Source organism: Odocoileus virginianus, chromosome 8 (assembly GCF_023699985.2).
Source record: "Odocoileus virginianus isolate 20LAN1187 ecotype Illinois chromosome 8, Ovbor_1.2, whole genome shotgun sequence".
In the NCBI taxonomy this organism is placed as follows: Eukaryota; Metazoa; Chordata; class Mammalia; order Artiodactyla; family Cervidae; genus Odocoileus; species Odocoileus virginianus.
The window spans coordinates 20,432,484-20,576,662 of NC_069681.1; the positions used below are offsets into that span (position 1 = coordinate 20,432,484).

Sequence of the window (144,179 nt, forward strand, 5' to 3'; positions counted from 1 at the left end):
AACAACATCATGAGTTCAGATTCATGCTTGGATGGAATGCCATGTGTTCTCAGGGATGAAGGGCCCACAGGAGAATGAAAGCAGGGAGGCAGATGCTGTTGGAAGGAGAGAGCTTGGAATGTCCTAGTGGTCAAGAGAAATGCATGTGTGGGTGTGTGGGAGGGTATCAGGGGAAATGAACACTGCCAAGTTGATTTGTATTTTAACTACCAAAGCATTCCTAGGACATTCTTCCAAGATGCTGGGATTAGAGAGATGGCAAGTTTCAACAGTATGTTTGTCCATTACAAGTACAAGGACTAAGAAAAATTTTTTGGCAGATGTATCTTTAATTCTAAAAAGACAATGGTGACATTAATGAAACTTTGAAACAAAGTGACTTCTCATAATTCCTTTACTCTTCAACAGCTAATATTCTATTTTTCTGTGTTTTCTTCTGGACTAAAACTCTCTTTAGCAGTACTTTTGGGTGAGTAAGTTTCCTCTTGGCATGATCTCTATTGAAGCAGCTTCTAAACCCTAATGAACTGGGAACAATTCTTCAGTCCTGTATCATTCTGCCTTAAATTGGACACTTGAACTTCAGAGAGGAATTACCTGCAATTATCATTTCATGACTATTTTCAAGATTCCCCACTTTCAACATCTGTTGCATGTGGTCTGCGGAAGTAGAGGAAGTCAAACGCCATGGGCAAGGAAGCGATTCTGTCACTCTTCAGGATGAGCTTCCCTGATAGCTCAGTTGGTAAAGATTCACCTGCAATGCAGGAGACCCCAGTTTGATTCCTGCGTTGGGAAGATCCACTGGAGAAGGGTTAGGCTACCCACTTCAGTGTTCTTGGGCTTCCCTTGTGGTTCAGCTGGCAAAGAATCTGCCTGCAATGTGGGAGACCTGGTTCAATATCTGGGTTGGGAAAATCCCCTGGAGAAGAGAACAGCTACCCACTCCAGTATTCTGGCCTGGAGAATTCCAGGGACTGTAGAGTCCACTAGGTCACAAAGTGACCAATATGACTTTCACTTCACTTTCCAGAATGGGCTTAGAGATCATCCTTCCTAACTCCCTGTTTAGTAAGAAAAATGAAGCCCAGAAAGGTCAGAACTAATAAATTCTGTGGTTGAAATTTGACCCAAGGTGTTAAAATTTTTTAATTTTAAATAATTTTAGATTTTTAGAAAAAAATTCAAATCTACCTTCCTCTGCTGCTGCTGCTAAGTCGCTTCAGTCATGTCTGACTCTGTGCGACCCCATAGTTGGCAGCCCACCAGGCTCCCCCGTCCCTGGGATAGTCCAGGCAAGAACATTGGAGTGGGTTGCCATTTCCTTCTCCAGTGCATGAAACTGAAAAGTGAAAGTGAGGTCACTCAGTCCTGTCCGACTCTTCGCGACCCCATGGACTGCAGCCCACCAGGCTCCTCCGTCCATGGGATTTTCCAGGCAAGAGTACTGGAGTGGGGTGCCATTGCCTTCTCTGTACCTTCCTCTAGCCCCCTCTTAATGTTAACAGACAACCATAGTTCAATGATCAAAATCAGAAAACATCATTACGGTACTATTAATTAAACTACAGACCTTCAAATTTCATCATTTTCCCCTCTAGCATCTCTTTGTCTGTCATCCTGGGATCCAATTCAGAGTCTCTCATTGCATTGAATTATTATACCTCCTTAGTTTCTTCCAGTTTGGGAGAACTCCTCAATCTTTGTCTTCCATGACCTTGACACTGCTGAAGAGTCCTGGCCAGATATTTTGTAGAATGTCATTCACTTGGGGGTTTGTCTAATGTTTCCTCACCATTAGACAGAATTTATGTATGAGGCAGTGTCCTTCTCAGTGAATTATATTAGAAAATGCACAATGCTGGTATGTCCTGTTACTGGTGATAATATCCTTGATCATGTGGTTAAGGTGGTATCAGTCAGGTTTCTCTGCTCTTATTATTTTCCCCTTTGTAACTGATGAATATCCTAGTAGAGCTACATTGAGATGATGCTAATATCCTAATTTTCCTCAAACTTTCACCTATAGGTTTTAGTATTTATCGGTTGGAGAAGGAAATGGCAGGCCACTCCAGTATTCTTGACTAGAGAATCCTGTGGACAGCGGAGCCTGGTGGGCTACTGTCCATAGTGTCGCACAGAGTTGGACACGACTGAAGCGACTTAGCATGCATGCATGCATTGGAGAAGGAAATGGCAACCCACTCCAGTATTCTTGCCTGGAGAATTCCAGGGATAGAGGAGCCTGGTGGGCTGCCATCTATGGGGTTGCACAGAGTCAGACACGACTGAAGAAACTTACAGCAGCAGCAGCAGTGGATGTTACCTGCAACAATTATTATTGTAATGTTTACCTAATAGTGATTTTGTTATAGATAGATGGAAATAGAGACATCTTTCTGCTAATAGCCAGATGGATATTTATTTTATTCTGTGGATCACAACCCAGTGTTATCATTATTTACTTTGTTGCTCAAATTGTTCCAACTTTGGCCACTGGGGACTCCTTTAGGTTGGCTCATATCTCCTTTTGTCACACCTCATCATTGTGGGGTTATGTTGCTTGTGGGACTATGTTGCTGGTTTGAGTACTTCATTATTTTCTTCATTTCTTTTTTTAAAGACTATATTTTTAAAATTTTAATTTCTTTATTTGGCTGTGCTGGGTCTCAGCTGCAGCATGTGGCATCTAGTTCCCTGATCAGGGATTGAATACAGCCCCTACATTGGGAGAACAGAGTCTTAGTCACTGGACCACCAGGGAAGTCTCAAGTACTTTCTTTTCTTTTTTTTTTTTTTTGTGCAATAGAGTTTATTAAAGTATAAAAGGGATAGAGAAAGCTTTTGACATAGACATCAGAAGGGGGCAGAAAGAGTACCCACTTGCTAGTGTTAGCAATGGAGTTATATACGCTTCAATGAATCCAAAGAATGTCTGGAGGTTGTAAAGACTTCATCAGACCTACTCCCATAATTTACATTTTAAGATAACAGAGTTGGCCAGAAGGTTTAATCCAGAGACTGTCCTCAGGCAGGATTCATTATGTTATATAATCCTTGTAAAGACCAGACCTACTCCCATAATTTACATTTTAAGATAACAGAGTTAGCAAGAATGTTTAATCCAGAGACTGTCCTTAGGCAGGATACATTATTGTTAAATAATCCTAAGGAATGTAGAGGAAAGAAAAAAAAGCTTGTCCTTTCTTCCTCCTTGAGAATTCCAGACCCCTCTCTCCTTGGGGACCCCTAGACTTCTTATCAACCTGCCTAGGAAATGACTCTCTCATTCCTCCCTTTTCTTTTAGGAGAATTATGTTGCCAAGGGAAAGGGGTGTTGTTTTCATTTCATAACTACTTCCTGCTGTCTAGGGGCGTGGTCCCTAAATTGTTGAGGCAACATATTCTTCTAACTCTCATATTGAGAGTCTCTGATCCAGGGGCTCCAAGTAATAGTTGGAGGAGGCTGTGGCACTCGTAGGAGCTTAGACAACCATTTGTAAATTAAAAGCTTTTAGACAGTTAGAAAACCCCGTTATACAGTTACAGACATAAGGCAAGATAGTCATTAAACCAAGTTAAAATCAAAACGAAAAGTCACACTATGTCCATAGTTACACCAGTCCATCTTAAGGATGTTAATGTAAGGATGTTAGATGTAAGAAGAAGCATCACATATGATTGTTGTTGAAGGTATTTGCAGACTTGGAGAAAGTCTTTTCCTTGAAGTGGAGATATTCACCATGGGAAGCCTTCCACTGATGAAGAGGGGAGTGTTCCGCAGACCCAGCAGTTAGACCAATTATGAAATGCAGCATAGGAGTGAGCCCAGGACAGGAAGGCATTGTCTTGAGGATCAAACAGCAAACTCAGGATTTCTGGAGTCAGCAGAAGTAGGCTCACATAGATTATCAGGCCCATCTTTTGGCTCGTCCAGACCGTCCCATTATGGAAGCGGATTGGGAAGAAAGTGGGCCAGAGGCTTCAGTAAGCACGGAGTAAGTTGCCCCAGTATCTTGTCCTGAAGAATCCCGGTTGAGCCCCCAAGACGAAATGTTGTTGCTGAACCCACAAAAAGACACCAGAATTCTTGGCCTCCAGGGGAGAATTCAATTCGGGGCCAGAGACGAGGCTTGATCGCTCAGAGCTTTTGTGCAATAGAGTTTATTAAAGTATAAAAGGGATAGAGAAAGCTTCTGACATTAGACATCAGAAGGGGGCAGAAAGAGTACCCCAAGTACTTTATTTTCTGATACACGATTTTCCAGGTCAATTACATTCTGCCTACCCCAGCCCTAGAATCAACTGCTTCTCTGAAGAACCCTCTGAGCCAAGACTTTTTTTCATAAGCATCTCATGCTCCTTCCATCAGCTCATGTTATGTCGTAAACACCTTTGACTTGACCGTTTAGTACACTTTTCTCAGAAACACACTATACAGTAGGTGGAGTTTGTACTGGTCATTCAACATCGGCTTGTGGTTACTCCTGATGCTCCTCTGTCCACTTTAATTGTCCCAGGGAGATGATCCGGGCAGGAGGTCAGGGTGGGAAGACACAGAAGTGGACTGGAGGGCAGAAAAGGGGATGGTGTAGATTTCAATGAAGATATGGAGAGCGAGACTGGGAGACCCTGGACGGGACTCAAATAAGCACATCTGAGTTCTTTCTGCTACATGACTAGGTAAGTCCAAAAACCCACAAACATTTCAAAAGGAAGTTAGAATTTTAAAGTTTTTGTTTGTTTTGTTTTCAGTCCAAGGCTTTTGTTTGTTTGTTTGTTTGTTTGTTTGTTTGTTTAAATTGAAGTATAGCTGATGTACTTTCCTCAGTGATTTTCAATGTATTCTTGACTCTGTGGCTATAATTAACAAACTTGATCATGCCATTCTATTGGTTTGGTTTTTCTTGAGGTGGCGGGGAGGGCCACGCTGAGCGGCATGAAGGATCTTCCCTGACCAGGGATCGAACCTGTGCCCCTGCAGTAGACACATGGAATCCCAACCGCTGGACCACCAGCAAAGTCCCTAATTTTTCTGGCACTTGATCCACTCTGCCTGTAGGGAAGTTGCTCCTTGTGAGTTTGGCTTCTCTCCCTTCTCTCCCTCTTCTCTCTCTTTTGCCTCCAGCAGCTGTTCAGACTGATTTATGGGGTCGAGGCAAGTTGGTTTCTGGCTAAGTCTCACACACTCATTGAGGATGTGTTATTACACTCCCTGTGTTAGGGGATGGATAAAGTTATACGTAGAGATGTTAATTGAAAACAGAGCTACGTTCACAGTGGAAGTTAAAAGGAAGACTGAAAACAGAAGTGAAACTTCTAGTTTTCTAATCTTTTTCATAAATAATGCAACTTAAAAACAACTTAGAAAACTTCAAATAGATGAATATGTATCATAATGTGAATATATGCAGTCAAATCCTTGTTCCATTCCAAGATTCAAGAACACTCAAGGGTAACAAACACAGTAGTTCTGGGGTTTTAGTGAGGGATTGTTTTGCTGTTATAGGAATAGTGCTTCTATATCTTTTTATTTTTAACTGTCTGCAAATGACACTGCACTTTTTTCTACATACTTGCCCCTGTGTGTGGGAGAGAGAAAGAAATTCAAAGACAGAGAGGAGAGAGAGAGAGGACAGGGAAAGAGATATGACACACTAGTTTCTTACAGGAAATTTAATACATGTCAGCACAGATCTGACACTGACTCATTTGGCAGAAAGAACAAATTCACACGCCAGAGTAAACAGAGAATGGGGTGAGATCTCAAGAATAGGGGAAGGGTGGAGAGGCTGTCTACAATTTAAGATATGAATAGAGGTGCTTCCTTAAAATCATTTTCAGTTTCTCAGAGTCATGTTGAAGTTTTATCCTGACACCCTCAGCACTTGTCTGAAAGGATTTAGGAAGTTTCTTCCTTCCCTCTGATCTCCACAATCGTTTGGCCATTATGTCCAGCATAACCTACCTCCTTCTCCTCATCTCCTTTCTGTCCCCATGGGTACTCAGCATTCACCAAGTGTTCTTTCCATCTTTGACTGTCTCTGAATTATTCATCCCTTAAAATTCATTCTAGGCCTGTCTTCCTCCTTTGGTCAGAGCTAGTCATCTCTTTCTTGATGCCACCACTGAATCTTGTGCTAACTGATTCTATCATTCTGTCCCAAACGTGCTGTCACTGATGGTTTGTGTATTCACCTCCTCCGCTTGACTTAGGGCTGTGAGGTTCTTGAAGACTGGGATTGTGTCTACATTCCTAATGGGGTTTGTTTCTATATCCCCGGTGCCTAGCAGTGCTGAGCACACTCGGTGCTTGATAAATGCTTGGTAAATGAATGAAAAAATAAACAAATGCCCAGGTGAATAAATGAAGGAGTCTGCTCAGTTCATTAACGAACTGTTACTAACTAGTAAACTCCTCATTGTCAACCCCAAGCAGATGTTTCTCCCTGGAGTGGACAATTCATGACAAACCATGTGATAGAAGATTATATCCTTTAAAATGATATCTACAAGTGATAGTTTCTCTTCTACAAATAATTGTCTTCTCAGGATATTATTTTTACTTTTTGAAGGCATTTGTAATCATTATGCCTCGTGGTTCCATCTGGGCTTCCCTGGTGGCTCAGATGGTAAAGAATCTGCCTGCAATGCTGGAGACCTGGGTTTGATTCCTGGGTTGGGAAGATCGCCTGACGGAGGGCATGGCACCCCGCTCCAGGATTCTTGCCTGGAAAATCCCGTGAACCAAGAAGCCTGGGTGGTTACAGTCCAAAGGGGAGCCAAGAGTCGGACAGGACTGAGCGGATGAGCACAGCACGGCACATAGCGCCCTCTAGTGAAGCCAACTGGTAATGCAGTAATTAAGATAGCCGCATAAATATGAGAAACAGTGAAAAAACCATTTATAGAAAACGACCCTTCCTTTTCTGGGTTCAAAAACCTTCATTTGTGTCTACTTCGCACTTTCTAGAATTCGCCAGTCTTTTTCTTGCCAAAATAACCTATTTCTAAATATAGGGGCAGTGCCATGTCACTGGAAAATAATGTGAATATATGGAAAACTTTTACAATTAGCTTATATTTTACTGCCTTTAAATCAAAGAGCCACTGATATTTATTAACACAAAATACTATATAGATATTTTATGGAATAACATTTTTGTAAACAATGCAAACAACCCCAGCAATTTGTTTTTAAGAGTTTTTTTTTTTAATGTGGACCATTTTTAAAGTCTTTATTAAATTTGTTATAATATCATTTCTGTTTTATGTTTTGGTTTCTTGGCCACGAGGCCTGTGGGATCTTAGCTCCCCGACCAGGGATCAAACCCACACCCCCTGCCCTGGAAGGCAGTCTTAACCACCAGACCACCAGGGAAGTCCCCAATTTAATTAATATTTATCAAGTGGTTTTTAGTGATCGAAATGTGCTTCAGGATAAATATTGTGGCATCATGATACCCATTATTGTAAAACTTAAAAACAAATATTATTGCAAAGTGGTGTACTGTTTAAATATCTGTCTACTTAGACTATGAATCAAAGCAAAGGAGTCATGAACATAAAACACTTCAGAAGAGTCACTTACCTCGTGGTTCAGTGGTTAGGACTCCACGCTTCCACTGCAGGGGGCTCAGGTTCGATCCCTGGTCAGGGAACTAAGATCCTTCATGGTACACAGCATTGCCAAAAAATTGAACGCAAACAACCAAAAAACAAACCTTCAGAAGGGTGGTCACCTCTGTGGAGAGACAGGAGGAATGGATCAGAGTAAAACCTCCAGTAGCTTCCACAGGATTAGAAATGTTTTCGTTCTGGGTGAGGCCATGGGCACATGGATTTTTATTTTATTGTTATGCTTCAAAACTTCAATGTACATATTTTTTGATACAGTAATTCCACTTTTGAGAATTCTTACAGAAATGAAAGACCAATATACAAGGATATGCATAAAAAAGAAGAAAGAAAGAAAGATTAAACAAAAGAAATGAATAGTTACTATGTAAGCTCCATATATATTCTACTTTGGTACTCAGCTAAGTGTGATACATTTTGGTTTTTCATAAATGCAAAATTTGATGATAAATATTATGAGCATTACCATATGCTATGCTTCAATAAAAACTATGTTTTAAAACAAAAAAAAACTTTAAGTGATGTTTTAACAAACATTGTTTGGTGTAAATGGATACATAAGCATAATTATAATAAGGTATATTATGCTAATGAAAGAACACTGAATAGGACAAAGCGGAGAAAGTCGAGTAGCACAAAAAAGGAGGCAAACACAATTATTTCATATAGGGCTTTAAGAATGTTAAGAACACAATGTTCCATAGTATTTTCTTCAGTCCAAAATTTTAGTATGTTTTGGTAGTTGTTCCATCAACAATATTTCATTTATTTTTAAATGTTTTTAAGGTTTTTATATATATATTTTATATATCATTATTGATGTGTAGTTGATTTGCAACATTATATGAGTTTCAAGTGTAGAACATAGTGGTTCAATTTTAAAGTTACATACTCAAAAAAATAAATAAATAAAGTTACATACTCCATTTATAGTTATTACAAAATATTGGCTATATTCCCTGTGATAAGTGAAGTGAAAGTGTTAGTCACTCAGTTGTGTCTGACTCTTTGCGACCCCATGGACTGTAGCCCGCCAGGCTCCTCTGTCCATGGGATTCTCCAGGCAAGGATATTGGAGTGGGTTGCCATTCCCTTCTCCAGGGGATCTTCCCAACCCAGGGATCAAACCCTGGTCTCCTGCATTGCAGACAGATTCTTTACCATCTAAGCCACCAGGGAAGCCCCAAAAAAGTGACCTAAACACTTCACTAAAGAAGATATACAGTGGCAAATTTTCTTAATAAACTCTCTTCTCTACTCCTAAAGATCTCTTCAGGAGGAAAAGAAACTCATCTTAGCAGAGGATGGTTTCGATCCATCGACCTCTGGGTTATGGGCCCAGCACGCTTCCGCTGCGCCACTCTGCTGGTATGCTATACCAGACATCCTTGTAACATATTCATTCTGTACATAGTAATTTGTAGCTCTTAATTTTCTAACCCCATTAAACCCCACACCCCCCTCCCCGTGCCCAGCACGTCTCTGAATCCTGCTAGTAATCACTATGTGGTTTTCCCTAGTGGTTCAGATGGTAAAGAATCTGCCTGCAATGCAGGAGACCTGGGTTTGATCCCAGGGTCAGGAAGATCCCCTGGAGAAGGGAATGGCCACCCACTCCAGCATTGTTGCCTGGAGAATTCCATGGACAGAGGAGCCTGGCGGGCTACAGTCCATGGGGGTCACAAGGAGTCAAACACGACTAAGCGACTAACACTTTCATTTCTTTAAGTCACCACATCATTCTCAATATCTGTGAGTCTGTTTCTCTTGTGTTATATTCACTAGTTTGTTTTATGTTTTGGAGTCTACATATAAGTAATGTCATACAGTATTTGTCTTGCTCTGACTCGTTTCACTAAGCATATCCTCCAAGTCCATCTATGTTGTTGCAAATGGCAAAATTCCATTTTTTTTCTTTTATGGTTGAGTTGTATTCAATATTATATATATATATATACATATATATATATGCACACCACATCTTCTTTATCCATTCATCTGTCAATGGACACTTAGGTTGCTTCCATGACTATTGTAAATAATGCTGCTGTGAACATTGGGATGAATTTTTTTTTTAATTAGTGTTTTTTTCTTCTTTGAATATATACCCAGGAATGGAATTTCTGGATCATATCGTAGTTCTATTTTTGAAGGTGGAGTAAACTCAAATCCCAGCATGAGAGTAAAGCTAGTTACAAAACATTGGGGAAGGTTATAAAAAATTACTAATGCTTTTAAACCCACTGTCAGCAGAGAAAGACTGATTTGTTTGTTGGTTCACTTGGCCACCATATCCTGGTGGCACCTGGCTGGTGCTGGGGAAGTAAGACATCAGATTCCCAAGGTGGCCAAACAGGAGAAAAAGATGGGCCGGGACAAGAGGCGTATGCAGTACAACCGGAGCTTTGTCAATATTGTGCCCACCTTTGGCAAGAAGAAAGGCCCGATGTCAACTCCCAAATCCTTTGTAATCCTGGATTTCTCTAATAAAGCCACTTAGCCAATCAAAAAACAACAAAGCACACCATTAGAAAAGTGTGCACAGGGGAAAAGCCATGCACTCAGAACCAGAAAGAAGGTGTCTGCAAGTCAAGGAGAGAGGTGTTGGGAGAAGCCACCCTTGCTGACACCTTGACCTTGGACTTCCAGTCTCCAGAAAATATACTGAAGAAATTAATATATATAGCCAATTTGGGTGCCTAGGTCTATTTGTAGGTGTTGGATTCAGCTATCCACTTTGTCAGGTTCAAATCCTGTTACTTGGTTAACCAATAGAACTCTATATTCCCAGGAATATATCAAAGTCCTCTCTTGACATCTCATTTCACATCTTTTTTTCAGTAAGCATTATGTTTCCCTCAGTTCCTATCTACCATTTCAGGCAACCACAATAAACAGGAGTAGACAATAAACAACAGAACTCTAGATTTGGGGTTTTAGAACACTTCCAGGACATTCCTGGTTTCTGTGTTGATTTACCACTTAAGTAAGTATAAGCAGAGCTTCCCTGATAGCTCAATTGGTAACGAATTTGTCTGCAATGCAGGAGACCCTGGTTCAATTCCTGGGTCGGCAAGAACTGCTGGAGAAGGGATAGGCTAACCACTCCAGTATTCTTGAGCTTTCCTTGTGGCTCAGCTGGTAAAGAATTCACCCACAATGTGGGAGACCTGGGTTGGGAAGATCCCCTGGAGAAGGGGAAGGCTACCCACTCCAGTATTCTGGCCTAGAGAATTCTGACACAACTGAGCGACTTTCAAGTATAAGTAAGTGAGAATATGTCTGTGTGATTATTTAGTACTTCCCTTACTTTCTTGTGAATTTAGTAATGCATTTAAAAGTACTTTTGGAAGTAGTTTCAGTGAAAATGGCAAAGTAGGAAATATAGCCAATATTTTAGAGTAAGTATAAATGGAGTATAACCTTTAAAAATTGAATCATTATGTTGTACACACAAAACTCAAAATGTTGTAAATCAACTATATGTCAGTAAAAATAAAGATATACAAAAACCTTAAAAAAACAGTTATGTAAAGAATTTGCTTCCAGTGGAAATGGATGATAGTGATATATGAGGGTTAAGAACAATATGTTGTCTAGGTAGAACAGTGTTATTTCTTGTTCAGAAGTCCTAGACAAACTTCCACCCTCACCCTTAGGTTTCCTCATAGGTGAAGTAAGAATATTACAGGGATTAGTAAGAGAGATAAAGAGACCCTGGAATCTGTAATCTTCTTTTATGGGTTTTGTGCCTTGAAGGGCTTCTTTGTGACTTGAAGGGCTTCTTTACTCATAGGCTATTGATTAATTCTGGGGAGTGGTTTTGAGGGATCTCTTTGAATCCTGATGGGAGGTGCACTGTGAATTTTGCCAGTATCAGTGAAGATTTTGTCGGTAAGGAGGGCGAGAGCTGATTCAATAGCTGTTCCCAGGATCAGCTCTAGACAGAGCAAATGAAAGATGTCACAGCATCATTTAACTCATCTGATTGGCTGCTTTGATAAGTACTGTCAAATTTTAGAATTATCTCCCCACCCCCTCCTTTTGAGAGAAGGAAATTCTGGCATGATACTTCTTTTTTTTTTTTTTTAATCAACTTTGGCTCCTTTTTATTCAGGAAGCATACGCTAATTCATTTTATATGTTTTTTTTTTTTTTTTACATTCCAGAAATAAGCGAAAATAGCAGTTTTAAATATGTTACAAAGTTGGCTTTGGGGGCTAAATAAGCTTTTTTGAGAGAGGACCAGCCAACTGACCTTTTCATCAATGCACCAATGTATCTTCAGTCTTTTACCACGCTCTACCACAGCTGTGGCCACCTTGGATGTGATGTACATCCAAGCCGCGAGAAAGCTGTAACGGAGAGTTGCTGCAAGTCTCTCTGCAAGGCACCAAGAACAGACAGTTCCAGCTTCCTTTCTTCAGACCGAATCAAAATTTTGGAAACTTTTCAATTGCTGTCTCAAGTGGTGCTCTCTCAGAGTGAAGTCTGCTGCGGCTAAGTCACTTCAGTCGTGTCCGACTCTGTGCGACCCCATAGACGGCAGCCCACCAGGCACCCCCATCCCTGGGATTCTCCAGGCAAGAACACTGGAGTGGGTTGCCATTTCCTTCTCCAATGCATGAAAGTGAAAAGTGAAAGTGAAGTCGCTCAGTCGTGTCCGACTCTTCGAGACCCCATGGACCGCAGCCCACCAGGCTCCTCCGTCCATGGGATTTTCCAGGCAAGAGTACTGGAGTGGGTGCCATTGCCTTCTCCGTGGCATGTTACTTCTTTAAGAAGCCTCAGGCTTATACATGGATAGCAGTGGAAGAACTAAGGAGAAAAGGGTGTGTGTCTCTCAAAGGTCCTAGACTGAAGCAAGTAGGTTCAGAGACAGAAGCATCTTGAGGTTCACTGGAGGTCTCCACTGTTTGAACTGTTCTACTACTTCAGGGCAGGGGCTGCTTTATAGTAGTGGGCTTGTACACCACGAGCTTGACTCGGATGTCAGTTAGGACTGGAGGAGACTCAGCCCCAACCTAGAGAAATATGTCTCTAAACCACTTGGAGGGAGGATTGGGAAGAGCCTCAGGATCCCATCACTGAGAACTGACAGCTAGCTGGAAAGGTCCCTTAGAGGGTTACAGGTGCCTGAAGAGTTTCTCTCTTTCCCAAAGTCCTGGCTCTCTGCAACACTAGCAGAAACTAGGAGGGTCTTGCTTTTCATTTGCTGGAGTCGAAGATTCAGACGTTTGGTGGTCTTCCACTTAGGTGACTCCTCTAGTGCTCAAGAGAGCTGGTTTGCCAGATTAATTAAATTTGCAGTGGACGTAGTTTCCTATTTCTCTTGGTCCTTTTTACCAGCAGGGAAATGTCCTGGTTTAGCCTGTAAATAAACAGAATTAAAATCTACCTGGTTGGAATTAGCATCTGAAGGAAGGTCAGAATTTTCATTTAAAACAATCTGAAATGAACTGTAATAGTCATGAACAGGCTTATCAGATTTTTGTCTGCAAGCCTGAAATTTGTTCAACAGGCTTTGGAAAAACCCCAGGAATTGCCCTAGGAAGACATGAAGTGATTGTTGAGCCTGATCATATGAGTTAGCAGGCTAGTTTTGAAACAGAAGGTAGTCATCAGATCTGTTACACCTGAAACCTGCTTCCACTGATTAAGTTCTTTTTAAGTGTTTTTACAAAAACGTGCAGATCCTCCAAGAGTCAAGTAGCCTAAACAATAAGAGGTTTGCCTGAGCTGTTTTCCAGGAACTTGGAATCAGCTGAGCCCAATTTGAGCTCTAACTAGTTAAGACCACTGACTCTTCAACTGGGCATGCTCCGTGACCTTTTGACTTCAGAGGGCTGAAAACTCCATCCGCAGAGCATGTCCTGAGCATTCATATTGTGAAGAAGCCTGTAGCTTAGTTGTATCTAGGCCAGAATGAAGATCACCTCACATTTTCTTGTCTACAATTAGCTCCAATTAGCCTCAGTTTTATCCCAAAGCATATCACCAGCCCCTCGCCTTTGAGGAGGTGGATTTGAGGCTTCCGTCTTCTCGCTTGGCCAACTTGTAAGTAAACGCTTTCTTTGCTGCAAACTTCGGTGTCTCAGCATTTGGCTTGCTGCATGCTGGGCAAACAAACTTGGTTCAGTAACACTTTTCCAGTTGTATTTCTAGGTACCTTTCAGGATTTTCCCAGTTAGCAGTTTTAATTCAATGCTGGGCCTATCCTTGGCCGAGAGGCATATGAACTAGCTGGTAAAAGTCAGAGATACCAGGTTACTAAATTTGAGTAGCATAAAATTCCTCTGCAAGCCTGTGAGTTTCTTTGGGTTACTGTGGGGGTTGGGGGTGGGGGGGAAATCTATGACTATAGCTCAAAGTTCAGCTTTAGTTCAGAGAGTAGAAGAAATTAAGGGTTTGGTCTCTGGATCCTCAGTATGCCTAATTTTAAAGGGATGGGTTCTGAAAAATTCAGAGGAAAAGGGAGGGGGTTAGATTAAAAGAAAAAGTGAAGTTAAGCAAGAGTTAGTGTGGGGAAGTGAGGGTAGAGAGGAGGAGTAGGCAGCACAGAAGGGAGAAGACAGCCCCAGAGGTCTAAGCACAAGGAGCCAAGAGAGAGACAAGATGGCTCCTGGAGCCATTTTTTCTTTCTGGAATGGTAACCACTGAGAGACTTACCGGTTCTGGGCACCTGAGGGAATCTCTAATTACTAGCAGACCAAGCTGACGTCAGTGGTCATACTGTACGAACAATAGAGAGTTCAGAAAAATCACTTAACAACAAATAGCAATAAACCCTAGAGAAAAGGGAAAATCTGATTTTTAGTTATTACATTTATTTTAAAAGTCAAGTTTTCAACAACAAAAGAATTAAAACATAAACAAGGGCTGTTATCTTCAGAAGAGTTTCTTAGTCTTTTTTCCCTTCTCTTATGTGAGACAGAAAAGCTGGAGGGACTGGGGTTGTGTTACTGTCTTTCCTCAAGGTCAGATGAGGGTCTGGTCAAGTTTTCTTTAGGGCAGGTCTTTCTCACAAAAAGTAGGTTGCTCTGGCATATTTCAAAATGGTCTGGCCTTTAAGTCGTCAATCTGACACTGAAGTCAATGACCATGTTTTATTAATTTTTGTAACTTGCAAAGTGCTTTATAGCCATACTGCTAAATTAATATGACTTTAATCTCTTTTCTGTCTCTTCAACTGACCACTTACAGCTTCATAACATGTACCAACAAACAGACTGTCAAACTTATCTTTATTCTTTTGGGGGTAATTTTTATATTGTAATTTCCATACAAAAATGCTAATGTTTCACTAATGTTTTAAAAACTTTTTTTTTTTTTTCCCAGAAATTCACTGGCAATCCACCAGTTAGGACTTGGTACTTTCTCTTCCATGGCCTGGGTTCAATCCCTGGCCAGGGAACTAAGATCCCACAAGTTGTGCGGCCAAAAAAGAAAAGAAAACCTGAAATGTAGAAGCTTTTTTTCCATATTTGTTTTCATTTGTTTGGGATTTGTTTACACCTTTCAGATTTACTCTACCAGGAAAATGGGTATAGTTTTAATTTACAACTAATATTTGACTGCTTCTTTTCAATCTTATGAATTGATAGCTTGAGTAAAAAGAATTTTTGTGCTCCTCATGCCTATATCAACCTGTTCCTATATCAATATATTTTACTTAAAGTTAATATTAGCCAGAAAATATTCAGCTTTCTGGTCATTCTCTCCAACCTGTGGGGAAGCCAAAACCTCAATATAATCTTCAGGATCAGAATATGGAAGAAGGAGCCCCTTCATTAGATGCCAAAGGAAAAGTAACAGGAGAGAAGATGTGCTCTGAGATGATTATCCTGGGATCTTTGATCTTGGTACCTCTACACCCATCTTTTTTTTTTCCCCCTCCATTTATTTTTATTAGTTGGAGGCATTTTTAAGGAAAAGTCTTTTTAAGTCCCTGCCCCCTGGAACCAAGTTCATTGTATTCCTCACTCTACTACATGTCAGGACCACCTGGAATCTGTTGTCTAGGGTTGCCATGGACACAGGATTCTTATTCTAGTACTGCCTTGTTAGCAGCAGCAGGTAGAGACCTAGGGTGGGGGCCTCTGGCTAAGGACGTCCCATCACACCCTCTGCCCTTTGTGTAGCTAATGCCGCCCTTTCACCCTCACAGAGTAAGAGTAGAACATTTTACAGGGACAGATGGAGGGTGGGGGGGTGGAGGAAGGATCTGGAGAAGGGTCAGGATGGGGGTCTTTGGGCCCACTGACAGCAAGGCTTGCCTTGTGCTTAGCTGTGGGGAACACTAATTAGCATTCCTCTCCCCTCCCAGGGCATTTGCGGAGCCCCCATCTCACCCTCAGGGGTCATGGGCGTGGAGGGAGTGGGGGTACTAGTCTTCTGTAGGAGCAACTAACAGCAACTTTGTGGCTGGCCAGGAATTGGGCTGAGATTGGACTTACCACACTTTAATGGGGACATTAAAAAAAATAGGAAAGAATGGAAAAAAGGATGGGGGTGGGGGAGGCATTATCCTGAAAGGCAGCAGGAGAGAAAATTGCTACCAGGATCTTGAGTAAAGTTTGCTCCTGCTTAGGAAAAGTACCCAAGTCACAAAATGCGCCCCACCGCCCCGCAGCCCCAGCTCCGTCCAAGACGCAGCGCCTCCGCTAAAGCAGCCTCGCCTGAAGGTAAGCAGATGCCGCGCCAGCAGGAATGGGGGTGGCCCCCCAGAACCAGGCTGGCTCTCCAATGGCCATCTGGGCTCTTGGGGCCACAGCGTCCAAACTTTGGGCTTCATACTCCCACTGCACATGAGCTAGTGTCCCTCAAATGTTTGGAATTCACAGATGGCTGGACCCCAAGCCTCAAAATCAACATTGATGCACAAATTGGTCTATTGTGGGGGAAAATTTTTGTTTTATTTGTTTATTTTTCTCTCTTTGCCCAGAATGGAGGGGCTTGTGGCTCATTTCTGCTTGCCTCAGGTGGACATAATATTACTACTTGTTAACTTAATGATGTATTAATACTTGGCAGTGCTTTTATCCTGTGACTTACAGTTTTTGTGTGTGAAGTCTGCCCTGTGAAATGCTGAGGATCGCATTTTTTTGCTTTCTCATTCCTGTGATTTATTCTACAGAGAATATTCTAGGATGGAAATATAAGTCACTCTGATGTAAAATTGGTTTGAAATGGTTTTGTTTCACTTTCTGGGTCCTGGTTCGCAAGTGGGTAATTTTTTTAAAGAGTCCTGTGCTTGAGCTCCAATACTTTGGCCACCTGATGCGAAGAACTGACTCATTGGAAAAGATCCCGATGCTGGGAACAATTGAAGGCAGGAGGAGACGGGGACGACAAAGGACGAGATGGTTGGATGGCATCACTGACTGAATGGACATGAGTTTGTGATATACAGGGAAGCCTGACATGCTGCAGTCCACGGGGTCGCAAAGAGTCGGACATGACCGAGCAACTGAATTGAACTGCGCTTGAGCTAAACTTAAATTTTATTGAACACTCACAAAATGTTTCCCTCTATTTTTTGAACTAAAATGCTAAGGGCAAATGCACAATGCATGTTTCACAGGATATATAAAATTGCACAGTATTGCAGATTTTGTATTTGTGGATTCAAAACTTCAGAAATGCTGATCCTTACCTAGTAAGTCCTATGTGTGACTCTTTCCAACTGGGGGGATATCATATGTGTTTTAAACATATCAAATATATAATGCATGTGTGCTTTTGCTTTTCTTAGATTAACTGTAGATTAAATTCAACCTTGAAACAGACCATGCAGGGATTAAAGAAGAGTTCTTTATATGCCTGGCTCATGCATCCAAAAAATAAGTAAGTGATAAGATTCAAATTTGCTGAATTTTAAGCATAATTTTCAGCCCTTAATAGAAAAGGGAATGTTCCTGTACCTTCCTTTATAATAAATGTAAACTGTATGCAAATGAATTGGCAAATTCAAAATTTAAAGACCTTGTTGTATGCCTGTAATTTCCTTAAAAATACCACAGCTTAAGCAGTGTACCAGTAATAATACACATGTGACAGTCATAGTCCCTGTAAACTTCTCCTCTAGGGGTGACTGGTTGCCTTAATGGAGGAGGTTCTGTCTAGGGTGGTGAACATTTCCAGGGACGGCCACAACAAGGGCTTCAGTTGTTCCATCTCCATTAAAACCTGAAACATTGCTAATTCCTGTGAATGTGTTTTTATTAGTGAGATTTTCAAATCAGCTTAATGGATGTTGGAAATACACAAATTTTTGAGATCAATGAATTATAACTATTGGTAAAAAATAGTAACTGTCTCAAGAGATGTATTGAGGACCAGTTGCCAGTAGTATTTGGGAAGTATCAGCAAAATGCCTGGCACTTTTTAGTCAATACCATTTAAATATTTGTAAAGTGAACATTGGGATTACAATTCAGCAATTACAAGTAGACTGCATCCATGTTATGTCATGGGTGAGCCTCCAACATTTTGTGAAGTGAAATGAAGTCAGATACAAGAGACCGTATATTGTGTGATTCCACTTATATGAAATGTCTAGGAAAAACAAATCCATGGAGACAAAGTAGATTCACAGTTGGCTAGGGGTGGGAACATGATTAATTTATAAATGAACATAAGGGATCTCATTGTGGGGATGAAAATGTTCTATAATTGATTAAACCCCTGGATTGTACATTTGGGGAAAAAAATGTAATGTGAAAGATAATTTCTTGGCATAATTTGGGGAAATTTATCTTTATTTTTTCTCAGCCTTTTCTGTTCCATGTTTTCTCATTCTCAGATGTCTGTATTCCAGATGTTAGATATGGAGGATAAGAACATATCCATTGACATTCTGTTTATTCTTTTCTACTATTTTATGGGAATTCCTCAACCTCACTTTCCAACTTTATTTTGCTTTTCACATGTACTCAAACTACTTTATATCCCGCGAATGGATTCTTTATATCCAACAATTCTACTTCTACACTTAACATTTCCTCTTGGGTTTTTTCTTTCTTTTATTTAATAATTTTACTTATTTTTGACTGCACTGGGTCTTTGCTGCTACTTGGGCTTTCTCTAGTTACGGTGAGCAGGGGCTACTCTCTAGTTGCAGCGCATGGGCTTCCCATTGCAGTGGCTCCTCTTGTTGCCGAGCACAGGCTCAATAGTTGTGGCACGTGGGCTTAGTTGCTCCGTGGCGTGTTGAACGTTACTGGAGTTTGCTCAAATTCATGTCCACTGAGTCAAGGATACTATCTAAGCATCTCATCCTCTGCTGTCTGCTTCTCCTTTTGCCTTCAATCTTTCCCAGCATCAGGGTCTTTTCCAATGAGTTGGCCCTTAGTACCGTGTAGCCCAAGTATTGGAGCTTCAGCTTCAGCCTCAGTCCTTCCAATGAATATTCAGGCTTGATTTCCTTTAGGATTGACTGGTTGGATCTCCTTGCTGTCCAAGGAATTCTCAAGAGTCTTCTCCAGCACCACAGTTCGAAAGCATCAATTCATACCGTCACCTTTAAGCCCTGGGCAAGGAAACTTTGGAGAAGGCAGTCACCCTAGGTTGTCATTTGGAGCTTTGGAGATGGAAGGGAGGTGGAGGGGAGGATGAAGTAGTGCTCTTCAGCCCCTCCCTGTTTTCATCAGCTAACCTAATGTTACCCTCTTTTGATTTTTCTTTTTAACACTTTTGCCTATTTATTTATGGCTGCGCTGGGTCTTGTTGCACTCCGGCTTTCTCTAGTTGAAGTGGGGGGGGGGCGGCGGCGGTGTGGGGGCCGTTTTTCCCTGGTTGTGTGCAGGTTTCTCACCGCAGTGGCTTCTTAAGCTGCGGAGTTCAGGATCAGTAGTTGTGGTGCACAGGCTTAGTTGCTCCAAGGCATGTAGGATCTTCCCAGACCAGGATCAAACCTGTGTCCCCTGCATTGGCCGGTGGATTCTTAACCACTGGACCACCAGGAAAGCCCTGCTACCCTCGTTTTATATTAACAACACCTGGGTAATTGCTACTGGTTTCTGAGAAGGCATTTATTGTCTCCAAGCCACTCAAGGGAAACACATGAACTGAACTTAAAATTTCCCCTCCCACTGGGCTACTCCAGACTGCCCCTGTCTGTCCACCAGCTAAGGCACTCCTTAGCCTTCCAGAGTTTGTGTTATTTCTTGGAATCCATACTTTCATTTGACTTTGGTATCACTAGTTTTGGGCTATTTCTCATCTTGGGTAGAAACCCACCATTTCCCAGGGAATTACGGCAGTGTTATTACTTTAGGATCTTGAGGTGTTTTTGAAATTTAAAATATATACTGAGTTTTTGGACATCACATTTGAAGAAGATAGGCTTCCTAAAAACCAATATTTTTGAAATGGTGATTATTCAGTATGATTTTCTGAAGTTGATGGATGCAAAGTGCATTTTCATGTGTCTTATTTTACACATGAGGAAATTGAGTCAGAAAGAGATTAAATTAATAAAGCCAGTGATTTGGTGGTGGGGAGTCTTGATGTTGGATAATATAACCAGGTATCTTTTTGGAATAATTCAGAGAAGAATAAAAAGGAATCATTATAAATATGCTCTACTTCCAGTTCAGAAAAAAAAAATTAAAGTCTTACATAGGCCATCCTTGACCTGCTTACCTGTTTCTTCTCTACCAAATGGTGAGGAGTATTTGTCACTCTGGCATTTTCTTTTCTTTTTTTTTTCCTGTATCCCTTTATTAGTTATCAGCTGGACCCATCTCCCCATTCCTACACTCTCAGCTATTTATGGTTTCCCAGAGTGATTCCCAAGTGTGTGAATGGTTTGTGAAATGGGAAAGAAAGATTTAATAATTAATGCTACACCCCCCTTCTTTCCTTCTCTTTCTAGTATATTCACAAGCACACACAGCCCAGATGTGGTCTCAAGAAGTCCAGTGTTGTACCCTGAAACTGTTTCTTCAATTTTTACCATATTCATGATTTTACATTTCATGTCCTGAAATTCTATTGGAAAGAAGAAACTAATTGCCTTCCATACTGTCTGACTTTATATTTTTGTATGTTTTTTTCACTCTGGCAGAGTTATGGATGCCTCTTTAGGCTCCTCTGACAACGTTGACAAGAGGTGCGTGATGTGGGTGGTGAAAAGGTATTGGGAATGTTGAAGGCCAAGGAAGGTTTCTTTTCATAAAAGACTGGATGTTCTTATAAGTAACTTTATTTAGGGGTCTAGATGGGGAAAAAGAGATCATAAGTGGGAGAATCCTTACTCATAGTCTGTTTGTGACCCTGATTAACTGGTAGCCAAAACTCTTGGGAAACTAAAAGAATGTGTGGGAGAGACTCTGCTACAGAGCGCCAGGACAGGAGGACAGAGGAGGCAGAAAGGAGCAAACCCTAATAGATCTTGGCACTAGCCCCCACCCTGCAGGGCTCTGCTCCCATCTAAAGCTGGTGTCCCAACTCTACACCCACTGTCATGTTGGAGAGTCCCTGCCCCAGGCTTGTAGCTCTGTAAACCAAACTGAGGGAAGGACTACAGGATACGAAAAAAGTAAGGATGCAGAGGTGGGACTTGATAGTCAGGAACTTAGAAGGGGCTGGAAGATAGTAGACCTGCACACTGAAGTTGAATTTTAAGTAAATGCAACCTTGATGCAGTTGGACATGGAGTTAGGTTTAGAGGTTAAGAATTGTACTTTGCCAGGCTGCTTAGACAGCCCTAAGGTCTCATTACAACTATAATAAAGCCCTGTTTGTAGTGAAAATTGAAATACTGATTGCCAAATAACTAACTTTCAAACAGATCTTTAGAGTTAAAAACCAGTTTACAAATTGAAGACTATTTGTAACTAGTTAACTCTATGAAGTCATTTCGAGTTTGATGGTATGCTTTTAATTCCTTAGAGATAACTCAGTTGAACTGACATCAGGAACATATGAGGATGCCATCTATGAAAGGTGAGGTATTTATTGAGGGGTGAGGGGTCCAGGAGGATGGGGTGGAGATGTGTAGTCTTGGGATTATCCATGGCAATGAAGAATTTTCTGGCCAATGATCTAGAATTCTTTCTATAAAGATAGGAATTTCAGTAAGTTATGTTTACTATGTATTTTAGATTTGAGGAATCTTTATTCAGATAAATTCATTATATCACTATTCCATATAGACTATCATTAATGAAATATTTCTCTATTGGTATTTAAAGTAAAATAGAGCAATTCTTCTTGATGGTGGTAATGAAGATGTTAACTTCCATGAAAGTGTTAGTCACTTGTGTCCAACCCTTTGTGACCCCGTGGACTTGCCAGTCTCCTCTGTCCATGGAATTCTCTGGGCAAGAATACTGGTGTGGGTCACCATTCCTTTCTTCCCTTCTCCAGGGGATCTTCCCAACTCAATGATCGAACCTTGGTCTCCCACATTGTGGGCAGAATCTTTACCATCTGAGCCACCAGGGAAGCCCCTAACTTTGGTAATTCATAGGAATAAGTCAGTGTGAAGTTTTGAAGGGAGGGAACTGTTGGTGGATGTCATCACTGGGGAGATAGGGTTTATGCTGAGGCAAGAAGAAAAGGGATAACTATGGAGAATAAAGATAGTGGCTCTGAACAGCACCTTCAATCAACTGCATCCAATTGACATTTATAGACTAGCTCATTTAACAAGAGCAGAGAATGTTGGGTTGGCCCTGAAGTTCATTCAGATTTTTCCATAACAGTCTATGGAAAAGCCTGAACAAATTTTTTTGCCAACTCAATATATTCTTCTTAAGCTCACATGAAACATTCACCAATATAGATCACATTCTGGGACATGAAACCCACCTTAGCAAATTTAAAAGAAGAGGAATCACAAAATTTGCTGTCAGACCACAGTGAGGTTTGAAGTCGGTAACAGAAAGATAGTTTGCAAGTTCCCAAATTTTTGGAGGTTAAACAGCATAGTTCTCAATAATACATGGGTCACAGCAGAAGTCTCATGAGAAATTTTAGAATATTTTGAACTAAATGAAAGTATGAGCTATCAAAATTTGTGAAATGCAGCAAAACCAGTAATTAGGGGGAAATTTATAGCCTGAACTCATATATTAAAAAAGAAGAAAGATCTAAAATCAATAAGCTTCCAGCATAGGAAACAAAGAAGACCAGTATAAACCTAAAAAAAGCAGAAGGAGATAATAAAAGAGCAGAAATCAATGAAACTGGAATCAAAAAAGCAATAGAGAATATCAACAAAGCCAAAAGCTGGTTCTTTGAAAAGCAATAAAGTTTGCATCTCTTTGGCCAGACTAACAGAAACAAGAGACAGAAGATACAAATTGCTGTTCTCAGAAATGAAATGAAGATCATCAAGACTGATCACAGGACATTGAAAGGATAATAAAGGAATATTATGAACAACTCCAAGCCCATGAAGTTGATGACTTACATGAAATGGAGTAATGCTTTAAAAGATACTACCAAAGCTCATAAAAAGATCATCTGAATAGGCCTGAATCTGTTAAAGAAATTGAATCAGTGACTAAACCTTCCATAACAGACCCTAGGCCTAGGTGGCTTCACTGGTCAATTCCACCAAACATTCAAGGAAGAAATGATGTCAGTTTTCTAAACTGTTCCAGAAAGTAGAAGCACAGAGAGAAAATTTAACTCATTGTCTAAAGTCAGCATTACCAAAACCAGATGAGAACATTACAAAAAAAAAAAAAAAAAAAAGCATAGGACATAAGAGGCAAAAATCCTAAACAAAATGTTACCAAGTTGAATCCTACAATGTAAATAAAAAATTTTATACCCAGACCAAGTGGGACTTGGATGGACAAGGCTGGTTCAACATTTGAAAGTCAGTCAATGTAATCTGTCACATCAACAGGCTAAAAAGAAAAAATGATTGATGCAGAAAAAGCATTTGACAAAATCTAACTCATGATTTAAAAAAAAACAAAAAACCTCTCAGCAAACTAGGAATAGAGAAGAATATTCTCAACTTGATAAAAAACAAATAGCCAGAAAACCCCTACAGGTAGCATCATATGTGATGGTGATAAACTTGAAACTTTTCTGCAGAGACAGGTCAAGGCAAGGACGCTCCATGCCCCATCACTCCTTTTCAACATCATACTCAAAATTCCAAGGAGGATTATAGTAATGAGCAATGAGAAGGAAATCAAAGGACGCACGAAGGTATGGAAACAAATGTCTTTGTTCAGAGATGACATGATTGTCCATGAAGAAAAATCCAAAAGAATCGATTAAAAAACTTCTGGGCCTAATAAGCTTATGTCCTGTAATCTTGTCTAACTGCTTTAATATATTGATACAAAAACTTATTACTTTCCGATATACCAGTAACAAACAAGTGGAATTTGAAATTAAAAGTAGAGAACCATTTAAATTAGGATCCCCCAAATAGATTTATACCTAAATATATATTTACCCAGGAAAATGTACAAGATGTATATGAAGAGAACAATAAAGGAAGTCTCAATATTGTAAAGATGTTGATTCTTCCAAATTGTAGATTCAATGCAATCTGAATCAAAATCCCAGAAAGTTACTTTTGGGGTATTGGCAAAATGATTCTAAAGTTTATATGGGAAGGCAAAAGACTCAGAATAGCTTCCACACATTGAAGAGTAAAGTCAGAGGACAGACAATACCAACTTAAGTCTTAATATTAAACTATGATAATCAAGACAGTATGATGATGGTTAAAGGAAGTCTAGAGTTACATGTGGTGTGTGAACCATGTATCTTTTTTTTTAGTTTTTTTAATTTTTTTTTTAACTGAAGGATAATTGCTTTACAATATTGTGTTGGTTTCTGTCATACATCAACATGAATCAGTGATAGGTGTATATATTTCCCCTCCCTCTTGAACCACCCCATTCCAACCCTCTAGGCTGTCACAGAGCACCGGTTTTGAGCTCCCTGAGTCACAGCAAATTCCCACTGGCTGTGTATTTTACATGTGGCCATGCCACTCTCTCAATTTGTTCCACCCTCTCCTTCCTCTTTGTGTCCACAAGTCTGCTCTCTATGTCGGCATCTCCACTGCTGCCCTGAAAATACTGTGAACCATGTATCTTTTAATCCTTTAGCACTGCCCTGAATGAATGGACATCAGAAACCTAGGAGGCTGCCACCAATGAAACATGAAATATTAAGGAATTTTAAAGATAAATACATTGTGTATGTACATGTATACACATATTTATATGCTCATACCAATACAAACACAAATATATATATATAAACACAAATATGAAAGAAAAAGAGTTGAAATTTTCAAATTCATTCTTAGGAGTATCTATGACTAGGTGTTTTTGACATTGTTATTAAATCTTCTCACTGTAACACCTATTGGTAACTTTCTATTTTTTGAATCTAGTTGAATAAAGGAGGAGCAGGTCATAAGAGGAATCCTTCCTCCTAGTAACTGCCAGCCATTTCTTGAGTCATTAACTTTTTGACAGGTCAAATATATTCATTACAAATGTATATAGAATCATGTCTAGGAAAAATGAGATATCAGATTCCAAATAACTGATTTACATGTGAATTTTCTAAATTTCTAAGAGTTACCCAGTTTATAAGTTCAAGAGCAATTATAGCCAACCTGAACTAAAAGTAGTTGCAGTCTAGAAGTCTGGTGGCATCTTATTTTGTCTGTTTTCAATCCTTTAGTATTGCCCCGAGTGTATGGACTACAGCATCCTCTGAAGTACTCTCCAATGCTAAGTGAGTCATGATGAATAAATATGTAATATGCACACACACATACATTCATAATACACATATACAGAGAGGTTGAGATTTGGATGTTCACCTTTAGGAACATCCATGGGAATACAGAGTTCCCTTGATACTGTTCCTGAAGTTCTCTCATGGTAAGATTCTATATCTAACATTCTTTGTCTTTAAAGAAAACCTTTTTTTAAATTTTAATTGGAGAATAATTACAATATTGCGTTGGTTTCTGCCATACGTCAACATGAATCAGCCATATGTATACACATGTCCCCTCGCTCTTAAACCTCCCTCCCACCTGTCTTTTGAAGTAGGAAAAAGATGGACGGGTCATAAAGGGGGTCTTTTTAAAATTTTTGTTTTTATTTTTGGCTGCACTGGGTCTTTGTTGCTGGGCAAGGGCTTTTCTCTGGCTGTGGTGAGCAGGAGCTACTCTTCATTTCAGCCACAGGCTTCCCACTGCAGTGGTTTCTCATTGTGGAGCACGGGCTCGAGTGTGCATGGGCTCAGTAGTTGTGGAACGTGGGTTTAGTTGCCCAGCAGTGTGTGGGATTGTCCCAGATCAGGGATTGAACCCGTGTCCTCTGCATTGACAGGCGTATTCTTAACCACTGGAACACCAGGGAAGTCCCAGAGGGGGTCTTTTATATTCTAATGTTTTTACCATGAGTGACACTCTATGAGACTGGGTAAGGAAGAAGAGCAACCTTGCCAAGTAAGGAGGAAATCGTTGTGGACAGGGAGCAGAGGAATCTCCAGCAAAAGAATGGAGCTAATAGAACACAGATTGTCCATGCCCCTCCAGAGCTTTTCACCATGAGAAGCTGGCACCCCGAACCCAAACTCATATCACATGGAAAGGACCCCTGATTTAGGCCTGCAGTTAATCTACAGTGTCTGAGGGCCAGGAAAGACAACCATGATAGGTGGGAGTTAGAGGGTGATGAAGAGACTTGAGAAACAGGAAATTATGTGGAGGACAAGGGATATGTACTTGCAAATTGAAGTTGAACTTGAAATAAGTACCACCCCAAAAGGTTGCTGTACGTTGGGTTAGATTCAGTAGTAAAGAAATGCACTTATTCTTGAGTCATTAACTGTTTTGATAGGTCAAAAATATTTATTACCAACTATAAAGAATCAACTATATAGAATATATATACCAACTATATAGAATAGGGAAAATGAGATATCAGATTCCAAAGAACTGATTTATATGCATAGCTCTTATGAGCTCCTATAAGTTCAAGAGTAACTGGCAGATTTGAGCTAAAAAAGTAAAAGTCTGGAAGTCATATGGTATCTTACTATATCTATTTTTCATCCTTTAGCACTGCCCTGAGTGAAATGACAGCAGCGTCATCTGCAAGATTCGAAATGGCAAAGTGAGATATGATAAATACATATATAATATGTACACACTTATGTACATATATGCATAATATATCTTAATTATATCTCTCTCAACACAGGTTAAGATTTGCGATGCTCACCCTTAGAAGCACCCATGGGGGTATTAGAGTTCCCTTGATACTGTTTCTAATATGCTCTCATGATGAGATTCTATGTGGAATATTCTTTGTCTTTTATAAAAAAAATTATTTATTTTTTGACTGTGCTGTGTCTTCATTGCTGCTTGCGGGCTTTCTCTAATTATTGCCAGCAGCAGCTACTCCTTACCGTGGTGTGCAGGCTTCTCATTGCAGTGGCTTCTTTTATTGCGGAGCACAGACTCTAGGGCATTCAGGCTTCAGTAGTTGCAGCACTTGGGCTCAGTAGTTGTGACTCATGGGCTTGGCTGCTCCAAGACATGTGCGATTTCCTGGACCAGGGGTAGAACCCGTGTCCCCTGCATTGGCAGGCAGACTCTCATCCACTGCACCACCGGGGAAGTCCCTATTCTTTGTCTTTTGAAATGAAGTAGAAAAAGAGACGCAAGACATAGAGGGAGTATTCTTACTCCTGGTCTTAACATCTCAGTTACTAGCAGCCAGAGTCTTGGAAAACTATCAGCTTGCCCATGTCTGAAACTCTGAGGGAGTAGGTTAGGGGAAGAGAAAAACCTGTCTGGAGCAAGGAGAATAATAGTAAATTGTAAATAGTAAGTAAAAGAGTAATAGTGTGGACAGGGAGCAGAAGTGGCCTCAACAGAAAAGAATGGAGCTAATAGACCCAGATCTGTCCCTTAGGATCCAGATTCAGCCACCATGTGAGGCTGATAATGCAAATCCAAGCCCATGATCGCTTTAGAGGGAGACTCTGACTCAGACCTGTGGTTACTTGACTGTATCTCGGGGCAGGAAAAACCAGCGTGTTTCCTATAGAACACAGACATGGTCAGGAAGTTAGGTTGGTCAAGAAAGATGGGTACCTACAAACTGAATCTGAGATAAATTCCACCCCCCAAAGGCTGTTATACATTGGGTCAGGTTCAATAGTAAAGAACTGAACTTAAATCTTGAGTCGTTACCTTTTTAAGAGGTTTAAGATATTCGTTGTTGTTTAGTTGCTGAATCCAACTCTTGTAGCCCCATGAACTTAACCTGCCAGACTCCTCTGTCCACGGAATTTCCCAGGCAAGAATACTGGAGTGGGTTGCCAATTCCTTCACGAGGAGATCTTCCTGACCCAGGGACTGAACACTTGTCTCCTGCATTGCAGACATATTCTTTACGGCTGAGCCATCAGGGGAGCCCTATTAAATATATATGGCTTTTCATAAAGCCTCATTTCTGCGGAAAATGACGTACCAGTTCTCAAATAATAGATTTACACACTGGTTTTTAAAGGGTCATATAGCTCATAAGTTAAAGCATAATTTAATGTGAACCAAAAAGTTTAATCTGGAAAATTATTTGATATCTGACTATGTACCTTTTTAATCCTTCAGCACTACCTTGACTGAATTGACAGCAGGAAAACCTACCACTGATGGACCTACCACTGAAATGTGAGATAGAAACAAAGACAGGTTTAAACAAACGTGTTTAAAAAAACACATAAATGCAAAAAAACACCCAAACCACCACCACCACATAAATGCAGAGAGCAAGCACCTGGGAGAGAGAGAAACACGGGAAAGGGGAGAGAGGTTGCTATTTGAGAGGTTCATTTTTAGGAGTATTCATGATATAACAGCCTCTTTGACATTATTTCTGAAGCTTTTTGCTGTAGCCTATGTAAGTATCCTTATCTTTTTAAAAATCTTGTTGGATAAAAGAGAAACAGGTCATAAAACACAGATGCTTCTTAATCATCTGTTTCTCTCTTGTTTTGTCTCTAAGTTGTATTTCTTTTGCAACACCATGGACTGTAGCCCGCCAGGATCCTCTGTCCATGGGATTTTCCGGGCAAGAATACTGGAGTGGGTAGCCTTTCCCTTCTCCAAGGATTGGAGATTGAAGCCATATCTCCTGCATTGGAGGGCGGACTCTTTACCACTGAGCCACCATGGAAGCCACTTCTCTCTCTCAGGAGCAGTCAAACCCCCTAGGAAGCTATCCAAATGCCCGTGTGAGAAGCTCTACTAAAGCGGGCCAATAAAGGAGAGAAACTTATTTTGAAGCAAGGAGAAGGCTGTACTTCTGAAGGGGCTCAGGTGTCAAGATATGCCCATAAGCTTGATCCATTCCCTGCCCCACAGGACTAAGATTTTCATTATAATCATATAAAGCCTGGTTTACAGGTTTCAAGTGGCTGATTAGAATGTTATTTTGGGGACAGCGAGGTTTTAAATTGTAGAGTATACGTGTGTGTGTGCACTCAGCTGTGTAGGACTCTTTGCAACCCCATGGACTGTAGTCCGTCATGCTACACTGTTCCTGGGGTTCTCCAGACAAGAATACTAGAGGGGGTTGCCATTTCCTTCTCCAGGGGATCTTTCTCACCCAGGGATCGAACCCATGTCTTCTGTATTGGCGGGTGGACTCTTTACCACTGGGCCACCTGGGAAGCCCAAATTGTAGATCCCTGGGTTGGAAAGATAATGCTGGAGAAAGAAATGGCAACCCACTCCAGTATTCTTATCTGGAGAATGCCATGGATGGAGGAGCCTGGTGGTCTATAGTCCATGGGATTGGTGCAGAGTCAGACAAAACTGAGTGACTAAGTCTACTATTCTTTCTGTAGTTAATTTGCATTTAAAAATAAGTCTAGGGAGACATGTAAAGTCTTACTGTGTGCATTTATAATCCTCTAGCTGTGACCAGAGCAAGGTGAAAAAAGTAACTTATGCTGAACCCTTCAATGAAAGGTGAGAGATATATAGATAAGAGTAAGGGGGAGGATATTGAGATTTGTGAAATTTATTCTGAGAAGCGGCTACTGGTAATACAAAGTTAACAGGACACTTTAGCTAAGATTTTTGTTTGTTTTTCCAGCCTCAACATGCTACTTTCTTTTTTGGATCTATTTGGGGGAAAATAAACAAGTCATAAAAGGAGTCTGCTTACTGCTAGTCTGTTTTGTTACCCTTAGTTAGGAGCAGCCACAACCCCGAGGAAAGTATCAGATTGCCCATGCATGGGCTGGGAGAGGACAGGAGAAGGTCTTGGTGGACAGAGAGCAGAGGGGAGCCCATAGCAGGAAAAAGATGTGTCTCATTTCCTGAATATGTCGCTCACCTTCCAGAGCTCAGCCTCTATGTGAGGCTGGTAACCCAAACTCACCGTTACACTGGAGGGAGGCCCTGCCTTGTCTTGACTGTATCTCAAGGGCTGGAAAGACATCTATGATTCATGAGGGGTTAGTGGACGGTGTAGGGACTTGAGAAGGCAGAAAATTATAGAACCAGTGAGATGAGTACCTACAAACCGAAGGTGAATTTTGAAGCAAATTTATCACAAAATGGTGTTACACTTGGGGATTGGGATCAGGAGTAAAGTACATACTTTTGATGTATTAAGTTTTCCCACATGACTAGGATGTTTCATTACTGATATTTCATTTCTACAGAAAAATTAAATACCAGGTTTTAAATAATTGATTAAAATGCTATTTTTCAGATAACTAGACTATCAATTGCAGAGTAATTATAGCTAATTTGTATTTAAAAAGCTATAAAACATATGGAGTCTTACTTTGTACATTTTAATCCTTTAGCTCTGACTTGTGTAACTTGAGAGGCACTGATGAAAGGTAAGATACAACTGGGGGAAATGGGAAGGAGGACGTTGAAATTCATGAAACCCAATTAGTCAGAGTCCCCAGCTCAGGCAGTCTCCTAATTCCAGGAGAAAACAAGATATCCATAATATGTGAAAAGTAGGTGGTTCAGGGACCCAGGTTCCAAATAACTAATTAACATATACATATTAGAGTTTAACCAGTTTTTAACCAGAGTTTAACCAGTTCCAGAGCAAGTGTATCCAATTTCAGCCAAAAAAAGTTAAATCATTTGATGCTGGGTTCATTTTTAACCTTTTATATTGACCTGAATAAATTGACATGAAAGGTCTTTGACTACTTTGACATAGCTTCTCTTTCAACGACAGTGCCATCCAAGACTGTTCAGATCATTTACTTGGGTCAGTGCTATCAAGAGAGTATTAATCTCTCAGTCTATATAGAAAAAGTGAGAAAGGCAGAGATTTATACAGGCTTACAGAGACAGAGGGAGAAATACAGATTTGCAAAATTCAGTCTCGGAAGGATTCATAGGAATACAGAATTTTCTAGACAATAATTCTACATTTCTTTCTGTAAGATTGGGTCTTCCAGTGAGCTAAGTCATGTCGACTACCTTTTAGATTTAAGGAATTCTTTTTGTTCAAGTAAATTTCTCATATCACTGTTCCATGCAGCAGGTCTCTAATGATGTATTTTTGCCTTTGTTGGTGGTTGAAGTATGATAGAAGAGCTGTCCAAGATTAGTGATGTTGATGAAGACATTGACTTTCTCAATCCCCAATAGTAAGTCTGTTTGAAGTTTGGAGGGAGGGAGCTGTTGATGAATTTCTTACCTTTTGGAAGATGGGGCTCATGCTAAGGTGATGAGGAAAACTGTGGAAAGATAGCAAAATGTTTTGGAGGGAGGGTATAGAGTATTTGAATTTGTCTATAAGTACCATGCTTGAAAAAGTATTTCTACATATTCATAAGTGGGATATTCTTCTAGTTTTAAAATGTGAACATATTCTTAGTAGATACGAATTGTCCTACAAAATTTCTTAATCCAGGATTGCAGAATGCTACTTACCCTTCAGTTGTGTTCCTTTCTCATTTTTTCTGGGTGTGTCCTAATTCCTAATTTTATTGATTTTGTCTATGAGTAAATGGGACTGACAGCAAAAGCAAATGTGTTTTGCTGATTAAAGACCTCTTAATGTGCACTGGGATTTTATTAATTTCGACTTGTTTCTGAGTAATCTCATGAGAGTACTTCCTGTTGCACTCATCTGAAGGAATTTTTTCATCTGTACTCAGCTGCAAGGACACATTTTTAAAATCTCATGTGTCTGACTCGGCCTTTTCCCCAAGCTACTATGTATAAAATAAGCAGCAAGGATATATTGTATAGCACAAGGAAATATAGCCATTATTTTGCAGTGGCTTTAAATAGAATACAATCTATAAAATTATAATCACTATGCTATACACCTGAAAGTAATATAATCTTGTAAATCAATTATACTTCAGTTAAAAAATCCTATATGTCTGGACAGAATTATTCATCGATATTTTTCTTCTTATCTCTTGGCCAGTTATTTAACCACTCACCAACTTGAATTTATGGTGGGAAGTGAGTAGCACTAAAGAAGGAATTAGCTGGTTACTGGTGCAATCTGTTGGTGTCTAGACAAAGATAAAATGAAAAATAAAGGGGTGACTCATGAATACAAATAGTCCTTCAACTTACCCATGAATTTCCTTTTTCTGTGTCTTTTCGTCATGGACCATCAATGAAGAGTTCACTCTGCTACTTAATTAAATGATGTGTCTGCATATTAACTATATTTTCTGCAATGAGGCTGCCTAGGACTGGGGCAAAATTTGAGGACTGAGCAAGAAAAGCATTCCCTTCTTCTTACAAACAAAGTGTTAGTTTGGTTTTTAAATGACAAATGCTTCTTTATAGATTTGTGTGGAATAGTCCCTGTGTGAGAGACACTGGTGTTTCAGACTAGAGGGATAATACTAGATTTTGGAGTAAGATTTGGAATTGGTGCTTGGCTGTGGTATCTAAGTGAGCTTCCCTGGTGGCTGAGCTGGTAAAGAATCCATCTGTAATGCAGGAGACCCAGGTTCGATATCTGGGTTGGGAAGATCTCCTGGAGAAGGGACAGGAAACCCACTCCAGTATTCTTGCTTGGAGAATCCCATGGACAGAGGAACCTGGTGGGCTACAGTCCATGGGGTTGAGAAGAGTCAGACATGACTAAGCAACTAATACATATACACTTTGGCATTTCATATATGCTGGACACTTGGTGAAATATTAAGCCACTTTAAATTTTAGATCATTTATCTGTAAACTGGTAATAATGCTATCTATAATATCTACTGGGTGTTACACAATAAAGCTAAAAATAAAAGTAGAATAAAATGTAAATGCTTTTAAAACTCTGAAGCACCATAAATAAATTTTATACTAAAAACTAAAAATAAAGCAACAAAGGTCAATTTTTAGGAAAATCAGAAAATACAGACAAGCAATAAATCCTCCCATAAATAGGCATTCTTATTTTTCAATAGATGCTCTTCAAGATTCTTTAGGCTTATGAATTATTTATTTATGGATATATGTTGTTTAAAAATAACCTTGTTACTTAGTGCTATATCATGAGTATATTTCCATGCATTTGCATTTACACCATTATATGTTTGTTGATTTCTAAACTTGCAACCTTCCTACTGACAGCTGTGTAAATGTAAATATTTTAAATTGTCGTTTATTTAAATTGTCAGATATTTCTGGACACTTAAGCTGTTTAGGACATTTACTATTACAAAAAATGAAGACTAATTTTGAGAGCAAATCTCTGTATATTTTATTTCTTTAAAGTAAAAATTCTCCTCAGTGGAAATTCTATGTCAAGGGAAATGTTTGAGGCTATTGATTTCAATGTGCCTTTCCACATGAAGATGCAGTGTACTCTTTTTCTCCCTTCCCACACTAGCTCAATGATCTCTTCAATGTCAGTGAATGTTTGTTCTAATGCTCATTTGACTTTGTTTTTGTTTATACTTATTTTCATAGAAACTTTATTTCATTGTCTTCAGTCTACCTTTGCCCATTTAAAATTGGGGTGTTTATCACTGCCATTAGATAGAAAAGTTAAATATATCACTTTTATATCCCAAAAAGTGCAAGTAGCTTTTCCCATTTTGCTTAGATTTTCACTCCATAGAAGTTTTATAATCCTCACACAGTCAAATATATCTATGCCTTTCTTTATTATTTATGCTTTAAGTGTCAGAAAGTCTTTCTCTACCTACGATTCTAATATATTCTCCAAAATTTCATGTTTTGAATTTATTTTCTACATTAAAGTAAAACATCTGCCCAGAATTTCTTTTCTATTAAGGTATAAAATGTAGGAATCTCCTTTTCTCCCAGGTGAGTACTTCATTATCTCAGCATCAAAACTGTCCCTTCTGCCATTGTCCTTGCCCTAATTTAATGATCCTTATTGCACTTACCACCTTAGAAAGATAAAAGTAGAATAATACGTAAGTGCTTTTAAAACTCTAAAGCACCGTAAATACATTTTACACTAAAAACCAAAAATCAAACAGCAAAAATTAATTATTAGGAAAATCAGAAAATATAGACAAGCAATAAATAGGCATTCTTAATTTTTAATAGATGCCCTTCAAGTTTCTTCAGACTTATAAATTTTTTGTTTATGGATATGGTATCATGCTTACATTGTTTTAGAAATATTCTTATTAGTGACATATCATGAATGTATGTACTATATTGTGGTCAGCACAAGACAGAATGCTAACATCCTGATGGAAGAAAATCTTGTCCATTTTAACTGCTGTATCTCTAGTGCTTCCAACGGTGCCATGGCAGATAGTAGGCACTCACTGAGTTTGGTTGAATGAATGAACCCATTATTGAAAAAAATTTATATCTTGTTCAATGACTTTCAAATCCATCTCTATTATACTCTTTACATTGAGTCTTTCCAGAATCTGTTTTATTTGCGTTTTCCAGCCTTTTGAGTTTAGCACACTTTACACATTATGATACAATTTACAGTGAACCAAAACATTTTTTAAAAACCTAAGTTCCATCTTTTCCTCCTCCCCCTTTCTGATTTTGTTGTCTCAGATGACATCAACCTTTGCTCGCCAAGCCTGGGTAGGGAAGATGAGTGCTGATGGAGAAGGGAGAAATTAGAGGGAGTGGGGAGATCTTACCACTCAGCTTAGCCTCAGAGCACCCATCTGTGGCCCATTTTGCCAGTGCCCCAGTTCTGCTCGGCCTCCGACCCCTCCCTTCACTGCTTTGGGATCAAATCCCACTGGGGGTGGAAATGGGCTCTCATGTGGGCGGCTTTAGCAGGGCAAGAAATTGTTCCCCGATGGCTGCCTTGTCTGCTGCCTTATGGTTGGGCTTCCCTTGTGGCTCAGCTGGTAAAGAATCTGCCTGCAATGCAGGGGACCTGGGTTTGATCCATGGGTTGGGAAGATCCCCTGGAGACGGGAAAGACTCCTGTATTCTGGCCTGGAGAATTCCATGGACTGTACAGTCCACAGGATTGCAAAGAGTCGGACACGACTGAGCGACTTTCACTTTCTGCCATACGGTAAAACGAAGCCTAATTGCTGGTGCTATAGAACTGTGTCCTCCTCCTTCTAACGGAAGGAGCCCAGCCTCTAGGGTGTTTCTCCTTTGAAGTGCTTCTTATTAAAATTCCTTACCCCTATAGTGCACTTGCCACCCCCAATCTCATTATTGTTAACTGTCATATTCATGGGTGGCTTGTGTCAAGAAATAAATATTACCAGAGGAGAGCTTCCCCGAAGTCACTTATTCTACTGCTATAGAACAGGTCTGGCCATGGTTTGATGACTTGCACAGGATCCCACAGCTTACTCATGGGAGACTGAGCTTATACCATTCCCTTCTGTTTCCATGCTATGTTGCTTTAGTTGATGACCCCAAGCTTAATCTTACCATAAAGTTGGGGTTAGGGCTTTACAGTCAAGAGAAGTTTTGCTAAATATTCAAAGTTCAGTGTTTTATTCACATATATTCTATATAGGAAAGTAAAAGAAAAAATCAGGAAACGTTTTTATGTGTCCTTGTGCTCACTTTTTAAGTCATGTCTGATTCTTTGCAACCCTGTGGACTGTAGCCCCAACAGACTCCTCTGTCCATGGGATTTCCCAGGCAAGAATGCTAGAGTGGGTTGCCATTTCCTTCTCCAGAGGATCTTCCCGACCCAGGGATTGAACCCGAGTCTCCTGCATTGGCAAGCAGGTTCTCTGCCACTGAGCCACCAGGGAAGGCCATAGTTACTAATAAGTGTTTTGTTGGGCAATTTCTAGGTGCTTTAAAAATTATATTTGTCAATATAAAGGCCTTTGTTGGTTAAATTCATACTACATGTTAGGAGAAATCTGATACACTTGAAAAATAATTTCCTGAAAAATAATTTCAGATAAGCTCTGAAATCTTATTTTTACTTCCATTTGCAGCAGCAAGATAAAGAGAATTGTGTACTTAATTATATCATCCTTCACTTTCAGGTATGTGAGACTCTAGAGATGGAGGTAATTAAGGATGTATTACATTTAATATAGATATTTTTTATGGCAAAAGATCTGGGAGGGGGAGGGACACTTCCACTGTCAACATGTTGCTAAATAACCTTTGTACCCCATTTAATGGAATCTAATTTATCTTGGAATTTTAATTGAAGCTGAATATTAAGAATTGTGAAGAAATGGCATTTACCCAAGTCTAATAGTAATGCATTAACATGTCTTTTTCTACCTGTAAAAGTAAAAATAATGAAATATGCATTTCAAAATTCTATAGTTATAAGGAAAGTGTTTTAGTAAATATTCATCTAGAATTACTTATTAATTCTAGATTCATTTTATTTAGATGGTTCATTTCTACATGATAGTAAGATTTTATACTGTGTTACAGATTCACACAATATACTTACTTCCTTTTTAAGTAATAACATTTTAATTTGCATTACAATTGTGGAAAAGTGCTTTGAAGTTTATCTTCACAGGTTATATAAATAGTATAATCAACTTATGGGCAATGCGTTTAGCATATATAAGAGAAAGGCTTAGGAGGTACTTTAAAATTCAATCATGTATGTATTTATGGAATTGAATTCCTTCTTACATGCCCAGAACCATCCACTAACACGTAATCCACAGGCTCCTCTATGTAATTCTCCAAGCAAGAATACTGGAGTGGATTGCCATTCCCTTCTCCATGGGGTCTTCCCAACTCAGGGACTGAACTTGAGTCTCCTGTATTGCAGGCAGATTCCTTTACCACTGAGCCACCAAGGAAGCCCACATTTGTTGGTAATCTCACTGATGATAAGTCTTACTGGTCAAAGTGCTGTTTTTTTTTTTAAGGGCTTATGTTAGTCATACTTTCACTTGACTTTTTATTACTAAATTCTATAAAAATATAAAGATTAATGAGGTTTAATTTATTATGAGAAATTGGTAGGAGGCTTCTGAAAGTCTCAAATTTGAAGAGTTTACAAGTGGAGACATGTAATTTTAATGTAGTTTACCTGTTCTGTCTTGGAGTGTCAGTCTGATGTGTCTATTATAAAAGGGCACAATACCATAAAGTGGTTTAGTGGGAAATTTATTTTCCTAATGGCTGCTTCTATTGAGTGAAAACAGCGATTTATTTATTTTTTGAAAATAGAAATAATGTTTTTTTTTTAAACTTTTTATTTTGTACTGGAGTGTAGCTGATTAGGGCTTCCAAGGTGGCACAGGTGGTAAAGAACACACCTACCAAGGCAGGAGATGTGGGCTTCCCTGGTAGCTCAGACGGTGAAGCGGCTGCCTACAATGCGGGAGACCCGGGTTCGATCCCTGGGTCGGGAAGATCCCCTGGAGAAGGAAATGGCAACCCACTCCAGTATTCTTGCCTGAAAAATCCCATGGACAGAGGATCCTGTTAGGCTACAGTCCATGGGGTTGCAAAGAGTCGGACACGACTGGGCCACTTCACTTCACCGAGGCAGGAGATGTAAGAGACGAAGGTTCCATCCCTGGGTCAGGAAGATGCCTCTGGAGGAGGGCATGGTAACCCACTCCAGTATTCTTGCCTGGAGAATCCCATGGACCGAGGAGCCTGGCGGGCTCCAGTCTGCAGCATAGCACACAGTTGGATACCCTGAAGTGACTTAGCACACGCACATAGCCAATTAACAATGTTGCATTTTGTATTGGGGTATAACCAGTTAACCATGTTGTCATGGTTTCAGGTGAACAGTGAAGGGACTCAGTCATACACATACATGTATCCATTTCCCCCCAAACTTCCCTCCCATCCAAGCTGTCACATAACATTGAGCAGAGTTCCCTTTGCTACACAGTAGGTCCTTGTTGGTTATGCATTTTAAACATAGCAGTGTGTATGTATCCAGCCCAAACTCCCTAACTCTCCCTTTCCCCCATCCTATCCCCTCAGTTCAGTTCAGTTGCTCAGTCATGTCCGACTCTGCGACCCCATGGACTATAGCATGCCAGACTTCCCTGTCCATCACCAACTCCCGGAACTTGCTCAAACTCATGTTCATCCAGTCAGTGATGCCATCCAACCATCTCATCCTCTGTCGTCCCCTTCTCCTCCTGCCTTCACTCTTTCCCAGCATCAGGGTCTTTTCCAATGAATTGGTTCTTTGTATCAGGTGGCCGAAGTATTAGAATTTCAATTTCAGCATCAGTCCTTCCAATGAATATTCAGGACTGATTTCATTTAGGATGGACTAGTTGAATTTCCTTGCAGTCCAAGGGACTGTCAAGAGTCTTCTCCAACACCACAGTTCAAAAGCATCAAAAGCATCCTTCCCCCTGGGCAACCATAAGTTCGTTCAGAGTAATTTGAGACTCAAAAGCAGAGCATTTCTCCCTACTAATGAATAGTTTAATTTGGAATAATGACATTTTTATATCAGATCATTGGGCTGAAATTAGTCTGTCCGTGTAAAAATCACTTTTTCCTTATTCAGTCTATTTATTTGTTATAGAATATTTGCAATCCTGCTGATCTTTGTGGACATGGCCCTCATCATCAAAGACATAATTTTCTTTAGTGGCACGATATATATTTCTTTGGAATCTCGTTTAATTTCTCTTGCTATTGCTTTATTTTTTTTCATGGATATTTCTCTTCGAGTGTTTATAGAAGGGTAAGTTTTATTAGTTTTTTAAAAAACACATAGAACTGTTTTGTACTATAAGAGGCATCCCCAAGTAATTAGCAGGTCAATGCAACCAAATATGCCCCTCTTTGTCAAAATAAATCTCTTTGAGGCATGGAGAAACAAGAGAAATGATAGCCCAAATCCCAATTTCTACTAGATTTTGCTTTAATATTATGGTTGCAACTGGCACTCTAATCTCCAAACCATGTATTCTGGATGGTTCCTTTAACAGATAAAGCTAAAGGGTTTGAAGAATGGGGCCAAGCAGCTAGTATGTCTACATTCACATTATTAAGAGGAATATATATGTGAAGCATAAATATTGGTAGTTTCATGAAGAGTCGAGTGTAAATAAAATCTGTTGTTTAGTCATGTCTGACTCTTTGGGACTCCATGGACTTCAGTACGCCAGGTTTCCTTGTCCTTCACTGTCTCCTGGAATTTGCTCAGATCCATGGACATTGAGTCAGTGATGCTACCTAACTCTCTCATCCCCTGCCACCCCCTGTTCTCCTTTTAGCCTTCAATCTTTCCCAGCATCAGCTGACAGTGTATTAAATACTGGGTAATAAATCACCAACAAGTACCTACCTCAGCTGAAATAGAAACTTGTGGTAAGGTTCCCGAAGAGCTGAGGGATGCACATCCCAGTGGGGGGGCTCAGGAGAGAGGCAGCGACTGGCTTTCTCGGCCGCCGGCTTCCTGGGAAGGTGGGAATGCAGCCTCGGAGCTGCACTGCTGTGAAGTCAGGGACTCAGTTCCTCAGCCTCACTTCACCAGAACACTTATCTCCTCTCCAGCTGAAGCCTCTGCCCTCAAATCTCTGGGCTTAGGACAGTTGCCCACTCCCAGGTTATCCCCAGCCTAAAAGAGGCTACCCCAGCATTGCAAGAGGCTTTCTCTGGAGCCTCATTGCCCATGGCTGAAGGAGCCAGTGTTGGGGAGGAGATGCAGACAGGAGAAGTTCCCCTCTGCACAGAGGAGGCCACACCAGCCCACTGGGATTCCACTGTGGGGATGAAGCCAGGGATGAGTTTGCTGGCCAAAGCGGTGGACGTGTCTCCCTCTCACAGTCTCCTCTTGTGCCCCCCTCACAGTCTGTTTTTCTAGGGCTGTGACGTGTTTAGCTTTCATTGCCTGATAGCTCGACCCACCATCTCATCTTTCTCTCCCCTCTGTTGTGAAGATAGTGCTTCCCTTTTTTTCAGTGGTTTGATTATATCTTGTTCACTGGTTTGGTTATACCTCTTACTGTACTTACGTTGCAATATGGATGCTTTTGTCATATGTAAATCTAAAATAATGAACATGAATATTTTTTCTCTTAGTCTGGTAAATGTACTTTCAATCATTCATTAAAGCAGAATTAAGAGGGGGGATGAGTCAAATAAATTTATCCTCTTAAAATATGCTGATTTCTTTGGGGAAGCATCAGCTTGCATATTTTTTTTGTTTTTTTTTTTTTTATTATAGGATACAACTGTATTTTTCTGATATATTTAACTCCTTAGATGCTGCCATTATTATTGTGACTCTACTGGTTGATATCACTTATCTTTTTTATGATTTTACACTTACTAAAATTTTTCCCAGGTAAGAAACATATCCTTTGTCTCTCAAAGTTTTTCTTTGTAAAAAAAACTAGTATCTGTGACTCTCATTTTATGTAATCTTTTTTAAACTCTAAATGTGCTGATTCTGTTCTAAATATGCTGGAAAATGAAATGTTAAGATAAATTTCCACATACTTGTAAATAAAAGGATGGTGGTGTTTAGGGTCCAGCAAAGGGTGGTACCTTCCACTGAATGAAGAAGATGGTGCCTCCAAAAAAAGAAACTGGGGACTTGCCTCTTGTCCTAACTTGAACTCTTCCCACTCGCTAAGTTTCCACTTGTGCATCAACAGCAGATTTCTCACATGTGAAATTCCTGGGTTTTTCCTATAACCCAGAGTTGATTTGGTTTGAGTTGATGCAAAATTTGAGTGACTTCTATGATGATTCTCTAAAAATGAACAAATGGAACAGAAAACCAGGTGACTTGGATAGCAACACAGAAGTAGAATTTTTGCAGTATAGTTGACATGATGTAAGCTGAGGTGAAGTTAGAACTGTTAGGGATCAAACAAAAATGTGTGAGAGACCAATGGCTTTTTTTTTCTACTGTGGCAGTGAGAAAAAGAATAAAAGCGTCGTGGGATGTGGCTGTTGGGTGACTCACTAGGCTTATTCCTGAGTCAAATAGTGTACTGTTTTTTTGCACTCTGGCATCTAAGGACTTTTATTCAGGTCCCAACAAAATTTAATATGATAAGCTTTTGGAGATTTTTTTTTTAAATAGCCAAAGCCAGTGTGGTCCTTAGATAGGCAATGTCAGGATCAGTGAAGAGCTTATCAGAAATACAAAAACAATACCACCTCAGGGCCTACTGAATCAGTGTGCATGCTCAAGTTAGAGAAGCACTAGCCCAAACCATCACTTCTCTGCCATCATGTTTCCTCCTGATGGTAGGAGACACACTTGGAAAGTAACTCAATCTGCTGCTTGTGTGATGTATGTTCACAGCTCAGGTGAGCCCCTGTTACTCATGGGAGTGACAGAGATGAACAGGATTCTCTTTTGATGGGAAAATTCTTGTCCTAAATCCACTGAAGTTAAATCTATGCATTCTGAGAGTCTATCATGGTTTTTCTTTAAACCAGAGTTTCCTCAACCCAGCACTATTATTTTGATTTTTGAATTAAAAAAAATTTTTTTTTAAATTTTTGACCATGTAGGTTAGTTCTCTAACCAAGTTGAACCCAAGCTCCCCTGCAGTGAAAGCACAGAATTTTAACCACTGAACTGCCAGGGAAGTCCCAGTATTGGGAGCTGTCCTGTGCATTGATACTGACCAGCATCCTTGGCCTCTACCCACTAGATACAAGTAGCAGTACCCGCCCCCTCCCCGCCAGCCCACAGGCTGTTGTGACAACTAGAAATGTCTCTGAACATTGCCGAATATGCCTTGGGTGGGCAGGAGGGAAGCTGGGGTGGGGTGGAGAGTATAGCAAAATTGCCCTCGGTTAAGAGCTGCGGCTCTAGACTTAGTCTGTATTGACAAAATCCTCTGTTTCCAAAGCAAAACTGAATCTTTTAAATTTATTGTTAGGTTGAGAATTATTTTACAACCTGTAAGACTTGTCATTCTGATAAGAGTTTTTCATCTGGCTCATCAAAAAAGACATCTTGAAATGTTGACCAGAAGGATGGTAAGTGGGTGAAATATGCTTACTTTTCAGAAAAAAATGTTTGCATTTTGGGAAATACTGTTCAGGGTTGTAGATGTCTATATATTGTTCTTTGTTCCTTTTTTTTTATGTTGGTTTATGTATTACAAGTGAATGACTGTTATAAACTCTTAGGTTTCAGGAAACAAACGGCGGTACAAGAAGGATGGATTTGACTTAGACCTCACTTATGTTACTGGTTTGTGAAGTTTATCTGTTGATTGCTTATATTAACACCATATTTTTCATGTGTGTGAGTAATTATATGTTTAGTTTTGCCCTAAGTCATGTTCTTGCAATGCATTCTTTGTCCGTGAAGACTTATGCCACTATGGTAGTGACATATTTGGAGTGTAACCCTGACAATGGAAAAATCTTAATTTTCATCTCAAATCAGGGCTATTTGGCTATAGCATAGAAGTTGCATGGGTTTTCAGCTGAAGTCATTTGTTTGGTTTAGAATTTATTAAGTTTTAGTAGTTATCCTTGGTCTCAAGGTTTTCAGAGAAACCTCTTCTCTTGCTGGAACCCTAGTGATGAGGTCGTTGCGTTTAGGTCTCAGGTTTCTGAATCAAAGGGACACTGGAAAACCTCCCAGGAGGTCCTAACGTTGTCGCAGCCCAGATCTCTCGTTTTCCTTTGGTGTTTAAGAAACCAATTCCGACCACAGGGGGTGCTCCAGACTAAAGTTATTGCTTAATTCTTGAACCATTTGAACAGACAAATCTGTTGCTTAAGTCTTGAACCATTTGAGTCTTGGGAACATTAAGTGTAATGATCAAAACAGTGAATACTTTCATATGTTATGCTGATTATCCTGAGGGTTAGTTTGCTTTTTCTCTGGTCATTCTCATCCTGAAAATTCTTTTCTACAGAAAAGGAGTCTGGTTATATGTAAATTGAGTTCTCATATATAGTTTCACATGTATAACATTTGTAATAGTGACTGTTTTGACTTCCAGAGCGTATTATTGCCATGTCATTCCCATCTTCTGGAAAGCAGTCTTTCTACAGGAATCCCATTAAGGTAAACGTTTTTAATCTAACAGAAGCTCACATTTCTCAGCAAACATAGATTCTGGAGTCATAAGATAACCTTGGCCCAGAGACAGCAGTACTCTCCTAAAAATGTACTCTTAAAAAATAAAAATAAATAAATGAATAAATAAAAATAAAAATGTGCTCTTCCAGACAAAAAAAAAATTCTCATGGGTTGTTATCTGTTAGCATTTGCTGTGCTATGAATTACCCCAAAACTTCAGTGACTTGCAACAGCAAACATTGACATAGCTCATGACAACATGGTTTGTAAATTTGAGTTAGGCTTAACTGGCTGGCTCTGCCAATCAGGAATTGGCTTCACTAATCTTGGCAGAGCTAACTTATGCATCTGTGGGCAACACCTGGGCATTAGAGGATTGGCTAGTCTAAGATGGCATGCCTGGAAGCTCCATGTGATTCTCATTCTCCAACAGGCTAGCTCAGGCTTGTTTACATAAAGGAGTGGCAAGGACCTCATTATCATCCAGCCAAAGAGTGCCGAACCTCCAAAGGCCCAGGATCCAAACTAGTGTAATGTGGCTTCTACCTCATTCTATTAGACAAGCCAACTACAAACCCAGTTCAGATTCAGACAGACAACAGATACCATCTCTGTTGTATCTATGGGGCATTGTGGCCATTTTTCATGGTCTGTCATAGGGGAAAAGATGGAGAATTCTTTAACTAAAAATGTCTGTTCTTAGGTTAAGATCCTAAATTACAGTGGATACATACTGCTTCAGGTTCTATAGGTTAAATAAGTTCAAACATCAAATGATGTTTACTATGAAATTCTAGTTAAAAGTAATTGTTTAAGAAGTTTTCATATGTGTGTGGATGTGTATGGGTGCATGCTCAGTTGCTTCAGTCATGTCCAACTCTTTGCAACCCATTGGGCTCCTCTGTCCTTGGGATTCTCCAGACAAGAATACTAGAGTGGGTTGCCATGCCCTCCTCCAGGGGATCTTCTCGACCCAGGGACTGAACCTGCGTCTCCTGTATTGCAGGCAGATTCTTTACCCTCTGAGCCACTTGGGAAGCCCTGTGGATGTGTATACGTTAGTGTATATCCATTTGTTATATCTCAATAAAATGTAATTATGTATATGTGTGTATGTCTATATATCAGTGTACCTATATACACATGGGTATGTTATTATACTTTGAGGCCAACAAATATTGTAAATTGCACTAACCTTAAATATGTATCTTGATTAAAATTATATATAGGTATATATGCATGTAACCAACACCCCTATCAAAATGTGGAGCACTTCTTGCTCTTTTTCAGTCAATACCCTGACATACTGGAAGTAATTACTGTTCTTACTTCTGTCACAACAGATTAGTTTTACTTTTTCTTAAATTTCACATAAATGGAATCACATACTGTAGCTTTTTACGCTTACAATAAATTCTGTGAGATTTGTCCAGTATTATTGTGTATACCATAATATAATAGTTGTACTTATATAAAGTACAGTTCTTTCTAAATAGCATAACATTAATATTTATTGCTTCTGGAATATTGATTGGAAGCCCAAGCCCAAGTTTACTTACAGAAATTATACAATTATACATTGCTTCACGAAAGCAGCCAACACATCACATTCTAAAAATTCAGAAAATTAAAAATTCTAAATACCAAGAGGTGCATCTGAAGAAACATACAAATTTGGCAGCCAGTAATTTTAACACAGAAGTTGTACACATCTCATGACTTTAAGTCTGTGAATATGATATTCAGACAGTTAGCTCGAGTCCATCATTAAAGTAATTTATTCATTTTTCCTGTATACTTGTGTTTCATACATCAATATTTGCATACTCTGGAATATGTTAGAAAGAAATGTATAATATTCACAAATGTGCAGAAAAGCAAGCAAAAACTGTAAACCTGCCCAGTTCGTCTGAGAAAATCTCATGTCAGCTTCATAAGCATATTCCTTCTACAAAACAGTAAGCTAAGTAACTATATCTAAGGTAAAGCACATTTTCTTACAAATAATGAAGTCTTTTTCTCACCATAGAAGTGTGCAAAAAGAATTTTAGTTAGATCTCTCAGAATGTGTTTAACTTCATAAATTCAACAGGCTTAAGGTTTCCAAGCATTAACAAGGATCAGATTTTAAATTAGAGGAGAAAGAATCTGTCTTGAAAAATGTGACTCCTTTGTCACCAACTAGAAAAATTATCCAATTCATATCAGTTCAGTTCAGTCACTCAGCCATGTCTGACTCTTTGCGACCCCATGGACAGCAGCATGCCAGGCCTCCCTGTCCATCACCAACTCCTGGAGCTTTTTCAAACTCATGTCCAACAAGTCGGAGATGCCATCCTACCATCTAGTTCTCTGTCATCCCCTTCTCCTCCTGCCTTCAATCTTTGCCAGCATCAGGGTCTTTTCCAATGAGTCAGCTCTTCGCTTCAGGTGGCCAAAGTACTGGAGTTTCAGCTTCAGCATGGTATCTTATAGAAACAGAAAATACAACATTTCTTCCTCAGAATAATGTGTGTAAATTATATATACTCTATATTATATATACTATATATCATAAATTAGATAATATACAGTTGTATATTTAATTATATATTGATATATTAAAATAATATTTCTCTCAAAATAGTATATTTTAAAATAAAATATACATTATAGTATATATTCAGTTCAGTAGCTCAGTCATATCCGACTCTTTGCAACCCCATGAATCGCAGCACACCAGGCCTCCCTGCCCATCACCAACTCCCAGAGTTTACTCAAACTCATGTCCATGGAGTTGGTGAAGACATCCAAGCATCTCATCCTCTGTCGTCCCCTTCTCCTCATGCCTTCAATCTTTCTCAGAATCAGGGTCTTTTCCAATGAGTGAGTTCTTTGTATCAGGTGGCTGAAGTATTGGAGTTTCAGCTTCAGCATCAGTCCTTCCAATGAACACTCAGGACTGATCTCCTTTAGGATGGACTGGTTGGATCCCCTAAATATATATTAATATGATATATAAAATTAATATATTAAATATATATCAGGTTATATAGTATATAGTTATATATCATAAATATATATCCATTTTATGTAGCATTAATATTCCATTTATATTTACTACATATATAGTATACATTTCAACTGTTATAGAAACAAAAATATAACAGTTCCCCCTTTATAATAATATATGTATATTTACATGTAATTTATTACATATACTATATAATATAAAATTATAAAACCTATGTAATAGTTTTTATATTACGTGATATAATGTCATTTAATCATATAGTGTACAAATATACATATATTCTGAATATATTAATATATGTAATACTATCAGTATACAGATATTTATAAAATTTATAATTATATAATAAATATGAAATTATATAAAAATAATTCTACATATTTCTTTGTAATGTTCTGTTATATAATATAATATGCATGATCTTACATATATATAGAACATATAATATGTTACACATAAATATGGGCTTCCCTGGTAGCTCAAATGGTAAAGAATCTGCCTGCAATGCAGGAGATTTGGGTTTGATCCCCGGGTTAGGAAGATTCCCTGGAGAAGGGCATGACAATCCACTCCAGTATTCTTGCCTGGAGAATTCCATGGACAGAAGAGTCTGGCAGGCTATAGTCCATGGTGTCCCAAAGAGTTGGACATGACTGAACAGCTAACACTTATACTTTTTCACACATAAATATACATATATTATTCTATGGGAGAAAATTTTTTATTTTTGTGTTTCTGTAAGAGATGAACATATAGGTAATTTATATTTTTAAATAAAAATTGTATATAACTACCATGAAGCACTTTAACTCATATGGTAAATGTGACTATGGTAACTATGGTTACCATACCATATGGTAACTATGACTGAAATATAAAAACTGCCAGAGCTGTCAGAAGAAGACTGGAAGTTTTTTTGTATATGTATTATCTGAACATAATACTCTCCAAAAGAATTAAGGATTGCAATTATTACTTTCCGGTTTAAACACTTTAATTCTAAAAATCTAAACACGAGTCGCTGATTTAAACAGATCCTCTCCCACCTTCCAAAAAGTATTTAGTAGCAAGACCCAGTAAAGCTGATATTCATAATTTTCTACATGAATAATTCTTCCAGAATTTATCCCATGAAGTACTTTATGACCTCCTTTTCTTGTAAAATGAAAACTCCATTTGTTTACATAAAAATTTCAAAGAGTGTAAAACTAGAACTGAGTGTGAACTACTGAAAGTCTCTAAAGAGTCTTGTTCTGTCGGTTCGCCAGTGACTTCTGTGACTTCACAATTGTTTCCTGTGGGTGGTTCTGAGCGAACCTCTCCAGTTCTGCTGGTGTTGGATCCTCCTAGTTCTTCTATTTCATGACAGCTGGAATCCTACTTGCAGGGCCTCTATTTTCACTATCTGCAGAATCTAGGTCTTTCTCATCCTGAGACAGAGGAGATTCTTCTATTGATTATTTTCCACAGAAGTCTCTTCATTTATAGTTAAGGCATCATCAGATTCTTTTTCTCGATTTTTTTTCTCTGGAATCATTTCTGTTGATGTTGTTAAAGACTCTTTTCCTCTTCATCCTCTTTGTCTTTATTCTTAGATAAAGCTGGTTCTTCTGTTTCTTCTGCCATAACCTGTCCCTAGAAGTTGCTCGGCCATCTCTGACATCGTCTTCTTTGTCATACTTGAGTTTTTTTTAACCTCATGCCCCTCAGCTTCCAGACCATCTTCATTTGGAAGTTTATTTTCTATACGGCTTACCGAGGAATCCTTTGATCCAGATGTCAGTCACTGTGATTTTTGTCTTCAATCGTGCTGTAAGTTGGTCAAAACTTTTGCTGACTGTGCTTCAGGCAAACACTTACTACTTCCTCTCTCCCTCTGTTCCACTCTTATTCTTTCTCCTTCTCTCTCTCTCTCTTTCTTATAAATTTCTGGAGTACAACATTATGATTCAACATCTGTATACACTACAAAGTGATCACTGCCACAAGTCTAATTGCTATCTATCGCCATAAGAGTTGACCCTCGTTACTTATTTCAGGCACACCCAAAACCCCTTCCCCTCTGGTAACCAGGAATCTGTTCTCCGTATCTTTGCTTGGTTTCATTCTCTTTTGTTTGTTCATTTTATTTTTTTAGGTTTCACATATGAATGAAATCATATGCTGTTTGTCTTTCTCTGCCTGACAGTTTCACTTAGCATAGTGCTTGCAGGGTCCATCCATGTTGCTGCAAATGATGGACTTTGTTTATGATTGAATAGGAATGTGTGTGTACACATGTGCTTGTGTGGATCACATCTTTATTCATCCATCGATGGACATTTTTGTTGTTTCCGTATCTTGGCTATTGTCAATAATGCTGCAGTGAATGGTGCAGTGAATGGTGTATCTTTTGGAATTTGTGTTTTTTGTGTTCTTTGGGTATATACCCATAAATGGAATAGCTGGGATTATATGGTAGTTCTAGTCTTAATTTTGGGGAGAATCTCTATGCTTTTTTCCATAGAAGTTGCTTCAATTTACAGTCCTACCAATAGTGTTGAAGGATTCCCTTTTCTCTACATCCTCTCTTAACATTTTTTACTTCTTATTTTTGATAATATAATAGCTATTCTAACAGGTGTTAGGTTATATCTTGATGTGCATTTCCCTATGGATTAGTGATGCTGAACATTTTTTCATGTGCCTGATGGTCAACTGTGTATCTTCTTTGGAAAACTGTTTGTTCAGATCCTCTACCCATTTTTTATTGTTTTCTTTGTTTATTTTTAAATTGTATAGTTCTTAAGTTTTGTATATTAACCCTTTACTGGATATACGAATTGCAGATATCTTCACCCATTCAGTTAGATTGTCTTTTTGTTTTGATAATAGTCCGTATCACTGTACAGGGGATTTTTATTTTGATGTAGCCTCATTTGTTTCTATTGGCTCATTTCACTTGCCTTTGGAGTCAGATCCACAAAAACATTGCTAAGACCAATGTCAGTGAAGTTACCAGCCATGTTTTCTTCTAGGAGTTTTATGTTTTGACATCTTACATTCAAGTCTTTAATCCTTTTTGAGTTATTTTTGTGTGTAATGTGAGATAATGGCTGTGTGTGGCTGTCTAGTTTTCTCAGCACTGTGTGTTAAAGAGACCATCCTTTCTGTATATTGTTTGCTCCTTTATCATAAGTTAATTACCCATATGGGGCTTCCCAGGTGGTGCTAGTGGTAAAGAACCCACCTTCCTATGCACGAGACTTAAGAGATGATGCAGGTTTGATCCCTGGTTCGGAAAGATCCCCTAGAGAAGATCCTCTACCCATTTTTAATTGTTTTTCTTTGTCTGTTTGTTTTTAAGTTGCATAGCTATCCATATATGTGTGGATTTATTTCTGGGCCCTCAATTCTGTTCCATTGATCTATGTGTCTGTTTTTGTGCCAGTACCACGCTGTTCTGATGACTACAACTTTGTATTAATAGTCTAAAATCGGGGAGCATAATAAAATCAGGGAGCAATAAAGCTCTGGCTTTGTTCTTCTTCCTGAAGATTGGCTTTTTAGGATCTTTTGTGGTTCTGTACAACGTTTAGAACAAATTACAATTCCTTAAAGCTCATTTACCATCTAATTTCCTTACCTGGTGTATTTATAGTAAAGGCTAATTTGAGTATAAAAGTACAACTTTGTGAGCTATTTGAAAACTCACAAATGGTTTAGATATAACTTGGAATGCATTTTATTCATTGAATCTCCCCTAAAGGTGCTAAGTGAGGGAAAAGTGAATAAAAGGTAATAATCATTCTAGGTTATTAGTAGGGAAAGGTTTATGTTGGTGCACCATGGACATATGTATAAGATGTGCATCCATCTTTTTTAGGAAGTTGTGCGGTTCCTGGATACCAAGCACCCAAACCACTATCAAGTCTACAACCTCTGCAGTATGTACATGACTCCGTGTTTTGCTCCTATGATAGAAAACAGGTCACTGCCTGCAAGAAGATGATTTAGTTTTTACATTTCATTTGATCATAAGTATTTGGTGGTAGGAAGTGAATTTTAAAAAATCTCCATCTTATGCTGGCCCTATTTGGTAGGAAAAGAAAGCTCAACAGCACAACGTACCCTGTGAAGGAGGCAGGAGATTGGAGGCAGAGACATTTTAGAAAGAGTCAGCTCTTGTGGTGGTAGGTTTAGGAAAGTTTTTCTGTTTTTCCTGCCAGCTTGTGTTTTGAAGACAATTCAACAAATGCATGCTCTAACCCACTACGGATGAGGTGTGAGGAGACCAGGGCCCTGCATGGAAAAAATAAATCCAAATCCTTGTAGAAAACAGATGATGTCCAAGATTCCCCGCTTCCTATATATAGTAAATTGATATTTTTCAGGAGGCAAGTGTTTATTCTGGTGGCCACATTTGCTTTTGCTCTGTGTAACCCTATGATAAAGTAATGAGTAGCCTGCTAGAAAATTACAAGTAAGCAGGACCTATTGTATAGAACATGGAACTCTGCTCAACATTATTTGGCAGCCTGGATGGAGGGGAGTTTGGGGGAGAATGGATACATGTATATGTATGGCTGAGTCCCTTCGCTATTCACCTGAAATTATCAGAGAATTGTTAATTGGCTATACCGCAAAACAAAATAAAAAGGTGTTTTTAAAAAAGAGAATTAAAAGTAAGGCAAGCCAAAAGTAAAACAAACCAAATAATTTGGTCTTATGTTACTCAAGATGGAGAAAGCACTACTATACTTATGTTTCTGAGACCCTTTTAGAGCAGCAGGAGCCAGTCAGAAAGCTCTTTTTAAAAGTAGATAAGGAGTCTCTAAAAAGTATAACTTATTCACACCTTGATCATTTGCTATGTTAATTAGAGTTAGTGATATGACCTATGCATCATTTATTTCAGGTGAAAGAGCTTATGATCCTAAGTACTTCCACCATAGGGTCCATCGATACTTGATTGATGATCACAATGTCCCCTCTCTGAGGTATGTTTGATGCCAAATTGACTAACAGAAGAGGGTCAAATACATAGGGCTTGGTTTTCTTTGGAAGTATTTTAATTCAACCAAAACTATTTCATTTGAAATCAGTGAGATGGTGGCGTTCTCCATGGAAGTGAAAGAGTGGATGGCTCAAGACAAGGACAATATCATAGTGGTTCACTGTAAGGGAGGCAAAGGTAAAAACATTCTTCTTTTTATTTCTTTTTTTTTCTAAAGAAATTTGAAAAATTTAATAAGGTTCATCAACAAGATATGTTCTGCTATGAACCAGCAATAATCGTTGTTGACATTTTTAAAAATTAGCTTCAAGACTGAAGGAAGAGTGTATAATTCTGGCTGATTTGAGTTGCTGTACTACAGAAACCAGCACAACAGTGTAGAGCAGTTTTCCTCCAATTACACAATAAATTAGATTAAAAAATAAAAAGACTGCAGGAAGAGAAGGAAAGAGGAAGGAGAGGAAAGAAGGGAAGGGAGAGGAAAGAAGTCAGCTTACACAAATTCATCCAAAGACTTACAAAAAGAGTAAGTGCAACTTAATTTTAGTTTGTGAAGCCAAAGTTTGAAAACTAAAGCTACTCTTACCCATGACATGTATAAAAAAATTCTTAAGAAAATATTAGGAAACCAGCAATTTATTAAAAAATACTACAGCACAGCAAAATTGTGTCTATTCTAGGAATTCAAGGTTAGTTTACTATCAATCCATGTAATCAACCAGATTAATAAAGCTAAAAAATCATATTATTTTAAAAATACAGAAAAAGTTTCTGATAAAATTCAACATTCATTTGTTATAAAAATTCTTAGAAAATTAAAGGAATGTCTTAATGTGATAAAAAACACACACCCGCTAAAGTAATTGGTGAGCTATTGAAAGCTTTTCCTTTGAGAGTAGGAGAACAAGGGTGCCTGTGATCATCACCTCTAATTCAATACCATTCCAAAGGTTCTAGCCAGTGCTAAAGAAAAAAAGGATTGAAAGGAAAAAATATAGTTCCTTATTTTCATACAATATAATTTTGTGCAATAAAATCCAAAAGAATTTACAGGTAAGTTAACAGAATTAATGAAAGATTTTAGTGAAGCTTCATCACACAAGTTTTTATATGTATTCATTATTATCTAGTTCAGAATATTTTCTAATTCCCATTGTGTTTGTTTCTTAGCCTCATGGGTTATATAGAAATATACTATATATTCAAACATGAGGATTTTGTAATTATCTTCTAGTTACTGATTTCTGGTTGCATTGCATTGTGGTCAGAGAACATATGTATTTTTTTAATTCTTTGAAATTCGTTTCAGTTCAGTTTGTTCAGTCGCTCAGTTGTGTCTGACTCTTTGTGACCCCATGAACAACAGCACGCCAGGCTTCCCTGTCCATCACCAACTCCCAGAGTCTACCCAAACCCATGTCCATTGAGTCAGTGATACCATCCAACCATCTCATCCTCTGTCATCCCCTTCTCCTCCTGTCCTCAACCTTTTCCAGCATCAGGGTCTTTTCCAATGAGTCAGCTCTTCGCATCAGGTGGCCAAAGTATTAGAGTTTCAGCTTCAACATCAGTCCTTCCAATGAACACCCAGGACTGATCTCCTTTACGATGGACTGGTTGGATCTCCTTGCAGTCCAAGGGACTCTCAAGAGTCTCCTCCAACACCACAGTTCAAAAACATCTATTCTTTGGTGCTCAGCTTTGTTTATAGTCCAACTCTCACATCCATACATGACCACTGGAAAAACCATAGCCTTGACTAGATGGACCTTTGTTGACAAAGTAATGTCTCTGCTTTTCAATATGTTGTCTAGGTTGGTCATAACTTTCCTTCCAAGGAGTAAGCATCTTTTAATTTCATGGCTGCAATCACCATCTGCAGTGATTTTGGAGCCCCAAAAAATAAAGTCAGCCACTGTTTCCATTGTTTCACCATCTATTTGCCATGAAGTGATGGGACCAGATGCCATGATCTTAGTTTTCTGAATGTTAAGTTTTAAGCCAACTTTTTCACTCTCCTCTTTCACTTTCATCAAGAGGCTCTTTAGTTCTTCTTCACTTTCTGCCATAAGGGTGGTGTCATCTGCATATCTGAGGTTATTGGTATTTCTCCTGGCAATCTTGATTCCAGCTTGTGCTTCCTCCAGCCCAGCATTTCTCATGATGTACTCTGCATATAAGTTAAATAAGCAGGGTGACAATATACAGCCTTGACGTACTCCTTTCCCAATTTGCAACCAGTCTGTTGTTCCATGTCCAGTTCTAACTGTTGCTTCCTGACCTGCATACAGGTTTCTCAAGAGACAGGTCAGGTGATCTGGTATTCCCATCTCTTTCAGAATTTTCCACAATTTATTGTGACCCACACAGTCAAAGGCTTTGGCATAGTCAATAAAGCAGAAATAGATGTTTTTCTGGAATTCTCTTGCTTTTTCGATGATCCAGCAGATGTTGGCAATTTGATCTCTGGTTCCTCTGCCTTTTCTAACACCTGCTTTATGGCCCGGAATTTGGTCAATTTTATCAAATGTTTTCTCTGCACTTGAAAAATAAGTGTATTATGCATTGTTTTGAACAGGGTTCTATATGTGCCCATTAGGTTGTTTGTTCATTGTTTTATTCACATATTCTATATCTTTACTGCTATTTTGATTGAATTGTTTGCTTCTTTCCACCCTCACCATTTGCTTGGAAGTCATATACTCTTTTTATATTCCTTAGTAATTACTCTAAAGATTTCAACCTACATCCTTTATTTAGCCATGAGTTTGTTGGGGTGTTTTGTTTGCTTGTTTGTTCTTTTAGTGTTGACCTTGTATCCTCCTGAACTCTTGTCATCAGTTTTAGGAGTTAGCCTATAGAGTTACTTGGATTTTCCTAGTCTTCCAACAGTTCATTTCTTCTTTTTTTATCCATATATATTTTGTTCCTTTTTCTTACCTTACAACACTGGCTAAGACATGTAGTACAGTGTTAACTGGAAACAGCCCAATAGTGGACATTTTGTTTAGTTCCTGGCTTTAGAAGGAATGTTATCATCATTTCATCATTAATATGGTAAACCTAGTACATATTTTGGTAGATTCTTTTCATCATACTTAAAGTTAAAACTTTTGTCCAATAGCAAAAGTTTAGTGAGTGAATATACACCTATGTTTTAAGTTAAAATACTAAAAACAAATGTAAAGCATTTTAATGATTCCTTGCATACCTGAGTTGACTGGATGAGAAAGTGGCTACTCTATCTATGGCAGAATGTGTGTGCTTATTCACAGCCATCAGGACATGGATCTACAAAAGTTGGTTTTTTTTTTTCTTTTTTCAAATGGGAATATATAAGGGCTGTGGATATTTCACAGATGTCCAACAAATTTGAAATGTTAACTTAGAGACAGCCAGGTTGTTAATGGTCAGTAGCCTTCTTTAGCAAGAAGCTTATATTTATCAGAGGACAAGGTGGTACAAAGTTTTCTTTGAAAGTTATTGGCTTAGAGTAGTGTTTTTCAAACTATGGATTGAAAAATAAATTTAAACATTCATTTTTTTGAAGGATAGAATAGAAAATAAAGTGCATCTCTTACAACAAAAGGGTAAGTTTGGAATTACATAAAATAAGTTCAGCATACACTAGCTAAGACAAAAGTCATAGGTCATTGTAGAAATAATAGAAGCAATATACTTTTTAACTCACACTTTGTGCTCCTGGACAAAAATATAAATTAGAAAAAAAGCATGAGACTTTGAGTTTGAAATGACATGAAATCAAGTTTTCTTTAAAATGCTACGGGGGTGAAAGCATATATGTGGAATCTAGAAATGGTATAGATGAAGTTACATGCAAAGCAAAAATAGATGCATGGACCTAGAGAACAAATGTGTGGATACAAGGTGGGTAAGCGTGGGTAGAATTGGAGGAATTGGGAGATTGGGATTGACATATACATGCTGTTGATGCTATGTGTAGAATAGACAACTGATGGGCACATACTGTCTGGCACGAGCAACTCTCCTTAATGCTTTGTGATGATCTAAATGCAAGGGAAATACGAAGTGGGGGGATATATGTGTACGTTTAGCCGATTCACTCTGCTGGGCAGTAGAAGCTAACACTACATTGTAAAGCAGCTATACGCCAATAAAAATTAATTAATAATAAAATAAGATGCTACAGGAAGGGCATAGAAAGAAGGAGGGGGAGAAGGATGAAGGAAGAAAAAAAACAAGTAAAACAATTAATAGTGATGGAATCTGGGGCACAGGTGTATGCGGGCTCATTACACTGTTCTTCCTATTTTAATGTATGCTTTACAACACAATAACTCTAACTGAAATAGAAGGAATGGGTACTGCAAATGCTAGGTGGTGGTTTGGGTTCTGTCCATCTTTTATCTTTTATAGCTTCTTTTATTTACCTTAGTAGAGAAACAGGGTGTATAATTAGCTCTTAACAGGTCAGCATCACTTTTGCTTTAGAGTCCTAGAGCAGAGCCTGTTACTGTTACCCCAGGGGTCATGATTCAAGAACAACATACACGTGCACATGTGTGCACACAGTTAACATAGAACTCTAGGCAGACCCTCAGAACAAGCAGTGTACCAGCTTTGGCTCTCTCTGAATTGAAATATTTTGAACCTGTACTTTTGGTGTGAAAGAATATCAATCCACAATGAGCTCTTTAAATACTTTGGAGAGTAGTTTTATATCAAGTGCCCTCAGGAACAATGCTTCATGGACTAACTTCTTTTCTAGGAAGAACTGGAACTATGGTCTGCGCCTACCTTCTTGCCAGTGAGATATTTGCCACCGCGGAGGTATGAAAGATGCTCCTATAAACTTTGTCTTAGGCTGATTGAGTTTGCTAGCTTTGAAAGCTCACGGCTAGGATGTTAAGATGATTCCTTAAGTCATGGTGTGAGTGTGTTGCTCAGTCGCTAAAGTGTATCTGACTCTTTGCAACCCCATGAACTGCATCACGCCAGTCTTCACTGTCCCGCACTATCTCCTGGAGTTTGCTCAAACTCATGTCCATTGAGTCATTGTACTTCATGGAAGTGTTATTGGAGAGGTGGTTTTTAGAACATGTGGCTTGGATACTTTCTTATTTAATTGGCACTGGTTGATAACTGACCTCAGTCCCTCTTCCTCTGGGCTGGGATGAGGGTAAAGTTGCTGAAACGCTCACCTTGGGCACAAAATTTAAGGGAATGCCTAAAATCTCAGTAATTAAGATCAATAATTTTCTAATGCAATATTTAAAAAAAATCAAAATTAATGTACCCACATTCATCATGAGTACAATGTCAATATTTTGATTAAAGACAGGACCCAGTAGAAGAAGGGTTAATGTGAAGTGAGTAAGGTTGAGTTATGCAAGTACAAAAAACCTCAGCAATACAGAAACTTGACTTGCCACCCCCAGACCCAGCTCTGCTCTGATAGAATCCCACCAACTCCTGGCTTTCTGCTTTCCTCACGAGAATAAGAAGATGGATTAGGGAAATTTTCTAAAGGACCTTGAACATCCTTGGAAGTGCTCAGTAGGTAAAAGTCATCATTTTCCAACCCAGAACAAAAGCTCCCTTGGACATTACTATCTTTGCACAATCAATAAGCTGTGGGGTCTGTGCCCTCTGGGAATTTCTGAGAAGACAGGATGGGCTGCTGCTGTGTCTTAAAGCAGGGTTCTCATTCTGTTTTTTCTGCAGTGATCTTACACAGAAGGGCATGCTCCCAGCATCTCTGGGCCTCTTTTGGTCTGCTGCCCAGATAAGAGAAGCTGAGGGTTATGTGCTGGGTCCAGGGCTCTGATTCCAACCTCCTCTTTGCTTCTAATTTGAGACACACAGGTTAGGACAATGGATGATCTAGGACAGTGTTTTTCACACTGTGGATCAGAGTTTATCAGTGAGTTATGAAATCAGCTCAATGGGTTGTGACTTGCAACCAAATCTACCTATAAGATGGGATAGATTAGAAAAGGTGAGTATTGTTTTGTGAAACTTTTGTTTCAGTTGTGTGTTCAGGAGAGAGAGGGTGTGTGTATCTCCCAGGTTTATGGATGTGGATTGTAGCTCTAAAAGTGAAAAGTCTGAGGACTTTCCTAATGGTCCAGTGGTTAAGATGCCAGACTTCCAACACAGAGGGCACAGCTCAGTCCCTGGTCAGGGAACTAAGATCCCACATGGTGTGCAGCCAAGAAAAAGAAAAAGAAATAGAAAAAATTTGAAAGCCATTGGTCTGAAGCCCTGGATAGAGCCAGAGTCCAGTGCTCAGGCCGGTGCTGTCTTTGACTGACCAGTTGCATACATCTCCATGGCAGGTCACTTGATTTTCTTTTGGTCCTAATCTTCTCATTGTAAAATAGTAAGATAGGAAGAAGGACCAGATTATCTCTGAAGTTTTCCAGCTCTAAAATTCCCTGTCTTTATGAATCTTTGAATGAAAGTAGGCCTTGATATGTCTTTCTTAGTTCTGTTGTTTTGGGTAGCCTCTGACCAGAGATCGCTGACCTTAGGAAATCACATGTCCTTAGAAACTTTCTAATGCCTTCTACAGGAAAGGAAAGTGCAGATGACCCATGACTGGACTGTCCCTTCTTTTATAGGACAGCCTGTATTATTTTGGAGAACGGCGAACAGATAAATCCACAAGCAGTAAATTTCAGGGAATAGAGACTCCTTCTCAGGTAAGTGTTCTTCCTTTAAAAGGGGTCACTCTGGGTAATTAGGTTAAGACTGGCACCTATCTCCCTGGTTTTCTTTTCTTTTTTTTCATTTATTCTTATTAGTTGGAGGCTAATTACTTCACAACATTGCAGTGGGTTTTGTCATACATTGACATGAATCAGACATGGAGTTGCATGTATTCCCCATCCCGATCCCTCCTCCCATCTCTCTCTCCACCCGATTCCTCTGGGTCTTCCCAGTGCACCAGGCCCGAGCACTTGTCTCATGCATCCCACCTGGGCTGGTGATCTGTTTCACTATAGATAATATACATGCTGTTCTCTCGAAACATCCCACCCTTTTTTTAAAAATAATTTTTGGCTGTGCTGGGTCTTTGCTGTGTGCAGGCTTTCTCTAGCTGCATTGCATGGGCTTCTTATTGTGACGGCTTCTTTTATTGCAAAGCACAGGCTCTAGGCCCTTGGGCTTCAGTAGCTGCAGCTCTCAGGCTCGACACACAGATGCCCTGTGTGTGTGGCGGTAATTCTCAGACACCGTCTCCTCCTCGCCCTGCTTTGTGGGTCATCCCATGCACTACACACATTTCACCCATCCCTGACTTAAGAGCTTGACTGGCCCTTTCCAATGGAGAGCATGGTGGTTAATTTTACTAACATTTCCCAATGAGTGGGGAAGAGCCTGTGAACTTTTCAGTCCAGCTGATTCCATGCTAGAACTCTTTGACTTCTAGAAGAAAAGTTCAAGCGGAGCCCTTGTGAGCGACTTGCTATAGGAGAAGGACTAGGCTAAGAGAATTCACAGGGCTTTGCTGCAAAAATGGGATTGGGGAAATGGACAGTGGGGAACTGGTTGCTGACTGGGACTGGAGAAGAATGCGTATGTGCTGCTGGCCTGGGGGGGTCTTCCCCTGAGTTTTTACATCTTCCCTTCTCTTATCTGATGAGCTACTCCTTCTCCCTGCAAAGCACAAACCATCCTTTAACTCAGCCACCACAAAGCTCCTACCTTCTACTGGTCTGTTACATTTGCAGTTAACTGCATCTTGCTGTGATGCTGTCGTAGCTCTTTTGTTGGTTCTGGTTAGTGGCTCTTGGTCCCAGCTGCCTCTCAGAACACTGGGCCCATTTCTTGTTCCTGCCCTGTTGCTTTTAGTTCAGTATTTTCCCCCCTAAGGTTGATATACAGCTAGGAGACAACAACGCCTTATCTAAAGGCCCCCAGTCAATGTTTCCGTCATCCATTACTTTCCTTAAAAAAATCAGGATACTGACCTTAGAATTTTCACCTCCATTGAAATTGAGACCTCTGTTGTTTTGCAGAATAGATTCGTTGAATATTTTGCAATGGTGAAAAATATCTACAATTTGACTCTTCCTCCAATAAAAAAACTCACCATCAAAAAAATCGTGATTTATTCAATTCATGGTAAGTGCTGTATGTATAATTGGAGAACTGGGCAGGAGGGCCAGTGTTCTTACTCGTTGGGAGGGTTTTCTCACAGTTATTTACACAAACAGTCCCAGCTGATAGCTGTTAGTGGAGCCTCACGTACAAGTTCCTCCCCCTGGAATTGCCCATTTGCCTTGTACTGCTGTGGCCACATTGTCAGTTGCTGAGTCGTGTCTGACTCTTTTGTGGCCCCATGGGCTGTGGCCTGCCAGGCTCCTCTGTCCATGGGATTTCCCAGGCAAGAATACTGGAGTGGGTTGCCATTTCCTTCTCCAGGGCATTTTCCCAACCCAGGGATCGAACTCATGTCTTCTGCATTGGCAGAAGGGTTTTTTACCCTTGAGCCACCTGGGAAGCCCTATGGCCACATTGCCACCACTCAGATGTCCTCTCCTTTCCTTTCCCAGTTTGAGGGGCTCCATCCACCCCCTTCCCTTTCTCCTATTCTCATTGCAGCTCTGGGCTCAGCCCAGGGTGTCCTTTTCAGAGTAGGACCTCTGAGATTAAATGGAGTACAGGCCTGTGAGGCTGGAGACCGCTTCTTTCTCACACCTCATCTCTGGCTCAGGGTTTGCCCTGGCAGAGACATCCCTGGATCATTCTCTCCTTCTCCGTTCAGAGATCCTCCTTTTTTTTCCCTCATCACCTGGTTTTCTTTGATTTTCTACTCACCATCAAAAGTTTCTCCCTTTACCCACCCTCCTCTCCTATAGCCCTCTCTCCCCAGAAACTCCATCAGGATGTCTTAAATACCTGAACAGCAGATGCATTTTGTTGCCACAATTCTTTTTTTTTTACAAACCACTCCCAAGAACTACTTTGGGTGAGGCCCCCAGCTTGTGTTTCTCTGGAGCCCGTGAGTGGTAAGCAGAGGAGAGGAATGTACATGAATGGAGAGCTGACAGCAGTGTTGAAAAGTTTCCTGGGGCGACAGCACTTGGGTCTTCCTTTCCCGACCCTACAGGAACACAGAAAAGGGCTGGGACACACCTGGTCTCTGGGGGCCTGTCTCTCTCTACCCTAGCTCTTACCAGTTCTCACTGGGAGTAAAAATCCTTATACATTCCAAAAGAGCTGACCATACCTGCTTCAAGAATGTAAGGAGAAACACAGGGACCTGCCATCGCCCTTGGAGACAGGGAAGTTGGTCGGCTCATCCATCTCTGGGACTTGAAGGAGCGGGAGAGGAATAGAAGTCAAGCCCCATGTTTTATTTCTCTCTCACCTGCCTGGCTTCCCTGCACAGCTCAATCTCAGGGAGGCAGGAGATGGGGACCCCTCAGTGGAAGGGATGGGGCTCCCCCACTGCCAGAGGTGTGACAGGAGGGGATGTTTCTGGCTCTGATCCCTGAAAGCATCACCAGCTTGAGGAGCATCCGGTGGTGCGGGACTCTCCTGGGTGGTGTGGGGCCAGGGTGCTAGTCTCCACGCAGACAGTCCAGTGTTCTCAGTCCTCTGAGGAGTGGCACAAAACACTCTCTGTTGTTGCTGTTCAGTCTCTATGTCATGTCCAACTCTTTGCGACCCCAGAGACTGCAGCACATTGGGCTCCCCGTCCTTCACCGTCTCCCAGAGTTCACCCAAATTCATGCCCATTGAGTTGATGATGCTATCCAACCATCTCATCCTCCGCCACCCTCTTCTCCTTTTACCTGCAATTTCCCCCAGTATCAGGGCTTCCTTGGTTGCTCAGATGGTAAAGTATCTGCCTGCAGTGCCAGGAGACCCAGGTTCGATACCTGGGTTGGGAAGATCCTCTGGAAGAGGAAATGGCAGCCCACTCCAGTATTCTTGCCTGGAGAAGCCCACGGACAGAGGAGCCTGGTGGGCTACAGTCCATGGGGTAGCAAAGAGTCGGACACGACCGAGCCAGTAATACTTCACTAAAATACTCTCTAGACATTTTTTTAATGCTTCATCCAATTCTTCAGAAATAGGAGACTGCTTCGAAATATATGTAAAACTTATGCAGTTAAAAACAATTACAATTATTTAAATAGAAAAGCTTTTATTCAGATTTTTTCTATATTCCTCCCTCCCTACCCACACCCCCCCCACGTCACCACCACCACCTCCTAGTGGTGGTGAGGAGTTGTGAGGGCCAACCACAAGCAGGTCACGTGGGTCTCTGGCTTCTGGAAACAGACTTCAACCCAGCAGCATGGGTTCTGTGGGCAGTTCTGGTCTAGATTTGCAAACAAGCATTACACAGGCAGACCCTGGAGACCCAGCCTGTTCCAGCACAAGCCTGCCTGTGTGTATAAGGAGTAACTGTTTGTGAGGAGGCTCTGTAGGCTACAGAGTTCTCTACAGGTCCATTCTGACTGTGTCATGTGTGTGTGATGAAGGGGGGACAGGGTTGGTTGGAGTGGAGCCTCACTTGGAATGCCAGCTGCCCTCAGACCTCCCTGGGGTGAAGCCAGGCTCGCGGGCGGGAGGGGACAGGGGTGGGTCACTCGCATTGTTCTCTGCAGAAGAGCCAGACTGCTCTCCTCTGCAGTGTGGGAGGCAACACAGGGGGCTGATGGAGCAATTGCTTTCTCTTGGAATTTTAAACTCAGCCGTAAAACCAAGTTGGCGGCGTGAGAGCCTGGTTTGTACCTGTATGTCTCATCTCCCTCAGGGCCCTCTTGGTTCATGATGAGAATCCAGGAAGACCTCATTTTGTTGTGTTTTTCTTTATCACACTTCATAGATGTTGCTTTTTTTTTTTTTTAAACAAATTAAAGTTTTGTGACAGTTCTGCCTTGTCAGATGATGGTTACCATTTTTTAGCAATTTGGCAATCAAGTCTTTTTTTAATGAACGTATGTAGTGTTTTTTAGACATAGATAGACTACAGTACAGTGTACATATACATTTTTATATGCACTGGGAAACCGAAAAAAAAAAAAATTCATGTGACTTGCTTTATTGCAATATTCACTTTGTTGTAATGGTCTGGAAACAAACCAACAGTATCCCTGAGGTATGCCTGTAACAGTATCTATACACACCTCTGTGAGTATGAAGCTATTCCAAACAGGCAAATAGGCATTTAGTCTGATGGAGTTTTGATGGATTGCTCAAACATGAACCATGAGGAGTCATTTCTCAAAATGCTAAGCTTGAAAATGGTTTTAACAAGTTCTAGCATTTCGGAGGTTGTCTCATTCTGATATCTAAGACCGTGGATGGCTCTTAATATTTTGAGTTTTACTTAACCTCTGTGGAGATGCTGTTAAAACTGTCAAGTGTAGATCTGGAACTAATGCAAGTTTATAAGCACTGAAGGGCAAAAACTGGTGGAGAGACTTATGGGTTTAGTTTCCTCGTCTCAGGGCTTCCCAGGTGGCTCAGTGGTAAAGAATCCACATGCCATGCGAGAGACCTGGGTTCGATACCTGGGTTGGGAAGATTCCCTGGAGAAGGGAAAGGCTACCCACTCCAGTATTCTGGCCTGGAGAATTCCATGGACTGTATGGTCCACGGGGTCACAAAGAGTCGGACAAGACTGAGCAACTTTCAGTTTACTTCTCAGGCTAACATAAAGTAGTGGATTTTAAAAGTCTACTTTGAGACCCCTCATAGAGGCTTCCAGACAGAAGCTTGTGCCCTTTGCAGCTGTTCTTGTGGTGTGGGACTTAGCTAGCAGTGCCAACTTAAGAAGGCATGCCTGGCATGCTAAAATTCTTGCTGCACCCACGTAAATAAGCAGGCCAAACCCAGGGACACCAGCCTTCGTTTGGAATAAGAATTCTCTCCTTTGAGGGAGATTAAGATGGTGGAGTAGGAGGGTGCTGAGTTTGCCTGCCCCCCAGCCCCCACCAGGAACACGTCAAAAATACAACTCCTTGTGGAGTGATCCGGGGTAGGTAAACTCTTCTACAGCCAAGTCTGTAAAGAAAACAATTCTGGAGTCTGGCAGGAAGGAAGGAGAAGCAATCTGATTGAGACCTGCACCCTTGGTGGGAGACCCAGAAGAAGAGGGGGCTGGTGTCATGGGCTTGGGGATTCTCCCGGAGGACTGAGGGATTTGAGCTGCACCCCAGCTCTGCAGTCAGACACCAGGAATATGGGTCCCCTTGGCTGATTGGGGTGTTGTGTTTTTTTGAAATATTTTATTTTTATTAGTGGTTTTATTGATTTGCAATTTACCATTCTATGCAAAATTCAGTATTAACTTAGTTATCTTTAGTCATTACCTGGGGATCAGTTTTTTAAAAAAACTATTAAATCCTATTAAAGCAACGCTAATGATATTCTGTCAGCTTCAAATTGACTGACTCACCACATCATTACACAGTCATCCTGCATCTGCAGTCTGTGTGTGGAATGGTATAGCTTGAAAATAAATCACTGTGGTCTCTGGAATTGAAAATGTTAGTAGAAAGGTAACTCACATACCAGAACACAAATGGTGCTGGAATGCGTAGATGCATCTGATTCTACATTAGCTAAGTGTCAGTCACACTTTTGTATCCTCTTAGCAGGTCTGAACGGAGAAGGCAATGCACCCCACTCCAGTACCCTTGCCTGGAAAATCCTATGGATGGAGGAGCCTGGTAGGCTGCAGTCCATGGGGTCGCTAGGAGTCGGACACGACTGAGCAACTTCACTTTCACTTTTCACTTTTATGCATTGGAGAAGGAAATGGCAACCCACTCCAGTGTTCTTGCCTGGAGAATCCCAGCGACGGTGGAGCCTGGTGGGCTGCCGTCTATAGGGTCGCACAGAGTCAGACACGACTGAAGCGACTCAGCAGCAGCAGCAGCAGCAGGTCTGAAAGCCGGTGGGGCTGAGGGGAGGCTGTGAAACACCAAGACCCCCGCTCTTAAAGAGCAAAGTGGTGTCTAACATGCCATCCCAACCGAGGCAGCAGCCTGAAAACTCTGACCGGGGGAGAGGGCAACCCTGGCCAGTACTCTGTTGCCGCCCACATTGAGGAGGAGCAAAGCTACTCCAGGGCAGTGACTGACGTTGCTGGTGAGAGAGAAGCCAGCCCAGAAGTGAGGCACCAACCTCTCTGCCCAACCCAGCCTTTCGAAACCAGCATAGAACTGTGGCCCCAAGCCCTTGGGGTGCTAGTGGTTAAGAACTAGCAGTAAAGAACTCCTCCACTGTAGGAGGCATAAGAGACGTGGCTTCGATCCCTGGGTTGGGAAGATCCCCTGGAGAAGGGAAGCAACCCACTCCAGTATTCTGGCCTGGAGAATCCCATGGACAGAGAAGCCTGGCCGACTACAGTTCATGGAGTCACAAGGAGTCAGACATGACTGAAACGATTTAGTATGAATGCACACAAGCCCTGGAGCCCCTGATGTGTCCCGAACCAAGGTGAAGACTGCCGTCTCACTCATTCACACACACACAAGGTCGCGCCTGGCTCTGGCTGTAGCCCCTCCATCTCCAGCCCCACCTCCTACCAAGGTGGTGACAGCCAGAGCATCTCAGGGGGAGATGGGACCCACGCTCGCTTCAGGTCCAGCTGTCCCACCAAAGCCACTGGGCACACCTAGACTGGGTAGGGATGCTTCCACACAAGGATACACCTTCAAGACCAGGATAAGTAACTGATTCACCTGATTTCATAGAGACAGAGCAAGTTAAACACAATGAGGAGGCAGAGGAGTATCAAATGAAAGAACAAGGGAACAAAACCCTGTAAAAACTCTAAATAATCATCTTCCTTTGGGATTATGATCATAACAGAGAGACAGTGGGGGGACTGTCAGGAAAAAGTGACAGACGGTATCTTCTCTAGGGTTTTGTCTTCTCCAGGGTTGTCTTCACTGCTCACGGTCTTTAAGCTATTTTACAACTCTAAGTACATCATGAGAAACGCTGGGCTGGAGGAAGCACAAGCTGGAATCAAGATTGCCAGGAGAAATACCAATAACCTCAGATATGCAGATGACACCACCCTTATGGCAGAAAGTGAAGAACTAAAGAGTCTCTTGATGAAAGAGGAGAGTGGAAAAGTTGGCTTAAATCTCAACATTCAAAAAACTAAGATCATGGCATCTGGTCCTATCACTTCATAACAAATAGATGGGGAAACAGTGGAAATAGTGGCTGACTTTATTTTTCTGGGCTCCAAAATCACTGCAGATGCTGATTACAACCATGAAATTAAAAGACACTTACTCCTTGGAAGGAAAGTTATGACCAACCTAGACAACATATTGAAAAGCAGAGACATTACTTTGTCAACAAAGGTCTGTCTAGTCAAGGCTATGGTTTTTCCAGTGGTCATGTATGGATGTGAGAATTGGACTATAAAGAAAGCTGAGCGCCAAAGAATTGATGCTTTTTAACTGTGGTATGGAGGAGACTCTTGAGAGTCCCTTGGACTGCAAGGAGATCCAACCAGTCCATCCTAAAGGAGATCAGTCCTGGGTGTTCATTGGAAGGACTGATGTTGAAGCTGAAACTCTAATACTTTGGCCACCTGATGTGAAGAGCTGACTCATTGGAAAAGACCCTGATGCTGGAAAAGGTTGAGGACAGGAGGAGAAGGGGACGACAGAGGATGAGATGGTTGGATGGTATCACTGACTCAATGGACATGGGTTTGGGTGGACTCCAGGAGTTGGTGATGGACAGGGAGGCCTGGCGTGCTGTGATTCATGGGGTCGCAGAGTCAGACATGACTGAGCAACTGAACTGAACTGAAGTCATAGGAAACTGATAATAATGCAAATTATTTGGGGCATAGAAATGCAAATTAAATGTGTCTAGTAGAATGCAATTGTTTGTTGACCTGTTTTTTATCTATTTGTAAATTAATTTCATCATTCCTTATCTGCCCGTGAATGCAGTGCTTTGAATCAGCTACAACATTGACTTTTTTTTTTAATAAGTTAAAGAAGATTTTTGACGTGTTAAAAAAGTGCAAGTACAGGACAGTGCTATGGTATGCAACAATTTCTGTAAAACAATATATATATATACATATATTTATGTTTGTATGTATGATGCTTAGTTGCTCAGTCATGTCCAACTCATTGTGATACTTTGGACTGTAGCCCACCAGGCTCCTCTAAGGGATTTTTCAGGCAAGAATCCTTGAGTGGGTTGTCCTTTTCCTCCTCTCGGGGATCTTCCCAACACAGGGATCAAATCCACATCTCCTGCATTGGATTCTTTAACGTGCTGAGCCATCAGGGAAGCCCTGTTTGTCTGTATATACACATGTAAAACATATAAAACTCGGAGAAAATATATTTGATTATACATACATAAAAATAGAAGCTAAAAAAAAAACAACAACTAAATAATAAGGGTTATCTATTGGGGCTGGCAAAATAAACAGGTGGGGGATAGGTGAAATGGAGACTTTTCGTCTTCTTTATATTTTATTTTTAAATCATGTGATATATTTACAGTATTTTAAAAGTTTTTAATGTGTGGGGATTCAAGCTCATAAAACAATGCCCTTGTCGCTTGATAAATATCTTAACGTTTAGCTCTGCATTTCCTGAATTCTAATTAATATTAGTCAAAACAAGTCTGCAGCTGGATATGACAGAGAGAACTGAGGTAAAGCCATGACTCCTAAAGACAAATGAATAATTCAGTGTTAGTGAGAACAAAATTAAATGAACATAAAACAATATGAGAAAATAATCAAGAATGATAGATAAATGACTTTGTTAGAATACTTGTTTTAGTTCTATACCTTTGGTTCTGTGCATATTTAAGTGAAATATGCAGGGTTGAAACAAAAGCAAGGAAAACTAATTGGAGGCTTGAGAAACCAACTCTTTGAGGAAATACTAAAATAAGTTGGTCAGTTAAATTGGAAAAAAAAAACAAGAGTGGGGCAAAAAACCATTTGTCTGTAAATATATACTGAACACAGCAGGAATGTTTGGATATAGCTATCCTGTGTTTTGCATAAACTGGACTTAAGGCAAAAGGAATTTTAGTTTATTATTAAGAAACATCATGATTGGAAGTCTGAAGAAAGCTACACATCAATAAGAAAGGTTTCAAGTCCCCTTCCCTAATTTTTTTTTTTTTTTTTGCTAGATAGGTGAGCAGTAAGATTCTAAGTCTTAGAAGCTGAACTGTGTCCTTTTTGTTTTTTTGGTTTTTTTTCCCTTTAGCCTTATAAGCTCTGCCTTAGGGGACAGAATTGGATCGAAGCTTTGTCTTTCAAAGACAAAATTCAGGCAAGATCCAAATGATTCAATATTAATGCATTGTTAGCTGGGTTCATTTTTTCTCTTTCTAATCCATATTGTTGATTTTTAGACATTCTGATCTTTGCTCTAACCGGTCTAAATTTTTAATTTCATTCAGGTGTTGGAAAAGGCAATGGACATGATCTAAAAGTACAAATAATAATGCAACGAAAGACTGTCTTTTTCTGTTCTGCTTCCAAAAACTGTAGGGTAAGAGAAAGCACGTGAACTGAAAAGTCTGGTTTGTTTTAAATCTCAAATCAGCACATTGACCTCCCCAAACCATTTATCACCACAGGGAAAGGCCATGTTGCTTTCTGGTTACCATTCCACTTGCTGTCCTTGGGTTTGGATGTGAGTCAAGAGTTAAACTGATTGTTCAAAATTGTTTTCAGGGTGTTTTCCAGAATATATTTTTGGTTCAGAATGGTGCTTTGCCCTTCACTTTTCCACAGATGCTAAGCATGTTCTCAGAAACCTATCAGAGTTTTAAATTCGTGCCTCTTGTCACTTTTAGCCATGTCCTGTTCTTCTTGGTAACTGTATTATATGGCACTGATTCTGAAATTTCAATGCCCATGAAAATCACCTGCTTCCATATCTTGGCAGTTGTAAATAAGGCTGCTATGAACATTGGGCTGCATGTATCTTTTTTAATTAATGGTTTTTTCCCAGGTATATACCAAGAAGAGGACTGCTGCATCATAGTTTTATATTTTTGGTTTTTTGAGAACCTTCCATACTGTTTGCACAGTGGCTACATCAATTTACTTTTCCACCAACAGTGTTTGAAGTTTCACTTTTCTCCACGTCCTCACCAACATTTGTTAGTCTTCTTGATGGTAGCCATTCTGATGGGTTTGAGATGATAGCTCATTGTGATTTTAGTTTGCATTTATCTGATGGTTAACAATGTTGAGCATCTTTTCATGTGCCTGTTGGCCATCTGGATGTCTGATGGAAAAATGTCTATTCAGGTTTACTGCTTACTTTTAAATTAGGTTGCTTGTTTTTGTTTTTTGTTTTTGTTTAATGTTGCAGGAGCTTATATACTTTGGATATTAACCCTTTTATCAGTCAAATCCTTTGCAAATATTTTCTCCGTTTTGGCTGTCTTCATATTGTCAATAGTGTGCATTGCTGTGCAACAGCATGTATGTTTAATTAGGTCCCATTCATTTCTTTTTGCTTGTTTCCTTTCATTTAAGAGGCAGATCCAAGGAATCCAAAGAATTACTGCCACAATTTACATCAAAGAGTGTTCAGCCTGTGTTTTCCTCTAGGAGTTTTATAGTATCAGGTCTTACATTTAGATTTTAATCCATTTTGAGTTTATTTTTGCACAGGGTGTTAGAAAATGTTCTTTTACACATAGCTGCTCTACTGTCTTTGTTTTAAAGTCTGTTTTGTCTGGTATAAGTATTGCTACTTTCAGTGATTATATTTAGCTCTGATTGGCTCTTTTTAATCTCTCTCTGTTGAAGTTCTTCCTGTGTTCATTCTTCTTCCAAGTCTGAGTTTCCTTATGGGCATGACTTTGAGTACTTTATCAGGTTGATTCCTTATGTCCATTTTGTTGGTTCTTTTTCTGAGGTCTTGTCTTTTTCTCTCAGTTGGGACATGTTCCCATCTCCTCATTTTCCCTGACTCTGAGTTTGTTTCTATGTATTAGGTGGATCACCAATATCTGGTTTTGAAAAAGTGGCCTTAGGTAGGAGGTTTCCTATGGGACCCAGAAGAGCAATCCCGGCTCACCATCGGAGCCAGGGAATTTTTCTTGTGGGCTGCATGTGCCCAGCTGTTGTGTGGCACCACTGTTGCTGCAGACTCACGAGCGGATGGCGCTGGCGCCCACGCTGGCTGCCTCTGAGGCCTGCCCACGCCTGCTGCAGGTTCACTAGTGGGCAGGGCGGGCCTCAGTGCGGCTGGCTTGGTGCCCAGCCACGACAGTGGCAGATGCAGTTGTGATGAGCGTGGTCCCCTAGGGTGGGAGATGCTTTGGAGGACTGCCAGCTGGGGTGATCACGTGGGGCAGGGCAGGTCTGCAAGAGAACACCAGGGCGGGGCACATGCTGCTAGCCAGGTAGATGGCAGATGTTTGAAATGGCACCCGCCATGCTGGGCCAGCTAGGCAGAGGGGGAATATTTTACACGATGCCTGCCAGCACTTTGTTCTCCAGAGGAAGCTTCTGCCCCTGTGGCACTCACCCTGAAGTTTATACATGCACTTCACATATGGCCAGGGCACCTTTTGAGGTACAGCCTCTGCAATGGGGCTCTTAGTGAGGGAGTTTATGCACAGGCCCTTTAACGCATTATCGACTGGGGGATTTCTGCAGATAACTAATGCCTGTGGCAGGTGACCTGTCATGTAAGTGAATACTGAAACGTCTCTGATCAATAACATCTAGGTAGCAGAAGATATATTAATAAGTCTCTGGTCAGAAGAGCAGGAGTTTCATTTCCCACCGCCCTCCTGCTCTCCTGGATATAAGCCCTGCTGGTTTTTAGAACCTGATGTTCTGGGGGCTTATCTTCCCCAGAGCTGGGGTGCCTGATGAAAGGGGCTTGAACCCTTCCTCTCCAGCGGGAGAACTTCCGTGTTGGTGAGCCCCCTCCTGCGTGTGGGTAGTAGTCACGCTGGGCGTACGGGTCTGCTAAGACCACCCATCTCTGCCCTCCTGTCTCAGTGTGGTTTCCTCTTCATATCCGCAGTCATAGCAGAGCTGTCCTGCTATCTTCAGGTCATTCGCGGAGTCGTCCCATAGATAGTTGTAGCTTTGCTGTATCCGTGGGGGCCGGTGAGCTGGGCACCCTCCTACTCCACCATCTGATCCTGCCTCGGTGACCCTCTTCACCGACACACATCCTCCCGTGCGCAGCTCGGCGTCTGCCTCCTCAGGGAAGCGCTCTCATCCTTCACCTCCGTTAACCTCCCTGCAGCCCACAGCGGCACCCTCTCTCTATCATCCAGCTTGACACGTGATTACCTGCCATTCTGCTATTGTTCCTTGCGTGCTTAACTCCCTGAAGCATCATCAGAGTCTGCACCTCCTTTTGTACTTTTTTTCACAGGACCGAGCACAGACCTTTCCCACTGTGGGTTCCATCCTCACCCAAGGGTGTATCAGGAACAAAGAAATAGTATCGCATCAAAGTTGTTCATTCCAGAAACTTGGCCTATGCCTTGGTCATTCCATCCAGCTGTCTGCTACAGACAAGGCCAATAATCCCATCAGCAAATACATCTTTTATAAAATGTGATCCATTAGGCATTGCTCTTTGAATGTGCCTACTAGCTTTAAAATTGAACTTCTAATGTATTCTCAACATATGAAAATCAGATGATAGACATTCAACAGGAATGTTAACTTGGTTGAAGTCTAATGGAAAACTGGACACTTTACTTTTCAACAGTGCTGCACCATAACCTTCAACCACACTGGCCTATTACAAATGTGAACAACAGTATTGCAACTTTAAAGGTTCATATTTATACATGTAGTCACTGAACTATGAGACCAAGAGAACTTGATTAAATATTAGAAGCTGCAATAAGTGAACATGAACTTCACTGTTGTCTCATTATCAGGTTGATAATTCTGAATTCTGTGTGTTCATCCAGATATTTCATGATGCTGAAACAGACAGAGTAATAATCTTGCTCTCTAACTGCCCACCTCTGTATGATGAGGTAAAAGTGAAATTTTTCTCTTCTTCGGTGAGTAATCAAGAAACAACCTATGCTATTCATCTCATCTAGTCTTGTGAATGATTCTGATTTGGAATTTCCTTGACTATAATTCCCAATAAGCGAGATGACAGGTGATGTCAACCCCAAGTCAGGGAGGGGAAGAAAACAAGTCAGATTACTATAAAGAATTTTTTAAAATAAGAAAATATGTAAGGAAACCTTTTTTGCTTGTTTTCTAAATTCTATACAATTTGCATGTGTTCATTTTTGAGCAAGAGAGAAATACAAAAACCAGGATGTTAAAAACAAAACAACGTATGTCTTACTACATAGCAGTGATCATATTTTTGCTTTGTATCTTTAAAACACATTTCTCCCCATAACTTACAAAATACTTTAAGGGAGGAAGGTTTTGCTTTCCTCATAATTGATGTATAATTCATTTAAAATAGTATATTTAATCCAATATTTATGAAATATAATGTCTGCCACTGTCATTACATTATTATGAGGGTATAATTATGTTGACCAGTTAGCAAATGTCTGATTATTCTGTATATGGCAATATTCTGTATATAATAAACTTCTAAGCCTCAATTGCTAGTTCATTTTCCTATAACATCATCAACCAGAACTGCCAACAGATAACTGTGTTGCTCAATTTAAAGCTTATTTCCTTCATGCCCCGCTTGCTCCCTGTTGGGGGAGAACTTACTAAGTTTGAAGTGGTAAATGTGTTGAAGCAAGTGACCTGGAAAGTTCCCCTCGAGTAATGGAGCCAGTCTGAGTTCTCTTAATTAGTGGTCTCTAAGCAGAAGCGCTAGTGTGGGGATGTTGGTTTTGTCTGGCCTCTGTGATTTTCAGGCCCATGAGTTGTGAAAGCCCTTTTGGAAATTTTAGCTATTTCTATCATCATTATTGATAGTGGTTAATTATCTAATGTAGCTGTTCTTTGTAAAAATGGATGATACACTGGGGCAGAAATCAGCATAATCCTTAGTAGATTCTGTTTAGCACTATCCAAACCAGATTAAAATACCAGTGTCTAAATTTATAAATATCTATCATAGACAGAATACATTTCCTTGAAAATTTTGCCAGAAACAGCAAGAGGAAGGAATGGTAATCTCTTAAAGTCTCCTCCTTGGTGTCTTGAGTATAATGTTGACTAGAAGTGCTGCATTTTAATAACTACAACTATTTGATGAACACACAAATGAATAAAGGAAGGAATTTTAATCCCTTTGGAATGACTATTTTTCACAGTTACATGGATACCAAGAACTAATAATTGTTTTAAACCATGTCTTTTTAGGCTCTTCCTAAATACTACGACAACTGTGCATTCTTCTTCTGGTTCCATATGTCTTTTATACAAAATAACAGGTATGGCCATGGTATAATTCAGTAGAAACAGCTTAGTCTCCAATGACTACATAAGGGGTAATGACAAGCCTTTATTTTAAAGTTATTTTACTTGGCTGTGTTGGGTCTTAATTGTGGCACACAAGCTTAGTTGCCACCTATGGGACTGCTCCCTAACATGTGGGATCTTCGTTCCCCGACCAGAGATCAAACCTGCATTTTAAGGCAGATTCTTAACCACTGGGCCACCAGAGAAGTCCCTGACAAGTCTTTTGCTAATTACTCAAACCCAATTTATAGATACCAAAAATTCTTTTGAGTCCCTGTTTTTACTGCCTTATTAATTGTGATCTGGTTCTTTAAAAAATAATGGCTATTCTTGAGATCCACTGTTGCATTATCCTCAAGATCCATGCCGTAGGACTGTTATAAAATATCCTATAACCAGATCTTGACTGGTAACAAGTCCTTCCCATGAAAGTTCAATATGAATCTGTTTAGCACCTCAATATGGCAGGTCCTCAGTACATGCTGATTTACTGATGACCAACCAGCATCATATTCTACACCACAGTAAGGCATCACCCAGGGAGGCTTCGGCTAGTTTGAAAGCTGGCTGACATACTTCTATTTTACACTTCTATATTGATGGCTGAAGTTATAAACCACAGTAAGTACTGATGAAGACAGCTTAAAAAAAATTATGAATAGTCTCCCATAAAAAATGTTCTAATAACTAAATTGGATAATCTATTGATTTGAAGATTATGGCAAAGAACCTCTATCCTATCTGAACCTCATTCCTACATCTAGAAGTTCCCCACTTCTCATGTCCTATGGTGCTGATGGGATGGTATCACCATCCCATCCCATCCAAGGGAAAACAATATTCAAAAAATTGTACAGGAGTTTTGAAGAAGTGGTTGTGAGTTGACAGTTCTCCTGACATACAACTCTAGCCTTTACTTCAAATGTGGATGCCCTCCCATCCCACCTCAAGTTCCAGGAAGGCAACAATACACCTACAATTCACACACACACTCAGTGGATTTCGATAGAATGAACTTTAGATGTGACGGAACTTTACCAGATTTTTTTTCCCCTTGGATGTGCTTGTGATCAATTGTGTCCAACTTTTTGCAACCCCATGGACTGTATAACCATCAGGCTCCTCTGTCCATGGAATTCTCTAGGCACGAATACTGGAGTGGGTTGCCATTCCCTTCTCCAGGGAATCTTCCCAAACCAGGGATCGAAGTGCCTTTTAAATTATGAAGTGGGCATTTTGGATGAATTAAGTCTCGTAAGACAAACAGCTTCACCCAGTAGTATGGAAATTTAAATGTTAAATTTTCTGGCTGGCCAAGTCTCCTGCACTGGCCGGCAGATTCTTTACTACTGAGCCACCAGGGAAGCCCTCCCACCCCCACCCCGGATGTTTACAGATGGAAAACTTTGACTCATGAGCAAAAATCCCTCAAAATTGACATCTGGGTGGAACTTCATTTGGTGCTACTTCTCCAAAGCAGTTCTTGCTGAAGGACAGTTATTTCCTTTAAAACACCATGGTTGTATTAGAGAAGCAACAAGTTCCATCACTTTTCTCCTCACTTTTATAGAGTTCCTCAGGATTTAACACTTAGATTTCCATACTACTGGGTGGAGCTGTTTGTATTACGAGACTTAATTCATCCAAAATGCCCACTTCATAATTTAAAAGACACTTGTTTATACTGGGTTTTAATACACATCCAGTCTGATTTGTCACAGAGCAATTCATTAAATACAGATGTTAATTCCAAAGGCAATATTAAAAGAATGAGTGACACATTGTTACTCGAGGTTATTATATTTTTGTCTCTTAATAGAGAGTTGAGCTTAGAAAGCCAACTAGATGCAAAGGAGCTGAGACTGATGGTGGCCAGCAAGTGGGGCTTTAAATCAAGGGTGCCCTACAGCATGGCTTTTCTGTTAGCCTGAAAATAAAATGTAAAAAAAAATTTTTTGTTTTCTATTCTAGGCTTTATCTATCAAGAAGTGAATTGGATAATCCCCATAAAATAAAAGCATGGAAAACTTACAGTCCAGAGTTTGCAGTCGAGGTATATTTTGATGACATTTAAGTTGTTCCTGGTATCTGATTAAGTATAGTTCCCCTTCTAGGCTAGAATCATGTTCTTCCCAATCCTTGCTACATATTTATATCTTTTAAACCTATGTTCTTGCTGATATGCTTATATTTATATACATGTACATATGTTTTTGAGAAATCTATTAAATATATACAAGGGAGAATGTCAATGGCAGTTATTTTTTTTGGAAGGTCTATACATCACAGTTTTCGTCTGAATTAAGTTTGAAACAGGACACAGAACATTAGTTATCACTTTTAAGAACTTACAAATAAAACTTTCCCACCAAAATAAGATTTAAAGACTGCAGTTTCCTCTAATACTGTGGGTTTGTTTCATTTACTTATATATTTCTGGACAAGTATTTATTCCCTGCTTTGTTTTACATCTGTAACTTCAGATGTTAGAAGGTAATTTCTTTGACTTACAAACTATTAACAATGATCAGAATGGCAGCAAAAACTATTTTAAAACCCAGAGAAATGTTCACACCAGCAGCCTCCCACACCCAACACGGTTTTATTTATTTTTTTAACTCCACCGCACAGAACTTGGCAAGCTTCCTTTAATTATACACAGGGCATCGAGGGAGGGTAAAAGAATCTTCGGTAACCTCTGCTTTTGTCTGTCATTACTGAAGTCAAAGGGAACATTTGCCTAGAGCAATCTAGATTTGAAAATCCACCACTCCTGCCCCCAACCAGCTTCACCCAAGTTTGGAGAACTTTGAAGTAAGGTCAAGTTTTCATTATAGACACTGGTTAGCCCTGTGTCCACAGGGAATTACTATTTTCTCTTTGGTTCAGTTCAGTTCAGATGCTCAGTCGTGTCCGACTCTTTGCGACCCCACGGACTGCAGCATGCCAGGCCTCCCTGTCCATCACCAACTCCCAGAGTTTACTCAAACTCATGTCCATTGAGTCAGTGATGCCATCCAACCATCTCATCCTCTGTCATCCCCTTCTCCTCCTGCCCTCAATCTTTCCTAGCATCAGGGTCTTTTTAAATGAGTCAGCTCTTCGCATCAGGTGGCCAAAGTATTAGAGTTTCAGCTTCAACATCAGTCCCTCCAATATACCAGGTGCTATTTTATTCTAAGTACCTTCACTGCCATAATTGTTCTTGAAAACAGTTCAATGTTGGCTTTATTATCTGAGCAATTTTCCTTTTATTGGCAAGGCTCTCAACAATCTAGCCCTGGTTGAATTTATCAGATGAAAGGTAGCACTCATGAGCACCTGCGCCTCTGCTAAAACAAAGAATACCCATTCCTTAAAAACCTGACACTGCTAAAAGTGTGAAGTGTTTGTTAGTCATGTCTTTTTGTGACCTCATGTATGCAAAAAGTCAACCCTTTTTTGCGACCCCTGCCAGGTTCCTCTGTCCATGGGGATTCTTAGGCAGGAACACTGGAGTAGGTTGCTATGCCTTCCTCCAGGGGATCTTCCCGACCCAGGGTTGGAACCCAGGTTTCCCACTTTGCAGGCAGATTCTTTACCATCTCAGCCACAAATAAGGTTTGGGGGGCTGGGGCAGTCCACTCCGATGAAGCAGTGTTGGAACAGCACTCTGACCAGTCAGGCTGGCAGCCCCAGTCAGTATTTGAGGGAGACTAGACCATCAGTTTACAGAGGAGGGCTGGTGGCTGCCAACCGAGCAGAGATGGGAGGAGACCTCTGAGCTGCCACGTGGTGGCATGGAAGGCCCTGCAGGTGCTTCTTTTCCCCTCGAAACAGCCCACAAAGGGTCCCAGCTGCCAGTGTAGCTGCCCAGCTGGAAAAACGATCATCCTCCCCTCTCCCTGCACACCCCCCAATACCCCACCCCCTTGGAGGAACTGATCTTGGACAAAAAGGCTTTCAAATTCCTCCCACATTATGTCTCCATTATTCCCTGTAGTTTGGGTTACAGAAACGTGTAAGGACAGGTTATTTCCTTTGAAATTCCTGCAGCCATCATCTGCAGAGGAAGATCAGCTGGCAGGCCTAGGTGGATGAGGAAAAAAGTGAGGAGAGTAAGATCTAGCTTTAATACTGGCAAAAGTTGGGGAACCCCAATTTTTCAGAAGTTTGATTTTTGAAATAGAAGGGATTTCAGTTGGGGGTTTTTCTTTCCTAACCCTCCCAAGTGCATCAAAATTTCTGGCAACTATGAGCGGTCACCTGATACTGCTTTTGCTCATAAAGAGAACTTGCTGAGGACCACCTGCAGGCCTGCTTTCCTAGAACCCAGTGCGAATAGTTTGTTAAACAACTTGAGAAACTTAGAGCATATCAGACGATACTGACTTTCTTGAATAGAATTTACTGACCTGGAAAGACTTCCCTGGCAATCCAATGGTTTAGACTCTGTGTGTCCAATGCAAGGGACACAAGTTCAATCCCTGGTCAGGGAACTAAAAGCCCATGAGCTGCGCGGTGTGGCCAAAAAGAAATTTACTGACCTGGAATAGAACTATCCAAACTTGTATCAAGAAATTTATTTTAAAAAACAGCATGGCATCCTGGCAAATCAATCACATCACATCCACAGCCTGGTGGAGGGAAAGTAATTTTTGTGGGCCAAGTTTCATCATCACTGCAGTGTATAGATAACATGGATTTTTATCAGTAGTTGTTTTACATCAAGAATTTTGTTGACAAAGAACAATGCTAATTGCAATAAAACCACCACCTTGAAATATCACCATACATGACTCAAGCATTCCTGACAGTTGGTTCTTTGCATGTATGTACGTAAATCATATAGTCACCTATTAGGCAAATAATTTAATGACAGAACACAAGAATTTCTTTAAACATAGTATTTCAAGCTACTATATTTTTGTCTGGAGTACACACCTGAAATTGTACAAATTGTACCTAAATACTGAACCATGAGTTAAGCAGATAGAATGAAACAAAACAAACAAAAACACAGTTCTGACTTAAGTTCCCATTCCTTACTTCCATTCACTCTTAACTTGCCTCAGATGGTTTCTGTTGAAGAAGTTCAGTTACATCTTTGCAGGACAACACAGGAGAAGGAGTACCGCCAGTGGGCTCTGGAGGAAGCCTCTTCCTGGGGGAGCCAGTCCCGTTTGCTATTTTGGCTTCAGTCCAGGCCTGTCTAGATGAAGCACTACGCAGTAACTACTGACCATTTAAATATGGAGAAAAGGTAGGTAGAAAAATGCTTTTCAAGAAAAGACAAATGGAAGACCAGGCGTAACATGAACCCTGTCGGGCACAACGCTGAGCATCCTGCCTTCCTGACCTCCTAGTTTCTGGCAGGTGGGTAGAGTCACTATCAAGGCTTCAGGGAGAACAAAAGCTTGCAGAAACTAGGTTTCCCCAGGGACAGATATACGGCCGAGTAGCTGAGGACGGTTACTAACAACACCTCAGCTGTTCAGGCCGATTAAGACCTCTGTATCAGAGCCAGGGACGGGGGAGCCTGGTGGGCTGCCGTCTATGGGGTCGCACAGAGTTGGACACGACTGACGTGACAGCAGCAGCAGCAGCATCAGAGCCCTGGGTGGTCCTGGGACCGGGACGGGGCAGCTCCCTTACACCAGACGACAGAGAACAGCTGCCCCTCCCAAGCCTGTAGAAACCCAATGAACTAGGGTTTGTGAGTAGTGCAGACAAACGGCATAGTTTAATAAAATGACTTGTTTCATTGATCAAGTCACACCCCAGAGACCACGTCGCTGAAATTCATGACGGCCAGAGGCCCAAGTCAAAACGCTCTCATGCTGGAAAAGCCCGACCAGAAGTGAGGGATCGTGAGACAAAAATTCAGCCCAGCTCACCTGACACCCCTCACGAAGAGGGCAAGTCCTAAGGATGTCTGAAAGGACAGCGCTTCGCCCAGGAGCATCCTATTGTTAGATGCAGAGCCAGGGTCTCTCTCGGCTTCCGCAGTCTGCTCCCTGGAAGGGCTTCTGATTGGCGGAGGCAAAGGAGGGCGTGGCCCAAGGCGGAGAGAGAGTCCAACAGACTCCCTGCAACCCCACCCAGGCCAGGATCCAGAGGCAGAAAGCAGCTCAGGGACGCTGTCAGCCACCAGCTTCACCGAGCCGTCCCCTCAGCCCCTTCATCTAGCCCAAGCCCAGCAGACGGGAGTCCCTTGGGCGAGGAGGGAGGAGAAGCCGCCCCGGGCTGCTTCCCAAAGGCTCCGGGCCACACCCAGCCCTATGGGGCGCGGAATGTGGTCCTACCAGTTAGATGATTGGCACTGTTCCCACAGAGGAGCATCCTAGGAGAATCCACTATGCTTCCTCTGAAATGTCAGTCAAGAACGTGAAAGTATGTGAGTACATTCTCCTTTTTAAAATCTAGAAGGACATCTTAAGTTTTCAAGCACCACAGGAAAACGTTTTAAAAACTGTACCCACTTAGTATAGTGTACGTGCTAAGCATATATATATATATATATTTTTTTTTTTTTTTTTAAGAGACCCTACATCTAGAATGGATTACACATTTATAACCATCCTCATGAAACATGGTTACCTCAGGGCTTTTTTGTCCTAATGCACTCTGAGATGAAACATGGAACTACACTGCTTCACTCACAACACATAACCATCTAAACTTCATGGACACATACAGGTTTATGCAAAAGCCCTTGATATAGCTCTACTCAGCCCTCCAGATTAGGTAAACCTCAGACCAGCAGCCCACCTACCCTGCATGTCCCACCATGGACAAGAGCAGCAACTTTATTTCAATACAATTATGGGCAGAAATTATATGCTATAAAATAGAGGCTCTTCTATAAAGTTTAAGGTAGAAGAATGGAAGACAAAAAAAAAATAATTTGCATGAAATCAAAATAACTCCACATTGGTCTTGTACTCTTTGAAACCCTGAGATGAACTGCAGTCCTCAAATGCCTGCACTTGGATCGAGGTTTGCTGCAATGCTTCAGTATGCTTCGAACTGGTTCATCATCAACTTCCTGCTGTATTCATAGGCCAAGAAGAGGGCCCCGTTGGCAGGGAATGCGCGAATCAAGGTAGGTTTCAGTCCAGAATATAAGGCCAGTACTCCTAGAACACAAAGGGGTGATCAAAGACTGTGATTTCCACCCCCCACTTCTTGCAGATATCCCACGAACCCGCACAGCATGGATACGTTTACACTTACAAATCCAGACAATTGAGCTAAAACCCAACAGTTATGGAGCAGGTTTCCCTGAGCTAATGGAACTAAACAGTCTAGTAGAAACAAGGGCAAGGGCAGGACTCTCAGTAAAGTTGGCGAACATTCACCAATCCCGTGCCTGTTAACTCCTGGTAGATGGATGTGGCAGAGCGGGGCCACATGGCTGACAGAAGGCAACCAGAGTCACAGATGGCAGCGGCTTTGCAGCTTCACGTGGGGGCGAAGACCGTGAGGCCAGGAGAAAGAATGTGGATGAGGTCAGAAATCTGACTAGTATCAGGTTTCTAGTATCAGTACTGCCCAAGGCAGTTCTGAAGATCCAGTCAGATAAGGGAGGTTTAAGTACTTTGTAAAACTATGAAAGTGAAATTGCAAATTGAAAAGGGGTTACTGGGGACCTCCCTGGTGGTCTAGTGGCTAAGACTCCTCGCTCCCATTGCAGGGGGCCCAGGTCTGATCCCTGGTCAGAGAACTAGATCCCACATGCATGTCACATGAAGAATCCCACATGCTGCAACTGAGACCTGGTGAAGCCAAATTAAAAAAAAAAAGGGGGTTACTATTAGTAATAGACGTTTTGTGCTCTATTTGGGGTTAAATCAGTTTCTGCATATTTACTGTGCTCGCTTTCAAGAGATGTGTACGTGCCAAGTTTTAAGATGCATAGTGAATGCTAGAAGGACAGGTCTTTACTCACTAGTAGCATAAAATCGACTTTACACAACCACTACTTGAAAATGTCTTTTATATATATTTATATATATTTATATATATTTATATATATATATATATATATTTATTTATATATATATATATATATATATATCTCCTGTATAACCAAAACCTGATAGCAAATAACCTTCAGAAACTGCTTAGTGCCTTTCTCATTCCAGAAGTCTTAGTATTAAGGATGTACACTGTTTGAAATGTCTTAGCGATTCCATTAGAGCTCAGCTCCTGATAATATTGCTTAAAACAAGTGGTGCTAACTTCGAAACATCCATCTTCCTAGACAAAAGTATATACTTTAAAAATTCTCTCCAGGCTATTTAGAAAAAAAAAAAAAATCCTGGCCCAGAGGTTAGGAGCCAGGAGCTTTAAACATTCTTGAGAATAATGAAAGAACCTAAAGAAAGGGGTTTGAAAACAAATCCACAAGTGTGGGTTATATACACAGTTAGAAAAGGTTATGAGGTGGGGGAAATAAAAGCCATTATCCATGTGATCAACCTCAACAAGACTAGCGGTGAAATGACTGCTCTCTGTACACACCACCTCTGTTCGGCCAATGGCAGACTCACCTTCATTTTTCACGATGCTTATAAAGGTTCCGATAAATCCTGCCTGTTTGCCAGACATGGAAAGAACTTGAATCCTGGATTTGATACAATCCACTGGGTAAACAGCAAGCCACAGGCAGATTCCACCAAATCCACCACTTAACATCAAAGGGACAGGGCCTAGAGGAGAAAATGAGCAACTGGTATTTTGTCTTGAGCACAGGTGATGTGACATTTCCAGAGGTCAGTGCAGCAGCGGCTGCAGGTGGGTGCAATCACCAACTGGGAAGCTGCGGAGCACAGTTCTCTGGGGCAACAATCCAAGAGCACAGGTTCCTTGTGATAGCCTAGGGCCATCCCTCATGATGCCAGGACCAGGGGCAGCTCCAGTGAGGGTCAGATTTAGGCTGGTGGCTGTGGCCCTCCTGCCGTGTCCTCCAGAGGCCTGCCCCCCACCCCCCGCCAGAACCAGCAGGCCCCAGCAGCATGGCAACAGCCTGCCACGAGGAGTAAGAATAGAGGCCACGGAAACACAGGCTGCATCTTTTTTCAACTTTCTCTTAAGTATTTTAGTATATTAATACCCTACAGCCCCGATTCTTCCTTTACAGAGAAAAACTAAAGTTATCTTATTAAACATGACAGTTAAGCCTGAGAGCACGATGATCCTCAGAACAGGTCCAAACACTGAAAGGAGGTGTTTAAGAAAAAAAAGTAATCCCCCACAAGCCAAGCATTGGGTCAAGCCACTAATGAGGATAAATGAGAAGGAAGGACCCTTCCCATTGCTATCAAAATACTATCTATCAAGGGGACTTCCCTGGTGGTCCAGTGGTTAAGACTTCACCTTCCACTGCAGAGGGGCGTGGCTTTGATCCCTGGTCAGAGATAAGATCCCACATGCTGCATAGCCAAAAAAACCAAAACACAAAACAAGCAATGTTGTAACAAATTCAATAAAGACTTTAAAAAGAAATGGTCCACATCCAAAAAAACCTTTGGGAAAAAAAAACACACACACACACGCTATCAAGATTTATTACTAAGTTTAAACTTATTCAGAGATGCTTTATGGGTGATTTCCTCCAGGAAAAATGATGTCTGCAATCTTCCTTAAAATGGACCTGGAGAGAATGCACAAATGGTATTCCAGTAAAATAAGTCTGGAAAGTCTTGCTCCAGCCCCTACCCTGAGGAAATTACCTAGGTGGGAGGAAGGTGCTAGCTACCACTTGCCACTACGGTTACTCCCTGGCATCCAGAGTCACCTAGGGCCATGCGAACCCGCTGTGCACAGATTCCATAGCAACCACCACCACCCAGAAGCCAACACTTCAAACCCACCTGTGGTCCTAGCCAACAGGCTTACCTAATTCGTCTTTCGATCTCCCCGAGGCAAAAAATGACCGGCTCAGTTCATAGCCACCGAAAAAGAAGAAGTAGCCTGGTACTTCTCGCAGTAAAGTACTTGAGAGTCCGTGGTAGAAGCCCAAGGGGCCGTCCTTCCTAAAGACAGTCTTCACGACAGACCAGACTGTGCTGGGTGGAGACAGGGTGACAGACAGTTAGGACAACGTTCACATCCATCCCGTAGACCCGACGGAGCTCTGACCACCAAGCAGCTCATTTTATAAACAGAGCAACCAGGATTCCAGCCCTAAAAGGCTTCTGTGGGAAGGAAATCTCCCAAACAGATACAATTATTTTATAACAAGTTTATCACTTGAGCTGGTCCATGTAAAGATATTTTATTAAAATGAATGCATAATTTCTAGAAATCATTATCAAAGATCTAAAAGAGCCAATTACACCCATTTTTTTCAATAGTGATTAAGTGAAACTACAATGAGATTGTCCAAACTCGGCGAGAATAAAATGGCATTGTTCATGCCCAGTCCCCTTACCGCCCTCAATTTCTATCTCCTCAGCCTTTCTTTTGAGCTGGTATATTTTGAGCGAACTGATTGTTCAGGTGTTTAGGGTTTTGTTTTGCTTCCATCCAGGGAAGTGAGCAAGGAGCCGTACATGTTACTTAAAGGCAAGAACAAAAAAAATTCCAAGAGCTGAACTATGTCAGGCTAGACTCACCCAGTATTTAGTTCTTACAGGGGCAGGTGCGTAAGAATTTTTTACTTGAAGCAGATCAGAGCCTGAGGCAGCCTGAACACGGCACTCTCTGTGCAGGCTCTTCTTCCTGATGGTGTCGGGGGTGGGGAGTGGGAGGCCCATTCCCGATAGCACCAGAAACCAAGCCTGTTTGGCAGGCTCCTCACTGTATTCTCAACAGGTGACCTGGCTTGGACCAGAGAGGGATCAGGCCCCAGGTAACAAAGGCCACCTGCTTTTATTGATGATCTGCCTTCCCAGGCATTATCCACTAGCCAGTCCCTGCCTGCAGTGCCCTCTCTTTCTATACTGAAGAAGTAAAGTAAGCCAGGGTTTCCCTGATGGCCCAGCAGGGAAAGAACCCTCCTGCCAATGCAGAAAACTCAGGAGACGCGGATTCGATACCTGGGTGGGGAAGATCCCCTGGAGAAGGGCATGGCAGCCCATTCCCATGCTCTTGTCTCGAGAATCCCATGGACAGAGGAGCCTGGCAGGCTATAGTCCGTAGGGTCGCAAATGGTTGGACACAATCGAGCGACTGATGCATGCACACACAAAGTAATTCAACTCAACACAGTTAGCCTGGTTCCAAGACGGGTCTCAACCCTCAGCTACCATATTCCCAGATTGGGCACTGCTGTACCTAAAACATGTTTCCTTTTGTACAGGGTGTCCATCTACCAGAGTCCTTTGGATCTAACAATTACTTTCTTTAAAAATACTTTAAACTGCTTTCAAGAGACAACTTTCTGGGTGCTGTTAATGCACTATTCATCTGGGCACCAGCTGACAAAAAGGTTCATTTGTGACTATTTGTGGAACCGCACACTTGGGATTTCCTATGATTTCTGGGTGTGTTTCTGTTACTGTGTGTACACTGTATTTCATGAAAAAAAGCATTAAAGACTTTTGACCTTCTAGGATATGAATAATAGATTCAAATAGGTTGTAATGAATCTCTTGGCTGCAGGAAATAGGGTGCTATTATGAACCCCGTTTTCATTGGAAGGAAACTGACGACTCGGAAAATGGTCAGTTTATCCACCAGTTCTTCCCAGCAGTTTATTTATTGGCTTTTGAGTTAACCTGAGCAATACCCATGACCAAACCTTTACTTAGTTAAGATAAATAAGCAAATTTGGGATGAATAAGGATAATAAATTGGTTTTTAATTCAAATAATAAATAATGTATATGATTCATACATTCATGGGATAACTCAATTACTGAAGACTTGCTAAGCTTACAAGGGTTTGATGAATGTTTTCAGAATTTGGGCCCTTTGTAGGTATACTTAAAGGACTTCTTCTTGTTGTTTAGTCACTAGGTCATGTCTGACTCTGTGACCCCATGGATTGTAGCCTGCCAGGCTCCTCTGTCCGTGGGATTCTCAAGGCAAGAATACCGGAGTGGGAAGACATTCCCCTCTCCAGGGGCACTTGAAGGATTAGGGAAGGGGGAAAAGAAGTCACCAGGATCTGGTGTGCTTAGCATGAGCACTGATGTGAAACTGGGTAGTGAGCAAATATTCACCCCAGAATCCAAAGTGGCACCTAGGAAAGCGCAGCCTCAGCCCCAAAGCCACTGCTATGTGTTTCTAGGTATATATGGAGGTCACACCTTAGGCTCTCCACAGGCCAAATGAGGTAGAAGCCCTGCTTCCCCACTTTTAGGATATGAAATATTTGCCTACAGGGACTTCCCTGATAGTTCAGTGGTTAAGACTACACACTTCCAATGCATGGGGAGCAGGTTCAATCCCTGATTGCAGCACCAAGATCCCACATACCTCATGGCACAGCCTTCCCCCACCAAAAAAAATTTTTTTTTTAAATTAGGAAAAATAATAAATCATTGTTAAAATCTTTTGCCTACATTCTGGGGTGGGTGGTGGGTCCAACCATCCCAGACTGTCCATTCAGAAAAGTATTCTCTGATTGGTGGGCGTGGGGGGTGTTTGGAGTAGATAAACTCTTTTGCTTCTTAATTATAGCATAATATAAAATTTAAAAATATTCATTACACCAAGGCAACGTGACGTTTGTACCCAGGCAGCGCTTACTTCTGGCTTTTGGCTATCTTGCCCGACGTCTCCATCTCGTACATGGTCTGCAGCCGGCACTTCACCAGCTCCGTGGGGCAGAGGACCAGGGCAGCAAAGGCAGAGGCGAAGGAGCCGGCAGCTGCGTTCTGCAGATCACTGGGAGGGTGCAAGCACAGGCGGCCCGTTACTCACTCGCTCGGCACTGGGCAGGCTCCAACACGGATGGTAAAGCAGAGTGAGCTCAGGCAGAGAGGGACGCTCTTTCAGCGCCCACCAGGCTTCCTCCGAGGAGCCCACCACCCCATGGGGGCGATAGCAGCATCCTGACTTCCAGGGAAAATGATGCTTAAGAGATGATACCCATGTGCTCAGTCACACAGGTGCTAAGTGGCAATGCTAGGCTTTAAACCCGAGTCTCTCTGATGATAAACCCATGCTTCTTTTATTAGTCATACAGCTATGGCCTGGACCCCACCCCCAGATTCCAGTGCTGAGGCATTCACCCTCCATGTGACAGTACCTGGAGGAAAGTCTTTGGGGGGTAATTAGTTTGAGACGGAGTCCTGATGTGATTGTGGAAGAGACTGGAGAGCTGGCTGCTGTTCTCTCCACCATGTGAGAGGACAGGCGGCCCTCTGCAAACCAGGAGATGGCCCTCGCTGGACACCATATCAGCCAGCACCTACCTCATTCCTAGACTTCCTAGCCTCCAGAACCGTGAGAAACAAATGTTTGTTTTTAAACCACTCAGTCCAGGGTATTTTGTTCTAGCAGTCAGAACTAAGACAGAAAGTGACACAGAGAAACCAAGTTTGGAAGAAAAAATTCCCTAAGGTCCCACCACCTCGAACATATACTCCATTAATACTTCAGTGTGTTTGCTGCTGAGCTTTAAATAAAACTAGTTTTCAAGGCCATCCCTATGTGCCCTGCATCCAGCCCAGAGCAACCACAAGTGTAATGTAACTACTACAGATGAAACTAAGATCATGGCATCTGGTCCCATCACTTCATGGCAAATAGATGGGGAAACAGTGGAAACAATGGCTGAGTTTATTTTTTGGGGCTCCAAAATCACTGCAGATGGTGACTGCAGCCATGAAATTAAAAGACGCTTACTCCTTGGAAGGAAAGTGATGACCAACCTAGACAGCTTATTAAAAAGCAGAGACATTACTTTGCCAACAAAGGTCTGTCTAGTCAAGGCTATGGTTTTTCCAGTGGTCATGTATGGATGTGAGAGTTGGACTATAAAGAAAGCTGAGCACCGAAGAATTCATGCTTTTGAACTGTGGTATTGGAGAAGACTCTTGAGAGTCCCTTGAAGGGACTAGATCTGATAGAGTGCCTGATGAACTATGGACGGAGGTTCATGACATTGTACAGGAGACAGGGATCAAGACCATCCCCAAGAAAAAGAAATGCAAAAAAGCAAAATGGCTGTCTGAGGAGGCCTTACAAACAGCTGTCAAAAGAAGAGAAGTGAAAAGCAAAGGAGAAAAGGAAAAATATATCCATTTGAATGCAGAGTTCCAAAGAATAGCAGAGAGAGATAAGAAAGCTTTCCTCAGTGATCAATACAAAATAGAAGAAAACAATAGAATGGGAAAGACTAGAGATCTCTTCAAGAAAATTAGAGACATTAAGGGAACATTTCATGCAAAGATGGGCTCAAGAAAGGACAGAAATGGTAGGGACCTAACAGAAGCAGAAGATATTAAGAAGAGATGGCAAGAATACACAGAAGAACTGTACAAAAAAGATCTTCATGACCCAGAAAATCAAGATGGTGTGATCACTTACCTGGAGCCAGACATCCTGGATGTGAAGTCAAGTGGGCCTTAGAAATCACTACGAACAAAGCTGGTGGAGGTGATGGAATCCCAGTGAGCTATTGCATTTTTTTTTCCATTTTTATTAGTTGGAGGCTAATTCCTTTACAATATTGTAGTGGTTTTTGCCATACATTGACATGAATCAGCCATGGATTTACATGTGTTCCAGTTGAGCTATTTCAAATCCTAAAAGATGATGCTGTGAAACTGCTGCACTCAAAATGTCAGCAAATTTGGAAAACTCAGCAGTGGCCACAGGACTGGAAAAGGTCAGTTTTCACTCCAATCCCTAAGAAAGGCAATGCCAAAGAATGCTCAAACTACCACACAATTGCACTCATCTCACACGCTAGTGAAGTAATGCTCAAAATTCTCCAAGCCAGGCTTCAGCAATATGTGAACCGTGAGCTTTCAGATATTCAAGCTAGTTTTAGAAAAGGCAGAGGAACCAGAGATCAAATTGCCAACATCTGCTGGATCATTGAAAAAGCAAGAGAATCCTAGAAAAACATCTATTTCTGCTTTATTGATTATGCCAAAGCCTTTGACTGTGTGGATCACAATAAACTGTGGAAAATTCTGAAAGAGATGGGAATACCAGACCACCTGACCTGTCTCTTGAGAAACCTGTATGCAGGTCAGGAAGCAACAGTTAGAACTGGACATGGACCAATAGACTGGTTCCAAATAGGAAAAGGAGTACGTCAAGGCTGTATATTGTCACCCTGCTTATTTAACTTATATGCAGAGTACATCATGAGAAACGCTGGGCTAGATGAAGCACAAGCTGGAATCAAGATTGCCAGGAGAAATATCAATAACCTCAGATATGCAGATGACACCACCTTTATGGCAGAAAGTGAAGAAGAACTAAAGAGCCTCTTGATGAAAGTGAAAGAGGAGAGAGAAAAAGTTTGCTTAAAACTCAACATTCAGGAAGCTAAGATCATGGCATCTGGTCCCATCACTTCATGGCAAATAAATGGGGAAACAGCGGAAACAGTGGCTGACTATTTTTTTGGGCTCCAAAATCACTGCAGATGGTGATTGCAGCCATGAAATTAAAAGATGCTTACTCCTTGGAAGGAAAGTTATGACCAACCTAGACAGCATATTAAAAGGCAGAGATGTTGCTTTGTCAACAAAGGTCCATCTAGTCAAGGCTATGGTTTTTTCAGTAGTCATGTATGGATGTGAGAGTTGGACTATAAAGAAAGCTGAGCGCAGAAGAATTGATGCTTTTGAACTGTGGTGTTGGAGAAGACTCTTGAGAGTCCCTTGGACTGCAAGGAGATCTAACCAGTCCATCCTAAAGGAAATCAGTCCTGAATTTTCATTGAAAGGACTGATTCTGAAGCTGAAACTCCAATACTTTGGCCATCTGATGTGAAGAAAGAAAAAAAGGGAAGTCACTCAGTTGTGTCCAACTCTTTGTGACCCCATGGACTGTAGCCTACCAGGTTCCTCCGTCCATGGGGTTTTCCAGGCAAGAATACTGGAGTGGGTTGTCATTTCCTTCTCCAGGAAATCTTTCTGACCCAGGAATTGAACCCCTGTCTCCAACGTTGTAGGCAGACACTTTACCGTCTGAGCCACCAGGGCATGTGAAGAGCTGACTCATTTGAAAGACCCTGATGAAGGGAGGAGCCAAGATGGCGGAGGAACAGGACGGGGAGACCACTTTCTCCCCTACAAATTCATCAAAAGAATAACGGAACGCAGAGCAAACTTCACAAAACAACTTCTGATCGCTAGCTGAGGTCATCAGGTGCCCAGAAAAGCAACCCATTGTCTTCGAAAGGAGGTAGGACAAAATATAAAAGATAAAAAGAGAGACAAAAGAGCTAAGGACGGAGATCCGTCCCGGGAAGGGGGTCTTAATAGAGGAAGTTTCCAAACACCAGGAAACCCTTGCACTGGCAGGTCTGGGGAACCTGACTGGGAGGGGAACAATAAATAAAACCCACAGATTACGTGCCTAAAAGCAACTCCCAGCAGAAAAGTACCCCAGACGCCCACATCCGCCACCAGCAAGTGGGGGTGGAACGGAGAGGAGCAGGCGGCTTTGCTTAGGGTAAGGACCGGGCCTGAGTGCCCTGAGGACAATCAGAGGGAGCTTTTGTGAGATAGCAACTTAAACTGTGGGACAGCAAAAGAGAGAGAGAAAATTAAATGGCCGGAGAACACACTGCCGGCTGTTCGCAGAACAAAGGGCCTAAGCAAGTCCAGGGAAGAGCTAGCCGGCAGCGGACCGGCCCAGCCCACCCCCACCCCCACCCCCACCCCCACCCCCAGGCAGGAGGCAGTGGGGAGGGGAAAGGGGCCGGCTCGGCCCCAAGGACAGCAGCCTCTACCGCACTGCAAACAGGCCTCCAGTTTCTAATCAAAGACCTCCTGAGATTCTGGATGGTCGACATCTGCCGGGAGGGTCGTGGTGAGACACAGGGCGCAGGCACCCGACCAGCACGGGCGGGGACTGGGGCTGGGGACCACGGAGGGGAGAAGGCGCGCCGCGCCAGGGAGAGTGCGCCCGTCAAGCTGCTGGCTGCCTGAGCCGCTAGGGCGGGGAAGGCACAAAAAGCAGGCGCAGCTTTTTGTTCTGGGCTTTGTAGAACACCCAAGGGCTGGAACCGCGCGCGCAGCACAGGGCGCGCTGCATATAGAACAGCCGGGAGCCTGAGCAGCGTAGAGGGGAAAGCAGCTCCAGCCCCTCCCCGCAGCGCGACGGAACTAGCAACCTGAATAAGAGTCCACCTCTGCCCGCCTGTGTCAGGGCGGAAATTAGACACTGAAGAGACCGGCAAACAGAAGCCAAATAAACAAAGGAAACCGCTTCAGAAGGGACCGGTGCAACAGATTAAAATCCCTGTAGGTAACACCGACTACACTGGAAGGGGCCTGTAGATATCGAGAAGTGTAAGCAGGAACGAGGAACTGATCCAAACCCACACTGACCGCAACGGCTCCAGAGAAATTCCTAGATATATTTTTACTTTTTTTTTTTTTCTTAAGTTAAAAAAAAAATTTTTTTTTTCTTCTTTTTTCTCTTTTATTTTCTTTTAAAATTCCCTATTACTCCCCCATTACTCCTTAACTTTCATTTTCATAGATTTTTACAATTTTTTTAATTAGGAAAAATTTTTTTCTTTTTTTCCTTTTTCTCTATTTTCTATTTTTCTTTTTCTCTTATTTCCTTTTAAAGTCTTCTATTACTCCCCTACTACTCCTTAATTTTCATTTTCATTACACTATAACCTTACAAAAAAAAAGAAGCCCTATTTTTAAACCAAACTTCATATATATTTCTAAAATTTTTTTGTGTGTTTTGGTTTTTGTTTTTAATATACTATTTTTAAGAGTCTAACCTCTACTCTAGATTTTTAATCTTTGTTTTTCAGTATATGATATAAATTGTGGACATTTAAAAATCCAATATTCAGTTCCCATTTTTATTCAGGAGTGTGTTGATTATTCTCTCCCAATCTTGACTCTCCGTTTTCTACCTCAGAACACCTCTATTTCCTCCTTTCCCCTTCTCTTCCCAATCCAATTACGTGAATCTTTGTGAGTGTCTGGGCTACGGAGAACACTCTGGGAAGAGACAACTGCGTAGAACTGTCTCTCTCCTCTTGAGTCCCCCTTTTTCTCCTCCTGCTCATCTCTATCTCCCTCCTCCATCTCCTCTTCTTCGTGTAATTCTGTGAACCTTTCTGGGTGTCCCTAATGGGGGAGAATCTTTTTGCCATTAACCTAGAAGTTTTATTATCAGTGCTGTATAGTTGGAGAAGTCTTGAGATTACTGTAAGAATAAAACTGAAATCCAGAGGCAGGAGACTTAAGCCCAAAACCTGAGAACACCAGAAAACTCCTGAATACACGGAACTTTAAGTAATAAGAGACCATCCAAAAGCCTCCATACCCACACTGAAACCAACTACCACCCAAGAGCCAATAAGTTTTAGAGCAAGACATACCACGCATATTCCCCAGCAACCAGGAACATAGCCTTGAACGTCAACATACAGGCTGCCCAAGGTCACACCTAACACATAGACCCATCTCAAAACTCATTACTGGGCACTCCATTGCACTCCAGAGAGAAGAAATCAAGTTCCACGCACCAGAACACCAACACAAGCTTCCCTAACCAGGAAACCTTGACAAGCCAATCGTCCAACCCCACCCACTGGGTAAAACCTCCACAATAAAAAGGAACCTCAGACCACAAGAATACAGAAAGCCCACTCCAGACACAGCAATCTAAACAAGATGAAAAGGAAGAGAAATAACCAACAGGTAAAGGAACATGAAAACTGCCCACCAAGTCAAACAAAAGAGGAGGAGAGGGAATCTACCTGAAAAAGAATTTAGAATAATGATAATAAAAATGATCCAAAATCTTGAAAACAAAATGGAGTTACAGATAAATAGCCTGGAGACAAGGATTGAGAAGATGCAAGAAATGTTTAATAAAGACCTAGAAGAAATAAAAAAGAGTCTATTAAAAATGAATAATGCAATAAATGAGATCAAAAACACTCTGGAGGGAACCAAGAGTAGAATAACAGAGACAGAAGATAGGATAAGTGAGGTAGAAGATCAAATGGTGGAAATAAATGAAGCAGAGAGGAAAAAAGAAAAAAGAATCAAAAGAAATGAGGACAACCTCAGGGATCTCTGGGACAATGTGAAACGCCCCAACATTCGAATCATAGGAGTCCCAGAAGAAGAAGACAAAAAGAAAGGCCATGAGAAAATACTCGAGGAGATAATAGCTGAAAACTTCCCTAAAATGGGGAAGGAAATAGCCACCCAAGTCCAAGAAACCCAGAGAGTCCCAGACAGGATAAACCCAAGGCGAAACACCCCAAGACACATATTAATCAAATTAACAAAGATCAAACACAAAGAACAAATATTAAAAGTAGCAAGGGAGAAACAACAAATAACACACAAAGGGATTCCCATAAGGATAACAGCTGATCTATCAATAGAAACCCTCCAGGTCAGAAGGGAATGGCAGGACATACTTAAAGTAATGAAAGAGAATAAACTACAACCTAGATTACTGTACCCAGCAAGGATCTCATTCAGATATGAAGGAGAATTCAAAAGCTTTACAGACAAGCAAAAGCTGAGAGAATTCAGCACCACCAAACCAGCTCTTCAACAAATGCTAAAGGATCTTCTCTAGACAGGAAATGCAGAAAGGTTGTATAAACATGAACCCAAAACAACAAAGTAAATGGCAATGGGACCACACCTATCAATAATTACCTTAAATGTAAATGGGTTGAATGCCCCAACCAAAAGACAAAGATTGGCTGAATGGATACGAAAACAAGACCCCTATATATGCTGTCTACAAGAGACCCACCTCAAAACAAGGGACACATACAGACTAGAAGTGAAGGGCTAGAAAAAAGAGACCAAAAGAAAGCAGGAGTCGCAATACTCATATCAGATAAAACAGACTTTCAAATAAAGGCTGTGAAGAGACAAAGAAGGACACTACATAATGATCAAAGGATCAATCCAAGAAGAAGGTATAACAATTACAAATATGTATGCACCCAACATAGGAGCACCGCAATATGTATGGCAAACGCTAACAAGTATGAAAGAGGAAATTAATAGTAACACAATAATAGTGGGAGACTTTAATACCCCACTCACACCCATGGATAGATCAACTAAACAGAAAATTAACAAGGAAACACAAACCTTAAATGACACAATGGACCAGCTAGACCTAATTGATATCTACAGGACATTTCACCCCAAAACAATCAACTTCACCTTTTTCTCAAGTGCACATGGAACCTTCTCCAGAATAGATCACATCCTGGGCCATAAATCTGGTCTTGGAAAATTCAAAAAAATTGAAATCATTCCAGTCATCTTTTCTGACCACAGTGCAGTAAGATTAGATCTCAGTTACAGGAAAAAAATTGTTAAAAATTCAAACATATGGAGGCTAAATAACACGCTTCTGAATAACCAACAAATCATAGAAGAAATTAAAAAAGAAATCAAAATATGCATAGAAATGAATGAAAATGAAAACACAACAACCCAAAACCTATGGGACACTGTAAAAGCAGTGCTAAGGGGAAGGTTCATAGCATTACAGGCTTACATCAAGAAACAAGAAAAAAGCCAAATAAATAACCTAACTCTACACCTAAAGGAATTAGAGAAGGAAGAAATTAAGAACCCCAGGGTTAGTAGAAGGAAAGAAATCTTAAAAATTAGGGCAGACATTAAAAAGAATTCATTTGAATCAGTTCTAATGAGATGGATGAAACTGGAGCCCATTATACAGAGTGAAGTAAGTCAGAAAGATAAAGACCATTACAGTATACTAACACATATATATGGAATTTAGAAAGATGCTAACGATAACCCTATATGCAAAACAAAAAAAGAGACTCAGATGTATAGAACAGACTTGTGGACTCTGTGGGAGAAGGCGAGGGTGGGGTGTTTCAACAGAACAGCATCGAAACATGTATATTATCTAGGGTGAAACAGATCATCAGCCCAGGTTGGATGCATGAGACAAGTGCTCGGGCCTGGTGCACTGGGAAGACCCAGAGGGATCGGGTGGAGAGGGAGGTGGGAGGGGGGACTGGGATGGGGAATACATGTAAATCCATGGCTAATTCATTTCAATGTATGACAAAAACCACTGCAATGTTGTAAAGTAATTAGCCTCCAACTAATAAAAATAAATGAAAAAAAAAAATTAGGGCAGAAATAAATGCAAAAGAAACTAAAGAGACCATAGCAAAAATCAACAAAGCTAAAAGCTGGTTTTTTGAAAAAATAAATAAAATTGACAAACCATTAGCAAGACTCATTAAGAAACAAAGAGAGAACCAAATTAACAAAATTAGAAATGAAAATGGAGAGATCACAACAGACAACACTGAAATACAAAGGATCATAAGAGACTACTACCAGCAGCTCTATGCCAATAAAATGGACAACTTGGATGAAATGGACAAATTCTTAGAAAAGTATAACTTTCCAAAACTGAACCAGGAAGAAATAGAAGATCTTAACAGAGCCATCACAAGCAAGGAAATAGAAACTGTAATCAGAAATCTTCCAGCAAACAAAAGCCCAGGACCAGATGGTTTCACAGCTGAATTCTACCAAAAATTTAGAGAACAGCTAACATCTGTCTTACTCAAACTCTTCCAGAAAATTGCAGAAGGTAAACTTCCAAACTCATTCTATGAGGCCACCATCACCCTAATTCCAAAGCCAGACAAAGATGCCACAAAAAAAGAAAACTACAGGCCAATATCACTGATGAACATAGATGCAAAAATCCTTAACAAAATTCTAGCAAACAGAATCCAACAACATATTAAAAAAATCATACACCATGACCAAGTGGGCTTTATCCCAGGAATGCAAGGATTCTTTAACATCCGCAAATCAATCAATGTAATACACCACATTAACAAATTGAAAGATAAAAACTATATGATCATCTCAATCGATGCAGAGAAAGCCTTTGACAAAATTCAACACTCATTTATGATTAAAACTCTCCAGAAAGCAGGAATAGAAGGAACATACCTCAACATAATAAAAGCTATATATGACAAACCCACAGCAAGCATCACCCTCAATGGTGAAAAATTGAAAACATTTCCCCTGAAATCAGGAACAAGACAAGGGTGCCCAATCTCACCACTACTATTCAACATAGTTTTGGAAGTGTTGGCCACAGCAATCAGAGCGGAAAAAGAAGTAAAAGGAATCCAGATAGGAAAAGAAGAAGTGAAACTCTCGCTGTTTGCAGATGACATGATCCTCTACATAGAAAACCCTAAAGACTCTTCCAGAAAATTACTAGAGCTAATCAATGAATATAGTAAAGTTGCAGGATATAAAATTAACACACAGAAATCCCTTGCATTCCTATACACTAACAATGAAAAAACAGAAAGAGAAATTAAGGAAACAATACCATTCACCATTGCAACAAAAAGAATACAATACTTAGGTGTATATCTACCTAAAGAAACAAAAGACCTATACATAGAAAACTATAAAACACTGATGAAAGAAATCAAAGAGGACACAAACAGATGGAGAAACATACTGTGTTCATGGACTGGAAGAATCAATATTGTCAAAATGGCTATTCTACCCAAAGCAATCTATAGATTCAATGCAATCCCTATCAAGCTACCAACGGTATTTTTCACAGAACTAGAACAAATAATTTCACAATTTGTATGGAAATACAAAAAACCTCGAATAGCCAAAGTAATCTTGAGAAAGAAGAATGGAACTGGAGGAATCAACCTGCCTGACTTCAGGCTCTACTACAAAGCCACAGTCATCAAGACAGTATGGTACTGGCACAAAGACAGAAATATAGATCAATGGAACAGAATAGAAAGCCCAGAGATAAATCCACGAACCTATGGACACCTTATCTTCGACAAAGGAGGCAAGGATATACAATGGAAAAAAGACAACCTCTTTAACAAGTGGTGCTGGGAAAACTGGTCAACCACTTGTAAAAGAATGAAACTAGAACACTTTCTAACACCATACACAAAAATAAACTCAAAATGGATTAAAGATCTAAATGTAAGACCAGAAACTATCAAACTCCTAGAGGAGAACATAGGCAAAACACTCTCTGACATAAATCACAGCAGGATCCTCTATGACCCACATCCCAGAATATTGGAAATAAAAGCAAAAATAAACAAATGGGACCTAATGAAACTTAAAAGCTTTTGCACAACAAAGGAAAGTAAGGTGAAAAGACAGCCCTCAGATTGGGAGAAAATAATAGCAAATGAAGCAACAGACAAAGGATTAATCTCAAAAATATACAAGCAACTACTGCAGCTCAATTCCAGAAAAATAAATGACCCAATCAAAAAATGGGCCAAAGAACTAAACAGACATTTCTCCAAAGAAGACATACAGATGGCTAGCAAACACATGAAAAGATGCTCAACATCACTCATTATCAGAGAAATGCAAATCAAAACCACAATGAGGTACCATTACACGCCAATCAGGATGGCTGCTATCCAAAAGTCTACAAGCAATAAATGCTGGAGAGGGTGTGGAGAAAAGGGAACCCTCTTACACTGTTGGTGGGAATGCAAACTAGTACAGCCACTATGGAAAACAGTGTGGAGATCTCTTAAAAAACTGGAAATAGAACTGCCATATGACCCAGCAATCTCACTTCTGGGCATACACACTGAGGAAACCAGATCCGAAAGAGACACGTGCACCCCAATGTTCATTGCAGCACTGTTTATAATAGCCAGGACATGGAAGCAACCTAGATGCCCATCAGCAGATGAATGGATAAGGAAGCTGTGGTACATATACACCATGGAATATTACTCAGCCATTAAAAAGAATTCATTTGAATCAGTTCTAATGAGATGGATGAAACTGGAGCCCATTATACAGAGTGAAGTAAGCCAGAAAGATAAAGACCATTACAGCATACTAACACATATATATGGAATTTAGAAAGATGGTAATGATAACCCTATACGCAAAACAGAAAAAGAGACATAGATGTACAGAACAGACTTGTGGACTCTGTGGGAGAAGGCGAGGGTGGGATGTTTTGAAAGAACAGCATGTATATTATCTATAGTGAAACAGATCATCAGCCCAGGTGGGATGCATAAGACAAGTGCTCGGGCCTGGTGCACTGGGAAGACCCAGAGGAATCGGGTGGAGAGGGAGGTGGGAGGGGGGAACAGGATGGGGAATACATGCAACTCCATGGCTGATTCACGTCAATCTATGACAAAACCCACTGAAATGTTGTGAAGTAATTAGCCTCCAACTAATAAAAAAAATGAAAAAAAAAGAAAAAAAAAAAAAAGAAAGACCCTAATGTTGGGAAAGATTGAAGGCGGGAAGAGAAGGGGATGACAGAAGATGAGATGGTTGGATGGCATCACCGACTCAATGGACATGAGTTTGAGCAAGCTCCAGAAGTTGGTGATGGAAGGGAGGCCTGGCGTGCTGCAGTCCATGGGGTCACAGAGTCAGACACGACTGAGTGACTGGACTGAACTGAACAGATGAAAACCCATGATAAATTTTGAACCAAAAAGTTGCTCATCGCAAAAAAACTTTCCAGCTCAGCTGATGACCTCCTGGAGCTCAGCCACAGAGGGGCACAGGTGTGGTATAATGGTGCCACAGGAGGGGGCCAGCCAGTGTGAGTCAGCAAGCTCCATGCTTGTAGCGCAGATGGCAAAGCTTGAAATCTAGATGGAGGAATGGATGCACACAAATACAGAAAGAGAAGACTTCACTTCATCCTTCATCCCACATGGGCTTAGTACCACCAGGCTGAGGCACCAGCAGGGCTGTGAAGCTGGAACTCACTAAGCGTTCAAGAATATGGGGAAAAGTATGCGAAACAAATTGCCAGGAAGACTCCTGAGAGTTCATGGATGTCAGCAAAGGAGATGGTCTCCAAGCCGTGGCGCAGTGTTCCATCATGAGCGCACCAGTGGTACGTGTGGGGACAACCTTTAGTTGGGCCAAAGAACTGAGCTGCTCACAGCAACACCTGGCCATGACACTGACCTGTTAAATCCCAGCAAAAGGCTGTCACTGACAACTAGAACAACTCACAGACCTCCAGAAGACCCCAAAGGCAACTCCCAGGACAGCCTGCCAGGTAAAAGGGTCCCCCCATGATTTATCTCCCATCTGGAAGTAAATGCCTAACAGACCTACCACATTCAATTGTCCTAAAGTTACAGTAAACCAACCCACTTACATCAATGGACAGTCATCAGGACAGGAAATCAGTAAGGAAACACAGGTCTTAAATGACACATAAGACCAAATAGGCTTAACTCATATTTATAGAACATTCCCTCAGAGAGCAGTATACCTTCTTCTCAAGAGCACATGGAACATTCTCCAGAATAGGTCACATGCTGGGCCAAAAATCAACCCTTGGTAAATTTAATAAAATTGAAGTCATATCAAACATCTTTTCCAGCCACAATGCTATGAGATTAGAAATTAATTGCAAGAAAACTGTAAAAAAACAAAACAAAACAAAACACCAAATACATGGAGACTAAACAATATGTTACTAAGCAACCAACGGACCACTGAAGAAATCAAGGAGGCAATAAAAAATTACCTACATGAAAAGTAACTATACTTCAATTTTAAAAGTTAAAAACAAAATTTCCTAGAGACAAATGACAATGAAAACAAAACAATCCAAAACCTATGGGACTCAGCAAAAGCAATTCTATGAGGGAATTTTATAGCAATACAATCTTACATTAGGAAACAAGAAAAATCTAAAAAAAAAAAAACAAAACTTAATCTTACATCTAAAGCAACTAGAAAAAGAACAGATAAAACTCAACATTAGTAAAAGGAAAAAAGTCAAAGACCAGAGCAGAAATAAATAAGAGATGAAGAAAATAATAGAAAAGATCAATGAAACTAAAAGCTTAGCCAGACTCATCAAGAAAAAAATGGGAGAGGGCTCAAACCAATAGTTAGAAATAAAAAAGGAGAGGTTACAACCAACACCACAGAAATACAAAGGATCGTAAGAGACTACTGTGCTTAGTCACTCAGTCGTGTCCGACTCTTTGTGACCCCCATGATCTGTAACCCACCAGGCTCCTCTGTCCATGGGGAGTCTCCAGGCAAGAATACTGGAGTGGGTTGCCATGTCCTCCTCCAGGGGATCTTCCCATCTCAGGGATCGAACCCAGGTCTCCCACATTGCAGGTGGATTCTTTTTACCATCTGAGCCACCAGGGAAGCCCATGAGAGAGATACTAGTACAAGCAACCATATGCCAACAAAGTGGACAGCCTAGAAGAAACGGACAAATTCTTAGAAAGGTACAAGCTTCCAAGACTGAAACAGGAAGAAATAGAAAATAAGAACAGACCAGTCACAAGTACTGAAATTGAAAATGATTAAAGGACTTTTAACATGGGACTTCCCTGGTGGTCCAGGGGTTAAGAACCCTCCTTGCAATGCAGGGGACATGAGTTTGATCCCTGGTCAGGGAACAAAGATCCCACATGCTGCAGGGCAACTGGGCCCTGGAGCAGCAACTACAGGGTCCTGTGCTCTGAAGCCTGCGTGTCACAACTAGAGTCTGTGAGTGGCAATGAAGATGCCGCATGCTGCAACCAAGTGAGAGTGAGAAAGTGAAAGTGAAGTCGCTCAGTCGTGTCCGACTCTTCGTGACCCCATGGACTGCAGCCTACCAGGCTACTCCGTCCATGGGATTTTCCAGGCAAGAGTACTGGAGTGGGTTGCCACTGCCTTCTCCGACTACAAAGCTACACTCATCAAAACAATATGGTACTGGCAAAAACAAACAAACAAACACAAATATGAATCAACGTTAACAGGACAGAAAGTCCAGAGATAAACTTACACACCTGTGGTTATTAATATATGACAAAGGAGACAAAAATATACAATAGAGAAAAGACAGTCTCTTTAATAAGTGGTGCTGGGAAAAATAGACAGCTATAGGTAAAAGAATGAAATTAGAACATTCTCTAACACCATACACAAAAATAAACTCAAAATGGATTAAAAATCTATTTGCAAGACCAGATACTATAAAACTCAGAGGAAAACATAGGTAGAACACTGACAAACTGCAGCAATATCTTTTTGAATCTGCCTTCCAGAGTGATGAAAATAAAAACAAACAAATGGGACCTAATTAAACTTCAAAGCATTTGCACAGCACAGGAGACCATAAGAAAACAAAAAGACAACTCACAGAATGGGAGAAAATACTTGCAAACAAAGGAACCAACAAGAGATTTATCTCCAAAAATATACAAACAGCTTGTGGAACTCTAACCAAAAAAACAACCCAGTCAAAAAATGGGCAGAAGATCCAGACATTTCTCCAAGGAAGATACACAGATGGTCAAAAAGCACATGAAAGATGTTTCACATCACTGATTATTAAAGAAATGCATATCAAAACTACAATGAGGTATCACCTCACACTGGTCAGAACAGCCATCATCAAAAAGCCTACAGACAAATGGAGGAAAGGAAACCCTCTTATACTGTTGGTGGGAATGTAAATTTGTACAACCACTGTGGAGAACAGTGTGAAGGTTCCTAAAAAACTAAAATTAGAAATAAAAATAGAAAATGATCCAGCAATCCCACTTCTAGGCATATATCCAGACAAAACCATACTTTGAAACGATACATGTACCCCACCGTTCACTGAGGCACTGTTTACAATAGTCAAGACATGGAAGCAATCTAATTGTCCATTGACAGAGGAATGGATAATGAAGATGTGGTACATATATACAATGGAATATTATTCAGCCATAAAAAAGCAATGAAATAATGCCTTTTGCAGCAATATCAATGGACCAAGAGATTGTCATACTAAGTGAATAAATCAAAGACAAATGTCATACAATATCATTTATATGTGGAATCTTAAAAAAAAACAAATGAACTTATTTACAAAAACAAACTCACAGACTTCAAAAACAAACTTAAGGTTACCAAAGGGGAAACATGGGAATAAGTTAGGAGTTTGGGATTAACATATACACACTACTATATATAAAATAATCAAGTCAGTTCAGTCACTCAGTCGTGTCTGACTCTTTGTGACCCCATGGACTGCAGCACGCTAGGCTTCCCTGTCCATCACCAACTTCTGGAGCTTGCGCAAACTCATGTCCACTGAGTCGGTGATGCCATCCAACCATCTCATCCTCTGTCATCCCCGTCTCCTCCTGCCTTCAATCTTTCCCAGCATCAGGGTCTTTTCCAGTGAGTCAGTTCTTTACATCAGGTGGCCAAAGTACTGGAGTTTCAACTTCGGCATCAGTCCTTCCAATGAATATTCAGGACTGATCTCCTTTAGGATAGACTGGTTTGATCTCCTAGCAGTCAATCAACAAGGGCCTACTATATAGCTCAGGGAACGCTACTCAATATTCTATATTAATCTACATAGGAAAACAATCAAAAAGAATGGAGATAGTCAGTGATATATATGTATCTATATATCTAATTATCACTTAAGTGTACACCTGAAACCAATAACATTGTGAATCAAATACACACCAATATAAAATAAAAATTAAATTTTAAAAATAGTGTTTTGGAATCCATTAAAAAAAGTTACAGTAAACTAATGGTTACAGAAACTGGAGTCAAACATTACTACAGGCAAAGCTTACTTTACTGTGCTTCACTTCACTGTACTTTGAAGATACTGCATTTTTTAAATCGAAGGTTTGTGGCAACCCTGAGTTGTCACATGATGGCTAGCATTTTTTAGCAATGAAGTATTTTTAAATTGGGCTTCCTAGGTTCCACCTGCATTCAGGAGACCTAGGTTTGAGCTCTGGGTTGGGAAGAATCCCTGGAGAAGGAAATGGCAATCCACTCCAGTATTCTTTCTTGGGAAATCCTATGGACAGAGGAGCCTGGCGGGCTACAGTCTATAGGGTCACAAGACTCAGACATGACTTAGTGACTAAACCACTATTTTAAAATTAAGGTAGTTACATTGGTTTTTGAGGCAAATACTATTGCACACTTAACAGATTGCCTTTCCCTCCTCCAGGGGATCTTCCCAATCCAGGAATCAAACCCAGGTCTTCCGCATTGTAGGTGGATTCTTTACCAGCTGAGCCACAAGGGAAGCCTGCAATACGGTGTAAACATAGTTTTATATGCACTGGGAAACCAAAAAATTTGCAAGATGATCTGGAACCAAATCCAGAATAGTTGACATGTGCCTGCATAAAGCCAAGGTCCGTCTGACCTCTTCAATTTGATTTCCTACCTCTGGTGGCCTGGCATTGGTGCCTTAGGTGAACGTGAAGTCGGTGCCCAGGGCCAAGCCAGCCTGTTGCACACCCAGGCCTCAGAAGAGCTGGCTTGGAGCAGGCTCTCTTTCAGAAGGAAGACACTGCCTGCAGTGTGGCCTTCCTTTTAGAGAATGACATGTCAGAGCATTACCAGAAGAGCCAGCTCCACAACTGCACTGGCACACAGCTTTCTAGGGGTGAGGACTGCCAGACACTGTCCCCTCCAGCCTTCCCACTTCCCTCCTGCTTGGCTTGTTTGTCAAAATCAAAGCTTAAATGATTTGTCTCTTGGCTAGCCTGCAGATCTGCACTTGGCCTCCTTCTGGGGCTGTCAACCTGCTGACAGGCCACAGTCAATTAGAGTCATTGACCAGGGTTGGCCAAGCTTGCTGGAACAAAGGTGGCACTGATAAATGCAGACGGCTATTCAATCTAAGAGGCAGTAACGCCTGAACGAATCCCAAGCATGCTGATACAGGGCAGCACAAAGCCAAGTCTGATCTGCGGTGGACTTTGGCTTTCTAATAAATACTTTTTGCACGAGGTGAGGGACACGGGCCTCAGGCTGTGCCTGTAGTATAAACGTTTAGACCTGGAGCTCGAGCGGCAGTCAGAGTGGATGGGATTTGTAAGAATCAACTGTTTTTGTCACCCACTCGACAAATATGTACCTGTATATTCCTGCTGTGTCAGACTCCTTCCAGCCAAGGATGGAAAGAGAGCACCACCCAGGGGGGCATGTTCAAACCGAGAACAGACAAATATTTACAGCAGCCCTGCAGAAATTCACCAGGTGCCCACAAGCAGGTCTTTGCTTTTGCTGCACCTGCAGAATTATTAATCTTGCCTCTGGACCTGGTCTGCTACAAAGTACTCTAGAGCCTATCAGTGGTCTGATGGGAAGAGTGCTGGTTGCAGGGTGCAGAAGACACGGCTGGGGTCCTGGCTGCATCACGTGTCAGCCCGTGTCAATGTCCGTGCCAGTGTCCCTGCCTATCTGGATGCTCTCACAGGACCACGGGGTGAGGGCTAGGGAAGCATGGCATGCATGTCAGAGCTTCGCAAGCTCTCAGGCAGCATGTGCTCAATGGTAATGAGCAACACTGCTCTGCGGGATGAAAAAGGCAGCAGGTCCCTGTCCCCCAAGTTCCAAAACCAAAAAAAAGGAAGGAGGGCTTCCCTGGGTGGTTCACTGGTGGAGAATTTGCCTGCCAAGGTAGGAGATGTGGGTTTGATCCCTGGTCTGGGAGGACCCTACCTGCCAAAGAGTAACTAAGCACAACTACTGAGCCTGAGCTCGAGAGCCCTGGAGCTGCAGCTACTGAAGTCCATGTGCCCTAGAGCCTGTGCTCTGCAACAAGGGAAGCCGCCACAGTGAGAAGCTGGCACACAGAGCAGCCCCTGCTCCCAACTAGAGAAAAGCCTGTGCAGCAAAGACAACCCAGCGTAGACACAAATAAATAAAATTATTTCTTTTTCCTGTTTTAAAAAAAGGCAAAGGTGCTGGTTAAGCCAAGCAAAACAGGAAGATTTCTTCACTGCAGGACCTGCTCCAAATCGCCTGTGGTTACTCTGTCCTTCTCCAAGAATGCTATGCTATGTCGCTTCAGTCGTGTCTGACTCTTTGCAACCCCATGAACTTGTAACTCCAGGCTCCTATATCTATGGGATTCTCCAGGCAAAAGTACTGGAATGGGTTGCTATGCCCTCCTGCAGGGGGTCTTCCCGACCCAGGGATCAAACCCACGTCTCATTTTGTCTCCTGAATTGGCAGGCAGGTTCTTTACCACTAGCGGTACCAAGGATGCTAAAGGAGACTAAAGTTACAGGTTTTTTCAGCTAAAAAGTCTCTCCCTCGAGTGGGAAGAGCTCCAGTCACAGCTGTGCCCTTCCTGTCTGTGTCTACATGGGACACCACATTCTCCTGTTTTGGCTTCTGCTTATTTTTTTACTTCCTCTTTTTTCCTGACCCCTCCTTGCTGGATGATCCTACGATCCACGCTCAGTCCTACAAACCCGCCTCCCTGGGTGATTTCATCCAGTCCCGGGCCTTAAAAAAAAAAAAAAAAAACACAAGTTCCATCCATCAAGATAAAGTGGCTGGCTATAAACAGGCACCTCTCCAGGGAGCTGCAGGGAAGACTTCTGTACAAAGGGAACCTACTGTAGCCACATGGGACCTATGGTTTCAACAGGATCTCAAATTCCCACCAAAAAACCCAGCCAAGACTGTCCTCTGCAACCAGAAAGCTAAGAATACTTTTAAATGATGCAAAATAAATCAGGGCTTCCCTGGTGGTCCAGTGGTTAAGAGTCTGCCTTGCAATGCAAGGGAAACCGGTTAGATCCCTGGTGTGGGAAGATCCCACATATGCCACAGGGCAAGTCCGTGCTCCACAATGACTAAGCCTGCGCTCTTTAGCCTGGGAGCTGCAATTAGTGAAGCCTCCGTGCCGGAGAGCTTGTGTTCTGCAAGAAGAGCAGCCTCCTCAATGAGAAGCCCGTGCATTTCAACAAAGAGTAGCCCCTACTTGCCCCAACTAGAGAAAGCCCATGAGCAGCAACAAGGACCCAATGCAGCCAAAAAGAAATATTTAGAAAATAATAAAATAAAATAAATCAATGTTCAAAAGAGCAAAGGGTTAACGTCCCAGTGCTTTCCAAATTCCTTTAATCTCTGTATAATAAATACCCAAGAGACGACCAAGCACACGCCAAAGTCTGATGTTTGGGGCACACGTGGCCAAGGAAACAGACCCTCACCTGCATCTTCTCAGACGCTCTGACCCTTCTTAAGATTCCAACTTCCTCGTCAAACCTCTCTGACTGCATTTTGCTGATGACGTGGAACCCAAAACTCAGATCACAAGTCAGATCTCTGGTTTAAGTTTTGCACTTTTGCCTCGAGAAGTGGCACCCACAAGCAGCATTTGAAAAGCATGTTCCCCAAATATCACATGATGCCACTTACAGGTGGAATCTAATTTTTAAAAACGGCACAAATGAACTTATTTACAAAGCAGAAATGGACTCACAGATCGTAGAATCAAACTTCTAATTACTAACGGGGAAATGGTGGTGGGAGGGATAAATTAGGAGATTGGGATGAACATACACACACTACTGTGTATAGAATAGATAACCAACAAGGTCCTACTGCATAGCACAGGGAACTCTACTCAATATTTTGTAATAACCTATGTAGGAAAACAGTCTGAAAAAGAATGAATATATGTATAACTGATTCACTTGAGTGAATCAGGTGTGCACCTGAAACTAACAACATTGTAAACGAACTATGCTCCAATCGAAAGGAAAAAACTGGACTTCCCTGGTGATACAGTGGATAGGAATATGCCTGCCAAGGCAGGGGACACGGGTTCAACCCCTGGTCCAGGAAGATTTCACATGCCACGGAGCAACCAAGCCCATGTGCTGCAACCACTGAGTCCACGCAATTACTGACGCCCGTGTGCCGAGAGCCTGTGTTCCACAATAAGAGAAGCCACTGCAATGAAGACTAGCCCCCTCACTCTCTGCAGCAAGAAAGCCCGAGCATAGCAATGAAGACCCAGCTGAACCAAAAAATAATAATAATAATAGTAAAAGAAAAGAAAAATAATCCTTAAAAAAGAAAAGCATCTTCCTGAAGAATGGGAGGAAGGTGAGGGTGGCTGGTTCTCCGTGGTGGACTGTGGGCAACTCTTTTACATAACACACATGTATGTGCTTGCCCAGTTTCCTATGACAGTGATGGATCACTTCAGAATCAAGAAAGTGGTATGACAGTGATGGATCACTTCAGAATCAAGAAAGTGGTTACTGGTAAAACAAAAAAATGGAAATGTTCTTCCCAATAAGGTCTCTTAAAGCTCTTGGCCAAATAAGTGCTGGTTTTCAAACAAAGAGGGTCAGCGCCCTCAACTCACCTCAGCTTCGCCTGCCGGTCCAGCCCAGCCACTTTCCGCACCACCTGCTGGCAGAAGCCGTAGCACATGAAGAGGACAGAGTTCTCGGCGATGTTGGCGATGAGCGCGGGGCTGGTGCCCTTGTAGAAGCCCCAGAAACCCGTTTGGGAGTAGGTCTTGAGGCAGCAGTCGGCGAGGCCCCGGTACAGGTTGGGGAACGTCTGCATCTTCACCTTCATGGTATCGAAGGGCTGTCCGGTCAGGACACATGCTGTGCCCCCTGTAACCAGGACAGAGTCCTTGTCAGGCCCGAGTCCATGGCCGCGTGGCAGGGTACCGCCCCGGGGACCCTCGGAGATGAGGGATAGGCAGCCCACCCCCAGGCTAACCTCTGCGTCATCTTATTTGACCTCTTCCCCCACTAAGACCTTCTAGCCCAGTTCAGTAAAACTTCTAGGGGGTTCCCTGTGTGCCGGGTCCCCTGCCCAGCCCTGAAGGAGCTCACACTCAGCAGGGGAGAAGGACGTGTTCAACAATCAGAGCCCCTGATGCGAAGGTGGGACATGTGTTCAGGAGCATCGCTCAGAGGCACCTGGGGTTGAAGCCTGATTCTGCTATGAGATCCAGGACAAGTGATGTGACTTCTGAGCCTCAGTTCCCTACAGAGATAGCATGAGGATTAGGATAAGGGCCTAACATTGTGGTTGCTACACAAGTGGTTAATTTATAGGGGTTAACTGTGTGTGCGTCCACATAAAAGGAAGGGGAGAGGAATGGTCTGGAAAGAGTTCATCACTCCTCTGTCTGTTGCCCCGTGGTCCTGATGACTATCAGAAAAATAACAGGAGACTAGGCCACAGAGAAAGAAAACAAAGAGCCTTGTTAGTCCCCAAAGAGCTAAATGTTTGACCCTATGGGAAAACCTCTTATCTGGACTCTGCCAATTAATGATTTGTATTCAGACAGGAACTGGATTGAAACTTACTTTGCTTAGCATACATATTTATATGCTTTTATTGTAGAAGGAGCATGCATGCATGCATGCATTGGAGAAGGAAATGGCAATCCACTCCAGTATTCTTGCCTGGAGAATCCCAAGGACAGAGGAGCCTGGTGGGCTGCTGTCTATGGGGTCACACAGAGTTGGACACGACTGAAGTGACTTAACAGCAGCAGCAGCATACGGTTAAGTGTATTAAATACAGCAAAATCCAAATTGCATTCAATTACAACTCTGACGTGAGGAAGAGAATGATCTATAAACCCTGCAACTCTTTGGAAAAGACCCTGATGCAGGGAAAAGTGTGAGGGCAAGAGGAGAAGGGGGCAACATAGGATGAAATGGTTAAAATGGCTGGATAGCACCAGTGACTCAACAGACTTGAGTTTGAGAAAACTCCAGGAGATAGTGAAGGATAGGGAAGCCTGGCGTGCTGCAGTCCATGGGTCACAAATAGTCAGACACGACTTAGCAACCGAACAACAAAATAAACCCTGTGCTATCCCCAGACCCTGGACTGGGTCAGCATTTGGGGAACTGTCCCTGGTGAACGCTTCCACCTCCCCTTGGGCCAGGACATCCCCTACTTGTGCCAGGACACACAACCATTGGATGAGGTTATTAAAGCCTCTGCAATGTTAAAGAGAAGGCAAGCAACATAGATGTCCATAGACAGATGAATGGATAAAGAAGATGTGATACATATATACAATGGAATATTACTCAGCCATAAGAAGGAATGAAACTGAGTCATTTGCAGTGACATGGATGAACCTAGAGAATGAAGCCAGAAAAACAAATACTGTGTATTAATGTATATATATATGGACTCTAGAAAAATGGTACTGATGAACCTATTTGTAGGGCAGGAATAGAGACACAGATATAGAGAACAGACTTGTGGACACAAGGAAGGTGAGGCAAATTGAGAGTGTAGCACTGATGTATATACACAACCATGTGTAAAAGAGACAGGTAGTGGGAAGCTGCTCATAGCTGGGAGCTCAGCTCGGTGCTCTGAGATGACCTGGGGGGTGGGATGGAGACTCAAGACGGAAGGGATATGTGTATACATATGGCTGATTCATGTTGCTGTACAGCAGAAACGAACGACACTGTGAAGCAATTATCCTCTAATTTAAAGACAAAACCAACCGGAGAAGGCTGGCATGAAAGTATTTCAGAAATGTAATTTCACAACTTTGACATAATAAGTTACTCCAACTACGCTATGGAAAATAGAGATGGAGGGAGGGCTATTAGGAATAACTCCCAATTACTGGTAGATGAACATTTCCCAAGAGTCTGAAAACTGAACTATTAAGCAAGCACAGGTATGGTCTCCATGATCCTATCACCATTGTTCCTTCCTTCTAGGAGAGCAATGACATGTTTCTGCTTTTGTCCTGCCACACCATCATCTCACACCATCACCAGTCCTGAATTAGTGGAATATAGTTTAATAAGATGTTACCATAATTAGAGTCATTCTCTCCCAGGTACTGGTGGGCTAGAATGAAATAAGATCCTGCTGCTGCTAAGCCGCTTCAGTAGTGTCCAACTCTGTGCGACCCCATAGACGGCAGCCCACCAGGCTCCCCCGTCCCTGGGATTCTCCAGGCAAGAACACTGGAGTGGATTGCCATTTCCTTCTCCAATCCGCGAAAGTGAACAGTGAAAGTGAAGTTGCTCAGTCGTGTCCGACTCTGTGACTCCATGGACTGCAGCCCACCAGGCTCCTCCATCCATGGGATTTTCCAGGCAAGAGTACTGGAGTGGGGTGCCATCACTTCTCTATGTCAAAAATAATCATTTCAAAAGAAGAGGTGAATGTCAGAATTTTTAAAGCAGGTTCATAATCTTGACAGCCTAGATGGGGCTACATGGAATAAAGCATTTAATTCAGAGCATTAAAATTCTATCGTAACAAGGAGTTCCCTATATATTCACCCAACCATCCTGAACAACGCAGACATCTGGGTTGCCACAGTACCCATTTGCTGCTTATCTATAAGTTTCCATCTCCAACAGGGAGAAAGTAGGAGGCTAATGTACTTCCAATGCTACCTACAATTCTCTCCCTTCTTCCATAGATGCAAGCTAACTTCCTATGTAACTTGTGGCTGTTTAGTCTCTCAGTCACGTCCACTTCTTTTGCGACCTGGTGGACTGTAGCCCGCCAGGCTCCTCTATCCGTGGGATTTTCCAGCAAGAATACTGGAGTGGGTTGCCACTGCTTTCTCCAGGGGATCCTCCTGACTCAGGGATCAAACTCTCATCTCTGCCTCTTCTGCACTGCAGGCAGATTCTGTACCACTGAGCCCCCAGGGAAGCTCAGACAAATGACACCGTCATGGCGCTCATCACGCCCTGCTCAAGGAGGTGATAACTATTCCAAACACCAGCACTAATCCAAGACCAAGACGGTTCTCAGACTGTGAGTCTACAAAGCCATGAATAATTTACAGGAATCCTCTCTTTCCCTACTTGCCCAGAGCTCACACCTCTGATCATCTTGCTCTCCGTAAGAAACAGGAGGGGGTTCCTCCAATCAAAAAAAATTAATAATTTTTAAAAGTTCATTTAAAAAAAAAAGAAACAAAAGGGGGACTTCCCTGGCAGTCCAGTGGTTGAGATTTCAAGGCACAATGTGATCCCTAGTCAGGCAACTAAGCCCACAGGTCACAACTAGAGAAGCCTGTGTGCTTCAACGAAGACTCAGCATAGCCCCCAAAAAAGAAAACAAAGGGGCCCATTCTCCACACTTTTGTGTTGCCACCTACATCTTCTCAAGGTTGCCCCTGTGGATTTCAGTCCTCCACACAGTGGAGCCAGCAGGTGATAGACTGGAGGAAATCCACCAGGGCTGGGACGGTGATGGCGGTGATGGACATGCTCATGGAGGGCCTTGGTGGACATGGAGAACGGACCCTCACCCGGAAGGACCTGGCCACCTGCCCACCCACGCAGAAAGGACAGCCTCCAACCCACTGGAGGCAATCAGTCCGTGTTCCCCTTAGTGGTGCAGACAGGCATGTCATTTTCAAAATATTCCAACCAAAAAGTGCTTTTGGTTTGTGGTTAATTTTGGTATTTGAAAGGATAAATCTCAATGATCTAAAAATGCCACATTTTGGGGACTTCCCTGGCAGTCCAGTTGTTAGGACTTCCTAACTCAGACAGTGAAGAATCTGCCTGCAATGCAGGAGACTGGGGTTCGATCCCTAGGTCAGAAAGATCCCCTGGAGGAGGGAATGGCTACCCATTCCAGGATTCTTGCCTGAAGATTCCCATGGACAGAGGAGCCTGGAGGGCTACAGCCCATGGGGTCGCAAAGAGTTGGGCACTCAAGACTGAATGACTAACACCATTTACAACAGGTGGTGTGGCTTCCATCCCTGGTTGGGGAACTAGGATCCCACATGCCAAAAAATAAAATAAAATGCCACTTTCCCAACTACTTAAGTAAGGCACATTGCAACAGAGCAGTCTGGGGAAAGAATGCATCATTTTATGTTGATAGTTGTGAAGCTACTAAAGCTTCATGTGCCACTAAGGTTTCCCTTTAAGGGGATTTAACTTTTGAGATCCAATTACCTAACCAACTGCCTTCAAATCCTCCCCAACCAGCTGCCTGGGCCTCTTGATCCTTTCCTGGCATCGCTCCTACAGCAGCTTCAGACACGGAAGCTTCGCTTTAGGGTAGACGAGCTGGCCTGAAACCCTGCTTGATGGAGGAGGTTTGTCTAGAAGACACACACGCCGGAGAACACCGGGACGCTACACCCACATCACCAACCACGGCTGCCTGTGCTCTCACACATGTCGCTTCCATGGTGGTCCATGTCCACAGAGCGCTAGGGGTCCTCTGCTCCTGGCAACGGCCACAGAAAAATCCCAAAGCCCACCAGTTTCCCCATCCAGAGAGCTGGGGCAGTGAAGCCTCCAAAGGAATCCCCACCTCTGGGGAACGCTGTTGGCCATCATGCAGCAGCAGAACAAAGACGACAGAACGGGACAAGGAACCAGGCAGCCAAGGTCCTCACCCTGTCTTTATTTGCACCATCTATTAACAGCTGTGCAGCCTTGAACAAATCCACTATCCCTCCCTGGGTCCCTTTTCTACACATACAAGAGCATTAGAGTCAAGGGTCTCTAAAGGCCCTTCTAGCTCCATCACTCAAAGGCTGAGACCTCTCAAAAATGGGACGGCTGCTTCCCATTCATACAGGGGGAGTTCTCAGGTCACCCCGAGGGACCTCCTCTGCCTGGTGTCTCACAGGCTTAGCACCCAGGAAGCCTGCTGACCTCAGATGTCAAGACAACCAGGGTGGTATTACATCAGTGAGGGGTGACTCTGGGTTTGCAGTGCAGGAAGGAACACCTACCCACAGTTAGCAGAAAAAAATAAATGCTAGTATGTATAAGGGCCTGATACATGTTAACACTACTGTAAAAAAGCACATGTACTGGCAAATGCCTTACCCAGCCAGGTTCCTGACAATATTGTTGCAATTTACATCTTTAAATATAACTATATGGGCCTGCTACATGTTAAAAAAAAAAAAAAAAACACGTGTACTGGCAAATGCCTTACACAGCCAGACTCTGGACAATACTGTTGCAATGTACATCTTTACAGATTACTATTATGGATGCAGATACAGTTATGAATGCAGTACTCAAATGCCTGTCCTGTCCTTTCCAGGGAAAGCAAAAATGCTTTAATTCTATTACAACAGCTCTTTCATCTTTGACAGACTGACTGAAAAAGACACAGAATCCCAAAAACTGAGCTTCCCCCATGGGGTGAAACACACTCCTACTGCAAAGACACGAACTGAGCACAGACACTCACAGGGGGGCATGAGGCAGGCAGAGGCAGGCAGAGGCAGGCAGCTGGGCCCACGGTTGCCAAAGTCAGCGTCCTCTGCCAGCAAATGACACGGGGCAGGGGTTAAAGGGACAGAGAGGGGACAGTGCGCAGGGCCGGGGGGGCTCAATCCCTCGGCACTCAGCATGAGAGAGGCCACAGGATGGAACCCAGGCAGCCCTTAGTCCCCCCACCCTCCTCCAGCACCACACCCCGCTCCTCCTCGTGGTCTCTGACCTGGGAGCGCCCCTGCCTGCACCTCTTATCAGCCTGCAGTGTACCGTCTCCAGACTTCCTCGTGAGCCTACTTTGGCCCATGTCTGGTTCATGGAAAAATACCGTGAGCTTCCCTGAACCCCTGATTTCTTTTTCACGACTAAGGCAACAGGATGAGAGCAGGCGGCCCTCTGACTGCCTTTCATCTGCTGACCCGGGAGGCCCCCCCAGATAAGAGGACGAGGGGTAACCCACTCCCCTCGCCTCTCAGCCCCAGGAAGCAGTGACAAGATTCGGTGAGGGAGGCGAGGAGCAGTCAGAGTTTCCACTGGGAAAGTGGTAGGCATTCCAGCGCTTCTCCGGCCATAAAATCATCAGGAATCCGAAGCAGCAGTCATTGGTCAGGCACTTGGAATTCTGTCATCTGCCTCTCACTGAGTAAAGGCTGCCTTTCTGAAGAGTGGCTTGCGTGGCAGGCGCGGCCCAGAGCTTGCCGGTGCCTGGGAGGCGAGTTGTTGGGGCGTGGGGGCCAGAGTCTACCCTGGCACTCACCCCATCCACCACTCCCCGGCTAGGCCTCTCCTTTCCTTTCAGGGCTTTAAGACACAGTCAAAAGCCAGTCTTCTTCACCGAAGACATTTCTAAGGGTTTCCTTGCTCTCCTGAGCAACAGTAAAGACAGTCTCTGGGGTTTCCCTGGAGAAATGGTGCAGCGTTACTTCTGCCCACAAGGGCTCTCGAGATTGCCAGGCTAGGAGTAGAATCCTGTGTATCCCAACCACGCGGCAATGGAACATGTGGCTTCAGCTCTGAGCTGTGGTCTCACAGGCTTCCAGCTGTGAACCAGGGACATTCCCACCCTTTACCCTGACTGCTAGTTGGTTTACTTTTTGTCTTTTTATTTTTGTCAATTAAAAAACTTTTTAAATTGGAGGATAAACGCTTCACAGTATTCTGTTGGCTTCTGCTATACATCAATATGAATCAGCCATAGGCATACATGTCCCCGTCCTCTTGAAACTCTCTCCACCCCATCCCACTCCTCCAAGTTGTCACAGAGGACCGGGTTGAGCTCCCTGCATCATACAGCCAATTCCCACCGGCTATCTATTTTACATATGATGATGGATATGTTTCCAGGCTGTTCTCTCAAAGTGTCCCACCGTCTCCTTCCCTCATTGTATCCACAAGCCTGTTCTCTGTCTGCTTCTCCACTGCTGCCCTGCAAAAAGGTTGGTCATCAGTACCATCTTTCTAGATTCCATATATATATGTATATATGCGTTAGTATATATTTTTCTCTTTCTGAATTACTTCACTCTGTATAATAGGCTCTAGTTCATTTACCTTGTTAGGACTCACTCAAATGTGTTCTTTTTTACAGCTGAGTATCATTCCATTGTATATATGTAAGCCTACCTTCTGCTATACTTGCAACACAGTATTACACTCCCATTAAGCAGTTTCATTACAAGGTCCTGGAGTGACAGAGACAATGTGCTCACTGGATCTCATTCGCAGAAGGTACTTGAGGATCAGAGAATGGGGTTTTCTCTGGCCTTACCTGCGGCCCCAGCCGTGAGGTCGATGGCAGCTTGGATGGCAGGGTTGGATTTCATATTCTCCTGCTCCTCTGCTGGGCTCCGTGGAGGGTGACTCTCTGGAGCTTATGACGGGCACCTCACATCCCTGGGAGGAAGCCAGAGCTCACCGTCAGTCGGGGCTCTGCAGCTGCCCTTTCTCTAGGCCTGCTGCCCAGCTACTGCACTTGAACCTCACAGAACTGGGAAACTGGCTCTGCGTGGCTCCAGAGGAGGGGGCTAAGGGGGTCAGAGCAGCTCAGTCATCAGCCTCCCCTTCTCCCCACCCACCACCTCCCCATAAAAAGCACCGAGATTGAAAACCTTGCCTGAGTATCACTGCTCCAACAACAGGTGAGGGCACTTCAACCAACTTTTCTGAAACTCTCAGAAACAAAGGCCAAACAAGCAAGCCAAGCAGACATCACAAGCCCCATCAAACCAGTTTTTCAGAGGCCTGGGTTGCTCTCTCAATCCACTAGGTTCTGTTCCAAATTCAGATAGCAGCCTGAGAACCTGAGAGAATGCCACAAAACAGGAGGTCTGAAAAGTAATGAGTTAGGAGCTCTGCCAAGTGACACCTGCCTGGGTCTGAATGCCTGCTCTGCCACCAGTATGGGGGCCCCTTGGGCCCCTAAAGCTGGAGGTCCCTGTCTACACAAGGTCTCGGTCTATATTATCATAATCTGAGAGCAATCAGAAATGGCCACAGCGGACAATACAATGATAAACTGAATACGCACCAGGAAGTTCTTAGAACTACAAAACATTAGCACCAAATATTCTTGTCATCAGGCTTCCCTCCAGAGCTTCTCAACACAAATGTGCACACAGATCACCTGGGGACTTTATTAAAAGGCTCATTCTGATGTGATTGGTTTCAAAAGGGACCAGAAATGCTGCCTGCCTGGACTGCTCCTAGGTGAAGTTTATAATGCCTGGTATTACCCATATTAATAGCAACACCTGGTCCATTGTCCCCCAAATTTGCTAGATAAGAATCACCTGGGACACTTGTTAAATATTCAAATAACCAGGCCAATCTCCTGGTGATCTTGATTCAGTAGGTTTGAGCTGAAGTCTAGAAGTTTGGGGAAAACCAGATCTACTTTTCTACCTTTAGACCAAAAAAAAAAAAAAAAAAATCAACCGCTGCCATGGCAAGGACTTAAATAAATATTGACTAGAAAAAAGGAGGTGGTTCTTTAACAGAATATTCTTACGTGTGAATAACAAGGAACACTTTTTAACCATCACACCTAAGACATCACACCCGGTCAGGCCACCTCTCAGAGGGGGTGGGTGGGCTGGATGCTCCATGAATACCAACATCACCCTAATCACCAGCAGAAAATAATTTTAGCCACCAAGAAGTTTTTCAGCCACTTAAAGTATGTTGTCAATGACCAGACACCAAGAATCTCGCTTTAAAAAAAGTTTTAAAACTAGCAACAACAAAAGTACAGCACTTTATAAAGCAATTAACTCAGACGTAAAAACCACCAACTTTATGTTACCTATAGGCCTGGAAGGGCAGTGCCAATTACTAATGTTGATACGACGGGGACCATCCAGTATCGAGAGAAGGATATCAGGGTCCTAATCCAATCTCCTCCTTTTCCAAATGGAAAAACTGAGGCCAGAGGACAGCAACAGCTCATCCAAGGTCACACCAGTCTGCGCAGACAGCATTCAACCCAAGTCTAGCCTTTTGGGTCTGTGCTTATCGACCAATATTTAATTCCAGAGGATTCCCACCTGGTCAAAAGGAGAAAACAAAGCCCTCAACCCTGCATTTTAGAGGGAAAAGGAGCCACAGATGGGGCGCATCCAAAGGGTTCATTTGCCGGGGGTGGGGGGCGGGAGGGTACATTTCTCCCTTAGAAAGAAAGGGGCATAGCAGATGGCACTATGTCATCAACGCGAATTTAACCCTTTTAGGCAAGTCAGACTTAAACACATCAACTCCTGCACATACCTGCTTATAGAATTATTAGGACTGTTAACAGTGATGGGAACTGAGATTAACTCAGAAGATATGAGCAACTGTTTCAAACTATGCGTGACTTTGGCTTGAGGAAGACATATGGTTTGAGGGCGGCAGGACTGATCAACCTGAGAGACTAATTCATGAGCCTTCGGTACCAACAGAAACAGAAAAACTGAACCTTGCGCCGTCCCTTTATCCTTTCAAACTACACCGGAGTCCCACTCCAGAAGACCATGTATATTCCCCATTCCTCGGGGAAATTTGTTTCTCGTGCGAGAGAATCCGAGGACCCCTGCCTTCCCCCACCAGATCACAGCTTAGGGAAGATTCCAGCTTCAGGCCGAAGCTGGGGTGACGGGAGGCCGCCCGCCATCAGAGCGCCCAGAGAGGGGCGCCCCACGGGCGCAAGGATGCAAACCAGTCTCGCCGCTTAGCAGCCGAGAGACCGGAGCTCCGGCGTCAGGGGCTCGGGATCCCGGTCCGCCCAAAGGGGTAGCTTAGGGAGACGACTTCCAACTTCTTCCCGACTCTAAACGCCCGCTGACTCTGCCCAGCAACCAGCCCGAGCCTCCCATTCATACGCGCCTCCGCCCTGCCCGGCGCCGCGCGGAGCCAGGAGGCTGGATGACATGACCAGGGGGGCAAAGGAGGACAACCTTTCCCGGGCGGTGACGGCGGCGCGCAGGAGGCCGCGGGGCCCGAGGGTCTACGGGGAAGTCCAGGGCCGAGCGCGGGAAAGGGGCGCCCGCGGGATCCCTGGGCACGTGGGCGGCGCGTGTGGGCCCGGGGACTCCGGATCCCCGCCGCCCGGGAAGGTCACGCCGTCCGGGCGCCGAGGTCTGCCCACTCCCCGCTCCCTCCCGACTGGTTCCCCGCAGCCGCGAGCGCCTGACCGGGCTGCGCTCACCACCGCGTCCTGCTCGCGCTCCGCCGCCCGCTCTCGGCTCTGGATCGGCGGCGAGGGGGGGTGCCGCTTAACACCCACGTCGGCCGCAGCCCAGCCCTCCAGCCCCGCCTTCCGCGTCCGATTGCCGCCGGCGGGCGGCCCCCGGGGCTCCGGAGCGCCCCTGCGGCCGGGGCGGGCGGCGCGGGCCCGGGGCTGCAGCGCCTCCAGCCCGCCGGCCAGGGAAGCGGAAGTCGGCGCGGCGCGGCGGCGCGCTTGGGCTCCGGGACCGCCGGGGGCCGCTAGCGGGGCGGGAGGGCCGGCCGGGAGCCAGGGCTTCCACGTCGCTTTGCTGCCGGCTCGGTTCCTGGAGGCCCGCGGTGAGCTCGTATCTAGCTCGATCTCAGGGCGGGGGCTGGGGGTACCCGGAGTTAGACGAGTGACTGAAGTCTGCAGGATGTTGACTTGGCTGGGACTCGGGGCTCAGGCCTTCATTTTGTTATAATTGAGCCCCAAAGTGCTGAAATAGTAGTAATGAAAAATACATTCGTTTATTGCCGGTAAAAACAAAACCCCAAACATTTCCCATTCCGCCTTCCTAGAGGAAACCTACACCGATGACATTTGGGGAAAGCACACCCACCAGTGAAAACTATTAACTCTTTGTCTTTTTAAAGAATAGTTTCCAATGGGTGTCGCAGTAAAGAATCCGCCTGCAATGAAGGGGACCTGGGTTCCATCCCTAGGTTGGGAAGATCCGTTGGAGGAGGGCATGGCAACCCACTCCAATGTTCTTGCAAGGAGAATTCCATGGACAGAGGAGCCTGGCTGAGTACAGTCCATGGGGGCAAAGAGTCGGACACGACTGAGCGACTAAGCGCATAACTAAGCACAATGAATTATAGACTAGTTTTGCACGTCTCTGGCATTTTATTAAAAAGCACAGTTCAAGGTTTCTGTTGTGCATGGGGAGTAAAGGAATTTTCTCTAGTGTCCCAGGCAAAGACTCACTCATTTGGGAGGGTGTTGATTTGTGACTCACAGCTGTTCCATTAACAGTCATGGTCTTGGTGCTTTGGTTCAGACGTCATGAATTCATTTTCCTTTCCTACACCTTGTTTTCTTCTTTAAACTGTGCTATCATTTTTCTTTTACATCTCTGCGCTGTCTGAATGTGGTGTTGGACTACTGCCAGTGTAACTTAAGTGATTTTTGGTGACCGCGTCCTAACTGTTAAGTTGCTTCAGTCGTGTCTCTTTGTGACCCCATGGACTATAGCCCGCCAGGCTCCTCTGTCCATGGGATTCTCCAGGCAAGAATACCGGAGTGGGTTGCCATTTCCTTCTCCAGGGGATCTTCCCAACCCAGGCATCGAACCCATGTCTCTTATGGGTTCTCTTATGTCTATTATGCTGCATTGGAGGCAGGTTCTTTACCACTAGCGCCACCTGGGACGCCTGATTTATTTATTTTTTTTTTGGTGAGGGCCAGTGACAAATATTTGAGATGACTTGTGTTAGGGCTTCCCAGGTGACTCAGTGGGTAAAGGATCAGCTTGCAACTCAGGAGATGGGTTCGATCTCTGGCTCCAGAAGATCCCCTGTAGGAGGAAATGGCAACCCACTCCAGTGTTCTTGCCTGGAGAATCCCATGAACAGAGACTGGTGAGCTACAGTCCATGGATTCACAAAGAGTTGGATACAACTGAGTGACTGAATACATGTTAATGCTTAAACATGAATGCCCAGCTGAATAGACCTGAGCGGGGGCTGGTGAGGAAGTGCTGTGAGGGTGTCAGACCTCCTGATACATGCGTGGGAGCCCTTCTCAATGCAGCACAAAACCATTATCTTCTCACAGAATCAGCACTTTAGAACTCAAGCTTCTGGAGCATAATTTAATTACAGAAACAAGCCAGGGCATTTGAGCGACTTGCCCAGTGACATGCAGCATAACCAGTGAGAAGAACCTTCAGTATAATGTCCTAAAGGACTGGCACTTTCTGTGGCACCTGGCCTGGTGGCTTTTGCAAACCAGAAATATGAGGCCCAAAGGAGCTAACTAGAGGCAGGCTTAGACCTCCTGTTACAGATTAGAAAGAGCCCCGGACTTGGAGCAAGGACACTTGTGTTAAAATCTCCATGACCTTTAGTGAGTCATTAACCTTTCTAAACCTCAGCTATCACATGGCAGCATCGTGGCCTCCTTTGAATTCCGCTGCTGTGGGAGCCTGCAGTAGCAATCCAGCATGGAGGGGTGATGGTGGGGGTGGAGGGGGGTGAGGTGGGCGGTGGTGCTGCCACTCCAGATCAGGGTCTCCTGGCATTTTGTCCTGTCTTGCTTTAGCACCTTAACTCTCATCACTCTCCCCAAGGTTTTCACATTTCTTCTCTCTCTCACCTCTCCTTCACCACCCTCAGCCTCAATTCTGTAAACCAAGAAGCAATCAGGAAACTTCGGTGCAAGTTTTTAACCTCTCATCTACACAGTTGCCTTTTTGCACAAACTCTCACCTGTTTTCTTCTCCACTTGCTGTCTTGCTTACTACCCCATGGCCGGGGAAATGATGCAGGTGAAGAAACTGAGGCCTAGAGGGGTCAAGTGACTTACCTGATGTTGTTCAGTTACTAAGAGGAGAGCTGGGACTCAGTTCATATTGTTAACTGCTGCCTTCTACAGTAATACCTCCCAGAAGGCCGCCTCTGAAAAGCAAGAGGGTTGCAGAAACCCTTTCTCCTGGAAAGAGCTCCATAATACCTCCCTTCATAAAGTTTTATTAAAAATCACCTCTTACAGTGGTGGCCCTATATGCTATCTTTGCTTTAGCAATAGAGACATATGTAGATGTGAAAAGGTTTAACATCTCCCAGGAGCTCAGAGAACGGATTGAAAAATCACCTGACTGCCATTAAATCAGAAAATCATCCTCCTAAGGGTTCTTCCCCAGAGACCTATTGGCCTCTTGAGAAGAGAGTTTTGTTGGAGTCATGCATCACTGCTCTCTGTAGAGGTTAGTCAACCCCATGGTATTTCAAATCCAGGTTCAAAACAGCAAAGAAGTCAATGCACTGACCTCTTTGCTCCAGGCATCTGTGTGCAGCACTTGGGATTGCATAATCCAGGGACATCAGTGCAGCTGGCTCTGGGATGAGAGGGCAGGTATGACGCAGGTCAGAGGTGAGGCGACAGACAGAGTGGCTACATGGAAAAGGCAGCTTCTGCTGTTTCAACAGAATTTCACAATGTGCTGGTTAATGATACTAAAAGAAGAAATAATTTCACCACTTGAAGCCTTTGGGCCCTGATACCATGTGTGTGTGTTTTAACAAAGTGTTAATTGAAGCTGCAAATAATTCAGAAACATAAATTATCTCTCATTCAAGGGTACCTTTTGTTAATGAGAAAGAAGAAAATGCTTTGATCACACAATTTTAACTCACATTGAATATTTTTGGCTGCTGATGTAACTTTTATTGAAAACCGTCAAATTTTTTTTGGATCAGATAGAATCTGTATTTGAAATAAATATGTTTGGATTTCTATAAGTGTGGTAAAGGAGGGAAATTTGTGTCCTGTGAAAGCATTGTTAGGGCAATGTTTTAAAGGGGGACAATTTTTGTATTTATCTTTTTCTTGGCAGTTTTTTAATGGTATAAGCAAAAATAAGAAAATCAGCTAAGATACATGTTTTAAGAGCCTTAGGTTTGAATTGGTAAAATATATGTTAAAAATGAAAGATAATTTATTATAGCAAAGAATGAGGAGAAATGCCCCTAAATGGTTAAACTTTAATGGGTTATCAATAAGAGGAAATAATTGCCATAATTTAAAAAATCATATTCTCATATATGTTTTAGTACATATTTGGCTACAAGTAATAAAATGTCCAGCTGTCAGTACATTTACTTTGAATATAAAAATATTTCTAGAGATAGGAAGTTCTAGGATTGGTTAATTTAACAACTCAAAAGCATCTGGATCCACTTCTATATTTGTCTTTTCTTTTCCTCATGATCTCAAAATGGCTGCCACAGCTCTGCCTATCACATTTTCACACACAACATCCAAAGACAGGAAGCATTCTCCCATACCAACTTTTTATCAGAGAAAAAAAATTTTTTCCTAGAAGCCCTCTGTCAAACTTCTCCTTATATTTCATTGGCCTGGAACTGGGTCTCATGCTACCCCAAACATAAACATTGGGAAGAGAATGAAGTTACCATGATTGATATAAAACAGGTTTCAGTAAACTTCTGAAAAGGACCAGCTAATAAATATTGGGTTAGTCAAAAGAGTTTGTTTGGGTTATCCAAATATTTAAAAAAGAAAGAAAGAGACAATGGCAAGCTTCAAAGAGCCGTCAGTCCAAGCAGAAGAGGAAAAAACAAATAATTCAGGGAAGGTGTGAGGGTGGCATCTCAGAGAAGGGCATGAATAGAAGATGAAAAAGAGAATCTCAGGGGAGGCCTCTAGGAGACCCCCCATTGGGGTATGTTTTGAAAGGCAAAGTGGTCTTTTTTAAGAAGATGAAAAGTCTGCTGATGTAGCACTCAGGGCTCTTAGAGTCAGCAGAAGCTAACTCTACCTGACAGAGCAAAATAGCAGCCAGTTAAAAAGATTCTGGGTGACTCTCCTGACCACTGAATGGGGAGATGATACTCCCTGAGGCTTGGAAACAAGTCCTCAAACCCACTGCAGAGCAGGTCAGCCGTGGAAACCATGCTGCAGTTCCTTAAGAGCTCTAGATGTTATGGTTGGTTCCACTGTCCCATCTGATGGTATAGTTTGTCCCCGTGATCCATCTACGTCAGGGCCTCAGCCTTCTTGCTACCGCTTTTCCAAAGCGAGCATCTTCTTTCCCAGATTTGCCTGATAAGCCACTGCCACACCCTGTCCGTGGCCTCCCGTTTCTCATTTCCAAGTGGGTTTCCTCCTTTGGGTGCAGCTGATGGTTGGAGCCTGGGTCACGTGTCTGGACCCCGATCTGTAAAAGGGGGCTGGGAACGTGGTGGTTTTCTGGCTTCTGTCTTAGAGAGGAGAGACCCACTTATTAGAAAATGCTTTGAATGTAGGCAGGGTTTTCAAACGATTTCAAGTAGCCAGAAAACATGACACATGCCGGCTCTAGATGGGCTGAGCATTCTGGGGGTGAGTTGAGGGGCGCGGTTTGTAGGAAGGTCACGTCTGAAGGTGCAGAGCTTCGAAGCAGAGCAACACGTCTGGGGAACTGGAGCAGTTTGGCACGGAATGCTGGGAGGTGGGGCCGGGAGGTGGCAGGAGCCACATGCTAAATTCTCAGGTTTCTACTCAGTGATCTGCAACTGAAGCCCGGAAATTGTGACTTGCGCCTTGCCTGGCCCAGGGCCTGGCCCATGGTGGGTTTTAGTCACTACTTGTTGAATCTTTGTAATAAATCTGTTGGATTGCATCATTGTTGCAGAATTTGCCAGTAAGAGATTTGCTGGTGTACACAGTTTTCTCTCTCTCTCTCTCTGTCTGTCTGGGGGGGGTGTGTGTGTGTGTGCATATGTGTGTGTGTGTGTGTGTGTGTGTGTGTGTGTGTGCGCATGCACACGCTTGTGTACACATGTGTCTTTTCCCACAACTGGGCCTATCTCCAATGGATACTTTTCTAACGATTATTTTGCCATTTTTTTAAAAAAGATATTCTGATGCAGGCCATTTTTTAAAGTCTTTATTGAATTTGTTCCAATATTGCTTCTGTTTTATATTTTGGTTTTTTGACCATGAGGCATTCTCCTGACTACGGATCAAACCTGAACTCCCTGCTTTGGAAAGTGAAGTCTTAACCACTGGACCACTAGGGTAGTCCTGGCTAATTTGCTTTAAATGCCAGAAATATTCAATTATTAACTCATAGGGCCACATGCATACTCTTTGATGATGCTTTCAGTTAGATCTAAGATCAAAACCATTTTTTAAAATGGTCATAAAATATGGCTTGAGAGATAGAATGAACAATAATTTGTCTCATAGTAAATGTAAAACATTACCAAACTTGCAAATCTTTTACACTTACCAAATTAATGATCCAAAGTAAGCATTGCAAACATTTTATATGTTTTTTAAATAAAATAACTGTAAAAGTGATTTCTTTTTATGTTTATTTTTTCTATTTCAATCATTAAAAGCTGTAAAATATACTTATCATTGGTTCTATTACCTTTAAAATACAAACCTATCAGCAGTATCAGATGAACACATTTTCTCCTGCAGGTTCCTCCTGTCATTTCTCATCTTCACATCTACAGTCATCAGGTACATACTTTCAATTTTTCAGTCAACAAACATTAAATACAACTTGAACTGCCAAAGAAGTGCTGCCATCAGCTCAGGGACTTAATATATATGTTCATTATCAGATCTGGAAGAACAGTTCCTAGTTTAGTTGCCATGAACCAGAACAGGCTAAGTGACAGAAATGATGACAGATGGTTGCCTTAGCAACCGTCATGCTAGATTGTCTCCAGCCCACAGCTCTTAAATCTTTTTTTCTCTCATGTATTTTGGTCACTGTGGTCAATGGGAGATTCGAAGTTTGTCTCTATTCTCCTGTTGAGAATCCCCTTCTAGGAACCAAACAAGACAACCAAAGAAAGAAGGCTTTATATTGTATACCTTGGAGGTTGTGTATATAAATCATTTAATATGGGGTTAAAATTACATGTGTGATTTAACACCAAAAAGTATAACAGGGCACTGAGTAGGATTTATCTTGTCCAATGGGATGCTAAGATTTAGTACTTTGGGGAATGTTACGCCCGATGTCCGAATCCCCGAGCGGGAAGAGAGAAGGCTTCCAAGACAATGCAACACGCAAAAAAAAGGGAAATTTATTGCTGACTCGAGTCAGGGCTCCTGCCGCATAGTGGCGTGGGGTCAGAGAGCCCTGAGCCCATGCTGTTATCCAAATTTGTGGGGTGTGCATAAGCAGTTGGTAGCTGGCTTAAGCCGATTGGTTACATTTTTGCAAAGCAATCTTATTGGCCCAAACCTTCACGGACTTTTTTCAAACTTGGGCGTTCGCGGGCTTTTTCAGCTTTCCCCTGATAGGTTCTCTCTTTCTTACTAGGCGCATGTTGATTGGCTGGCTCCAGGTGGCCTGATAATCATGTTACCCCGGAAAACCAGGCCTACTCCTAATCTAGGCTGCCTGTCATGGCGTTAGCCCTGGCAGCCTTACAGGGAAGGCATTCTAGAGAGAGTTACCAAAGTGGTTAATAACTCCTCCTTGTAGGGTTAACCAAGAGGTTGCAGAATCTGCTGCTTCCTCATCCATCACTAGGTTTCACCATCCCAGCCTCCTTTTCCACCACTGACAGAGGAATTGATTAAGTGAGTGATGCATGCTTAGTCGCTAGGTCAGGTCCAATTCTTTGCAACCCCATGGACTGTAGCCTGCCAGGTTTCTCTGTCCATGGGATCTTCCAGGCAAGAATACTGGAGTGGGTTGCCATTTCCTAATCCTGGGCATCTTCCCAACCCCAGGGATTGAACCCACATCTCCTGTGTCTCCTGCATTGCAGGTGGATTCTTTACCTGCTGATCCATCAGGGAAGCCCCTAAGTAGGTGAAGGGAGAAGTATTTCACGGCCATGAAGTATTTCAGAGGCAACTGGGGGAGAGGAGGAAGGGAGAGGGCAGGGCCTGTGTCCAGAGGCCTAGTCCTCCTCTTCACAAAATCATTTCGGTCACCAAGACATTGAAGGGAATCCACTTAGCTCTCCCCTCAGTTGGCTACTGGTTGAGCTGCCAAGCTTGCGCCCTCTGCGGTGCACTTACTATCCCAGCAGAGCTGAGCACAATCTGCTCAGCGATGATCTTAGAAGAGCTTGGGGGTGTGTCTTGGGACAGCTGGAGTTCAAGGGTCTCATGAACATGAGGACTGGTGCCTATTTCTTAGAGATTCTGAATGTGGGGAGACGGCCTGCTGGTTTGAAGGGACAGTGGCCTGGTGAAGGGCAACAGGTTTCCTAGTGGTTCTCATGACTCCACATGAAGGAGAATGTGTGACATAAAGGAGAGGAGCCCTGAGTTTGCCTGGGGAGATAGAGGAGGTGACACCCCACCAGAAGAGGGTGCTTGGGGGCAGAGGGAAGAAAGATGCAGAGGAAAGAAACACGGCTGCCCTTCTCTGAGGAGGTGCTCCACCAAGGAGGGGGCTGGGGTGACCCTGCACACCATCCCCGAGGAACCCCCACACCACTATCTCCGAGGCGCTCTCACTCCAGCAAAGACCACCAGCATCAGACGAACTTAGAGCAAGACCAGTTCAAAAGGCAAACCTAACACTTTGAAACTAATGTTAGGGGTTGGTGCATAGAGAGAGAGAAACAAGCAGAGTAAGCAGGAAGATTGGAAACCAGAAGTTTACACTACGACTTTCATAAAGTCATTTTGATGTTCTTGAGTATATAATGTATTATATGAGTGTATGTGTATGTTCAGTCGTGTCTGACTCTCTGCGACCCCATGAACTATAGCCCTCCAGGCTCCTCTGTCCACAGGCTTTCCCAAGCAAGAACACTGGAGTGGGTTGCCATTTCCTACTCCAATGATGTATTACATTTGTACATAAAACATAGTAAGTCCCGTACATGCGAACCTTCAAGTTGTGAGCTTTTAAAGTTGCGAATGTGCCCCTGTATGCCAGCTGTTGTATTGTACTACTGTATTTTCAAGGTGTTGTACTGTAAGATTGAAAATACTTTCTTTATTTTGTTTGTTTTTTAGAATATTGTTTGTGTGAAAAGTATTCTAACCCTATTACGCTTCATATATAGCTCATTTTGTTAGTTGAGTAAATAGGCCAACATTGTTGGACTTAATGAACACATTGGACTTATGAGTACATTCTCAGGATGGAACTCATTTGAAGGTAGGGATTTACTGTGTGGTAAACACAGAGGTTATAACATTAACTGTGTTCAGGTGTTATAACACTAAAGGAATAAAGAAACAGGTAATCTGCTTCATATATTGAACATACGCCTAAATAGCTAAATTTAAATAAAATCACAAATGCATCAGAATTAAGAGCAACAAAGGCAAGCCTGCTCTTTTTGTCCCCTTCCTGCCCCATCTTTGAGGAGGTTGAGAGAGAGGGGAGGAGGAGAGAAATTGAAGTTGCAATTGGATTGGACTGAATTATCATAATTGAAGGATCCACAAGTTCTGAGATTAATTTGACCATCCTATTTTAAAACACAAGCCAGGCCCTTCTTCTTTTGCTGCACGTATTCAACTTCTGTAGCACATCATCTTCATTTCCTGTCACATGCCAGGTACTATATATTTTACTTATTTACTATGTTTTATTTACTGTCTTCCTCTCTCACCTCTACCTTCATCTCCAAATGTAAACTCCACAAGAGTAAGGATCTTTGTTTCTAACTGCTGTTTCCCTAGCATCTACAATTACACTATCCACTTTGTAGCCCTACCTTACTTGTGACTACTTGCTGGTGCTGCTGCTAAGTCGCTTCAGTCGTGTCCGACTCTTCGAGACCCCATGGACTGCAGCCTACCAGGCTTCTCTGTCCATGGGATTTTCCAGGCAAGAGTACTGGAGTGGGTTGCCATTGCCTTCTCCCACTTAACTTGAACTTAATTACAAAAAAATCTAAAACTCAGTGCTTCAGTTGTACTAGCCACAAGGAGGTGCTCAAGAGTCACCTGTGGCTAGTGGCTACCATGTTAGGTTCTTGCTTGCCCTGCACAGACCCCTCCCGGTAAGATTTTCTCTTCCTTCTGTCATTGTCTGTGGAATAGACTCTTTCTTATATTGGCTCTTGTGTGATAGGGATATCTTTCGGTTGGTACTTTATCTGGGTAGTGTTATTGGGCTGTGTTGGGTTAATTTTGTGAGGTTTGATACAGTGATAAAGTGAAATCTTGCCCTCTGGAGGCAAAATTTCTAAGTGCAAGGGGGAGACTTCAAGATTTTAAATTGACGAAAAAAAATGATCTAAATTAAGTTACTAAGGATCATGTTGGTGGTTGAGTAAAGATAACATTGTGGGAGAGTGAGAATGAGGGGACGGAGACAGGGTAGATAATTGCTGAAGCAGTCAAGGCCCAAGACAATGAGGGCCTGGACTCGGGGTCTGGATGGCGGGACGAGAGATGGCAGAACCCCCAGCAGTCTTTTGGTAGAAGTACGTGCATGTGTGTGAGCACTCTCTCTCACACACACTCCATACACACCACACACACACACACACACACACCACACACCATACTACACACACACCATACTACACACAGCACAGACACACCACACCACACCACACCAACCACACCACACACACACCACCCACCATACCACACACACCACACACACACACACCATACCACACACACACACACACACACACACACCATGCACACCACACACACACACACCATACTACACACAGCACAGACACACCACACCACACCTACCACACACACACACACCACACACCATACCACACCAACCACACCATACCACACACACACACACACACCATGCACACCACACACACACACACACACCATACTACACACAGCACAGACACACCACACCACACCGCACACACACACACACACCACACAGCATACCACACCAACCACACCACACCAACCACACCACACATACCACACACACACACACACACGCCACACATACCATACCACACATACCACATCACCACACACACCATACCACACACCACACCACACACCTTCTTCACACACACACACACACACGCATCCCCCACACCAGAGACCGCACACACCCACTACACCCACCATGCCTCACATCCCCCTCATACATATACACACACACCCCCCACACCAGAGACCACAAACACACACACATACACATATCACACTACATACTGCCTCACACACACACACATGCGCGCGAGTGCGTGCTGCGTTCATATTTTATATGACATGAGATTATTCTTGCCTCCAGAGGGCACTTGAACATTACAAATGCCTCCAAGGGTCAGAGCAAACTTAACTCAGACAGAGAAGCTGTTTCCCTGAGGTTTTAATTTGAGGGACCAGGAAAGCAGTGAAAACACCTTAACTGAAGCTGCAGCCTTTGCTTACTGGAACTTATATCCTCTTCTTTTAAAAATTAAACTTGCAAAAGCTCATATAATAAGCCAGCAATTTGGGCTTTGAGGCATGACTGTAAGTTAGTGAAATGATACAGCCGTCCTCCCCCTGGACGAACAGGAGAGAGGGAGTCTGACCAGTGGAGGAGGGAGGGGACAGCTTCCCTGCAGAGGAGCCTGACCAGCGGGCCAGGCCCAGGCCCGGGGAGGCCCGAAGAGAGGCGGCGGCTCCAAGAAGCCTGATGGCAGCAAGAGAGACTGGCACCTGGAGAGAATGAGTATGGGAAGGCGTGGGGTAGGGAGCCAGGGAACTTTCAGATGCTGCAGAACATGGCCTGGGGAACAGTTCTGCCTGCAAACATCTCTGTCACCTCCAGAAATCACTTGCTAAGTGCTGTCAACATAATTCTCTGTCTTCTGCTGGGCAACACACACTAGAATGACACGATGCTGGTCTTTGATAAACTCAAAGTCCGAAGAACGTTTACATATAAATATACTGAGAATGGGAGAAGGGAATGGCAACCCACTCCAGTTTTCTTGCCTGGAAAATCCCACGGATAGAAGAGCCTGCTGGGCTATAGTCCATGGGGTCACAGAGTCAGAAACAATTGAGCAACTAACACACACACATGTGCTGAGAATGAGTCATTTTACAGAGAGGGCAAAGGCAAGCATCTAGACAGTCTGATTTGAAGGGCTCAAAACCACTTCCTCTTCCATCTCATCCTGTGTACATGGTGCGGCTGCAGGCCTCACAGTCCCCTCCCCCTCTCCCGTCCTTGGTTTTGGGTGCTGAAGACCTTGTGAACAGACTCGTGTCTTCTGGGGGGCTCCTCCACCAGGATGCCCACAGGAGCTTGTGCATGTGTCACTTTGCACTATTGCCCCGTGTATCTTGTCCTATTACTTCTAACCTACTTGGGGGCCCGCCCAGGTCATTAGCCTCTTGAAGCAGGAACAAATTCTTACTCATTTTTGTATTCCAAGGGGACTAAAACCTTGTTTTTAGATAATAAGTGTTCCATGTTTATATTGATCCCATACATCCGTATTTATTTTATATAAAGTCACATATATAGTCATCTATTTTAGGCTGTGTTTGATACTCTAATTTGCCCTGGTCTATAAACTTGATTGGGCTTCCCTGGTGGCTCAGATGGTAAAGAATCCACCTGCAATGCAGGAAACATGGGTTCAATCCCTGGGTTGGGAAGATCCCCTGGAGTAGGGCATGGCAATCCACTCCAGCATTCTTGCCTGGAGAATCCCCACGGTCAGAAGAGGCCAGTGGGCTGCAGGTCTGTGGGGTCGCAAGGAGGTGGACATGACTGAGTGACTAACCACACAGCACAGCAGATTAGCGGGAAATATATGTACATACAGGGAGAAAGATAAAAATTTCCCACTGGGGAAGGTGTGGAGACCAAACTGCTCTTCCTCTAAGTCTGAAGGAAGAAGACAAATATTACATCTCTGTCATGCACATAGCCATGCCCCACCCAGACCAAGAAAGAAACCTCAGAACAAGCTTTGCCTTGGGTGAGTAGTCTTGTCTCACTCTCCTCTTCCTTCTGTACCTTTAGCTTGTACATTGCCTGATTTAAGACTTTTGCTAGGGGACTCACAAGTAAACTGAAGCAGTTAGGTAAAACCGATAGATAAGTGAGTTTATTCTTCAGGCTGATTCACAAAGAGCAAACTTCAGTGCAGCTGTGCCTCTGGAGACTTGGCTTAGTTGGATTTCCAAATATTGACTGTTCTTGTTCCATGTTCCATGGTGTCATGATCTGCTGTGACACATAATTATCCTGCATTGGATCATCCTGACGTCATTCAGAAAATTGAGAGACATCGAGAATAGACATGTGGTCTTCAAGGGGGAGGAGAGGGTAGGGGAGGGATGGACTGGGAGTTCGGGATTAGTGGATGCAAACTATTATATATAGGATGGATAAACAACAAGATCTTACTGTACAGCACTGTATTCAATATCCTGTGATAAACCATAATGGGAAAGAATACGAAAAAGAATATATATATGTGTGTGTGTGTGTGTGTTTGTGTGTGTGTATAACTGAATCACTTTACAGCAGAAATTAACACAACATTGTAAATCAACCAGTTCATTTTTTTTAAATACATTTTTTAAAAAAGAAAATTAAGCGAGATAACAGATATAAATTGTTCAGTGCTCAGTATGGCAGTTAATGTTATTTTCAGTAATTACTACACTGGAGGTATATATGGCACCTTCGGATTTTGTGGGAAAAGTTTTACTTTTTGTACTCTTTTGCAAAGAAGCATTGAAAGTTGATTTAGAGTTGATTTTAGGAAAAAGGATTATTTTGCACATCAAATTAAGTACACTGATTCTATGAAGTGGAAATACGAAATCATCAATCCTGGGTGTTCAACAAAGTTGACCAATACATAAAATAAACAACAAAATCCTACTTTATTTATTTATTTGTTTTTGACCATAACACTTGCTTATAGGATCTTAGTTCCCTGACCAGGGATTGAATCCAGGTCCCCAGCATTGAGAGAGCCGAGTCCTAACCACTGGACTGTCAGGGAATTCTCAACAAAGTCTTAATTTGTAGTCCAAGAAACTAGATTCAATATCTTATGATAAACCATAATGGAAAAAAATTATGTCCACTGATCATGAAAATAAAATAGAAAATTGTATAGCTAAAATAAATATATTGGTATAAATGAAAACTAGTATATAATAGACAATGAGGCAACATATTTATTGGCAAATGAAGTCACATGTACAGGCGATGCTAGTGCCTGAAAGCAATTCATAATCTAGATTATATTTGGTTGCCTATGAAGTATATGCAGACAGAGCAAGTCTGATGTAAAGTGGAGTAAAACAAGCAGCAAACTTTTCAATGAATCTGTCAGCAAGTAGCCACAGTACCTGTAAAAGAGCTATGCTGTGACATTTGTATTCCACCCTCCTGGAACTGGGGAGAAGTGGCTTTTCTATCTGTCCTATTGTGGTCCACTAGCAGGAACAGGTCGGCAGCAAACGTTAGGTTAGCATAATATCTCTAAATTTTCCTGAACCTTTCAAGGTGTATTACTCATTTAGATCTTTCCCAGATCTATCATTTACTCAGATCTAAGATGTGTCATAAAATTAGCATAATAATTTTTGTTTGAAACTAATTTTTTGACTGTGCTGCACAGCTTGAGGGATCTTAGTTCCGTAACCAGGTGTTGAACTCCAGCCCCATGCAGTGGAAGCATGGAGTCCTAATGACCACTAGAGAAATTCCTATGCTCAGTGGTTGCAGTCAAATCCAGCTTTTTGCGACCCTGTGGACTGTGGCCGGCCAGTCTCCTCTGTCCATGGGATTTTCCAGGCAAGAATATTGGAGTGGGTAGCCATGCCCTTCTCCAGGGGATCTTCCTGACCCAAGTACCAATCCATGTCTCCTGTGTCTCCTGCATTGCAGGCAGATTCTCTACCATTGAGCCACCAGGGAAGTCCCTAGCATAGCAATTAAATAATGTAGGAAATGAATCTGGGGTAGATTAGGTATTAAGGGAAGGAAGTTCATGAACATGAACTGAAATGGCAAGTACCATTAAGCTAAGCTACTTTTAAAATATTTTTTGTTGCTCCTTGGTAATACTGTATAATTTATCCTGTTTCACTATTTCTATGTAATTTTTAATACTATGCATAACAGTTTTTCAGCTTAGTGAATCACCAGTTATTGAATCCCACTTTGAGCTCATTAGCTAACACATTTCAAATGATTGTTTATTCAGGGAGTGCCTTGGAATTAGAGTAGTATACTTAATTTGGGTGGAGTGTGTGTGTGTGGGTGTTTTACGTGGAAATATATGTAACTCATACTGGACTCTAAGCAGCTATCAACACAGGCTTCAAATACTGGGTTCTGGCAGCCAGCCCCGCCCTTCCCCTCTGTAACCGGTGACACTGGAGGGCAGTTCTAATTCTCAAAGCTGGTCCTTCCTGCCTGCCCATCCTGCTACAGAGAGCCAAGAATGCCTGTCTGTGTGTCAGGATATGACCCCTGCTAAACTCTCAGGCTGGCCTCTCCCAAGGATGTGCCATAATCAGAACATTTGAAAAACTCTTCTCAACAGCAAATGCTAAGTATTCATATGGCTTCACACGACAATGGAATGCAATATCAATCTTCCTTTTACTTAGACTTCCACCTTTGAATTATAGATTCCAGAGGTCTGCAGCACCATGAATTGACTGATTTAAAAAAAAAATTCTTTCATTTTCTTTAGCACCTGCATGTAAAAATATATTATAGTTCTTTTTAAAAAACAACAATATATTCTCTCTAAAATATCTGATAAGGGTTGACTGATGAAAGTTCACTCTTAGGTCCAGAAGTAGGAGTGCCACATTTGACATCATAAGACAGCCTTCTAAAGGACATCATTTAATAGCCTTCTAGATAATTTAACATTCTCACCCAAAATTGTTTTCTGCAGGAGTTTTGGAGCTGGCAATGCAAAACTTTTGTACCCAGAAGGGTACAAAATTCTATATAGATTGAAATATGAAGTCTTTAAAAGACCATCAGGATGGTTGGAAATGGGGAGAAAAAACCCAGCAGAACATACTGGTAAGGTGAATGGACTTAATTAAAAGTGTGTTTGGATGTGGTAGCAAGTCTTCAAAGATGGTCCTGCCTCCTGGAATAAACAATGCATCCTGGAATTTGAAGGGAAATGTAATTCCCTCCAGTGGTTCAGTGGTAACGTATTCACCTGTCAGTGCAGGAGACACAGGTTCGATCCCTAGGTCAGGATGATCCCCTGGAGGAGGACATGGCAACCCACTCCAGTATTCTTGCCTGTATAATCCCATGGAGAAAGGAGCCTGGCAGGCTACAGTCTGAAGGGTCACAAAGAGACAGACATGAGTGAAGCAATTTAGCACGCACATGCATGGTTCTCTCCCTTAGAACATGGGCTAGCCCTGCAACTCATTTTTTTTTCCCGATAGAATATCATAAAAGTGATGCTAGGTGACTTTCAGTGCTAGGTCATAAAAGCCGTGCAACTTTAGCCCACATCTGTGGAATCCTCATTGCAAGGCAAACCAGCTACCATGTAAGAAATTCAAATGCCCTGAGGTGCCATGCTGTGAGGAAGCCCAAGCTAGCCACGTAGAGAGGTAGAGGGAAGGAAAAGGATCTGTTTTCCATCTACCCATCATAGCTTCATTGGCTGGGCCTCTGTAAATAAGACTGGCAAAACATGGGTTAAAAAGAGAAAAACAGAAATTTGTTAACACACGCATCATGCATACACATGGGAGCACTCAGAGTAACTCAAAAGAGTGGTTATAATTCTGGGTTACAGAGCATCATAACAAAAAGCAGTACATTTTTAGAGATGGGACAAAACCATAGAAAATGATTTGAGTTTCTAGGGTGGCATATTGTAAGAAGGTAAATATACATGGGAACTAATGAAAGATAGAGGTTAGTGAGTAAAGTTGGTTATGTGGATTCCTTTTGAGCCATCTCTGGGCCAACAAGGGTCTAGAGTTGTCTTCAGTGATTAGTTTTTGTCCTTCCTGGTAGAAGAGGGAGGGGACATCTTTGCAAATTTATATCCTGCTTTTGAGCAAACACAGGGAGGGCAGAGAGGTTGGGGTGTGTGTGTGTGTGTGTGTGTGTGTGTGTGTGTGTGTGTGTGTATTTGCTGCTTCTTAAATGCTTACAGCTCAAATTAATCTTTACACCAAAGGGGCATATTTTGGGCTGGCATATTCTGCTATATCTCAGAGGCCATGTGGACAGAATGGGGTGGGGGAGAATTGCCCAGTCAGCCTGTATCTTTCAGTTATTCCATCTAAGCCATCAAATATATGAATGAAAAACTGTTCTGGACATCCAGTTCAGACTAACTGCTATCTGACTGCAACCACATGAGAGACCTCAAGCAGGAGCCACCCAACTCAGCCCAGTCAACCACAGGATCATGAAAGATAATAAATCGCTGTTTTAAGCCATTAAGTTAAATTTTGGGGTGGTGTGTTATGTAGCAGTCAGTAACTGGAAAATAGAATGATTTTTTTTTTTTCATTTTCATGGCAGGCTTGTCGAGTCAATTAGTGTAGAATTTCATGAGACATTTAGGATAAAGTCACTGATGTATATCCGGACCTCTTTCAGTTGATTTACCGCCTCTTGCCAAAGGCATTTGGCTCTAGAAAGTGCATTTCAAGGGGGCAGGGAAGAAAATGACCAGTGAATTGACACCAGAGAAAAGGAGGAGGAAAGCATTTTCTTTTAGGCCATGCTTTTGTTGCTTTCATAAATGATTGCTCTGGACAGTTGCACAAGTTATGGTTTTTCAAAGGACAGGTCTATTTTATTTTTCTTAGAATGTACTGAAGTTCTCTTACAGTTTAATTTGTGGCCAGTTAGAACTACTCTATTAATTACCTTTACTGTGGTAATCATTTCATAATGTATGTGAGTCAAATCACTACAGGGCACACCTTAAACTTAATGCTGAGTGTCAATTACATCTCAACACAACTGGAAGAAAAACAAACCACCTCACAGCCAAACAATAGAGTGTATTTCTTGTAGGCAGAAGAAAAAAAAAAAAAAAAGGAAAGCATCCCTAAGTGTACTGTATTTAGCATTGTCATAAGGGTTCTGCCAGGGTTAGTGGATCTTAGTAAGATCAGCTCAACGTTTACAGCATCACAAAAAAAAATCCCCTAGCAATCTTGATTCTTTTTTGAAGTGGCAGGGAAAATGTTGATGTTAATATTCAACGGAGGGCTTCCCAGGTGGCGCTAGTGGTAAAGAACCACCTTGCCAATGCAGGAGACAGAAGAGACGTGGGGCGGGGTTCAATCCCTGGATTGGGAAGATGCCCTGGTGGAGGGTATGTCTACCTATTACAGTATTCTTGCCTGGGGAATCCCATGAACAGAGGAGCCTGTAGGACTCAAAGGGTCTCAAAGAGTCGAACACGACTGAAGCGACTTGGCGTGCACACACACACACACACACACACACACAATTCAACCGACACCATGGGATTCTATGCTAGGCCGGCATTTTTTTTTCCCCACGGCTCATGGCCTTCCAGACTGTGGAACCCCTCATCTCTTCTGGGCCACTGTTCACTGCCTTCATAAGGGGCAGAAAAAAGCCACGCCTCTCTCTTGCATCTTTTTTTTCAATCTCTCAGGCCATTTTGGATATATGAAACATATATGGTTTATGTTTTGACTCTTCGTCAAAAACAGAGACTGAAAAGAAATACTAATTTATTGAACCGCATGCCCATGGTAACTTTGCTTTTTAACCTCCTTGGCGGCCACGGATCATTTTGAGAATACGATGATGAACGCTGCGACCGTTCATCACTGAGAGTCGAGCTCTTCTCCCCCGCACTCAGGGTCAGTTCTGCGCTTCATCGGCAGCATGTGCACAGTCAATCGCTTCCTCCACTCTCAGCTCTCACTTCGGGGTCCCCCCACCCTCTGCGCCGCACCCTCGTTGACCTCAGTTGACTCCACCTCTGGGACCAGAAACTCCGGGGGGTGGAGTCGCCTGGAGGCAGCGGCTATGCTTCAGGCGAATCCGGAACATAATTACCCGTGCCTTGTTGTCGGCCGGAACGCTAAGGGATGGGAGCGCGCCGGGCCGGGGAACGGAAGCGGGAGCCGGGGGGGCGTGTTTGGTAGAGAACGCGTCATCCGCCTGTGTTACCAGTGTTGTTCGTTTCTCGGAGATGTTCCCGAGGGTCTCGGCGGTCCTTCCTTTTCGCCCCCTTTCCCGGCTACCTCTGTGCTCCGCAGGCCCGGAGGCAGCGGCGGCCACCGTTGTGCCCCTCGCTTCTCCGCACGGAACTGTCAGGTACGGCGTTTCCGCGCTGGTGGGCCCGCAGGTCTTCACGCAGCCCTGTGCAGGCTGCTGCACATTCAAGTTTAATCTTTCTCCGGCGTGCTGGGGGGTCCGTGTTTTGACCCGCAAGAGCTTAGAAGCCGCCGCTTTAACTCTGATCAACGGAAAATCCCAGAAAGATAAGGTGACTTGCCCAAGGTCATAGGGTGCGTGGGGAAGAGCTCCGGTCACAGGCCTGGGCCGCTGCCCTGTGCCCTACCACCTACCGCCCCTCATCTCTCTTGCCGCTTCTCCCCTCGTTTTATCCAGGTTCCAGAAAGCGAAATTGTTTTGTTTTATGTACTTTTTTTTTAAAAACCTCCCAAGACTGTGATGGTCTTATTCCTACCTTCATTATTGAAAGCGCTGATCTTTATGCCCCCACTGGGGTTAAGCCCCGAATACACAGTCCTGCCATCGCAGAGCTTAGAGTTCCACCAAGTAGGCAGTTCAAATATAGTGGAGTAACCGCTGAGATAATGTGAGTAGCGCAGAGTACGGCAGAATTCGCTGAACAGGTGATAGCTGGATGAGCAGAGACGCCTGATCGTTGTAGGAGAGGTTTAGGGTGTCCTTTCTGGAAAGAAGTCTGGTAAAACCTGAAGGGGGCCCAAAGGTTTGAGTTAGCCAGGAAAGAAAAATATTTGCAGCATGCTTGATGTTTATTCTTTGAGAACTCCCAAGATTGTGAAATCTTAATTCTGCTGCGTGTATATTTCACGCAGATCGATGTAGGACTCGTTTGGTTAAGTACAACCCACAGCAAGTTAGGAGCACCGGGGGTGGGAAGAAGTAGCTGGATAGAGAAGAACTGGATCGATGAAATACTGGGATGTGATATATGATGAGATAAAGGTAGGGTGGTAGAGACAGCAAAGATTTCAGCCAGTTGCCTTGGAGCATGAGAGTATCATTAATGTTTACAGAAGAATGAGGAGCAGCTTTGAGAAAGCTTTGAAAATACGTTGTAATTTTTAGAAAACAAAAATACAAATTTATGGTAAGATCTCAGTGGAAACAAGCTCAGGTGGAAGTTAGGTCAGTTCAGTCCTGTCCAGCTGCGACCCCATGGACTGCAGCAAGCCAGGCTTCCCTGTCTATCACCAACTCCCAGAATTTGCTCACACTCATGTCCATCAAGTTGATGATGCCATCCAACCATCTCATCCTCTGTCTCCTCCTGCCTTCAGTCTTTCCCAGCATCAGGGTCTTTTCCAGTGAGTCAGTTCTTTGCATCAGGTGGCCAAAGAATTGGAGCTTCAGCTTCAGCATCAGTCCTTCCAATGAACACCCAGGACTTATCTCCTTCAGGATGGACTGGTTGGATCTCCTTGCAGTCCAAGGGACTCTCAAGAGTCTTCTCCAACACCACAGTTCTAAAGCATCAACTCTTTGATGCTCAGCTTTCCTTATAATCCAACTCTCACATCCATTCATGACTATGAGAAAGTTAGGTTGGGCTAGAGTTTTATTATTTTAGTGTTATACAGTTACTATTATAATACTATTATAATACTACTTGTTATTTGTTATACATAACATGTGTTATACATACATGATTTTCCTGGAATAATATAGATTACTTTCAGTAGTGCTAGAGCAGTGTTGGAAGAAGACATTGAAGCACAAGTTACATGTGAGATTCATTCTTCTGATTGCCACCTTTTTGTTATGATACCTTTAGTATTAATTTTACTTTTACATGTGAAATCGTAATTAGAGAATGTTTTCCTGAATTCATTCGTGCCACATGTTGAGTATTATATTGAGGCTCCTGTGTACTGATTATAAGGATACTGATTATGCAGTTGGTTTTCATTCTGATTTTTAAGTTGTTCGATGTGTTAGCCTCTGACACTTTTATGTGCAGATCAAAGAGTTTGTTTCAGCATTTTTGGAAAAAGCCATTTTCTCTTTCATTAAAGGGTTTCATAAAGGTTTCATTAAAGGGTTTCATAAAGGGCTTCCCCAATGGTTCAGCGGTAAGATGTTCTGCAGTGCAGAAGACGCAAGCGACTCGAGTTTGATCCCTGGGTTGGGAAGATCCCATGGAGGAGGGTATGGCAACCCACTCCAGTATTCTTGCCTGGAGAAACCCATGGACAAAGGAGCCTGGCGGGCTTCTGTCCATAGGGTCACAAAGAGTTGGACACGACTGGAGTGACTAAGCAGGCACACAGTCTGGCACTACCATTTACTAGCTGTGAGAACTTGAGATACTGTTTAACCCATTGTCTTATGCTGTTTCTTGAGATCAGTGGCACGAAGTCTTGATTAAATGCAGATCCTCGGGCCTGATTCCAGACTTACTAACTAAGAATGTCAGGAATCCATGTTTTAAATAAGTTCCCTTTTTGATTCATATAACCTCTAGAGGTTAAGAACCACTAATTTAACCTGTTTGAGCAGCAGTTTCTTCTGTAATGTGGAAGAATATAATAATACAACCTGTCCTGTAAGATTGTAAGGATTAAATGATATAGTAACATGACTGCTCAGATGTGGTCCTCTGACAGGCAGCATCAGCATTACTTGGGAACCTGTTAGAAATGCAGACTGCAAGTCCCTCCCCAAATCTACTGAATCAGAATCATTGGTAGAACCAAAGAATCTGTGTTTCAGTAAATCCTCTAGGTAGTTATTAAAGTCTGTGAAAGTGTTCTTGCCGGTTAGCTTCATGAAGGTAGGGACCTTGAGATTCTTACTAACTAATGTATCGTCAGTACCTAGTATAGTGCCCAGCACAGAGTAGATATTCACTATATTTAATCAATGACTTTCATAGGTTACACCCTGTTACCGAGACTAGCACATTGACAGGTTTTTAAAGTGCTTCAATATTAACTATATCAAAATGTTCTTAATGCCACAAAATATAAAATTAGACATTTGGGTTCCTTAGACATTTGGGAAATCTTTTTCTGCATGAGTTTGAAATAGATGAGATCATTTGTGTTATTCTTTTTCATAGATGAGTCTATAAAGAAGAAAGCAGAATGGCAACTCTAGCCACTAAATATTCTTTTTTTTCTGTCCCATTTTAGCTTAGTTTACAAAGAGTGATTGGTTAAATGACATTGGTAGTTCAAGTGAGAAAGTCGAAAAGATTAGAATCACAGCCAGGAATTTTTTTTTTTAAGAAAGTTTTTTTTAAAAAAACCTTTGTTATTGACAGAAGTTTCTTTATTTCATATTGTTTAACTGTGAAATATTCTTATGTCATGTTAAGAGCAAGAACTTGGCAGTCTGTTCATTTGGGGTTTAAGAAAATACATTGAAATGTATTAACCGAGTCAGTGTTTTGCAAGGTTTTTAATGTCATGGAACACATAGACAATGATACTTGTGTTAGTACCAAACCTCGAGGTAAATGGCAGGAGGCAGCAGAGAGGCACTCCAGGAGCCCCCAGCACCGCATAGCCTTCGCAGGGCTCAGGTGGTCAGTGTCTCAGCACACCTGTAACTTATTTGTGCTCACCGATGTGTCTTAGGCCTTAGTGAGCTCTGAGCTACATGGCCTTGGGAAGTTACAGCTCTGGTTTCCAGTTTCCTTATCTGCAAAATGGGGATAATACCTATCTTATGGAGTTGAAGTGAGTGTGAGAAAATATACATAAAATGTTGCACAAAACTAGACAAACAGTATGTGTTTAAGAAATGTTAAGTGCTGTTCTTACGGCTGCTAACAAGAATAAGCAAAAGGGAAGGGTTTGAACTGAAAAACATTTAAATCCATTGAAGCAATGTTTTGAGCCCTGGCTTTGTTATTTTGCACTATATTTCCACTTTTTTTTCCTTTAATCTTTTCAGGACAAAAAGTAATATCCAAAGATATTTTGGCACTAACAGCGTGATCTACAGCAAGAAAGGTGATAAGTCTGTTGCAAACTGTGAAATTTCCAAGGAAACGGAGAACCAACAGAGTATAAAGGAGAATAAGAAAAAAGACTTGGTAAATATTATTAAGGGCATGAAAGTTGAATTAAGCACAGTAAATGTACAGACAACAAAGCCACCCAACAGAGGACAGCTTAGAAGTTTGGAAGCGGCAATTGGCAGACTTCAGAAATCTCCAAAAGATGCCCCCCAGAAGAGGTAAATTGAATTGCAATTTGAATTTTTTTTTTAAAGTAATTTTGGAAACTCCAATAAACTTTTTCTTTCAGAAAAAAAATTTTTTTAAATTAGAGTACATTGAAGGTATGGAATTAATGAAGACTAAATATTAGTTTGTAAACACAGACTAATAATTACATGAGAAATACTTTTATTGTTCTATATTTAAGTAAGTGGATATATGTATAGAGTCTAGAGAGAGGAAAAGAATAGTGATCTAATTGAGAATTACACATTCTTTTACATATTTATCAGTTGTTAACCGCATTTAGTTGCTTTAAGCTGTTTATTAACAAATTATTTACATCCTGATTTGAAGGTAGCTTTGTATCTCTGAAAGACTTCTTTATTTGAAATTTCATTAAAAAATTCCACCTAGGGTAAAATTTTGGCATGTTAATTACAGCTGTTTTATATGACTTCTTTTGACCAGTAATTCCAGGGCTCTCAGCATATGTGGTTTCTTAAAAGTATTATAATTCCTGTGCTTGTCAAAGGAGTATAATATTTTACTGAATGTAAGTACAATCATGATATTTTAGCATTTTGTTGTAGTTTCTATGTCAAGATTTTGTTTTAGTTATATATAAGTATATAAATAATCATTGCACCAATGACATCATCAATAATAAGAAATGTGGCTTTAAGATCCCTATCTCTCACTTAGCAGAATAAACAGATAATACAGATTTCTATACTCAGGGTGACTTAACATTTTTTAGTTAATTTTTATTATAGTTGCTTTTCAATGTTGTGTTGGTTTCTGCTGCACAGGAAAATAGATCAGCCTTGCATACACCTGTATCCCCGCTCTTCTGGACTTCCTTCCCATTCAGGTCTCCGTGACTCAACATTTTAATGGAATTATTTGATTTCTGTATTATATCAAAACTGCCACTGGAAGGCATAACTAGGTAGAGAGTAAGCTAATTCAAACAGGAAATGCCCGTAATAAGTATTTTCTCCTTTTTAGAAACAATGTAAAACAAATTATATGTACATATAATTAGATAATATTGAAATACATTTTAAAATATTTATGAAGAATGAGGCTTTTTCCCCCAGTTTCCAGACCTGTTTATGATCCCTTTTGCTTTTTTATTATAATTTAATTAACTGTTAATGAAGTGGTTCAGATGTGTTGATTGCTTTGCAGAGATTCAGTAAGTGAAAAGTGAAAGTGAAGGTCTCTCAGTTGTGTCCTACTCTCTGTGACTCCATGGACCATACAGTCCCTGGAATTATCCAGGCCAGAATACTGGAGTGGGTAGCCTTTCCCTTCTCCAGGGGATCTTCCCTACCCAGGGATCAAACCCAGGTCTCCAACATTGCAGGTTAATTCTTTACCAGCTGAGCCACAAGGGAAGCCCAAGAATACTGGAGTGGGTAGCTTATCCCTTCTCCAGTGGATCTTCCCGACCCAGGAATCGAACCAGGGTCTCCTGCATTGCAGACCGATTCTTTACCAACTGAGCTATGAGGCAGGAGATTCAGTAAAGGTAACTTTAAAAATTGCTTTCCAATTAGGTACGAATGAGACAAGCATAAAAGCCTAGGAGAATTCTGTGCTCAGACTGCTTTGTGTTTTAAGGGATTCCAGATGCACAGATCCACTGGGCTGTCCTGGTGGCTCAGAATCCGCCTGTCAGTGCAGGAGACCCAGTTTCGATCCCTGGGTCAGGAAGGATCCCCTGGAGGAGGAAATGGCAACCCACTTCAGTTACCTTGCCTGGAAAATCCCTTGGATAGCGGAGCCTGGCGGGCTGCAGTCCATGGGGTTGCAAAGAGTCGGACATGACTGAGCAGGTAACATAGACAGATGCACAGAACTAGGTTAATCATTGCCTTTGATTCAAAATGCACTGTCATTGCTTCGTGCATGGCCTGCTTTTAGTTTTTTTATTTGTGTTATGTATTGAGACCTATGCACATTTATATAGATACCACGGATGTGTAACTATTGCCCCCAAAGTTAGCAGCATAAAACAGCCATTTTTTAATGCTCGTGAATTCTGTGGGTCAGCAGTGTGGATGGAGCACAATGAAGAAGGTTAATCTCCACCCCACAATGTCTGAGGCCTCAGCTGGAAGACTCGGAAGTTCAGGAGCTGGAACCAGCTGTGGGTTTGCTCACTCTGGTCTGGCAGTTGATACTGGCTGTTAGCTGATACCTTAGCCAGAACTCTTACAGAAACACCTATGTGTGGCCTGGACTTCCTCACTGCATGGTGGCTGGACCCCCATCTTCACCTTCCCCATTAGTAACCTCTCTCCTGAGGCAGCCGCTGTTCTGATTTTTTTTTTTTTTCCAGTTTAACTTGGGGAGTGTCCGGAGAGAAAACAAGCCTCTAGGAACCGTGTAGTTTTTATGACCTAGCCTTCAACACTGTCATTCTCATTCCTGTTCCATACTGATTTTTGAAGTGTTCGTGCTTTTTATCACAGCAGCTGCTGGAGAACCATCTTCACAAAGATACGGTGACATAGAAAGGAGTGTGGTAGTCTACTGTTAAAACTGTGAACTACCTTAACTTACAGTCGCTGACAGACATGGCTAATATTTCCCTGTGGTACTCTGGGGTGCCTTAGGGCACAGTTTGGGAACCAAGGTCCAGGTTTATATTGAGCTCCCTGGGAGAGGCCCTGGAACCGCATCTTTAAGCTTCTTAGAATTCCTGTTGTCTGAAAGGCACTCTAAGGCACCATCTTAAATCTTTCTAAGATCTTAGGTTTTTACAGTCATGCCCACAGCTTTGAATCCAAATGTATCATGAAACCTAATAAGACCGCTGGTGGGCACAGTGGTAACCAAAATTATTAGCTCCTACTTTAGTTAATACCCTCTTAACCAACCAACTGCTCTGATTTCAGCTACCTATTCTTTTAAGATTCCCTTTCTTCCAGTTTCTGGTAACATTGATTTACGTACAACTCACTCACAGCTTCCTGAGGGTTCCTAGGCTCTAATGGTCTCTTTGAGGCCAAGCTTCAGGGATTTGGGAACCTTAGTTTTCATGTTACATATCATTTCCTCAGATAGAAAGCCAAGTAAAGTAGAACAGTAATTTGGATCCCACTCATTGAGATGGCAATAATTTTCATTGAGTTAAAAAATGTAAGTAACTTCTTTTTTGTAGCTGGCATATTTTTCTCTTAACTTACCCTAATTTATTGAAGAATAGCCTTTTTTTTTTTTGTAGCTTATGGAAAATGTAAAGTAAAATCCTATGATGAAGTTTTGATAATTACCACATCTTGCCATTCTTGTGTCATCTATGCCTTCTCTCACTTTCCACCTCCCACTTGATGATTTATGGTTCCCCCCACCCCCCCAGGTTAAATTCACATACATTAAAGTATACAGATGTCAGTGGCAGGATACGGACAAACTGCCACGTGGAGCCCACCCACTTCCCAAGATGCAACACGTTCCCCATCTTCACCTTCCCCGTCAGTCACCTTCCATCCCGAGGCCACCGCTGTTCTGATTTTTTTTTTTTTCACCTTAATTTGACCTCTTAGTATAAATAGAATCATGAAAGATACACTTTTCTTTAATCCAGCTTCTTCCACTCATTTTCATACATGTGACGTGAGCTAAGTACTGTGCGTTGCATGGATATATATCACAGTTTATTTGCTCTGGTGATAGTGCTTTGGGTTGTTTACAGTTTGGGGAGATTTTGATTAAAGCTTTTGTAAACAGGTTTCATGACTTTTATATTTGCTTGCAGTCTGTATTGTTTTTTGAAATAAAATGGCATCTAATTTAAAAATCCACAAATTTATCCTTTTTGAGGCTGATCCCTCACCCCTCCACCTTCATATATTGTTCTGAGTTAGTATTGTGCTTCATTAATGATCCATTAACTTGAACTTTCAGCATTGTAACACTTATTTTAAAACTGATACCTCATATTTAAGAATTCTTTTTTTTTTTTAAGTTTATTAAAGTACAGTTGATTTACAATATTGTGTTAAGAATCCTTGATTTTGTTAGAAATTGAGTGGTGCTTTTCGAATGACAAGAAGTTTTTTACCCAGGAAATCAAATTTGACTTTCCACTGAAGTCACGCCTCTGTCTCTCATTTGTTTTCTGTGTTCTCTTTCTGAAGCAAGTCCCTGAGCCCGGAGCTGGTGGCGGCTGCGGCTGCAGTTGCTGACTCTTTCCCTTTTGACAAGCAGACGACCAAGTCGGAGCTGCTCAGGCAGCTCCGGCAGCACGAGGAAGACTGGAAGGCTCAGAAGGATGGAGAGAAACCCAAAATTAGGTTAGTGAGTCAGATAGCTGTGCCAGTGGCGCTGATACCTCCAGGAGGCTGGCTTCACTCAGTACATGCTGAGCAATATACATAATAAATCCATTCGTATATAAATATGCCTCGTAAATATTAGCAGTTTGATTTCTGTTATAGCTCACATGTTAATAAGGAAGATCACAGTTTTAGAAGATCAGTGGAATAGTTAAAACTTCTTTTGAGAAGTTACATAATTCTTGTCCCTGAAAAAAAAGTGGTGCATTCAGTAATGTTATTAAAAATAATAAATAACATAATAAGAATTTCTCTGAGACTTTTTTTTTTTTAGTTAAATAATATGCTGGTTTTATGCACAATATGGTCGCTTATTTTTTGTATTTGAACAAATGTAAGGCAGCAAATGAAAATGGCTACATTTCAACTT

General features: G+C 42.0%; 3 protein-coding genes, 2 long non-coding RNA genes, 1 other non-coding gene and 1 pseudogene across 8 annotated transcripts in view; 3 read left to right on the forward strand and 4 right to left on the reverse strand.

Moving 5' to 3' along the window:
* Positions 1-8,933: 8,933 nt before the first annotated feature.
* Positions 8,934-9,005, reverse strand: TRNAM-CAU (transfer RNA methionine (anticodon CAU)). The gene has a single exon. It is a non-coding gene; the product is annotated as a tRNA-Met (tRNA).
* A 5,925-nt stretch (positions 9,006-14,930) lies between these two features.
* On the forward strand, positions 14,931-21,593 carry LOC139036221 (uncharacterized). Its single transcript, XR_011488923.1, has 5 exons — positions 14,931-15,806; positions 16,229-16,322; positions 17,393-17,484; positions 20,708-20,752; positions 21,535-21,593. It is a non-coding gene; the product is annotated as an uncharacterized lncRNA (long non-coding RNA).
* A 3,728-nt stretch (positions 21,594-25,321) lies between these two features.
* LOC110140415 (phosphatidylinositol 3,4,5-trisphosphate 3-phosphatase TPTE2-like) lies at positions 25,322-74,717 on the forward strand. The gene is made up of 22 exons (XM_070471303.1): positions 25,322-25,371; positions 26,712-26,765; positions 28,271-28,330; positions 29,579-29,632; positions 30,481-30,516; positions 31,225-31,290; positions 36,034-36,084; positions 38,580-38,741; positions 40,230-40,349; positions 41,908-42,007; positions 42,161-42,224; positions 42,988-43,052; positions 49,946-50,006; positions 50,978-51,059; positions 51,165-51,253; positions 55,827-55,888; positions 57,682-57,762; positions 59,083-59,188; positions 67,499-67,590; positions 71,006-71,101; positions 72,390-72,460; positions 74,460-74,717. Exons 2-22 carry the CDS (start codon positions 26,728-26,730, stop codon positions 74,560-74,562), a joined length of 1,659 nt encoding a protein of 552 aa, XP_070327404.1. The 5' UTR covers positions 25,322-25,371; positions 26,712-26,727; the 3' UTR covers positions 74,563-74,717.
* Positions 44,828-46,037, reverse strand: LOC139036296 (uncharacterized). Its single transcript, XR_011489016.1, has 2 exons — positions 45,824-46,037; positions 44,828-45,535 (listed from the first exon to the last, which is right to left on the reverse strand). It is a non-coding gene; the product is annotated as an uncharacterized lncRNA (long non-coding RNA).
* LOC110140609 (serine/threonine-protein phosphatase 4 regulatory subunit 2 pseudogene) lies at positions 47,221-47,860 on the reverse strand (annotated as a pseudogene).
* A 2,318-nt stretch (positions 74,718-77,035) lies between the features above and the next one.
* On the reverse strand, positions 77,036-116,438 carry SLC25A15 (solute carrier family 25 member 15). 2 transcript variants are annotated; one of them, XM_070471304.1, is made up of 7 exons: positions 116,350-116,438; positions 113,437-113,561; positions 105,806-106,064; positions 85,169-85,306; positions 82,371-82,540; positions 81,023-81,181; positions 77,036-79,606 (listed from the first exon to the last, which is right to left on the reverse strand). In XM_070471304.1, exons 2-7 carry the CDS (start codon positions 113,489-113,491, stop codon positions 79,482-79,484), a joined length of 906 nt encoding a protein of 301 aa, XP_070327405.1. In that variant the 5' UTR covers positions 113,492-113,561; positions 116,350-116,438; the 3' UTR covers positions 77,036-79,481. The 2 variants fall into 2 exon arrangements, with proteins under 2 accessions (XP_070327405.1, XP_070327406.1); XM_070471305.1 differs by having other exon boundaries at positions 116,336-116,398.
* Positions 116,439-135,139: 18,701 nt separating this feature from the next.
* MRPS31 (mitochondrial ribosomal protein S31) overlaps positions 135,140-144,179 on the forward strand; it is a 25,812-nt gene continuing 16,772 nt past the window's right edge. For both annotated transcript variants that reach the window (XM_020876597.2, XM_070471306.1), the window contains exons 1-3: positions 135,140-135,352; positions 139,190-139,474; positions 143,612-143,767. In XM_020876597.2, coding sequence (XP_020732256.1) covers positions 135,228-135,352; positions 139,190-139,474; positions 143,612-143,767 — 566 coding nt within the window. In that variant the 5' untranslated portion in view covers positions 135,140-135,227. The remainder of the gene's footprint in view (positions 135,353-139,189; positions 139,475-143,611; positions 143,768-144,179) is intronic.

What these genes read in the sequence shown, in the direction of transcription:
- SLC25A15 (XM_070471304.1), bottom strand. Translation starts at nt 113,491, where the DNA reads ATGAAATCCAACCCTGCCATCCAAGCTGCCATCGACCTCACGGCTGGG. An exon ending in GACCGGCAGGCGAAGCTGAG is followed by an intron (nt 85,307 to 105,805) that starts GTGAGTTGAGGG and finishes GCACCCTCCCAG; the next exon opens with TGATCTGCAGAACGCAGCTG. An exon ending in AAGCATCGTGAAAAATGAAG is followed by an intron (nt 79,607 to 81,022) that starts GTGAGTCTGCCA and finishes TTTGTGTTCTAG; the next exon opens with GAGTACTGGCCTTATATTCT.
- LOC110140415 (XM_070471303.1), top strand. Translation starts at nt 26,728, where the DNA reads ATGACAGCAGCGTCATCTGCAAGATTCGAAATGGCAAA. An exon ending in CTTACTAAAATTTTTCCCAG is followed by an intron (nt 40,350 to 41,907) that starts GTAAGAAACATA and finishes ATTTATTGTTAG; the next exon opens with GTTGAGAATTATTTTACAAC. An exon ending in AAATGTTGACCAGAAGGATG is followed by an intron (nt 42,008 to 42,160) that starts GTAAGTGGGTGA and finishes ATAAACTCTTAG; the next exon opens with GTTTCAGGAAACAAACGGCG.